Source organism: Miniopterus schreibersii (assembly GCF_964146895.1).
Source record: "Miniopterus schreibersii genome assembly, chromosome: 3".
NCBI lineage: Eukaryota > Metazoa > Chordata > Mammalia > Chiroptera > Miniopteridae > Miniopterus > Miniopterus schreibersii.
In genome coordinates, this window is record NC_138103.1 from 73,486,000 (window position 1) to 73,630,178 (window position 144,179).

The 144,179-nt window shown below is 39.7% G+C and overlaps 1 protein-coding gene across 6 annotated transcripts; it reads right to left on the minus strand.

The window, feature by feature from the left end:
• Positions 1 to 9,585: 9,585 nt before the first annotated feature.
• Positions 9,586 to 78,216, minus strand: RNF180 (ring finger protein 180). Of its 6 annotated transcripts, none has more exons than XM_081132650.1 (8): positions 78,154 to 78,216; positions 61,033 to 61,167; positions 51,520 to 51,615; positions 48,944 to 49,882; positions 46,074 to 46,109; positions 25,259 to 25,484; positions 22,643 to 22,771; positions 9,586 to 11,280 (listed from the first exon to the last, which is right to left on the minus strand). In XM_081132650.1, exons 2-8 carry the CDS (start codon positions 61,165 to 61,167, stop codon positions 11,081 to 11,083), a joined length of 1,761 nt encoding a protein of 586 aa, XP_080988776.1. In that variant the 5' UTR covers positions 78,154 to 78,216; the 3' UTR covers positions 9,586 to 11,080. The 6 variants fall into 6 exon arrangements, with proteins under 6 accessions (XP_080988776.1, XP_080988773.1, XP_080988774.1 ...); XM_081132647.1 differs by lacking the exon at positions 78,154 to 78,216 and adding an exon at positions 77,318 to 77,460; XM_081132648.1 differs by lacking the exon at positions 78,154 to 78,216 and adding an exon at positions 77,105 to 77,271.
• Positions 78,217 to 144,179: the final 65,963 nt, after the last annotated feature.

A 144,179-nucleotide genomic window follows, 5' to 3' on the forward strand; every position in this document is an offset into this window, starting at 1 on the left:
CCTCACCAGTCATGTCTTATATTGATTTCATGTTGAAACTATTTTGTTAAATATATTAAAATTTATCTGTTTCTTTTAAAAATGTGGCTACTAGAAAAATTAGAATTATATTTTTATTAGACAATACTAGTATGGTATATAGTATAAAGAGGTATCTCTAAGCCTGAAAGGGGAAGGGAGGAGTCCATGGAAAGATTAGCTGATAGAAATCATGACCTTCATTAGAGGGTTGCACTTACTCTACATTGATCCAAAAAGGAGCCTAGGGAACAGACTGTGTGTGTGTGTGTGTGTGTGTGTGTGTGTGTGTGTGTGTGTGTGTGTGTATGGATGGATGTGTATATACTACATTTTATTTATCCACCAGTTGATGGGTATTTTATTATTTCTACTTTTTGTCTATTTTAAATAACATATAAATATCTATGTACAAGTTTTTGTGTGGACCTACGTTTTAATTTCTCTTGGATGTGTATCTCTTGGTAGTAGATTCCCCGCCCCCCCGCCCCCCACTTTCAGGAATTACTTTATATTGTTATTTTAAATGCTTTTTTCTGGACTCAGGCGAGGTAGCTATCTAAAATGGTATGAAAGAGGTTGCCTAAAAAATTCAGAAGAAAAAAGAAAAGTGGCTGGAAACTTTATGGAGAAAACCAAAAGAAAATCATGTGCTTTTATCCTTCAGAATAGTAAGCAGTGCCTTGTCAATGGGGAACAGTTTCCTCCTCCCAAAGTCTTACCATTTGTGACAGCATGCATAGACCTAGATGGTATTGTGCTAAATGAATAGGACAGGCAGAGAAAGACAAGCACCACACGACCTCATGCATATGTGGACTCCAAAGAACAAAGCAAACAAACAAAATTGAAACAGACTCATAGTTACAGAGAACAGACTGATGGTTGCCCAGTTTGGGGGTTTTTGGTGTTTTTTTTTGGTAATTTGCTCTTTTTCTTACTATATTATTATTAACACATGTTAGATAAGAGTATAAGACAGGGAAGGAAAGCAAACTATTTGGTTAATATTTATACACACACAGTCATATCACAGTCCATTAGTTAGCATAGACTTTTACCTCCTTATAGGAAAATTAACAACTTAGTGCACTGCTTGAAGTTCTGCAGGGTTTCTCTTTACAATTGTCCTTCAGGGATGTGCAGACATAAGGCTGTAGTTTCATCTGCACACTTTTTGGTGGTGCTTGCAAATCATGCAGAATCCTTTGTAAACCAGGCTGAGTTTTTTCTTCCTCAGTCAACTGGTCTTAGGCATGAAGATACAGGTATGGGCTGAGAGTGAGTAATGTAGCAGGAGTAGGGCCCATGGACATTTGGGCTACTTCTTCATGCAACTTGTGCCTTCAGGGCCTCCTCAAGCCTGATCTCATATATATCACTTCCACCTGATAATGGAGCACTGCTGTGCACACCCAACATTATGGGTTGGTGGGTCAGACAGCACCCAGTTCATGATGGGTAGCTCAGGGATCATGGTAACTTAGTGGCACATGGTCAAATATTCAGTTTCTACTAAGGCTCAGGGCAGGTCACAAGCTATTTCTCACAAGGAGAATATCCACAGAGGATGGCGTGGCTTTGTTCCCAAGTCCTAAGGCTCTGTGCTAAGATTTACCTATTGAAGCTTGCCAAAGGCTTCCCACAGCAACCCCACCTACCACTGACCGTTCAAGCCCCATTGGATGTGCTGGCTCATGTGGCCCAAATGACAGAGAAGTCTGCATGGTAGTGTGGGCCTGTTGAAGAACCTTCTTTTGTTCTGGAACCACTTGATACTGGCAGCTTCTTGGGTCATTTTGTGAATGGGTCAGCATAGCATATCGAAATATGGTATATGTTACCTCCCAAATTTGAAGAGGACCCACGAGTATGTGCCTCTTTTTTAGTGGTAGGAGGGTCAGATGCAACACCTCAGCCTTCCCTGTGGAAGAGGTACCTACATCGTGACATGCTGCAGATCACTGGGACCTCAAATATCACTGTGGAGAAATGCCTCTGAATTTTTGTTTAACTCTGCTAGTGTTAGAGAAGTCGAAATTGGACTTCTCGGAAGGTTTAGTGGAAAAAATACAGCCTCTAGAACTAGGCATATCTGGATTAGACTCCTGGCTGTAACACTTGGTTTAGAAAAGTTACTCGGCCTCTATTAGCTCAAATTTTCTTGTCTGTAAAATGGACATAGTAATAGAAGTCTTTTGGGGTTGTTGTGAAAAACAAAAAACTATATGCAGAGCACCTTGATAGTATCTGGCAATATACAGGGTGGGCCAAAAGTAGGTTCACAGATGTCCATTTGGAAAATAATACAATAATTAATGACAAGAATAAACTGTATAATAAATAAAATGTTTCACATACAACTGTAAACCTACTTTTTAAAAAATGTATCTTTATTGTTGGAAGTATTATAGATGTTCCCCTTTGCCAGCATCCCCACCACCCCTTCTCCACAATATTGTCTGTGCCCATAGGTCATAAACCTGCTTTTGCCCCACCCTGTATTTAGCATCGAATAGAAGTTAAGTTCCTCCTTCAATTATGTAGAATCACCCACACAAATATGGGTCATGGGTGATTTTCAGCCTGCAGCTGCCTGTTACTGCTCAGACCTGGCTGAGTGTGTTGCTTTTATACTGTGTCAGCCTGGCTAAGCGGAAACTGTTCTCAGAATCCTTTTCTTATATGGCTCCAGGGTAGTGGTTTTGTACCCTGACTATTTAGCTAGGTTGGAAATACTTTTCCCAGAATTTCATTTCCTGTACGGTGTCATGTAGAGTTGGCCGGAAGAGAAATCTGCATAAGATTTGAAAGGCTGAGGGAAACAGCCGCTATTACACTCTGAAGGTCTTTGTGATTAGAGCCAAGAGGATGCTGTGGAGAGGCCAGCAGGTGCCACTGTGGGCTTGGTCTCCCCTGATCTGCATTCAGCTCTTCTCCCTGACTGCTGGTCCTCGGACCAAGAACATCTGCCGGCCCACCACCCATCCTCGGGCTATGGGTTAACAGAAATAGCTGCATGAAGACAGTAGCCTTAGCAAGCCAACAGCTTTACAGAGCCCAGCTCCTCTTTGTGGTCCCACTTTAACAGCTGGTTGAGCTTAGCTCCCACACTTCCCTGAAACCTCCCTGTTCTAATGTTTTAGGACTTTTCTCTAGGACCTTTAATTCCTTAGCTCTTCCCACAATTGTGTAATGTCTAATTCCTACAGTAAATTCCTTATTCCATAGCATAATACACATTGTGGTTTTCCTTCCCTGATTGAACTGATTGATACATTGATAAAAGGCTGTGCTGACCAATACAATGGCCAGCAGTTAGCCACATGTGCCTAGTGAGCGCTAAAAATGTGGCTAATCTAAATTGCAATATGCTGTGTGGAATAAATGCAAGATTTTGAAGACTTAATACAAAGAGACAATAAATATCTTACTAATTCTAAAATAATTTCATATTGATTATGTTAAAATGATAACACTTAAAATATATTGGGTTAAATTTATTAAAATTAATTTAATACTTATTTTTACTTTTAGATGTCCATTAGAATATTTAAAATTACGTATGTGGCCCACATGACACATATCTTTGACAGTGCTAACCTAACCCTCTTTCTATTATTTAGATATGCTTTTTACACTCTGGGGGCTCCTCTCTTTATCTGTCACCTTATTATATCTGAGGTAGGTGTTGCTGCTGAACATATTCCAGCTGTCTAGAGCTTTTAGAAAAACTCATGTTCTAGGTGGTGGTTAGGTGTAGTTGAAAAGTTGTATTAGTGCTATGCTTATACATTATATAAGTTTGTATGGAGTTTTATGGACTAATCTGAGAATCCAAATAACTCTTTTTTTTTTTTTTTCTATGAGAAACCATATTCAAATGTAGAAGAAAAATAAACTTGGAAGATTTTGTGAAAACAACTTGTACTTTGTTGGAGATGGTTTTATGTTAGGAAAGAAAAACACTATAGAATTTGCTGTGAAATACCTGAGTGTGGTAAAATATAAGCATTGACAATGACTTCAGAATAGTAAAAAACAGCTCTTCTTATCACATCAAGAATAGCCTTATATGAAAGAAATGATTATTTTATTCAATTACAGTTGACAGCTTTATAATTAATCTGCAAGACCTTTACTGTCTTATGTATAAGTTAAAAACTTTTGGAAATAAATCTAGTAACAGTTGTTTGATGAGCTTCAAGATAATTTGGTATGATAATCTGAGGGTTATGACCACAGACAAAGCTCGGTGATGTACTGTGACTAGATACTGTGGTTTACTGGCTAGATTACTATGTTTGTAGTACTGTTATATGAAGTCATAGCTGTAAGTAAATGAGGCTCCTTTAGCCCTGAATTGACATGGGATGGCACGCTGCACCTACAAAGTACAAGTGCAAAAAATTACTATGAGTACTCTTTTATGATTGAATTTATGGTAATAAAACAATGTACTTTTGCATGTTAAACATTAAAGAAAATTCTGTGACCCAAATTTTGCAAGTAGGTATCATCAGAATCATTTTAAATGTTAAGAAAATTAGTAAGTACCAAAATTGATAACAAATATTTAATTGAACAAAAACTTCTGAATAACATCAAAATTAGGAAATCATACTCTTCCCTGTTCAGAGTAAATTTAGTAAATTTAGCATAAGACCAATGCATTTGCTTTAATTTCTCAGTAAGATGTTTTTCTTGGTGTGGCCATGTGCCAGTAGCCATGAGCCACGATGCTACTAAATCTGTGTGAAATAAAGTGAGAGCACATCAGCAGCCCTTCATTCTGTTGGCGAGACAACTTGACTTATAATCCAATTCTGCCTAATGGCCCAGGTAATGACTCAGTCCTTTGCTGTACTATGGCTGCCAGCTTAAGGGAATATAAGATTGAGTTGGTGGTTAATTGATTCTAGTTGTACATGAACAATAGGGTATTTGTACTTATTAATATCTTTTTAAATAAGACCTTTTCTGTGGCTCCTTCAAAATAAGTTTTTAAATAAAGAGAAGGGAAAGAATAACACAATTATTGTTTGCTTTCACTAGCATTATTTCCTTTAATCCATAACACTATTGTTTTCCTTTTCCTTTTAATAAATGAAGAAACTGAAAATGAGAGAGGTTAAATAACTTGCACACATCAAATAATGTAATTTGTAAATATTGCGTTATCTTTGCACAAACTGTTTCTTAACTTCTAGATGTTCCCTAATTTTCTTGTGAACTGAATTTTATCCCAGCAGAATCCTCGGAAGTTCTGTTTCATAATGCATAATTTTACAGGTGAGGGAAATGCAGAAAGAAAGGTTAAGTAAATTTTAGTCATATAGCCAGGACTATAAGGAGGTCTCTTGATTTTTGCAGATACACTGTAGAATAAGAATTAGAGGTGAGCAGAAATGCCATACTGTATTTTATTTTATAGCTCCAGATGTGACATGATGAGTGGAAAATAGAATCTCATTTTTTCTACTTAAATATATTGGAGAGCCATGAAGGCCAAAGGGTGGATAATGGGAGAAAATAGGGAAAAGCGGGGAAATATTTTTTTTCCCTTAAAAATAAAGGGAAAAAATTTTGATTTGTGGATTTTAAATAAACTACTTATGTATTGCAACCTAGCCTTAAAACTCCACCAAATAATTTCAGAAGCATACTCTATAGATTTATCTGAAATTATTTATAGCATCATTCATTATAATTCCTGTATGATGGATGACCAGTCTAGTACAACTCTCAAACGCCAAAATAATGAGAAATTTGTCCTCTTGGGACACTGCTATTTTAATGACAAGAAAGCAAGATTCATTGCCTTCTTTTTATTTGAGCTTCTTTCAATTCCTTGTTATCCTAAGAGCGGTAGCTTATTACCCATGTAGAATCTTAGGCCTGCCCTACACATTCTGAAAAATATACATTTTAACGGGATTTGATGGAGGCATATGAAGGTTTAAGAAGCCTTGTTGTGGTTGACTTTTGATCTAGACTGATTGCTATACTGTCTTCCTGCTTTACCTTCAAATATTGGGACCCGAATAAATATTACCAGCAGCATCCATTTAGTCCTACAGAATTTGCAAACCAGAACTGAGCTTTTTTTTTTTTAATGACATGGGTTTAAATTTTTCTGAAATGAAAAATTAAATTACATTCTAGCTACATCATTATGTTTTAAAAATCTGATATGTAATTCACAACTAAGTTCCTATTAATCTTCTGTTTTAAGGCAAAATGAGAAGTCAGGCTGGAAAGCAGTGTGCTCTTAATTACAGCTCAGAATGAAATTAGTATATGTCATAGTGCTATTAAGTATAGTCAGTAAACTACATTTTTCCCCCTTCAAAAAATGGCAAGGCTTGCTTCTGAAACGAGTGCCTTCCTGCGCCCTTACCCAAGGATGGCAAGTAGCTGGCACGAATTGCTTTTCCTCACCCCTCTCCTTTGCCCATACTCCAGGAACACTGTCAGGGGAGCCAAGCTGTCACCTCAGAATCCCGCTCAAGAAAGCACTCTAGGCAGCCACCTCACATCAGTCACAGCTGGCCCACAGAGTGAAAACTATTACCAAATGTGGTCTGGCGTACCAAACAGTGTCCTGAAGATATTAAGGAGTTTTTCATTGGTATAAGCAATGACAATTATTATAAACACAGTGCAAGTAGTTCCTGCCTGCATCCCTGATTCAGACCTTCTCTCACCCCCGGCGCTGCTTTAGCAGGATTGTCACCAAGGTTGCTTCGGTGAATATTCAACGTGATACTGACAGTTATCGGCTCTCACTCACAGTGTAGATAGTACAGGTCTTGCAATCGGTCAGAAATGAAGACAAATCCATCACTTTCTGTTTGACTTTGTTCACATTACTTTTCTTCCTCATCTGTAAACATCAAATTATTCAAAGTGTACTGAGATTAAATATTAATGTGACCAGCAAAGTATCTGAGATACAGAGCCGTTTCCTTAATGCCAGCTGCTGCCCCTCTCACTTCCCTCTGGCTCTTAATGGCTTCTTGGTGGACAAGGTGGCACCTGTAAAGCAACTGAAACACTCGCTAGGTTCTTGCATGAGCAGTATCGTCTCTTGCAATGCTGTCAATAAAAGTGCATTTTAGCGGGCAGTCTGTTTACTTATTAGATATTCTTTGGGGGAGGCTCTTACACTTATGAAAATGTGAAAGAGTAACAAAAACTTAGGAGGACTGTGTCTTAACAGTTCTTAATACATTGATGCTATGTGTGTGGGAAGGACGCTAAGCTTTGTGACCACAGTCCAATAACTATTTTTAGAAGCGTTGAAATAAGAAAGATGGTTCTCAAGGTATATTTACTGCACCCTGTGAGAGGTACTAACCAAGAGTGGGAACGCTAAAGTATTTGTTCTCCTGACTATAAGTGGAAGCGTGACAGAAATGAACACTGCGGTAGATACATATTATTGTAATAGTAGTTAATGCCCTGCTCTAACGATACTTCCTATGGAGAATTCTCACAGGATCTATTTTTAAAAAGTAAAAACTGACATGTGGACAAGGAATTCTTATTATAGGTGTTATCTTCATAAAATAGAAAAAGGAAATAAATGCACTCTGGAGAAAAGCATACATCGACAGAACTTACTGAACGCATACATTGTAAATTACTGAAAATCAGGAATTTTTCAAGGAAGAGTTGAGCATGTTAAAGTATTCAGGACCTTAGAACACTGTGCTGTATGACAGTGTCCTGTCCTCTGGCTTCAATTGCAGAATTCTATGAACAACGCTTTAACTGTCATTGCATTTAATTGGAGAATGCTCCTCTGTAAGTCATTCATTAACAAATGATCGAGATAAAAATTAAGCTTTTAAGAATCTGGGTCTTGCCCTGGCCAGGTGGCTCAGTTGGTTGGAGCGTGGTCCCATACACCAAAAGGTTGTGGTTCGATTTCTGGTCAGGGCACATACCTGGGTTTCGGGTTCGATCCCCAGTCCAGGCATGTGGGGGAGGCAGGCAATCTCTCTCTCTCTCCCCCTCACCACCTTCCTCTCTCTAAAATCAATTAAAAAAATATATCCTCAGGTGAGGATTAAAAATAAATCTGTGTCTTCACTTAGCTTTATGGAAGACATTTAAGTGAAGATTTTAACTGGCTTTTTTTTTGTCATGCCCTTACAACTATCTTAGGAGCCACATTCCAAGGTAGAAGCAAAATTGATGGTGCTTCTGTTGTTATATTTAGTATTTAATGCTAGAGTGACATTAGTAACCAGCAGACACAGAAATAGTGTGGGGTTTTCACTGTTGAATTTGGTGATTCACTGTGGCAGGGTGACTGCATAACACAAATTCTGATTCCTTTTATAGTTTATTTAATTTAAATTTACCTAGGTTCTGCTGAATATAAAATGAATTGGTGTTAGTTTGTGAATTTGCTTTTTTAAAGTGAAAAAAAAAATCACCTGCTGAAAGTATTCAGAAATGTACTTCTATTGGAGCATTTTTTAAAAATGTGCAAAAATGTTTAAAATTAACCTTCACCATAATTCAGTTTAGTAGAAGTAGAAATTGTTAATAGTGATAGCTCAGAAAGTGAAAACTATTAAATAGTATTAATTAGGGCAAATGTAGTACACGATTAGTTTTAGGATTTTCCTTACCTTTGTTCTTTATTGGAAAATGAGTTTTATGTAATTCATGTGGTGAAAGATACAGTAAGAACCTTAACTTTTCTGTTTAACTCTAAAGCTCATTCATGTATTTTATTGATACATTTAACAATCACCTATTTAATGGCTGCTGTGTGATACATACCAGGAGAAGGGTTTCTTTTCAACTCCAGTTTCATCTGGCTTCTCATAAACTGGTAGCTCTAGAAAATGCTGAGTTAATAGTTCGCGACTGTTAACTCCGTCTGTATAAAATTTTAAATATTTTAAAGTAAAATTAAAAGTTTATATTTTCTAAATTTACTTTTAATTTCAACATGCCAAATGATGTAATTCTCAGATCAAGCTATCAATCAATATACATATAGTCAATCCAGTTAAAATGTTCCTTCAGGCTATGCTTTATTTTTAAGAGTATTATAGTTATTTAATATAATGTATATTTATATTTATTACACATTTGCATTTAGTTTATAGATACATCTCTCTAAAATGATATGTATCACTGACCTAACAAATATATACTGAGAATCAACATTATTTCTCTGAGAAATATGTATCTATACTACTACTTACTTTATTTTACTTCAAGAATAATTAAAATTAACTTTCTAAGTAATTTAGGAATGAATGAAGGCACATTTCCTAGAGTTTATGAGACAGGAATTGCCTGGGAAAAGGCTGGAGCAAACTCCACTTAAAAATTCCTAAAATATTGCTCCCCGTATGTGTTTTTAAAATTTTTTCAGCCCTGACATATACTTCAGGTGGGCAGTATTTCCCCTTATATTATCTTTACTTTGAACAATAAATTAGAGATTATATATGGCAATTTTTATTCTTGTAAGGTAATACTGAGCTTTGTCTACAACAGTTTTCATATTAGTAACATATCACAAGACGCAAGCATAATTTATATATTTTATTATGATCTCTGAGCAAAAGTTGATCTGTTTCTAAATTATATTTAGTTTTCTGCTTTGTGAACTTCATGTCTAATGCATACTACTGTTTTCTTTCACAAATATGATTTAAAACACAATAACAGTTATAGAATAAAAACTGTACCATGCTTCCATATTTCTTAGAACATCACATACCATCCGTTAAGTGCTTTTATTCAAATAATTATTTTATTCAAATAATTATAACAGTCAGTTATAATTAGGCCAAATTTGTGCTTTTTATAGGCTGAACTATTGAAGCCTGATCCATCCCAATTTGTTTGGATGATGGTAATATTTTTAGTGGCCTGAGAGATTCACCTACCTTATGTAAAAATCTGTATATTGCATTATAGTGTAGGAATTATGGATTAGTAGTTCCTAATAAAAACTTTTGTCCGAGGTTTACACAAAGACCACCTGAGTGACTGAGACAAATAAGCTTACTTCTCTGTGTGTCCATTTTCACACTCTTAAAACTGGGATACTGGCCCCAATTCTTTCCCACACTGGGATAAGTCAGAGCTTTTTTTTTTTTTTTTTTTAAATAAGGAAAAATCTAATTCCAAGGGTTACTGTAATAATAATAAATGCCATGTTTTCGTTCTATAAATCTAATAGAAGCCTATTTCCAACAATTCTTTATTCCAGACATTAAATCACGTAACAATAAAAATGTAAAAGTCACTCTTTATTGCACATTTACTATGTATTTGACAACCTTATAGTTAAATGAATCATTAGATTACAGTTTGGACATGCACTGCTATTTTAGACTACTGAAAATCAGTCAATAATTTTTTTTATTTCTTTGGGTGCGTAATCTTGTAATTCAAAAAGTATTAATATATTTCTCTAAGTTTCTATTGGTGGGGGTTAGTCTCTTTTTTAATACTTACTATTTTGTTCTTGTAATAATTAAAAATGTTGCACTAAAGCTCTCTTAGGACAGCCAGCTTTCTTGGTAATAGAAAGGGGCATAATTAGGGATGACTGGAAACCAAAACAGAATATACCCTGTTGGACCAGTGCCCGAGAATGTGGCTTATCTCGAATGCATATATTTGCCTGAGAATAAGTGGTGACTGACTAAATATTTTTTCTGATACATATCCATATTATCATTTTATTTTGTATTTTTACTATTTTTAAGTGGAGGAAAACAGTTTTTACAATGAAGGTAAGTATGAAAGACTGTAAAATTAGAGCCCACAAATCCTAAACAAAGAACAACTATAAATTCATAGTGCATTGGTGCTAAGAGCTAGATAGATCAAGTCTAGTTTGTTACATGAAAAACATTAATAAATTACTAATAAGTTACTTATTCTCAGACTTCCTATAAACACCCACATTTTATATAATACAACATTATAAAAAGTTCAAAGCACAGTTACAAAATGTTTAAGCAATTGTTATCTGTATCACCCGTGATTGTTCAACTGTGGTAAGGTGTGAAAATTCCTAAAATGGAAAGAAAAAATAGCAAAGAAAGCAGAAAACAATGAATCCAATGATCCAGTTCACTGAGTAAATGTAGATGATCACCATATCCATGTCAAACCACCACCCACGGCTGTCATCCTCGAAGTGCAGGTAGTCCATCCGGTGCGCACCATGCGGGAACTGCCTCCTGGTAACTGGGGCCGCGCGTCTGTGGAAGCCTAGAACAGGTATGAACACGCTATTTTAAAGTCCCTTCAACTCCAGACATGTGATCAGACAGGACGCTGCACTATGAACTGAGCATATCAAATTCCACTCGGTGGTCTGTTGTATTCCTGACAGGTTTTTTCCCAATGATAAGCAACTATCAGCAGTCTCTTTTAGTTAAGGGTTCTTAGGGTAGGGGCAGTAAAATCAGCAGAGTTCAATGAACTAATTAATGAAATAAAATTAGCTTTAATTTTTATAAATTTCTAATTATATGTCTATTTAAATGGCTGGTTGGTACATAGAGAGCAACTCTCAAAAGTAAACAGTAGTCCAAGTGATATGACTAAATGAATGTAACATTTCTGAGAAATACCACCTCTCACTGTGAAATGCTGTCTTTTTTCTTTGTGACATTTACATGCCAATTATTCAGAGCTTGAGTATACACTTGCCAGTGGCAACCTGGTTTTGTTGGCTGATTAATATGTAAATTCAAAAGTTTCTAAAACTAAAATTCATTTTCTAAAGACTGATAACCTGGTTATTAATCGTTGCTTTTTACTTATCTACTGCCTCCTCTATTTCTGTACTTATTAGTGTTAGTGCGTGAAGAAAACACAATAAACTGAACAGAAAAGATTAATTCTAGTACTTGCTAGTAACTCAATGATAAAAGGTTCTGCAATGCTCAAGATGAAAGCAGGTTCTAGTTCACCCACTGTAACAACTGAGTAAGATTAACTATTAGCTCTAGATTACGCTGCTTATTCTGGTCACTAGGTCACATTCACCTGGGGATTAGTGCAGTTATTTAAAGTCAAACTTCTTTGATCAACAGGCCTAAATTATTGTTTATTTTTTAAAATAAAAATTGTATGCATTTAAGGTACAAAACATGACTTGATATAATTATATGGTGAAATGACGATTATGACTTTTTTGTTGTGAGATCACCTGAAGTCTTAGCCAATTTCCAGTATCTCTTATCACAAATGGTTTGCAAATATTTTCTCCCAGTCCATAGGTGATCTTTTCATTTGGATTGTTTCCTTTGCCATATGGAAGCGTTTTAGTTTGACATAGCCCCACTTGTTTATTCTTGCTTTTGTTGACTGAGCCTTTGTGGTAATACGCAAAAAGTCATTGTCAAGGTTGATGCTACGAAGCTTGCCCTCTGTCTTCTTGCAGAGTTCTACAGTTTCAGGTCTTTAATCTATTTTGAGTTAATTTTTGTGTTTGGTGTAGGTTCAGGTTCCAGTTTCCCCAGCACTCCCTATTATCCTCTCCTCACTGTATTCTTGGCACCCTAATTAAAAGTTAGTGAACGTACCTGAGTGGGCTATTTCTGGGCTGCCTGCCGTTTCCATCGGTCTGTGTGTCTGCTTTTATGCCAGTACTACACTGTTTTGATGAGAGCTTTGCAATATAATTTGAAATCAGGAACTATGATACCTTGCACTTCGTTGTTCTTGAGACCGCTCTGGCTGTTTGGGGTCTTTGCGGTTCCCCAAATTTTATGATTGCGGTTCATACAAATTTTATGATTTTTTTTCTATTTCTGTGAAAATTGTCATTGGTATTTTGATAGGGATTGCACTGAATCTTTATATTGCTGTGAGTAGTATGGACATTTTGACAATATTAATTCTTCCAGTGAATGAACATGGAACAGTTTCCATTTATTTCTTCAATTTCCTCCACCAGTGACTGAATTAACAATAGGATGAGGTGTCAGCTCCTCTATTTTTTGTTTGCTTTCTCAGTATTATCGTCAATCTGATTTCTTTATAGGGTTCTGTTTAATTAAGTCTCCTGTCCACTCTGTACTGGTAGTTCAGCTAAAAGTAGATAATATAACCTAAAATCAATTTAACTGGGCATATGTAAACTTCAGTATATTGCAACACAGAGAAAAAGTGAATGAAGTCAGCCCTTCTGTGTTGTCATACCTGCAGTTTTCCTCAGCTAACATTACATACCGTAACATGTAAGAATGCCAGTGTAAGGCCTCACTAAATACTAATAAAGCTTACTTGTTCTTCTGTGTAAGCAAATATAGTATAAATTTTAATGTTATCTTCCCACACACCAATGGATTGCCTTGCATGCAACCTGTGGGCATTGTTTTGGAGAGCATAATTAGGGGATTTCAATCCCAACAGCTTTTGAAAGCTATCTAACCACTATTCTCTAAACTATAGTCACTATTTTAAGAGGAAAGGGGCCCCCTGTTTGAATAAGAGATGAGAGGGATCGAGAAGAGTTTTTCTCACATTCAAAAATTATCCTAACGCATAAACACAAATATTCCCAAAGTAGTTTATATACCTAAAAACTTGACAAATTTAGGCTGGAGAACTGGTAACAGTGCTATTGGAAATGATTACTGTTACTTTTACATTGGAAAGTATGTGATTTAGCTATCCCCAAAGATTTTTTATAACCCTTAGATTCTTCCTGTTCTAAAGTTCCAGTTTTTTGTGTCACAGGGTAACGGTGTTGATGCACAGCTGTAGGAAACAGTAGCGCCGAGAGCAGACGTGGCACAGCAGCAGCAGCAGTGTCAGGAGGGGGATCGTTCATGCTGGTTTCCTGGGAGTCTGCTGGTCGTGCTGTCCTGGTGTCATTACCTGTAGTGCCCCTTTTACTCTAAAGCTTTCCTCATGAGTGCTAATTTCCTTTTTAGGTGGAGGGCAGGAGAGACAATGCAGTGGGGGAAGACAGTGCACTGTAGAATTTCCTGCTCTGGACACCAGAAGGCGATGGTGACTTAGGACGACCTAGGCAATAAGCTTTCAGAGGTAAGCTGGATGATCATCATTTTTGCAATTATAGCAACTTGCACAGTATTTATAGTGGGCATTCAATACTCGTTTGTTGAATGGGTGAATGAGAGCCTATATATTAAAGGATGTACTTAAGAGAATACACTAAATAATTAGCATATTATGTAAGACTTCCCAAATCAAGCCTCTTGAATGCATTTGCAGTAAGAACAGAGTATTATTATGAATATATTTGAGATACATTTTATAGTTCTTATGGAAAAAAGATTCTTTAGAGCTTAATTCAGAGCCCTGAAATCAGTACTGAAAAGGACGTATGTCCTGTCCTTCAGGTGACGGGGCAAAGGTTGAAATGCGGTGCTTCACTACTCTGTATTCTTCATATTACATAAGACTTTTATTGTGTCAAAAGTTGATTGATATAAGTAGGTCTTAGCAGAGGTGGAGGAATATTTTTACAGTCACAAGTAAGTACAGAGTTACTCTGTTAATATACTCGAAAACAATGCAAAATGGATTTTAAATTTCATCTTTATCTCCTATAGCTTCATGATTGCAGTCAAGTGTATTAAGTCTGCAAAATTAAATTTTTATATTGAATAAATTAAAATATGTTGCAGATTATTTATAATTCTGTAGCACTTGCTTAATTTTCAATATAGCTTATAAAGTTATCAGGCCAAATTATAAAATTTTTAAATGTTTTGTTTCTGTAACCAGATAGAAAAGTAACAAGTCATTTAAAAAATATATTTTTATTGTAGTAAAATGTTATATAACAAAATTTGCCATTTTAACCATTTTTTTGGTATACAGTTCAAGTAGCATTAATTACATTCACAAAGTTGAGCCACCATCACCACTATCTATTTTTAAAAAATGTTTCCATTACCACAAAGAGAAACTGCAGCCATTAAGGAATAATGGCCCCGTTCCCTAATCTCTCTCGCTCCCTACTCTCTCCAGTCTCCGGTAACCTCTGATCTCCCGTCTCTCTGAATTTGCCTCTTAGATATCTCATGTAAGTGGGATCATACAATATCCATCCTTCTGTGTCTGGCTTATTTCACTTAATGTTTTCAAGGTTCAGAGATTTTGCTGCATGCATTAGAACTTCACTCCTTTTTATGGCTGAATGTCCCCACTGATGTGTGCACCACATTTTGTTTACCCATTAATTTGCTTACAGATCCTTGGGCTTCCCACCTTTTGGCTACAAGAATAGTTCAGCAAAAAGCATCAGCACGCGAGTGCCTGCTTCAGTCCCAGTTTTTAATTATTTTGGGTATATACCCAGGAGCACACCTGTTGAATCGTACGATGATTGTCTGTTTAGCTTTTTGAGGAAACTATAAACTGTTTTCACAGTGGGATGCATCATTTTACATTCCAACCAACCATGTACGAGGGTTCTGTTTATCCATCAATGGACACTTAGGTTGCTTCCGTACCTTGGCTATTGTAAATAATGCTGCAGCCAACATGGAAACACAGGTATCTCTTCAAGATAATGATTTTTGTTTCCTTTGGATATGTATACCCAGGAGTAGGGTTGCTGGGTCATATGGTAGCTCTGTTAATTTCTTGAGGGAGCTCCTTCCTGTTTTCCATAGTGGCCACCAGTGTACATTCCCACCAAAAGTACACATAGGTTTTCTTGTATCCACAGCCTCACCAGCATCTGTTATCTCTGTGTTTTCAGAAAACTTGTTATAGAAACACTACTGATTTTTGCATGGTTTGTGCCTCCCAACTTCACTGTATTGATCAGTTCAAACAAATGGAGGCAATTTTGAGTCTTCCCTTCCCATTTGGATGCCTCCCATTTCTCTCTCACACCTAACTGCTCTGGTTATGGCTTCCAATACATGCTGAGTGGAAGTGGCAAGTGGCCACCCTCATCTCGTTCCTGATCTTAGAGGAAAGGCTTTCACCATTGAGGGCACAGAGTGGGGCAAAAGTCGGTTTACACTTGCTTGTAGGGAAAATAATACAATCATTAATAAATAATAATACAATAAAATCTGTGTTTTGCGTACTCATAACTGTAAACCGACTTTTGCCCCACCTTGTATTATCAACTGTTGACTTGTCATATAAGGCTTTCGTTAGGTTGGCATGTTTCTTTAAGATCTGCATTGTTGACAGTTTTTATCATGAACAAATACTGAATATTGACAAGTGCTTTTCCTGAGTCACTGAGATATCATTCTCAGTCCACTATTGACTATTGTGATTTATCACACTGAATGATTTGCATATGTTGAACCATCCATGTATCCCAGAGTTAAATAATAAATAAATGTACTTCATGTATACTGTAAAAATAAAGGATGGGGGTACAGCTGTGGGATGGTAAATCATGGCAGTGGCTCCTGCTGGTGGCAAAAAGGGCCTGGAACTGTCAAGCCTACCTTCAGATCATGAGCATACTGCTCATGTCCCCCCAAAAAAGGCAGCGGAATTTCTTTTAGTCTCGAGACAACCTTGATAACCACCTTTAACGTGCTTTCAAGGTACCTTACATTCAGAGTCCACAATTCTATTCTGTTATGTAGTCATAACAGTTTTGCTTCATAAAGCTAAACAAAACCTTAGCTCTTCTCTTCCATCATGAAAAAAACTTTTTTTGGTCCAAGTTAGTTGAGGACCATGAAACTTTCCAAGGTGGTATGTGAAGTTCTGTTTCATAACCATCGTCTTATTTGGTAGCTCAACTAACTCCTGAAATTCTGGATTAAGATTATGAATGCTGATGGTCTTTTATTTCTTTTACAAATGTTTTACTTCTTTATAATATCATTGAACTAAATGCTCACTTGATTGAAATGAATTTGAGTTTATGCTTTACTTTCCCTAAGTACTAAATGATGCAAACTGTAATTTCCCTAGAGGCCGCTTATTTTGTTATTTTGAAAAATATTTTAAATGTGAAATTACATATAATTATGCTCTGTAAACAAAATTTCCTTCCATAACTTTGGGATTTTTTTTGAGTAAAATAAATTTATATGATTTCTGCACATTTACTATAATGGCTTATGAACAGGATGGCTTTTGGCCAATAATATGAGTAATGGTGGATAATTATCCAGTCTTTAACTAATATGAGGGAAAGCAAATTGTTTATAATTTGTTCCTTTTTGCATCTGTCATGACGGTGTTATAAGTGTTTTTAGTTGGAAATGACACAGACTTTAAAGAGAAATTCTAGTTTTCAATCATTTGTATCTGAACGTATATCTGAACGTTTAGGAAAATTTCATTAAGAAACTGCTGAGCCCTGGCCGGTGTGGCTCCGTTAGTTGGAGCATAGTACCATACACCGAAAAGTCTCCGGTTTGATTCCTGATCAGGGCACATACCCAGGTTTGGGTTCAATTCCCGGTCAGGGTGTGCATGGGAGGCAACCTATCAATGTTTCTCTCTCTCCCTCCCTCTAAAATCAATAAGAAAACCCACAACAACCCTAATTAAAATGAGCGTAGGACCTGAATAGGCATTTCTTGAAAGGGGACATCTTGAAAGATGGACAAGAGACACATGAAAAGATGCTCAATGTCACTATCATTGGAAAAATGCAAATCAAAACCACAATGAGACATCACCTCACGCCTGTCAGAAAAGCTATTATCAGAACTTCAACCATTAAGTGCTGGCGAGGATGTGGAGAAATGGAAACGCTGGTGGTGGGATTGTAAGTTGGTGCGGCCACTGTGGAAAACAGTATGGAGGTTCCTCCAAAAATTAAAAATACAATTACCAGAAAGCTAGCAATTCTGGGTATTTATCTGAAGAAAATGAAAACACTAATTGGAAAAGATATGTTCCCCTACATTCTTTGCAGCATTGTTTACAATAGCCAATTTTGGAAATAACCTAGGTGTCCATCAACAGATGAACAGATAAGGAAGATGTGGTATAAGTATACAGTGGAATATTATTCAGCTTTAAAAAAGAATGAAATCTTGCTATTTGCAGCAACACAAGTGGACCCAGATGGCCTTATGCTAAGTGAAATAAGTCAAACAGAGAAAGACAAATGCCATATGATTTCATTTGTATGTGGAACCTAACAAAACAAATGAGGACTAAAACAGATTCATAGACACAGAAAACAAACTGACGGCTGCCACAGAAGAGGAAGGTGAGGGGATGGGTGAAAAGGGTCAAGGGGAATAAGAGGTACAGACTTCCAATTATAAAATGAGTACGTCATGGGGATATAATGTACAATATAGTCAATAATAACTTTGTACAGTGACTGGACTTACTGTGATCACATTTTAAAGTATATAAATGTAGAATCGTTATGTTGTACAAATGAAACCAATATTGTATGTCAGCTATACATTAATAAAAATATTTTTATTAGCATTTCTTACCAACATCCAATTTCATATGGAATTAAAAAGCAACTTCTACACATAAGAAACAATGAAAGGGATGAAAATGGTTTCTGTGTGTGTGAGAGAAACGGGGGAGGGGAAGGAAAGAGGGAAAGAGAGAGAGAGAATGAAACTGATGGTAATTTAAAAAATAAGTTATGAAATGGTGATATTTGAACAAAATACACAATTTGTATAATAATTCATTTGGATCATGAACTTAATATAAAAGCAAAAGTGTTTTGATTGAGTCCATTGCTCGATTGAACTATGTAGCCTTAGAGACCATGGATTCAGTGACCCAACACCAGACTAACATGGGTGAAAAGAAATGGAACTATTCCAGTCCTGTCAGGCTCTCTGACACAGAGAGCCAGGGCCCAGATAGAAACCAGGCTCTATGAGGAACAGCTGAAGGAATGTGGGCTATTCAGAGTGTGGAATAAAGATTTGTAGAGAACATCAAATGTGTCTTCATGTATTTAAAGAACAGTCAGTCAATGTGTAGGAAGATTAAAACAGACGTGAATCAAGAAAAGGAAACAGAAGATAGAGCTCACTCAACATAAAAATTTGTCTGATAAGAGTTGTTGAAATGGACACGCTGACTTTGTCAGGTGGTGAGCTCCCTGTCATTTGCATGTATATAAGCAGAGTCCAGAAATCTATCTCTGAATATGATTGTTCAGGCTGTTCTTGTATTGGTTGGAAACGTGACATTATATATTCTTTCTAACTCTTTAGAATCTATGATTTTACATTTTGGTGGACTTGCATGTGTCTCTTGTTTTTAACGTAGTTTATGATAACACAGGGCTTATTACTGGGTTGGTTTCTGAAATAAATGTAAAACTCATAAGTAAACCCTATAGCAAAAACAGGGCCTGATTCTGCTACTGGAAAACAAATAGAAAGGAAAAGACCCTTTTAAAAAATTATCTGTGAACACAACTGCTCGTTTCAAAAGAAGTGTAAAGGTTAGTGCACTTCCTGCTAACGTGCAGCACACCAAGTCTAGGGCACATTTGAAAATCTGACTTACCTCGAACTTTCTGGGAAGGCAGATTTCCGGGTTATACTCAAACTCCTGCTGTTTGAGCATATGCTGTTTTGTTTTCTATTCTTTTCCATGAGGACATTCCTTCATTTATACTGAGCACGTTTAAACTTGCAGAATCAATCTAACACCTTCAGGCAAATTAATGATCAAATAGAACAATTCCCCAGGCTTTTACAAGAAATGGATGGATTTGTCGTAAATATATCTCAGATGTCGGCATTTTAGCTGAATGTTTTAGTGCATGGAATATTAAATCATGACTTTTTTCCTCCCATTTCTTTGACTTGAGTATATTTAGAAAAGAATTCAACAGCGTGGAACTATTTTTTTGGCAAAAAGATCTTAGTAAAATCTGCTAGCTTGAATGCTATATATATATATATGAACATGTTAATATTATATTCTTATATTTATATACTTATGTAAGATTTTTAGGGAACCAGCTAACATGGCTGGAAATACATCAATGATACCGATAACTGAGATGCAATGCCTGGAAACGTTAAATATTTCAGAGGAAAGAGCTGAGACCAACAGAGCTGTCAGTGCACTAGCACCTGAGAAGAGATGTAAAGTGCCAGCTCACATTTACCTAGAACATTCCTATTCCTTTTCATACTACCCATTGTATGTATAAGTACATACATATGTATTTTTAAGAAGAAAAAAATTAAAACATGTCTGCTTAGTCTATTTTCAAGAGACTACTTGGTAGGGGAGAAGAAATGGGTCTATTTGACATAAGTGTGAGCTAGTTCAATGGCTGGATGGATTCGAGAAGAGTTTACATGAGCTTCCTTGGCTAGAAAATCTAAAACCATGTCAGAATGTTCTGGTTTTATGGAAAGAATGCTAATTGTGTGGAGCCAAAGGCATATATGGGGATGTCTATTCTTTCCTATAAGATCCCCCTGCCCACCTACTTCCCTCCACCAACCTTAGAAACCTCAGCTGAAAAGAAGCTCGCTTAGGGAAACAATTACCATGGCGTGGATGGCGTGGTATCTGGAGTCATGCTTTATAACTACGGAGTACAATCCCGATTTTGTACCTTTTTATTTTTAATGAGGATGATTCAATCAATATCTAATTAAATGTAGCTAATTTCTTATGCAAAATAATTAGAAATGAAGAATAACAAAAATACTGCATGTAATATATCAGATTACTGAGAGGAAAATATATGGCTTTAAATAATAGTCTTTTAAAAAGTTAAAAAGATGAAAATTAATGTTCTAGAAAGCCACCTTAATATTGTATAAAAGGGACAGAATAAATCCAACAAGAATAGTAATAAGGATTTAATGAAGAGCAGGAATTATGAAACAGAGAAAAAGATACAATAGAGTTATTTCAAAAACTGGTTATTTAAAAAGAATAATAAAACTGACAAATGTCTAGCAAGATCAGGGAAAAAACAGGGCATGAATGAATAATATTCAGAATACAAAGAGACTATAACTATAAATACAGGAGAGGTTAAAAGATATAAAAAACTTTTTATCAACAAATTTTAAAACAGAAAAAATGAACAAATTCCTAGCAAAAAGATAAGTTATAAAAACTGACTCAAGAAGATGTTGAGAAAGCAGAATGTGAAAAAAACATGGAATAAATACAGTACTAACACGGAATAAATCTGTACTAATAAATACAGATGTAAAAATCTCCAAACAAAATACTGGCAAACCAAATCCAGCAGTCACAGAAATGATCAAGTTGAGCTTATCCCAGAAATACAGCAGCGCTCTAATATTAGAAAACAGATCACAATCATGAAGGGAAACCACTACGATCATTTCAAGAAATGCTGGAAAATTTTCACAAAATTAAAAATTCACTCAAGAAAAAACTATTAGCAAACTGGGAACAAATAGAGCTTTCTTAAAACCTGATTAAGGGTATCTACAAAAACACAGCAACAGTTCTAGAAAATGATAAATATTAAAAGTATTCCTTTTCAAATCAGGGATGCTGCTATCACTGTTTCTATTAAAAATCAAACAGAAATCCTAGCTTAGAAAGTATACCAAGAAAAAAGGGGAAAAGAATACATATTAGACTGAAAGACATAAAACTGTCTCTTTTAAAAAATATGTGCTTATATAATGTCCTTAAACTACTTCTTCATTCAAACTACTGTATAAAGTTTTATTTGTCCTTAAACTACTGCCTTTAAACCTCAGGGATCTTGTAAATCAGTTTATTTCTTTACCTCAAGCATGTGGCTGTTTCTTTCTCCTTTTGGTCTGTGTCCTTGCTGCGCTGATACTATCCATCTTCTTTATAGAAGTCCCCAATTCCCTGAAGATCACAGTTCCCTGTATCTCAGATCTAAACCTTTCCAACCAGACCCCGCGGTATCTCAAGGGGCAAATACTAGAACTGCACAGTAGTTCATGCTCTGACATACCAAGGCTTTCTCTAAGGTGAAATTACATTCTATGTCCAAATGGTATGAGCATCATTATACAGTAGCAAAGTCCAAAGGTGCAAAAGGTATTAGAGGTTGCCTTGCCCTGATTTTGATAATTCCTTACATCTGTCTATATAGTATATTTAGTTATACTTTACAATACTTTCCCATTAGTTTATTTGATCCTTACAACAACTCTATTAATTAGGCAAGGCAGATATAATTATTCCCATTTTACAGATCAGAAGACAGAAACGAAAGAAGGGGTTTTGATGACATCCCTGAGGTCACGCAGCTAGTGAGACCTGAACACAGAAGTTGGCATTCCCAGTCCTCTGTATGCCTCTGTGACTCTCTACACCACGGCTCTGCCACTCACTTCCTACTTGTTCTCATCTTGTGGGACAACTGTAAAAATACTAAAACTAAATAGACAAACCTGTTACTTTGGAGATGCATTTCATTATCTACACGTTAAACATTACTGACAGCAAGGCAAAGCAAACTTAATCCCGAGTTTCTCCCAAATATTGCTCTTGTTGCACAGTCTCCATTTTCTTCATTGTACGCCTGTAGCTTTCAGCAAAATCCTTCCTTAAAACAGATCAATTCAGAAATATATTTCTGCTAACATTTCTAAGGCAGGAAGGAAATAGCTTTAAAAAGAGAGCTTGGAGAAAGTCAGCAGACTTTTTTTCCTTTTTGAATAAATTACCTTACCTCCAAACAGATGGAAAGCTTTCTTTTTGCAGCTCGGTAGGGGCCACTTTGCAGAGCTGGACTTCTGAAAGCTCTGCTTTATTTTCAAATATTCTTTAGTGAAGAATGTTTTTGTGGCATTGTTCAGCTCTAGGACAAAGCAAACGAAAATAGTATTTTTAAACATTAATGTGAGTAAAATGGCAAGAACATAAAAACAATTGTAGTATTTTGGCAATATATTCAGGTCTCTTTAAGACAGTGAAAACAAAAGTAGAGTTGATTTTCCTTTAAATTGAACCAAATGTAATTCTCCCAAATTCACATTTGAGGCAACTATGATTTACCTACACACAGGACACGTGAGCTGTGCCAGACGCGACAGTGAGTGAGACATACAGTTCCTGCTCTCAAGGCTGCAGACTAAAGGGTGGGAATATACAGCACACAGAATAGGGGGAATGATGTGTTCGGGGCAGCGACAGAACAGCTAGAGTACAACCACGTGAGGCCCAGGAGTGATCAGGGCTGGCTGAATCTGCAGATGCAAAGCCTGAGGATACTGAGCAGGCAATGTCCTTAGAAATCCTCAGAGCAAGTGCAGTAATGGGCTTTCTAATACACCTTAGAGGAGAAATCATGTGAAAACTTTTAAAGCGCCAGAAAAACTTTTGCTTACCTTTAGGAAGTGCTATGTTTCTTTCCATGAATCATGAAAACCATTTAACTGTGTACTTACTTTTATTTTTCCTTAGGCAGCCAGAATATTTAAAACCAAATAGTTTATTTGATTATAGTTACAATGTAGGCTATAAGGCTTATTTATCAGCCCATCCACCCTCACCTGGTCTTTATATTCCATTTCAATTAATAAATTCCCTTGTCCTGCTATTCTGTTGACTATATCTTTAAAAACATCTCAAATCATTTTGAGGTAGGGTATAAATATTTAAGAAGTACAGTCTCATTATTATTGTCAGCTTCTAAATTAAATTACAGTACATACTTTAAATTACCGTACACAAGTTTATTCCAGCAGAATATGTATTCCCAATATGATTTATTTTAGAAGAACCGATTTTGAAAATTAAGGAAAATATCGCATTGTTGTTTTGATAAATGAATCAAGAGAGGCTTGAGTCATTACTGCTTCACGATGTTAAGGAAAACAATTTTAAAATATCTATCAGTGTTAAATTAGATCATGGGAGGCAGGGACAACATCTGTCTAAATCACTGTGTACATAGTCTAGATGCCTCCTATTAAGACAGGCTTCTAGTAAATGCTTCCTTGCATAGATAGCCAGAGATAATGTTGAGAAAGAGGTGCCACAGGGCCTCTACTTTTTTCACGCCAAAGAACCCAGCAAGGGACCCATTATTAGGAAAGAATCCCTTTCTCCCACTTCAACATAAACCAGAAATGAGGAACCCCCGTCAGCTCCTGCCCTCTCGTGGAGCTACTTCCTTCGCTCTCTCCATCCCTTCCTTGTCCTTCCCAACGAAACGGAGAGCAGCCTGCCTGGAGAGACTGATGAGCGGGGTGTTCCTAACCATACTTCTCTACTGGGTACAGTCACTATGCTTCACACGTCCTTTTGTCTCTGTCTCCAGGTCTGTCTAAGCTCTGTTCAGCAATTCTGTGCTCCAGTCTGCATGCACTGGGCAGATCCAAGAGGCGTCTCTTTCCTTTCTCATTATTTGATCACTGGGCCTTACACGGGGCTTGCGAGTCTCCATGCGGGGGGTTGTTAGGGTACTCAGAGCTTAGCTTCATAATCTGACTCTCCCTCGCGGGTGGGTCCTTGGATTTTCTTTTAGGGGAGGAAAATGTGCCATGTGTTTTCTTCAGTTTACTATTAATAAAGCATGTACTTGGATCCCCATTAAATCCTCTGTGGTTGAGGCGAGAGTGTGGAGGTGGAAATTTTTCCCTTTAACACTGAGCACATGGCCGTGCACTCAGTACATATTAGCTCTGCTCACCTCCACCATTCTTCCCCTTTTTTCCAGCAGTTCTCTATGTCCCACATTCATGAGCTTTTTCTCTCTCCATTAATATGTTTTAAATACCGTGTTATACTCCATCTTTGCATGATAATCAGATAAACAAAGCCTGGCTCCAATTTTACCTTCTTCTCATTCAAGAAGAAAAACCTAAAGAGCAATAAGAAGGTTGAGGAGATCTGGGGTGTGGGGGGAGATATTTCTCTGAGATGTACTGTCTGAGACTCTGGACAAAATAACAAGAGCCAAAGAACGAGCAGCAGCAGAAGGCAGACAGGAGGGAGAGACAACGAACAGGCTGCTTCAGATTTCAGTGGAATGTCCTTGACACTGCAGGAGTCCAAGTAAAGACTGAAGAGCAACTACTTACAGTGTTTTAGAAAAGACCTGAGCATAGAGTAAGGGGTCAGAGATAGGATCCTCTTCTTGCCTATGACTCCACGATTTTAACACAGCTCTACGAGTTTATAAAACAGTGCTTGTTTTATAAACTGGAGAGTAACAAATTATGTTACAGTATATATGGTTTTAAATATCTTTCCCATAATAATTTATAAAATACCTTTAGACCTGGAACAAAAAGGTAGTCAGAATAATCAGGCAATCATGTTAATGAAGGGGGAAAGTTACCTGTCTGGAAGAAGACTCTGGAAATAATTGTCCGACACAGTGGGCAGGGAGTGCTCGCAGGATTGTCTTTGGCAAGGGTCCGTAAGCAGGGCTCACAGAAGATGTGGTGGCAGGGGTAACACATGTAGGGGTTGAAATAAACATCCAGACACACTGCACAGATGTAGCTTTCCTTTTCTTCTACATATTCATTCTCATCATCTGTACTCATGTCATTAGTCAAAGTCTGCAAAACATAAGCAAAACCAATTTTTCTTAGTTCAGTATGAGATTAGTTTCCTTGATAAAGAGAGACTACTTTATATTTTGTTAAAATGAATGAAAATGTTTATGAAAAGCACGTATTATCTATTTCTGTGACATACTCCAACTGACAGAAATACTACCTGGCAAAGTGAGAAGAAACTGAAAGCATACATGAAAAAACTCAGAAGTCTGAATTATTCTTTTTATATAATGCTAAATGCTAAAATATACCTAAGCACATTAAGTATACCTGTATCTCCATTTAACCAGCACTAGTCAGTAAGTGTGAGGTGTACCAGTCCCAGGATGACAGATTCCCCATCCATCCCACTCCCACCACAGCAAGAGACTGTCACAAGGTCACGGAGTCTTATATGGGCATCCACACACGAGGAGAAGTGAGGACAAGGGGATATCATTCCCCATCTTTCTATTGTGCAGGCAGTGTTCTCTATTCTGTGCTTTGCACCCTCCTGGACCTTAGAGCCAAGAAAAAGCCAAAGCGTCAGGTGGGTCAGGAAGCAGACAACGCAAAGAAACTTGTGGTGATTCTGGGATCAGCCGCGAGGCTGGGAAATGTGGCTGTGTCTCCCCCCTCCGGCCATATGGGATAGTGAGAAAGCCGCTGTTAAGAGGCAGCTATGACAGAGGCAGCTCCGAGGTTAACAGCCCAAGGCCTGGTAGCAGAATTCCTGTTACTTAATTAATCTCACAATTTCCTCATCTGTGAGGATGTTGCAAGAATTAAATGAGGTAAACCACTTAAAATGTTTAGCACTGTACTGGCATGTAGTGAATGTTCCATAAATGGTAGCCCCGGCCACCGCCTCCCTTCACCCCAGCCCCTCCTCCCTATTCATCTCTGCAGGCCCTGGAGCTTTCCCTGGAACCCTGAGAAACAGTTCCTCAGGCCAGGCCTGGACTCAGTCCACTGGGGCACAATGGGAACCTACACTTGGGTGATCGTGAAAAATGGAGATTAATGATTAACACGTGAGTGGGCCTTGGGTTTAATAAATACTAGTAAGTTACATGAAATGTGTAAGTTATGTAAATGAGGCCAACAGCCTTGAAAAGACAGAAAAACCTTTCTCCTGGCTACACTATTATTGGATTTATCCAGATGACTGGGCTTCCCCTCGGCCAGTGTCTTTCTGCCACTTGTTGGTAATTTCTCTTTTATGAAGGATGTATTTAAATCTTTATCCACCTATTTTTAATTGGGTTGTCTGAGTTTTCTTATAGACTTGTAGGTACTTTTACTTTCGTTATGTTTTATGGGTTAGATGTGTTGCACGTGTGGGTGTGAGGTCTGAATTAGCACTTCCCAAGAAGCTCGGAAACCCTGCATAGAAAAAAATGACATTAAGATAAGTCCCAAACTAGTGAAATCTATAAGACCACAGCAAATCAAACACAAAACTGGCCCCAATTCCCCCAAATTCAGGGCCTTTGAGATTCACACAGATACAACTTCTACTGAAGATAAACTCACAGTCAAAAATTATTAAGTATGCCAGAAAACAAGCTGCCAATGAAAATTGGAAGTAGATATATGAAAGGAAGAATTCATGAACTTTGAAGAACTACATATAACTGAAAAATATATAAAACATCTTAAAATAAGTGTGTTAAAAGAGAATTTAAAAGAAGAATACAGTCCATATGGCAAGAACAGGAGATAATAAAAATACAATAAAAACAAAAAGTGAATCTGAAGAAGAACCCACAGAGAGATAGTAAATATAGAAAAGCCAGGTTAAAGAAGACAGATTTAGTGAACTGGAAAACACTGTTAACAGAAACAATCTTTGATTCTTAGCTTATCTTAGAGAGACAAGGCAGGGGCTTCCATGAATCCTCCTAAGCACAGGATAGGAATAAAGGGAATTTCAGAAAATCATCTAACTCAGAGATAAAACCAAGGCTTCCCTAAAAATATCTTTTAAATAATACTCTATCTGCTTCTCTAATAATTAAATTGCATTGTGCTCTTCTAGGTAGGCAGTTCCCAACTCCAACATCAAATCTGTGGGAACAAGTGTTTTTTTTCTGACCATGTCACTGGCTGCTCTCTGATACGACTCTACTAAAACCTTCACCAGTCGCGATTTCTTTCAAATTCTTCCTTGGATCCACACTTTTAATTTCTCCAATGGCTTCTCACATTAAAAAAAAAAAAAGACACAAAAACACAGAATTCCCTTAGTCTTGCATTTTGTTTTAGCTGCCATCCCCCCTTTCTCTCCTCTGCCACAGCCAAACTTCTCAAATAAACTGGCTCCACTTGTTTTCCAAATGTTATCACTTCTGCAAATATTCTTCAGCTTGTTTTTAGCTGTTACTAGATCCAATAGATATGTTTAGGTTTTTATCTTTCTTGATCTCTTGGTTGCATCTGACACTGCTGATCATTCTCTTCTAAAACATTTTTAAATGTCTTTAAATATTTGTCACATCTCTTGATTTTTATGGCACAATATTTTCTTTTCTTGTCCTGCTTGTTGCTCCAGCGCATCTTTCTTTTGTCTCCTGAGAAGCTGGCACCCCTCAAGGCTTCCTTCTAAACGGCCTTCTTACTTTTCTTCCCAGTCTGTATGATTTCCCTAGGTGATGGGCCCACAGCTTCGGCTGACACCTGTACACAAATGACTTTCAGATTTAAAACTCCAGCCCTGGACTCTCTTTTGAGCTCCAAAATGACAAAGACACTACTTCAGGAAAGCCTTCTCTGACTCCCTAACCTAAACTAGGTACCCCAGTTATATGCTCTCACAGCAACATGTACCTCTCTGTTACCGCATTTATCATAGTTTGAATGTTACATATTTGTGTATGAGAACTTGATTAATGTGTGCCACTGCCACGAGACTGTAAGCTCTGTGCTGAATACGTTGCCTGCTATGTAGAACGCACTCAATATCAGCTGAATAAATGATCTATAGAATATGTTTAATAAGTTAACTATGTTTGCAAATAATTTAGTTTCTATATTCCTTATTTCTAATCCATTCTATTATCCCTATACTCTAAATCTATCTGCATTCTGATTTTTTCTTGATTGGGGGGAACAAGGCAGGGTCGTAGACGGGGAGCTGGGAAGTATGTGTAAGTCTGGAGATGTTCCTGAGATGTGTATGAAGCTCCCTTTCATTTGTGTCATTGTGAGAAGAAAAAAGGCAGCTGAGATTGCCAGCTAATAGCTTATTATTTTAAAATAAAACAAAGTTCTAAGAAGATAGAAATAACTGAGACACATTATGCCTCTTTAGGCCAGTCAGCAACATGTGACTAAAGGAACTCAAGTCCTCTTCACTCTATTGTATCCACTGTGTGGTGTCCTAGTTATAACCTCCCCTCTGGGAATAAGCTAGCTTTTTTGATAAGTAACGTAACAAGCAGAAAGTAGAACAATCTAGTTCTCCAAAACAGTACTTCATGTTTATAACCATCCTTATACTGATGGTTACGCAATATCTGTATTATATTAGGCACATGCTTTATTCCAGTTCCATGGACAGCAATAAAAATTCAGTTCACATATATCATATTTTACTTAAGCCTTTCAGGAATAATGCTGTGAATAATATTTTAAATTAAAATTTTAAGTGTTTTCCTATGAGTAGAAATTATTATATGTTATGAACTGAATGTTAGTGTCCTCCCCAAATTCATATGTTGGAATCCTTACCCCAATGTGATGGTATTTGGAGGTGGGCCTCTGGGAGGTTCGTAAGCCATGCAGGTTAACTCATGACTGGGATTAGTGGCCCTGTCCCTGTACCACATGGCCCAGAGAGCTCCCTTGCCCCTTCCAACACGTGAGGATGCAGTGAGGAGATGGCCATCTGTGAACCAGGAAGCAGCTCTCACCAGACAGTGAATCTGCAGGCCCCTTGATCCTGGCCTCCCCGGCCTCCAGGACTGTGAGAAATAGATGTCGTTTAATGCGCCTATGCTATTTTTGTTATAGCAGCCAGAGATGACTAGGCCAGTAGTGCATCTTCCACGTAAGTGACTGAATATGACATAGAGTACGTTATCGTTCTGATTAAAAAAGTAATACATGCAAGAAAAACACAAAGGAAATAAAACCCCAAATCACACTTTATCTCAGATAAGATACTCACTGTATTTTATGTTATTAAAATTTTTTTTCACCCAGCCGGGTGTGGCTCAGCGGTTGAGCATCGACCTAGGATCCAGGCGATCAGGGTTCGATTCCCGGTCAGGGCACATGCCCGGGTTGCGGGCTAGGCAGCCGATCAATGACTCTCTCATCATTGATGTCTCTATCTCTCTCTCTCCTTCCCCTTTCCTCTCTCTAAAATCAATAAAGATATATTAAAAAAAAAAGTGCTTTAAAAAAAAAATTTTTTTTTGATGTGTGTGCATTTGTTTTTTTTTACAAAAATAAGATTATAGTATGCATATTTTCCCACTGCGAACATTTTGCAAACCTGTATTCTTTTCTGTCCTTAATAACGGATGCAAAATATTCTAGGGCAGTGGCTCTTAACGGGCGATTTTGCCCAATGGGGACACTGGGCAGTGCCTGAAACATTCTTACTGCCATGACTAGATGGGAACGTGTGAATGGCTACTAGTGCCTGTGCAACTAGTGTGTGGAGGCCACAAATGCTGCTAAACATCTACAATGCACAGGAAGCACCCCACCCCAATAAAACTGTCCAGTCCAAAATCTCAGAAGTGACAAGGTTAAGAAAATACCGCCATCTGGGATGATATGGATGGATCTTGAGAATATCATGCTAAGTGAAATAAATCAGAAAAAGTCAAGAACCATATGATTTCCTCATATGTGGGGTAAAAAACTGAAAGCAACAGTCCTGGCCAGGTGGCTCAGTTGACTGGAGCATTGCCCCATATACTGGGTTCAATTCCCAGTTGGGGCACATACCTAAGTTGAGGGTTCATTCCTGGTGGGGCCGTAGGGGAGGCAGCCAGTAGATGTTTCTCTCTCTCTCTTTCTCCCATCTTTTCTAAAATAAATGGACATGTCCTCAGCTTGTTTGTTAAACAAACAAATAAAAACTAAAATACAAAATAAATTAATTTTTTTAAAAAGAATGGATAATCTTAACGAGACTATCCGGTACTCTTATTATGGCTTGCTTTATGACTGTATAGTTACAAAACCAGTTTTATTTAATAAGTCCATTTATAAATTCATTTTCCTCCAGCTCAAACTCTCTGAAATGCTTTTGGTAACATAACATATTACAAAAAGCATGCTATAAAATGCAAGAGGTTTTCTGATGTCCCAAGGTATAAAATATTTTATTGCTATTTAAACAAAAGAAATAAAGTAAACAATTTCTGTTTGAACAGCCATACAATACCAGAAACAAGGCACCAATGTGGTTCTGCCAGTCTCTGAGATGGGAGGAAAGAGAGTGAGTTGCCCGTGGATGTCCTTGGTCAATGTTAGCTCTGGGTCGGGGAGGGCATTTACTATAATGATTGTCATCCATTCATTTCATTCTTATTGAATTCCTATGTGCATATCAGTAAACAAAACCCAAACAGACCTTTTTTTGTGTGGAGCTTACAGTATAGTGGGAATAGAAAAACAACAAAATAAATATATATTTGGTGGTAATAAGTACCATAAAGAAAAATAAAGTGTAAGGAAATAGAGAATGTATGTGTGGGAGAGGCAGGCCACCAAGACAGGGTAGTCAAATAAGGTCTCTCTAAAAGAATGCTATTTGATTTAGAGATGTGCATGAAATGAGAAGCTCACATGGGTATTTGCGGGTAGATCCTTTTAGGCAGAAGAACTGAGAAGTGCTTGGTGTGCTCAAGAGGCAGTGAGGAGACGGCTGTGGCTGTAGCAGACTGAGTGAGGTGATCAGTGACACCATCAAAAAGAGGGCAGAGTGTCAGGGCAGAATGTTATAGTAAATCACTGAATAACCACTGGCTAAGTTCTGACGTAGCCCCGTCATCAAGTTTCCATTGGGAAGGTAAAAACTGGTGACTATGTATCAGGTACTCTGGCTCGTTAGCATATTTAATCCTAAAATCCAGTTTACAAACGAGGGATCCGAGATTCATACAGGTTAAGGCTCTCACAGTCTCTATGATAAACACAACATGCTTCATCATTAGGGCACATGACCTGCTGGTCCTTGCCATATAGTTGTGCTAGAACTGCTGGATTAAGCAAGATTTAACAGATTTCTTTCAGAAAGAATTCATCCAGGGCCTTTATTATACTGATATGTACTTTGAATGTCCAAAAAAAGACACTCATCCTTAACCAGTTTACAGTGTGTTTCCGTATTTAAGACACTATGGAAACACAGGCCAACATTCTGCGGAACGCTAACTGTGACATGCTGCTGTATATCACAGTCCTGGGTGGACTTAAGGTGCTGCTGGTTAATGTGGAAGGAAGGCGAACACAAGCGTCACTTGCTATTCCAGCCTGTTTGAGTTCAGAGAGTGGGGAGCAAGAAAACACGGAGAAAATGTGCATCTCCAAAACTGTTCAAATCCATTTGGTCCCTGAGTTCAAAGAGAGAGGGGTGCCTGTACGTTTTGATGGATGAGCTGCGCTTTAGCAGTTTTGTCTGACATTTGAAAAGGTAACATCTAAAGATATATTTTGTTATATCCAGCAAATAACTGTAATTTCAAGTAAAACCTTTATTTTAAATGCACATTTGCTCTCTTTGAAACAAAGCATTTACAAAATAAGCATATTCCAGTAAACATAATGCTTGTTTTTAGGATGATAGTTACTTATTTATACCTATTATAAAAAATTCATTAGTACCAGCATAGCTTTAAGAGAAAGACAACCGCTTCAAGACAAAGGGCACTGGGTTTCACAAGATCTCTGATTTAAAAATGTTTCTATCTGCAAAAACGAAGCCAAATTAATAATTCAGCTTGCTCTAAAATGCCAAAATCAATACAACAGCTTCTAACTCAACTATGGAACGATACTTTAAAGGACAACCACCTTGTTTTGAGCTAGACACACAAAAAGTAGCAAGCTTTTTCAAAGATAGGGCAGTGTTTACTAGCACACAGGAAAGTGCAACATACAGCAAAAGCAATTACCACCAGGAGCAGCGAGCTGTCCATATATAACGACTAAGAGCTGGGAAGAAAACAGCCTGAGGCAATGACTCTCAGGCAGTAACCAGCACCTGAATCCCCTGGGAACTTACTAAAATCCAGGTTCTGATTTGTTTGGTGGAATGGGACCTAGGATAGCGTATTACACAAGTTCTCTTGTGATGCTGATGGTACTTGTCAATGAACCTAACTTTCAGTAGCAAGACTAAAAGTATACTGTTTACAAAGTTCCTGCACCTGGGATGCTGTTGGTAGATAAGTACATAAGTAAAAATAATACTCAAATCCTTTCTTTCAAAACCAAAATCAAAAAATACAAAACACCCAGAAAACACCAATCACTACTATAATCCTTCAACTCATAAAAATTTCAACTGATATTTGAGTTTGGGGGAAAAAGAAACTAATTTGAATATTAAGAACTTAGAGGTCTCTTACTGAGGAGATGTTAATCTTCCTGGCTAAAAACTGGGATGTCCACCTAGAAGACTTGTCAGTCTTTGAGGGGATAATGACAGGGTAACAACTAGACAGAATCGAGGATGTAAAGATAAGCAACACATACCTAACAGTTGTCGCTTCTAGGAATTTGTCCTGAGGAAATGACAAGACTGAAGGTGTATGTATAGAATAAGTTATATCAGCCAATGACTGTGTGTTTGTTATCAAAGTGACCAAAGAAGGGGACTAGTTAAGAAAATTATGGTATGTCTACAAACTATACTAATCCATTTTATTTCAGGCCTAAAATGAAATACTAGGTGGCCAATAAAATGTTGATATAGATCTGTAGTTAATGACATGGGAAATTATTTACAGAACACTGTTAAGAAAAAAAGGCTAGAGCATAGTATGTGCAAAATTATTATTCTACTTAAATATATGCAAACATAGAAGGAGAGGTTATGAGGACTTTGGAAGGCTGTTTTTAACTAAAATAAATATCATTTAGTTTAATAAAAGCCAATGAATGAATTACTACATCTTTCCTGAGCACAAATGCATTGGTTTTAGAGTTATATGCCTCAAATTCTGAACTTGAATAAGCAACTTAATCTCTTTGTGAATCAGTTTCCTCACCTATAAAGGGGCATAGTAACAGTAAAACCTTTCCAAGGGCTGTGGCAAGGATTAATATGTGCTAATTGATGTAAAGTGCTTAAAACAGAACCTGGCATATAGTAAGCATGATATAAGAGTTGGCTATTTCTGTTTTTTAATTTTATTTTAATGATTAAACTGGTCTCTCGCTGACGCCTGAGATGATATCATTATAATTCTGCTTTGGCACCTGAGCCTACATATTAGCTCTAGGAACTCTGGAGATAAGTAGCAGACCTAAAGGTCTAAACTGGAGCAACAATACCCTGGAGTGGTCTTTTGGCAAGCAAGGCAGAACTCTGTACATGGCTATTCAGGAGTTTGAAACATGCAGTAGAATGACTGTTCATAAATTGCTGGTAAGAAGATAAACCGGTTCAATCTTTTTAGGATACAGTTTGGTATTATGTATTTAACCAACATCTGAACAATTCCATTCCTAGAATTTAGATTAAGAAAAGTAGCTGTGATATTCAGAACACAAAGACTTAGATTTAAGGATGCCAGTATATAATAACCAAAATTTGGAAACAATCTAAGTTTTCAACAATAGGATATGGCTGAAAAATATTTAATATAGTCATATATTATAATTTTTAAAAAACTATTTAATGTTCTAGAGTGTTAAATTTTGAAAAGCTGAATACAGACCTGGAGATAAAATAAGAACTTGTTGTTGTAAAGATTTTGAACATAAGATGCATAGAAGCATTTACAGACAGTCAATATTTCAAATGATCAAAATGTTAATATTTAAGAGAAAATTCACGCATAGATACAGACAAGAACATGGTGACAGACAGAGGAAAAGTAGGGTGGGGGAAGGTGGAGGTGGGCAAAGGGGGAATGAGTGGGCATGGAAAGAGACTTTGCTTTGGGCAATGGGCGCACGAGGCAATCGACAGATTCAATGTAACCCCTATCAAAATATCAATGACATTTTTCACAGATCTAGAACAAATATTCCTGAAACTTATATGGAAGCACAAAAGACCCCAAATTGCCAAAGCAACCTTGAGAGAGGAGAACAAAGTTGGAGGAACCACGCCACCTGGTATCAAACTACCACAAGGCCACAGTAACCGAAACAGCACGGTGGTGGCATAAAAACAGACACATAGATGAAAGGAACAGAATAGAGAGCCTAGAAATAATTCCATGCCTTCGGGTCTAGTGTATCAGTGTGTTTCCAAAATCTTCAAAGTCACTGGAGGTGATAAAATTCAGAACCAATGTGTGGAAAGCAGAGTTTGGAACAGCAATTTACGCTGTTGGGTGTTAGCTGGGCGACAGGAAGGGTAAGAAGTGACATGAAAGCAAGCGGGTCTCATCCTGTCTTTCACCCTCACTTTCCGGTACTCTACACCCCTCTCAACTCCCAAGGGCTTGCTCAGTTTCCTATTTGACTTTCCTTTCCACAGTAGCTGTAACTATTGAAAGCCTCTAATGCATGAGGCATGTGTCATTTAATCACCTAAGCGGCACTGTGAGGAAGTCGCCCTGCATCTTTCTCTGGAAGAGACACAGACCTTGAAACTGGACAGATTTGGTCTGGAATCACAGCTTGCCGTATAGCAATAGTACGACACTGGGCAAGTTTTTAATCTCTTTATATCCCATTTGTTTCATATCCTAATGGGGGTAAATGGAAAATAGTATAAAATTAGAAATATCACCTATAGAATAGGCACTAAATAAGCCTATGCCACTACATACTTTTTTTTTTTTTTTAAAATATATCTTTATTGATTTCAGACAGAGGAAAGGAGAGGGAGAGAGAGAGGGACAGAAACATCAATGATGAGAGAGTCACTGATCGAGCCCACAACCCGGGCATGTGCCCTGGCCAGGAATCGAACCGTGATCTCCTGGATCCTAGGTCGATGCTCAACCGCTGAGCCACGGCTGGCCGGGCCCTATAACATTCTTTACGCTGCATAGTATTTACCTGTTTAACGTCTCAATGTCTTTAGACTGAGCTCCGTCCAGGGCAGCGGCCTTGCCTTTGGGCTCTTGGTTGTATCCCAGTGTTCAGCATACAACACGACGTAAGATAGGTACTCAAAGGCTCCCTGGATGAATGGATGGAGCTCTACACCTTGATGATGCTTTGGTTCCTTGCAGATCGGGCATGTGACTATGGGCTTACATTAAGGCTCATTATAAATACAGCTTTCCAAAATTTATTTTTCTACTTACTACACAAAAAGCCACTGAGAATATGGTTCTCTACTTCAAAAGTCCTTTTTATGAGAGGCTTAAGGGAGAGGACTTCCCAACAGTACTAAAAATACTGGTTTCCAAAGCCACTAGTTTTTACTTCATGAACTGTGTAAGTCATTTCCCTTACTGTACTGGCTGTGTAAGTTTTGTGTATTAATTTCACCCTTAGCTTCATCTTATCTTAGCTATTCTTGCTATCCTCCAGATTTCTTTACTTAAAAATATAATCATATATGTATTTTTATATTCCTCAAATCTTTCTAGAAACAAATCGGAAGATATAAACATATTATTAACTAATAATATCAAACTCAGCCAAAATTATAATAATCTGTGGCTGAGACAATTCTCCTAGTGTTATGGTGCTTGAATGGGTAACTAAGGATGGTCAAGTTTCAGTTCCTACTATAACCAATCAGTATATCTCTGGATGATTCAGGTTTGAAGTAAGCATTTCAACACTGAAGGATATTTCCTAAATTGCATATTGGTTTAGTTCCCTCTGCCATTTCTCTTATGTTTCTCTCCATTCCTACATATACTGTCTTATTTAAAGTCCTCACCAGATTGGTTGATATTCTACTTTCTGATCTCCTAGTTTCCAGACAACTATCTCAGTCTCCACAATATGCTAAGAAGAGTAATCGTTCTAAAATGTAAACCTGCCATCAGGGCCTCTTTGTTGCCAAAAAGTCTCCTGAGCACGGACTACAAGCCTGTCACTGAGTTCTCCCGACAAGGTTACCAGTCTTTTGTCTATACTGAATTATGTGAGGTTCAGAGAAAGAGCGAGGCTCACTGGTGCTTCTGTACTATTCTCTGCATTGCTCTCAGTGTCTGGACTGCTCTTGTCACCTTGTCTAATGAACAAAAACCTTTCATCTTCCAAGATCACATCTCATTTACCAGACTCTGCTCAAGCATCACGTGTCCTGTGAAACATTTTCTTTTGTTTACCATTTTTTATTATCTTGCAATGTACCTCAAATACTTATGATTACGGTCATTATATTCTTTGGGCTCATGACCTAAAATCATCTTTTTTTTTTTTCCAATTACAGTTTACACTCAATATTATTCTGTTTTCGTTTCAGATGTACAGCACAGTGGCCAGACAATCCTCAACCCCTGACATTTCCAGTAGGCACCTAGCCCCACACATAGCATTAGGATATCACTGACTACATCCCTCGGCTATAACGTACACCTCTGCGGCTGTTCTGTAACCACCCACCTGCACTTGTCAATTCCTGTGAAACATTTTCAGTCTTCTCAGGTAGAGCTAACTGATCCCTTCCTCTTCTGTACCCCACGGCACCCTCTAAGATGCCCAGTATTATACTTTATTTCCATTCTTCTCTCTTCGATGCCCTAGGTTTGTATTCCAGTGCCTAGCAGAGGGCCTGACACATGGCAGGGGCTTGCACCTGGATTGAAAGGATTCTTCGCTTGGGCCCCTTGTTTATTTTTTCTGCCAAGTGCTATGATTATTCTCCTGAAAGGACTGTTGTGCAGCGTGGAGAAGGGAGCAAATGAAATGGCTGTTAACACTTGCAAACCGACTGTTCCGAGCAGCGGCACGTGGTGCGTGCTCCAAGACAAAGAGGCACAGTCTCCATCTACCCGCAACCTTCAAAGCAGCGTTTCTCAGGAGGCAACTTTTAACCCGTTACTGAGTCAGGAAACAAAGTTAGGTCAATTTAGTCAAGAAATCAATCTTTCAAGTCAAAAGAGTTTGGAGAACTCTGCAAAAAGAAATTCTGACAACCATGTAGCGTCAAGACATTAAAAACACACCACACGATTCCTTTTGTTTTAGCCGTTCCTATACATGCAGAATGTACGACTACCTTCCAGCTCTAGGGTCAGAGCAATTCTGATTCATGGCTACGGTAAAAATCAATGATTTCAATAGGCTCAATTAAATTAATCTGCCTTCACATGTAGTCCAACTGGAACTGGGGCCATGTTCTGTTCCCCTCCCACTGCCACCTGACAAGGTTCCCTACTGTGCTCCTTGGGCAAAGCAGATGCTGCCTTGTTCACCCCAATCTTCTCGGGAAAGGGAGTCCGAGGGCAGAAACTGAGTCCCTCTGTGGGTCTCTGATTCCTTCCCAGGCCCTAACCTGACTGACCTCTGTGTCACCAGGTTTTCCCCTGAAGCTCTACCGCTATGCCTAGTAACTATTTTCTCTTCTTTCTGGACATTTTTCATCCTCACCACATGCCAGCCTGGCCTACTCCTGGCCTTCCACCCAGTCTCGCCTGTTGAGAGCCTGGCACTCATGTGGACACTGCCACGCCCTCATTACAGTGCTGTTATCCCCGGCTCTGCCAGTCTACTCACTGGGTGACTTCTGCAGCCACGCTCTAACCCTACTAAGTTCTACAATGCAAAGCTGTGTATTAATTTTGGTCCTCTAGGGACTATCAAAAGATCTGCAACTGTTTCAAAGATTATGATTAATTCAGCTGCAATACAGAATAAAGCTTGACTTTACAACCTGTCATCTTGACTTTCTTTATAAAACTGAGCAGTTGATAAGTTTCAATTTTCTGCTGAAGTCATAGTACTTGGGAAACAACTCATGGAAAATGTTCCTATTTGTTATTTGCATAAAAAGTGTGTTTACATAGACATGCATACATACACATATATAGATACCTTAAATTTCACAAACATTAACTGCCCTTAATAGTACTTCAAAGCTTTTATTTCTGAACAGTTTTTATGCAAAATATCATCTTCCTCAGATTCTTAATTTTAGATTGCTGAATATTTTTTTAACCTCACCTAAGTATATGTTTTATTGATTTTTAGAGAGAGAGAAAGGGAGAGAGAAAGAAGCATTGATGTGAGAGAGAAACACTGACTGGTTGCCTCCTGTACTCACCTCAACCCACAACTTAGGTATGTGGCCTACTGGGAACTGAACCCACAACCTTTCTGATATACAGGACGATGCTCCAACCAACTGAGCCACCCAGCTGGGGTTACAATGCTGAATATTTTTATTTTAATGAATAGAAGGACTCACTGATTGTCAATTAATCAACAACAAATTTACATTATTCAGCTATCCAAATCAAAAATGACCTTAGTTTTACAACTTCTTAGCTACTTTTCAGAAAGAACAAACTCATTTTTGAGAAAAGTATAAAATATGAAACAAGCCTAATATAGGCACATATTCTAATAAATGCTAAAAAATATAAGACAAGTTTTATTTGAAAGTAAAACTTTAAGGGGTCCTTGTTCTTAACAGGCTTTGCTTCTTTAGCAGCAAGAATAAACATGCTTGGTAAGAAATGAACAAAGTAAATCATCATTTACACAATATATTGAAAACCTAAAAAGTAAATATTTTATAAAATTAGAATATCAGAAACATGTGGGCACACAGGAACTCTTACACAGACATGCTGATCTATAAAGAAAGAAAGGCAAAAGCAGGAAAGTACCCTTAAAATGAAAAACTTATATCAACAACCCTAAGTATGAGAAACTCAAAGGTAGACACTAGCAGTCAGTAGATGAAAGACGACCCCTGTTAAGTGAGGCTGACTGGCACTGACCCCAGCGAAGCTACACTGCTAAATGCCAATCTGTGTGCGTGTTGGGGGTGGGGGAGTGGTGGCTGGATTAGAAAATAAATGGATAATTAATCTATAGGCAAAAATAATCTTTTACGGCTATTTAGAAACTATTTTGATGTCAATAACAATAACAATCCTTTTAATATGTCATAGTTGAAATATTATTCAATTACAACATATTGTTAAATTATACATTTCGTTTTTGTGATTATTTAAAAATATTAACAAAAGTTTTCTTGCCAACGCTACCACTTACTTGCTAAATGACTTGGATTAAAATAATTTACCTCTCTAAGCCTCAGTTTCCTTGTCTATAAAATAAGCATACTTATGTGAAAGGGTTATTGTGCAAATCAGAAATAATATAAGTAAAGATCCTAGCACTCTGCTCTTTTTAATCACACAGCTAACAAACAGCAGTTTCAGAATTCAGGGTTTTCAAAATAGAAAAAAACAAAGTTATTATCATTATTGCAAGTACCACTCTGTCTTAGTACTGGCTTTGAAAGAAACAACTCTACTTTTGGATTTCTTATCTAATAAAACTAAGAGAAACTATTCCATTTGAGAAGGCTCCCCCTCCCACTTTGACACGCATACACTCAACTGCACTTGTTCTCAGCTGGCATTTTATTTTTCATGATTTGACCACTTAAGATTCCTGAGTGACCTTTAGCAAACTATTCCAATTCAGTCATGAAAGAAAAGAAGGAGGAAATTAGAAATCACTTTATATCACATTCAACAAACAGCTATTAACTGCCTATGTGATAGCTGGGCCTGTGAAGTATTAAGTTGAAAAACTCACAGGCCCTGCCCTGTAGAGGCCCACAGTCTAGTCGGGGACATGTACAAATCCCACAGTGCGTTACCTGCTGTGATCAGGGCACTTCTACAGAGCCTAGGGGCTGGGGAAGCAGCTAAACTTGCCTGCGTAAGTTGATCAGAGACTAATATTTTAATTGAGTCTTGAAAGATGAGTACCTTCTTAAATGGAGAATGCAGAGTAGAGAAATCAAAATAGAGGGACTGGTTATAGATGTATGAAAGCCCATATCATTTTCTAGGAAGTGGGAAGAACCTGGACCAAAAGGGGCGAGGGAGGCTCGAGGGAAATGATATACTGGCTTAAGTCATTTCACTCCCCTCTGCCAGCACCCACTCCACTCTGTAGCACAAGTTTTGCTGTTGATTTTATCCCGAATTTAGGGGATATGCCTATTTCCAGAAAACTGCACATGTCACCTGAAAGTGAAAACCAGAACAGATGGAGGATCTACAGCTCCTTCAGAGTAATTACCCCAAGCATTATCACAGGTAGCTGTTTCATTCCCTCTAACAAACATAATAAATACCCTGAAAGGCAGCTTAGTGAAAGCACCAGCAGCCTTTGCTGACCACAGCAAGAGGAAGCCTTACTATGATTTGTAAACTCTTTTTCACAAAGCGCAACTCACTTTTCTTAATCTCTCAAAATCTAAAAATATGCCATTCCATAGTCTACCCCAATATATGAAATTCTTTGATGGAAAGAAATGATTTTTACTATTTTGCTACAAGAGAAAATTTGGTGCCCTCTGGTGTTGGAAAACGAGATGATCCATGCCACTTTCACAAACTAGCACTCCATAGTTTCTTAAAAAATGCCTAACCTATGGACACGGACAATAGTTTGGTCAAGGCCTTGGGGGGGGGGGGGGGCAATGGGGGAAAAAGGGAAACATCTGTAATACCTTTAACAATAAAGATAAACTTTTTAAAAAAGCATATAATGTTGCCCTGGCTGGTGTGGCTCAGTTGGTTGGAGTGTCATCCCAGACACAGAAAGGTCATGGGTTTGATTCCCAGTCAGGGCATATACCTAGGCTGTGGGTTCTATCCCCTGCCCCAACTGATCAATGTTTCTTTCTCCCTCTCTCTTCCTTCCCCTCTCTCTAAAAAAATCAATGAACATGTCCTTGGCTGAGGATTTTAAAAAGCACAGAATTTTAAAGCTGAGTAGCACATTCCAGTGCAGCACAGATACGTACTTTTTTTTACTAGAAATTTTTGCTCATGGATTATTAAATATTCAATTTTATTTTGATGAAGTATTAAATGGAGCTCCTTAGGAAAAAGAATACCTGCCTATATTATCTGTTGAAGCCTGCAGCTTCACAGCCAGGAGAACAAAGGTGAGTGATCTAAGATTCTGTAGCAAAAACAATGAATAAAAAGGGAATTACATTATTAGGGTAGTACGATTTATAACTGATTCTTCAATGTATTACAAAATATTGGAGTCATAGAAAATGAAAGAAAACAGAAAATAACAGCTGTGGTAACACTGTCACCTTAAGAACTAACACAAACAACAGAGTTGGAGCCGCAGGTGTGAGGAGAGGGGGCAAGAACAGCTCAGCCTCAGACAAGTTTTAAGGAGGTTTGAACAGGACCCGGAGGCACTGCCAGCAAGTGACTATGATTTTTAATGGGGCAATGAGGGAGACAGCAGGTGGGCAGTGACTACCTTGGGTAACATGGTAAATGAAGCCAAAAGTAGAGGTTTAGGATGTAAATCAGGCACAGTCTTCCCAGTGCACCCGAGGCCAAAAGAGCTGGAGGCATAGCCTGCTTCTAGCTGTCAAACCCAGCGAGCACCAGGTCCAGCCCTATGTGATAAGCTCAACTGTCACTCTGGGACTAGCCTGCTGAAGACTGTTTTACCCTTCCCCAAACAAGTTGACCTTACACAAAATTTGGGAAAGGATAGCACGTATCTTGGCTATTCTCCTACTTCCCAATTTCCTTTTCCCCCGGTGCCTTCAGGTTCCTCTCTAGCTGCCAAACTTTGTCATCATCAGAGCTTCCCCATGCTCCAGCAGCCTAACAGCTCATGAAAATCAGGTAATACAAGTAAAACACCCCGTACTGTGCCCAGCATACACTAAAGCTCAGTGAACGTGAACAGCTGCTATCATCACTCTCACCACCACAACTCTCCATTCCATTCCCGCCCTCCCCCTTGCTCCTAGTCGGACTTTCATTTTCTTCATACCAGACTAAGAAAAGCTATCTGAATATACTTGGACATGGATATTTATACTGTCTTTTCCTACAAGCAAGGAGCTACATTAGGTTGGAAAATACAAGATGAAAATATTCTGTCTTCTCCAATGTGGTTCTTCTCCCAATTCCTCTTCTGCCTGCTTCCTGGTGACAACTGCCATTCCTCTGTTACGGCCACCAGAATCTGTTCTCTTTGTTCATTAATACATCATTTGCCAAGGACCCTATCGACTCAGTTCTAAATCACTAATTCCTTTGTGTTGACCTCTCTTCTTTCCAATAATTCTAAACCCTGACTACACATAGGAATCACTTGTAATATATATGTAATATACAAAAATGCACATAGCGATGCCCAGTCTAGACCAACCAAAGCATCACTGATGGGATTCAAGCGTGGCGTTTTTAAGAGCTCCTAATGGGATTTCAAGGTACAGCCAGGCAGGGTTAAGAATGACTCTTAGCCTCTTCCCTTAAATCATTTACCATGCTTGAAGCATTGAATACACCATTTGTTTGTTCAGTTCATTCACTGAGCAGCCACTGACTGAGCTCCTAGTGTGGGCCCAGCCTGGAGCTACTCAGAACTCTCCAGCAGCTGTGTAGCATCCTCACGATCCAACGTAGGTTTCTGACCACTACATCATAATTCTCCTCTCTTCTCTGTCATCAACCTTTCAACTTCTGCCCAATCTTCCTGCCCTCCCTCCCCCAAGCAAGCTTGCTTTTTTTGTGACTGCTCTGGGACTTCCAATGGCATCTCAAGTTTTTGGTCAAACCAATCCTATGGCATTTCTGCAAATGTATGAGAGAGGAGACCGCTGAGGTTCACATGTGTCTTCCCCACTCACTCAAAAGTCCCCAAGGGGAAGGACTGTATTCTATTCATTTCTGCATCCTCAATACTTAGTGTACCGTTTCCAGCACATGGTGAACTACCCAGCGGGCATCACTTAAATGCAGAGGAGGATGAGTGAATAATTAAGGTATATGATACTACAGTGTTTTCTGAATCACCAAACAGCAAAATATGTGAGGGGGAAATAAAAAAAAAATCCTCTGTGGTATGATGATGATGAAAGCATGCACTTTGGGATCTAGACCTGCCACATGCTAGGTCTGTGAGCCTAAGGAAGTTATTGAACCTCTCTGATCCTCAGTTTCCCCATCTGTAAAATGGTGATAATAATAGAAATCACCTCATAAAATGATGTAGAATTAAATGAAGTAAAGAAGTCAGAGAAGTACCCAGTGTATATACAGTAAGATGTGATAGGCAGAAAAATGGTTCCCCAAAGATGTCCATTTCCTCATCCCCAGAACTTATGAATATGTTACCTTACGTGGCAAAGGGGACTTTGCAGCTGTGATTAAATTAAGAACCTTAAAATGGAGAGATGAATTTGGATTATCTAGGTAGGCCTAACATAATCACAAGGGACCTTAGATAGGTCAAAGAGAAGATGTAACAAAGGAATCAGAGGTGGAATGATTTCATTGCTAAAAGGAGGCCACAAGCTAAAGAAAGAGATCAGACACTAGAAGCGGGAGAGATCAAGAAGTCAAAGGATGTAGCAAATGCAGTCATATTAAATGCTTAGATGACAAAAAAGAGATTCCAATTAATAATGCAAGTTTCTACCATAAAAAATTTTATAAGGAAAAGGAAAATAAAGTTAAAACAAGCAGAAGAAAGTAAGTAATAAAGGTAAGGGCAGAAACCAATGACTTTGAAAATAGAAAAAATAGGAAAAATAACTGAAACTCTAAGTTGGTTCTATGGAAATGTCAGTAAAATTGATAAACCTCTAGCAAAATTACACACACACAAAAAAGAGAGAGCGGCGGTGTGGGAGAGAGAGAAAAGATACTAAAGGTTATTATCATGATTGGAAAGAGAGATATCATTACAGACCCAACAGACAATAACAGTATAATAAAGAAATATAAACAACACTACACATAAAATTTCAAAAACTCAGATAATTCACTGAAAACAACAAACCACCAAAACTTACCCAATATGAAATATATCACCTGAATTGTCCTATAACTATTAAATGAATTAAATCCACAGTTAAAAATCTTCTAAAAAAATTCTTCAAGCCCTGATAGTTTCATTACCAAATTCTTTTAAAAAGTAATATCAATTCTCCAAATATTTTCCAGAAAATAGAAGAGGAAAGAACACTTCCTAACTCATTTCATAAGGCAAGTACTACCCTGATATCAAAACCAAAGAGTATAAAAATACGGAAAATTTCAGGCCAATATCCTTCACTTACAGACAGGGGTGGGGTTAGGGAAGAAATCCTCTAAAAATATTGGCAGACAGTATCCAGCAATATATAGAAAGAAAAATACAACATAATAAAGTGGTATTTACTGTGGGAATGAAAGACTGGCTCAATATTTGATAAACAATATTAACACTGAAAACACATGATCATATCACAACTGATGCAGAAAAAGCATTTGAGAAGATCAACATCCATTTGTGATAAAACTTTCAGCAAACTAGGACTAGAAGGAAACTTCCTTGACCTGATAAAAAGCACCTACAAAAAACTTGCAACTAACATACTTAATGGTGAAAGGCTGATGCTTTCCTCCTAACATCAGGAAAAAGACAAAGTTGTCTGCTCTCACCACTTTTACTCAACATTGTACTGGACATTCTAGCTAACTCAATAGCACAAAAGAGGTAAGATCCATGCTAGATAGCAAGAAGTCAGGCTGTATTTATTTGCAGACAACATGATCATCTAAGTAGAAAATCCAATAGAATCTACCAAAAAGCTACTATTCCTAATAGGTGAGATTAGAAAGTTTGTAGGATATAGGATCAACATAAACAATTTATTTCCATTTATTTCTATATATTGTCAATGAACAATTAGAAATTAAAATGTGATAAAACAATACCACTAACCAACATTATAAAAATATGAGCACTTAGGGATAAATTTGATAAAGGACGTCAAAGGTCTGTGCTACTAATATTACAAGATACAAAGTTAAAATACAAGTCAACTGTGTTTCTACACACTAGGAATATACAACAGTAAACCAAATTTTTTAAAAAAATTAACAATAATACCAAAAGGTAAATACTTAGTTATAAATCTAACAAAACATGCACAGGTTCCCAATGCTGAAAACTGCAAAATATTGATTAAAAAAAAAAATGAAGAGCTAAATAGAAAGTGAGAAGTAACTTGTTTATGGACTAGAAAAATCAACATAGTAAAGCTCTCAGTTCTCCTCAAGTTGATTATATAGATTTTAACAGGGTTATTTTTTGTAAAGAGAAACAGGGCCTGTTCTAAACTTTGTGTGGAAATGCAGAGGAACTAGAATACTCAAATAATTCAGAAAAAGAGCAGTAAGGTCAGAGGAATCACAGTGCCCGGCAACATGACTTACTACAAAGCTACAGGCAAGAAAACAATTTGACAGTTTCTTATAAAGTTAAACATACACTTACCATATGATTCAGCAATCCCACTCCTGGGTATTTACCCTAGAGAAATGAAAACAGGTTTACACAAAAACCTATATATGAATGTTTATAGCAGCTCTTTTCATAATTGCCAAAACCTGAAACAACCCACTTATCCTTCAACAGCTGAATGGATAACCTGTGGTAATACATACAATGGAATACTACTGAGCAATAAAAAAGAACTACAGGTATATGTAACAACTTGGGTGAATCTCACAGGCAACTGTGCTGAGTAAAAGAAGCCAGTCTCAAGACATTATATACTACATGATTCTAATTTTAAAACATTATGTTATTATTTTATAACATTATCAAAAAGGCAAAACTAAAGTAATGGAGAATAGAACAGTGGTTTTCTGGGATTAAGGATGGGACAAGGGTGTGATTATAAAGATATAATCAAGGCATAATTATAAAGGCACAAGGGAGATTGGGGGTTGATGGAACTGTCTGTATCCCCATGTGGTGGCTGTTATATGAATCTAGACATGTGTTTAAACCATAGAGCTGAATTCCAAGCATCAATCAATTTTACTGCATGATAATTAAAAAACACACACAACCCAAAAGACTATGCTGAATTTAAAAAGGCTTGCTGGCTGAATGTAGCTCAGCACTGTCTTTCCCCAAAGGAGATGCTCAATTAACATTTGCCAAACAAAACCACTGAAAACTGGCTGTATTTTCTGCTTCAATATCAGTCTCATTTATATTCCTAAGCTTCAAAAATTTCAATAAATTTTTGTAACGTCATGAACATTTTCTACAATGGTATCTGCCACAGACGTATATATAGTTTGCACAAAAACAAATCATTAAAAATGCCAAATGAAAGTCAGAAATCTATATTTCCCAACCAATTATTTTAAACTTTAAAAAAGTTATCATTAATAACAAAAACTTTTTCTTTATGCTGTGTATGCTTATTTTCCACATTAAAAAAAAGGGGGGGATCTGTACTGAAATTACACAAAGGCATGGTATACTAAATATTTAATAAATGCTTACAGATTTAACTAATCTTTATTAAACATGGGATGAACCAAACTGCTAAGCCATTAACTTATCTCAAACATTAACTCTTTTCAGAATTTATCTTTTTGTTTGAGTTAGCAAAGCCGACTGTTAAAATTTATTTTTGTTCTTTCTGGCTCAAACCAAGATGTACACTCAGATCCCTAACTCATGTCATTTCTATGTTAAATTTTCTTTGCTAGGAGACATTGGGCATGGGCCTGTAGCTCTTGTGCAACCAACGAAACCTATTAGGATCCCACCATGTCACTCCCTATATTGACCTGTCACAGGTCTAAGGCTCACTCACTGTGATCAATTTAACAAAGCAGATGGGTTAAATCACATGTGTGTGAATGAATGAAAGTAACCATTAAGGGGAAAAAAAGTCCATTAACTTTGGTCTTGCTTTGCTCTAAACTGTAAAAGTGTTCCCTGCTGGAAAATGATCAATAAGATAGGTGAGGTTTCAGAAGTACCCAACCTAAGAATTAAATACATTTTTAAAAATTGCAAGTATGTAATTTGTGTATACTTACAGTAGGGAGCAAGTACAGTTTTAATACTTCTTTTAAATTCCTGTTTGTTAGAGAATTACTTTAGAGCCTTCCACACTGCTTTTAAGGTATTCTTTCTGAATATTCACTTAACATATAATCATCTCCAATTTATCTAGGTTTAGGTCAACTTTTCAATAATATTTTTGAATTTTATAGCTTTAACAAATTAAACTATAAAGTATTTTATAATGGTGCTAAATTTACTCATTTATCCATTCTACAATACATGCTTTGATGCCACATTACACTATCATGTGCAAATAAAGCAACCTGGAATGCTCTTGTCAGTTAATCAGTCAAAAATAAATAAAGTTACCTATTACTATAATTGTACTACCTCACTGACAGATGACAAGGACCTAACCTTATCGAAGCACTCAATGCAGTAACTTTATTTTGTTCAGTCTGTGACTGGGATCATAAGCAACAATGAGTTCATTTAACTGTTTTTGAAAGAATGAACTGCTATGTAAAGTTGCCGCTTTCTACATTTTAGCTCTGAGGACGTTAATATTCAACATACTGATGAATTAGGACTACTATCTATTGTGAGCAAGAAAATAATAAAGGCCATTTGCAAAAATAAAGTTTATATAGAAATATACTAGTCCTCAAACTTCCAAATTTCCATGAGCATCTCACCCATTGGCTTTAATTGCTGTCCTCAGCACCCAACATTCACTGCTCAGTCCCTTCACACACCCCACCCTTGAACATATCATTATGGGTATAGAAGTTTAAACCAAAGACAGGCATACTCTCTTATAAAACCACAGGAAGGGTCGATTATCCTTCGGATTATGTTCACAAGGTCACACAGTTAACCACATCTGGACCATGCGGGCACATAATCAAATAAGGCTCCTGGAAAATATCCATTTAAGCTAAATGTGATGAAAGGGAATGAATGTCATTAGATTAGATTTACTTAGAGAAACTTTTTTGCCCCAACTTAACCCAAAATAAAATCCTAACTCGAATAAATTTAAAAACGTGTATGACAATCTAGTCTCAATATCATGGAGGTTACTGTTCCTTTAAAATATTAACAGTACTGGGAAAAACTTCACAAAAGAAGATTTTCTAAACGTGCAACCACAGAGGCAGAGGTAAGCATGTCAATTACGACAGAGCTGCATCAAGTTCACCTAGACAGAATGCTTCAAAAATGATCAAAACCAAGGTTTTAGATAACACAGGTGTTCAAAGTTAGCTCCTCTCCCCAAGCCTCAACATTCCTAATATAGAATTTTCAGTAAAACTCTTTAAAAAACGTACCTGCTTCTGCAACCACCTTTCATGCCTTCGCTGTTTCCTTCGCAGGTTCTTCAACTTGCTCCTCTCCCTCTTACTGAGCCTCTGATTAATGGCCCCCAACGAAAAGCTGCCCGAGCGCAAGAAGTGCAGCGGGGACAGGCGCTCCTCCTGGTCCGAGGCCTCCAGCGCGCTCCTGCCGCCCGAGGGTAGGTCCACCAGGAAAGCCAGGCTGTCAGAGCCAGCGCACTCCGCGTACGCTGCAGAAGCTTCCAGAGCAAGCTGCAATTCTCCTCTTTGTCTCTGTGCCTGGGTCTCACGCGGAGCTGCTGAAAACCTCTGCAGCGGCGTGTCAGGATCCAGGCCTGATGCCACGGGAAAGGGGCGGCCGAGCTTGCCAGGCTCCGACGGCACCTCCCTCAGCCTGGGGTGGGCCGCAGTCTTGCTCCGGATTTCACAGAACGTGGGCAAGAAAGTCAGCTTCTCGCTGATGCTCAGATCCAAGCTGTGCGATTTTCTATGGAGAGCTCTCCGGGGGCAGGTGCCAGCCCCAAGCTGGGGAACAAAAAGCTGGCATTTGGAGTCGGACGCTTTGAAGAGCAGCTTTTCCTTCTTGACCTGCAAAGGCGCCCACCCGACCTCCAGGCAGAGGGCCTCTGTTAGTCGCCCGGGCCCGTGACTCTTTTGTGCCATGGCCGAAGGCCTGCGGTTTCTGTTTCTGAAGGCGCCACCTGTGAGCAGTGTCTCCGAGCCGCCACCTGACTGAACTCTAGGATGTGGCGAGTGTCTGAGCGGCGGTGTCGTTAGGCGGCCCGCCCGCGCGGGCTGGCAGTCGGTCCGGCTCCGGGAGAGATGCACAGCTGCGCGCTGGCCGCAGGCGCATTTTGGAGAGCTGACAAAATTAAAGCCCCCGAGGCGGGCCCCGCAGAAAGGGCAATTCAGTTTTCCCACCGTCCACTGGGCCTACAGGTAATAAAGGAAGGTAAAGACAATGAGCTCACTGTAAATTCATCAAAAAGAATGGGAGTTGTGTTGTTTTTTTTAAGCAAACCACATGAAAGTTTCTATGCCACAGAAACGGCTGGCTTTCTGTTTTCTGATTAGTAGACAGAACAGTAAATGGAAACAAGCTTTCTAATAAAACAGAGATAAGCCGCTCCAAAGTTCTAGAACGATGCACACTGCACTTCATGCCCACTGAAACAATACTCCTAAGAATTCTAAATGAATCTCTTTAAACAAGAGGTTGAACATGGATACAGTGTGAACTCATGAAAAGAAAAATCCACTATGGAACCAGGAAGCACATCAGTCTACAGAGCTTAATTTGCAAGTAAAATCTCCCAGAAAAGTGTCTGTTTTGATACACTTCTTGCATACCAAGCACTGTGGGAGGGAACTTTCCCAACCGCCAGAATCAAGCTTTCCCTGCCTTTCTACATACAACCCAAACCTACTGGCTGCACACATCAGGTAGAGTATTTTCCATACTCAGATTCAAAACTGATGTGCTGGCTTAAAATGATCTTTTCAACAGCGAGAGTGGAACATCTGCAGTGTTCTGATACAGTTTGCCAAGTTCAGGACACTTACAAGCACCACAGTGGTGTTTCCGCAGGAAATCATTACAATGTCAGCATGGATGCAGGAACAGCTATCAAATGTTATTGTTTAATAACAGCAACAAAAAAATATTGGCTAGTAGGCAGAGAAAGACAACTATAGTTTTCTAAAAATCACATTACTTAGAGTTTTCTAAGAATTAAGTGTCTTGAATTGTGAGAAAGAATGACAGCATACTGTTAACAAGGTGAGTGCTTGCTCTTAAAATATTTCATTAGAGAACCTTAAAATGTGGTATTTTGATTTTTACTGTGCCAATATTTGATCCAGTTTATTTTGTGTGTGCATTCATGAGTAATATATATATAGGATATCTCATTTACTCAACAGATACTGTTGTAGGTGCTGGGGATACAGTAATAAACATAATATAAAAAGCCTTGACTTCATGGAGTTTATATTCTAGAAGGGGAGCGGGAAATTGACAAGAGTGCATATATGTATGTGTATAATGATTCATATATTTATATCTGTAAGATGAAGTTATGCACAGTTATAAGTCCTACGTATTACTTATAGTTTGTGTCTGTGTAAATTATAGATAGGTAAATACAGCAGAGAAGGAAGAAAGGAGGTGTGAAGAGTGGTAACAGTGAGGGCCAATGACACGTAAGGCCAGGCAATGCCTCACTGAATCAAGGCCTTTATCTGAGGGAACAGGTGAGTATCTGTGGGAAGAGCTCTGAAGCAAAGGGAAGTACCAAGTGTGCACACAGTTCAAGGGCAGAAAAGTACCGAAGCACCAGGAATAGTGAAGAAGCCAGTGGGTGTCATCAGGAACTACACAGCTTCTGTGTGTTGCATGTGTTCACCACCCCAAGTCAAGTCTCCTTAGAAAAATACAATTTAAAAAAATAGTTACATAGCCTTTCATGTCTGTTAAAACAATGCATCCAAGAAAAAATAGCTCTCAAATAAGGAACAAAACATTCTGGAGGAAACATATTCCTAATCTCACTCCGACTCTAAGAACTTACCTTTTGTATTAGGCAGTTTATCCACTCTGGAAGGGCTTCTATGTTCATGTGCCACACACGACAAGCATCGTGATCATCAGCTGAGTCATAGCTATCCTGTTATATCAAAATGCATGATATTAGTTTTTACTAGTTTGGAATTTATTTCACAGATTTCATATTTAAATAAAACACAAAAATATAAATTCAACTTTAGCTAGGAAGGAAATAGACACTACCAGCCTCTTCACCTCACTCCCATCTCCAAAAACAAGCCCACAAAGACAAAAAATATATATATTCAGGGAATAACTACCTGTGAATTTAAAACAAAAAAAGCCCTCCATTTTATTGAGTTCATCAATTAAATTTAATATTTATTGGTACGTTACTCAGTGGACAAACCAGTGCTCTATTCTTTTTCCTGTGTGTTTGTGAGAAAAACAGTGCCATTCATGACAACTTTCCCCTGCCTTCAGTCTCTAATTTTATCTGGATCCTACTAATGACAGAATAAAGGAGTTGCCATACTCTCTATCAAGATGACCAAGAAAAGTGCAAAGGGGTGCGGGTGAGGGGCAATCAAGTAGGCAGTGAAAAGCCCCAAATAAACAACAAAAAGCTACTAATGCATGCTAGATCACATTTCATTATCTTATACACTGTGCACAATGGCATTTTATACACCATAAACAATAATCAGTGCTAAACCACACTCAGGATTATAATGTTAAAAGAAAACTTTTGCTAAAAGGTTTGAAATTCTTCCAATTCTAATGCTTTAAAATCCACAGCACACTTTGAAAATATTTCACTGGCAAATAGGAAGTCTGTGGGAAGAGTTTATAGTTGGCCAAAGAAAAATGTTATAGACTTATTTGTGATGCCTGAACTCCAATTCTGGTCAACACAATGCAACTTTCCACGTCAATAGTGAGGCTGAGGAGAGAGGCCAGGCGATATGAAGAGGGTATCACTGAATGGAAGCAAGGTTAGGGAGAGAAGAGGAAACGCTAGGAATAACTTCCAGCTCAATCACCGCACTGCTCCCTAACACACGTCTCCTCACCAGAGTGTCAGGCAAACATTCCGAAGTTTATTTGATTATAGATTCTCACAAAATGGTAATAGGGAAAATTCACTCAGGCAGAGAGGGATTTAATTCTTGGTTTCAAAATGGCAAGGTGAGTACATATACCAGTGTATTCTCCCTTTTAAACCACAAACCTATAAAATATATTTAAAAATAAAAGAATCAATAGCTAAACTAGAAAATACAGATGGGGAGATTTCAATGAACCAGAAATTGAGTGGAATCTCTGAAAGATTCATGAGGGAAACAACAGCATGCTGTATCTAGGTACATAATAGATAAGACCACACAGAGAGTGGTCCATGCCAAAGTGGTGGAGACGCGAAGCAAGAAGGGCTCTGGGAAACCATTAGAAGTGGAGTTGAAGACTGTGTGTCTCCAGCCAAGAGCAGTATTTGGGGCAGAGGGAAACAGGGCGACACAGCAGGATGGCTGGAAAGGCCAGGCAAAAATGAAAAGCATTTGCAGCTTTTCAGAGGATGAGCTATGAGGCCAACTTCTGTTCTCACTGAAAAAGCACCATGACAAATAAGGAGTGTGATGTAGATTTGTTTGTGCTAATAAGACATATCGCTAATACATATTGTTTGGTGTGTAGAGTTTTTTTGTTTTTTTTTTTTGAAAAAGCAAGTGAGAGATAACACATTCTGTATTATGATATTAAAAGCATATACAGCCTAAAAGACAGTATTATACTTTTCTATGGAAACATATATATGTGCAAATATTAAAAAGCATCTAAAAGGAAACTTTAACTTTTCCATGGTTGTTTTAATGGGAGAATATATTATACTTGTAAAATTAAAATTTTACTTAAAAATTGATTCAAATAAAAATAAAATATTGAATCTGGCAATGCTAGAGTACTCAGTATTAGGCATGCTCTCACCATTACAAAACTAAAACTAGGCAAGATAAAAAAGGTAACAAGAGACAAAGATGGCCATTTTATAATGATAAAGGGGACAATTCATCAAGAAGATATAACATTTATCAATATATATGCACACAACCTAGGAGTATACCAAATATATAAAGCAATTACTAACACACCTAAAGGGAAAAACTGACAAAAACGCAATTTAGTAGGGGGCCTGAATACCCTGTTGGCAGCAACGGATAGATCATCCAAACAGAAAGTCAATAAGGAAATATCAGCCTTAAATGATATATCGGAACAAATGAACTTAATATTTTTAGAATTTTGCATCCCAAAACCACAGAATACACATTCTTCTCAAATATACATGGAACATTCTCAAGGAGAGATCAAATCTGGGAGCACAAAACTAGTCTCAATAAATTTGAGAAGACTGAAATGATACCAAGCATTTTTTCCAACCACAGAGGTATGGAACTGGAAATAAACTACAAAAGCTGGAAAACAACCGATGTGTGGAGATTAAACAACATGCTATTGAACAACTATTGGGTCAAAGAAGAAATAAAAGATAAAAAAGTACATAGAGACAAATGAAAATGAAAATACAACATACCAAAATTTGGGGGATGCAGCAAAAGTGGTACTAAGAGGAAAGCTTGTAGCAGAACAGGCCTACCTCAAGAAACATGAAAAATTTCAAATAATCTAACATCACATCTTAGGGACTAGAGAAAGAAGAACAAATAAAGCCCAAAGTCAACAAAAGGAAGGAAATGATTAAAAATTAGGGTGGGAATAAATGAAACAGGGAACAAAAAGACAACAGAAAAATTAATAGTTGGTTCTCTGAAAAGATAAATAAGACTGACAAAAGTCACTCAATATGATTCAACATACGAAGAGAATATGGAAGAAAAACATGAAGAACATTTCAACACACGTAGGAAAACCATCTGATAAAATTTAGCACCCATTCATGACAAAAACTCTCAGGAGACTAAGAACAGAAAGGAACTTTCTCAGCCTGATAAAGGACATCTTTGAAAAACCCACAGCTAAACTTGTAATGGTGAAAGGCAATTCTTTTACTCTAAGATTAGATATACAATGTCTTCACTCGCCATTTCTATTCTGCACTGTGAGGGTCCACATGAGAACATATGGCAAGACAAAGAAATAAAGAACATGCCGGTTGAACAACTTCATACCCGCCAGGATGGCTACAATAAAAAATAAAAAAAATAATGAAGAAAACAGAAAGTCGGTGTTGTGAGGATGCAGGGAAGCTGGAACCCGCACGCTTGTGGTGGGAATGGAAAACAATGCAGTCGCCGTGGAGAATCGTTCCGTGGTTCCTCAGTAAGTTAAACACAGAATTACTAACTGGCCTTACAAATCTACTCCTGGGTGTGTGCCCAAAATAACCGAAAACACATGTCCAAAGAAAAATTTGTGCACAAATATTCACAGCAGCACTATTGACAACAGCCAAAAGGTGGCATATCCATATGATGAAATATCATTCAGCTGTAAAAAGAGATGAAATACTGACGCCTGCTATAGCATGGATAAACCTGGAAAATACGCTAGATGAAAGAAGCCAGACGCAGAAGGTTCCATACTGCATGATTCCATTTGTATGAAATATCCGGTCAGCAAATCCGTAAAGACAGAACGACTGGCAGTCGCCAGGGTGTGGGGGCGGGGAGGGGCAGAGCGGCTGCGGAATGAGCAAGGGCTTCCCCGGGGCGATGAAGCCAGGTTCTGAAACTAGACAGCGGTGACCGCTGCACAACATTGTAAGTTTCCTAAATATCACTAGTGGTAAATGTTACGTTTTGCACAATTTTTAAAAAGAACAAAATAACTTTTTTATTCAGACAATGTAATATGAAAAAATACTAAGGAATTCACCAAAGAAAACTGTTAAATTAAAAAGTTAGCGTAATTTCAGTGTACACTGTCATTATACAATTTCTTGTATGCCGTCTCTCTGTATGATGGGAGAATGAAAAATTTCACAATAGTGTAAAATGCACAAACTACTTAGGTGTAAATTTGACACAATATATACAGGACCTATCCACTGAAAACTAGAAAACACTGCATAGAAATGAAAATAATCTCAGGACCCAAAAACAATAACTATAAAGAAAAAAATGATCAACTGGATTTCATCAAAATTAAAACCATCTATTCTTTAAAAGGCACCACAAAGCCTTAGGAAAAAAATTGTATATGACATTCATGTTATTTACTTCCAATATAATTTTACAAGTAAAATGGGATGTATCAACTATTAAGTTTATAAGTCTATGGTCACATAATTTTAAAAAACACACAAATATGTGATAAAACAAGTTCCAATGGGTGTATTTTAAGACGAATGATGAAACTGGAAGCAGCCCGATTTGAAGAACTTAAAGCTTTTGTAGTAGGGACACGACAGGTTATCTCCTTGGGAAAAAAATTAAATTGAAAATCAGAAAAACTGTATTATTAGGATTTAAAAAATCCTACTACACAGGTTTTCATGTCTCAAATTTATCACATTGGGTGAGGAGGAAGGAAAGAGAAAGTAACTAACAATTTAACATAATGCTGCCAGAAAAATGTTGATAGAACATTTTCTACCCTGGCCCGCATGGCTCAGCAGTTGAGCATTGACCTATGATCCAGGGGATCGGGGTTTGATTCCCGGTGTGCAGGAGGCAGCCGATCAATGACTCTCTCTCATCATTGATGTTTCAATCTCTCTTTCCCTCTCCTTTCCTTTCTCTGAAATCAATAAAAAAAATATATAAAAATATACATACACGTGTTTTTTTTGTAGACGAAATAATCTGTTCAAACAGCAGGGGGAGCTAATGCACTATTATTTTATTTTTGTGTTGAAGGGTAGAGAGTGTGTTCAGTTGCTGTGTAGGAGAACTTCATTTAATTTTAAAATTATAAATGTTATACATTATCTTTTATCATTTAATGATAAGATTTTTAATTATGCAGAACACATTAAATGTAAAATGTTGACATAAACAATTTAATGTTATTACCCAACGTTTTGAAAGATGTTCAACACAATATTTCCAATGTTAGCACTAACATTCCCTTAGCTAATTCATTAAAAGTAAGCCAAATATATTATTTAGCTACTCCAGTTATAAACACTACAGGAAAAGAGCAGATAACAAAAAGGTCATTTAGATTAACATTACTAATTAAAAGTATTACAAATATACAGCAATCAAATTCTGTTAAACTGCTTGGTTTTTCTATTTGTATTTTGAGAAGGTACTTCGAAGGTGAAAACTTTTTATTCAAAAGGGAATGAATAAAAAAAAGAAAAAGAAAGAAAGAAAGAAAAAGAAAGAAAGAAAGAAAGAAAGAGAAAGAAAGAAAGAAAGAAAGAAAGAAAGAAAGAAAGGAAGAAAGAAAGAAAGAAAGAAAGAAAGCAAGCCTCTCTTAATGGCAGTCTCCCTGCATCCATTCTTGCTACCTTTCTAAATTCAATCTTCACACAATAGCCAAATGATCTTTTAAAAATTCAATGGTTATGTCATTCCTTTTCAGTGACTTCAGCTTTACCCAGCTCTTAGGGTAAAGATCAAAGTCCTTAATGTGATGTACAAGACCACAAATGACCTAACCAATATTCATCTTTCTAGCCTCAAATCTTGCCACACTCCCTCTGCATCTCTCAACTCCAATCATGCAAATCTTATAGCTCCATGGATATACCGCATTCTCTCCAACACAGGGCCTTTGAACATGCTGATCCCAAAGCTTGGAATGTTTTCCATCCTGTACCACCCTTGATACTCACCCACCTCATCACACAAGCCACTTCCTCAGAAAAGCCTCCCCCACACAACTAGGTCCAACCTTCCGTCTATATCCTATTCTTATGGCTCCCTATAGTTTTCATTTTTGCCACCTAAACAGCTAAAATTTAATATTGATGATTGCCCACTATCCTGAAAGCTTCACAAGAACAGAGTACCTCCCTTCTGCTACTTGAATTCCCAGTGCCTATGACAGGACCTGCCATGTCTTAGTCTGCTTGGTCTGCTCTAACAAAATGCCACAGACTGGGACTTAAACAACAGACATACACTCCTCACAACTCTGGAGGCTGGAAGTCTGAGGCCAGAGTGCCAGCATGCTCAGGCTCTGCTGAGAGCCCTCTTCACGCACTGCGGGCCGCTGTGTCCTCACTTGCAAGGGAGGGAGGAAGTCTATAGCCACAGCCTCTTATCAAATTGGGATCCCATTCTTATGCCCTAATTGGCCTTAATTACCTTCGAAAGACCTATCTCCAGATACAGTCATGTTGGGGTTCAGACTTCAACATATGAATTTGGGGGAGGGGACACAACTTAGTCCCCTCTAGCAGGGGTAAGACTAAGTATGGACTAATATATGCTGACGCTAAGAAAAGGGCTCATAAAATATCTGAAATGTAACAAGCAAAAAATATACAATTTATTTCAATATTACAGCCATTGAAAGAAAGATTTTAGCAGGATAATAAAGCCGGAAAGAAAATGAGCAAAATACCCAGCTAAAAGATTAAGCAGGAAGTATATAATCCATAATCAATGCAACATCCATCGACCATAGCAATGGCCATCACTGTCCTGGTGATATTATAAGAATGAAACACTTCATAGCCCGGTCATGGAAAGGGTCATAACCCAAATAATTACAATGCTTTAGAGTAAGTGTTGGACCATTCCCCAATTTCCACTTTCCTCAACTTAGTGGAATCTGATATCTGCCCCTACAACTCACACTACAGTGAACGCTGATCAGTGATTTCCTCTTTGCTAAATTATTGCACACCCTTAGCTGTCACTCAGGTGTATGGCCATACAGCTTGTACGCCCACTCTGTACAAATCTCGGGCACCTTTCACAGACAAGCACCCTCCAGAATTCTGTAGGGTACAACATGCACACTGAAGGCACCGTCTGGTCTCCTACGTCTCCCAACAACATTCACTACTACTAACCAACAACTCCTTCGGGAAGACATCTGCCCCTTGATTTTCATAGCATCGTATCCTACTTCCTGGTCTTATCTTTGTCCCTACTCCCCCCCCCCCCCCCCCCATTTTATAAGCTTCTTCTTCTGTCCATCCTGTAAATGTTCCTAAGCCCTCTCCTTTCTCACTTCATTCACACTGTAGTGATCTCATCTACTCTCACAGCCTCACTCACCACTTACATGTGACAACTCCCAGGTAGTTCAGATGTGTTTTTAATTCCATACACTCAGAACCAGCAGCCTCCCAAAAATCTCTATATGAATCTCATACACTTCACCTGTTCTCAAGTGTATCGAAGCTGACTAAGAAACTAAAATCGAGGACACCCTTCTCCTCATGGCCCTAGACATCACAAATGGAGATCATTTCTGCTATTTTATGTTTTTGTTTTTAGGGCTTTTTTGTTGTTGTTGTTTTGCTTTTGGTTTTGGTTTTGACCTACAGTTCATGTATCTCAGACTTGGTGTGGTAGGAGTTCCCTTTCCTCCCTGTAGACATAGATTCTTTCAAAATTCCATTCTAAGTTCCCTGTCACGTGCCTTACTACATGCCAGTGGCTGGAAAACTAAAGCTCAGATGTCCCAGGTTTCCTTACAGCTCAAGTTCCCCACATGACCCAGCTTCCCCCAACCTGACACACCTGCTCAGTATTATAAAAGCAGAGTGTTGACTGTACTTGCGCTGTTTCTTTTGGCAAACTTGGTTTTGGAGGCCCTTGGTTATTCTGCAGCAAACGTTACAGTAACTCCAGGTTCCCGTTCCCGGTTTTGTGGGCGATGTGAGGCTGAGTGTGAGACTCCCATTTCCTGGCATTGGACTGGGACAGAGAAGTGTGGTCCTGGAGCCAAAGGCTATGAGTGCTGTTTCCCAGCTTCCTAATCTTTAATGTTGTTCTGAGAGCCATTTCACATGTGCATGGCGTGTGGAACATGGGAGGAAGGTCCAGGGTTTGCTCAGGGTAGGGAGATGCAGGGGGGAACCCTACATACAGCTGGGCTGTAATCTCAGTATCAGGGTGACTGAGAAATACACATGCTGCTCAGGAGGACACGGCAGGAAGCCTGCCTATCTAAACTTTGGTATTCAGTGGAAGGAAAAGAAAAAAAATCTTCCCCTCAGGTACAGAAGAATTTCTTAAACAAAAAGTACAAAACATAAAGGACATGATTAATAAATTCACCTATATTATATAATAAACTTCTGTTCATCAAAAAAGACCATAAAGAGAGCAATACAAGTTATATAAACAAGCAAAAGCTGTTTGCAATACAATAGCTGTGGGATTAGTATTTAGAATACAGAAAGAACTTCCAAAAATAAAAACAAAACTGCCTGGCTGGGCATGGCTCAGTGGTAGCGCATCGACCTAGGATACAGATCTCAGTTCGATTCCCGGTCGGGGCACATGCCCGGGCTGCGGGCTCAGTCCCCAGTTGGGAGCGTGCAGGAGGCAGCCGATCAATGACTCTCATCATTAATGTTTCTCTCTCTCTCCTTCTCTCCTTCTCCCTTCCTCTCTCTGAAATCAATAAAGTTATATTTTAAAGAACTAAAATAAAACAAAAACAAAACTACCTAACAGAAAGAACAGGCAAGAAAAAAAGATATTTTACAGAAAACACAAATGGCCTCAGAAAATGAGAAGACGAAAGGGTGGGGATGAAATAATCACGATCACATGTGAATGAGGCAAAGCAACAAACCCAGCAACAGTGTCTCTCAAAGAAGGGGGAGGAAACAGCAACAGGGGAGTACAGCCCCTCTCTCTGCTGAGCTGAGAACTCCGGGTAAAATCCACGGCCTGCTGTCTAGTCTGCACCTCTCTGATACTGCCTTCATATTGCTTAGGGGAGTTTAGGGATTTGACTTTTGTTGTTTTAAAAACACTTATTTTTAGCCCTGGACAGTGTGGCTCAGTTGGCTAGAGCGTCCTCCCATACACCAAAAGGTCAAGGGTTCGATCCCATGGGGGAGCTATCAAAGTTTCTCTCTCACATCGATGTTTCTCTTTCTCTCTCCCTTCCTCTCTCTCTAAAATAAATTTTTATAAAAACAAAACATTTGTTTTTATCAGGACAACCAGTTAAAAGTTTTTGAGTATTATTCAGGTGTTCTTATTGACTTTTCAATTATACGTGAACTTTCTCTTCTAGGCCCATACTGAATACTAAAAAAATACAATATAATAGGTTTTCCATTTCTTAATAGAATCTTGAATTTAATTGTTTGGTGATGACTAAGGTTCACTCACAGTAGGATTAAAAAAATGGACTACTATTACCTTTAACTTATTTCTATGATATTATACTTCAAACTTTAAGGTCATGTTAATGTGAGCAGCTAAAGATAAAATGAATCATCTCTGAGGAAGGTGGGATGCCTTCTGAGTAGCACTTTGAAATGTTTTCAGTGGGTCAAATAAAATTAGGTAAAGCTAAGTCAGGTGCATGTGTGAGGGCCCACAGCATCCCTGCACAGGAAACTAAAGACTAGAGAGGTAGCAGGACTGACCTTAATCACTTGATTCTCAAGATATTTCATCAAACAACCAGAACTTGCTATGCATTTTCTACATTTCCAACAACGAAGAACATTTATTTCTTCTTGATTATGATTTTTAGTTATCACTTCTTTACTTCTTTTCATCTGTGGGAAAACAAATTTAGTGTTAGATGTTAAACTGTGTCACATTAAACTTGATTCTCTAAATCCTTTGTACAGCATTAGCTACATGTGGAGCAGAGGAAGAGAATTATTATTTACTGAGGCATCTATCAGGGCTTAGGTGAGGAGCACTCGATAAACAATGTCTGGGATTGAAAATTCCATTTAATTATTACGATGATGCACTACGTTAGTAACTACCAGCTTATTTTATTTTTGCAGAACAGACTATTTCTTTCCATCTGTTACTAAAAATGGTAAAAGGCAACAACTCCTGAAGATTCAAATAAGTTATTGCAGTGGCTTTAAAAGAGTCATAATAAAGAAGTATAAATATCCCTGTAAACAAGACATTTTGAATAGCCACCGCATTAAATTTTAAGTATAATAGAATTTATTGAGTTGTGGTTAATTCTGTGAAAATTGAAACTTACTTACTTTAAATTGATGGCAAAAATCCCTTATACAGAATGCAGTAATTTCTCTTGTGTATTGTACTCGGTAGAATAATCAACTATACTCCGTCTTGTGGTATGTGTAGTCAAACAAATAAACTTAGAGAACAGACCTACCAATTTTATAGTCTATCTTGTGCAGGATACTTTATATCAATGATGTGACTTAGAGCAATTTATGAAACCAGTTTCACAGTAATAAGAATTCCAAAATAGATGCAGCGCATTTAATAACCGGCCTGGTGACTATTCATTAAAAAGAAAGGAGATGTCCATTTATCACGTTACCCACAGGCGTCTGCTCCTGCTCCCTGGCCACATTTCCTCATTTGTCGGCTCTTCCATTTTTCATGCATTCCACGAACACTTACCGAGAGCTAACCATACGCCACACAGTGCGTCAAACTCAGGGGGCACAAAGGTGGATCAATCTTATTTTCTCCGGCAGAAGTGCTCACTATGCTATAGGATCAACTATCCTACTCCATTCGAAGCACTTTAGGAAGCTTTGAAAAACAGTGATGGCGAGGCCCCTCTCCTAGAAATTCTGGCTTATTCTGAGATGAGGAAGGCGTTAGGAGTGGGTACTTTAGAAAAGTTCCCCATGTGAGTCCAGAGTGGGTTCAGGGTGAGGGCAGAGATGCACCACACACACAATGCAATAAAATGCAACAGCTAGAAGGACTGTATGACAGGAACATAGGTGGACCTTAACCACATTTAAAGGAAGGACCTAAGGAGCTGCCTGAGAGCACAGCAAGCCCCCTGCAGCCAGTCGGGCTCTGACCTCCAGGTTGCTGAGCGGCAGTTCTGTCTCCACTAACATCTTCGGAACCCACCTTAGCCCAGCTACCACTCTACTGGAACTTTGTCCTCGAGGATTATCAATAATATCTTTAACATTTAACATGTTTTTCTTTTTATTGAATTTCCTGGGGTGACACTGGTTAATAAAATTATACACGGTTCAGGTGCACAATTCTACACCACATCATCTGTACAGTGTTGAGTGTTCAGCATTATCAGTAATATCTCAATCTGCGTATGTCCTGACCTCCTCTGGCTTCATTATTGAACCCCTCCCTTCACTGGACTTCTTTAGCACTGCTTTCATCTCCCTGTTTCCCTAGCAGCTTCATTCTCATCTCCCTTTTAACCACCAGTGGTTCTCCGCCAGGAGTGGGGGCTGCAGGGAGGGGTCATACCAGAGTCAATGACGGAGAAACTCCATGTCTGCCTATGTTCTCCCCCTCCCTGAGCTCCACGCATACCTCCAAATTTCCACACCCACCTCCCAGATTTTTCTGTGCCCCCTTGGGTGCAAGCATGTCATTAGGAAGAGCCCTGTAGGTAAGATTCTAACAGGTCTTCTCTGCAAAGCACTGGAAAGTATACTTGGTGTGACAACTATTTTATATAAAAGGATTTTTAATCTACACATCTAGCTTTGATCTTACTCCAAAGCTCTAGACCAGTATTTCAATCTCCAGATGTTAAATACACATCTCCACAGAACCTCTCCTCCAGGCAGCCGCTCATCAGATGTGCTGCTGAACACCTGAAATGTAGCTAATCCAAACGGGGATGTGCAGACTATAAAATACACACTGGAGTTTGAATGCTTAGTAGAAAAAAAAGAATGCCAAATGTTTCAATAGTTTTTATACTAATTTCATACTGAAATAATGGTTTTAATGTACAAAGTAAAATATAGTGTAAAAATTAATTTCATTTTTTTATTACTTTTTTAATGTGGCTACCAGAAATTTCTAAAATTACATATATGACTTGTATTATACTCCTCCTGGACAGCACTTGTCTAGACTTCCTGGCTCCAGGTCTTTCCATGGTTGGCTTCCTTCCCATCATCTCCTCAGAGGTGGGGCACAAGCAGCACCTGAGGAGTTTACTTAAATGAAGGTCACAGGGCTACAAGCACAGAGATTCTGATTCAATGTTTCTAGGGCAGGAATCTGCATATTTACAGGTGACCTGAAGACTACACTTTGAGACACCAACCTACAGAAGCTAGCCTAAGCTCCCTACTGTGTCAAAAAGGTCCTTTAGGTGGGACGGGTGTTCCTGTGATGGAATTGTTCTGCCTCCGAGTGTGGGGATGCTCACATGCATCTACACATGTGATAAAATTACATGGAACTAAATACACACACAAATCACATGTAACTGGTGAAATATGAATCAAGTCGGTGGAATGAAGGGTATACAGGGTCTTTCTGGGAATTCACAATTCACAATTGCATTTACAACTATCTCACAGTAAAAGTTAAAGAAAAACTTTACCACATACATTAAAAACTCAAAATCTTAGAGTCATACTATTTTTACCAATTAACTGTCCTGACTACTTGCATAATCCTCTATACCTATTTTTGGCTGCATATTTTTGTTTGCCTGTTACTATGACAATTTTGCAATATTTTTTACAGAGAGATTAAAAAGATCAGTCTTCTTTTTTTATTATTATTAAATGGCCCTCTACACCCTTTAAGACCTGACTCCAAACTGGTTCTCAAGTCTTAGCGTCCCCTCCAAGAACACACACACCAGCTCTATGCAGATCTCTGTGCAGTTCCCTAAAAATACCTTTTTCTGCTTTTTCTCTTTCAAATTGCTTCTCTCTCTTCCTGTAATATCATTTTCCTTTCTCCTGGTTTTATGTTAAGAAATATTTTCCATCCTTGAAGGCTGAGCTCAAATTTTTCTTTTACAGATGCTCCCCAGAGAAAAACACTCCCCATTCTGTGTTCCCGCAGTACTTTGAACACACCTGGACAGCATCACTGGTAATGCTGTACTGCACGTATCTGTGTGTATTTGTGTCTTAGTGATTTAACTGTGAGCTCCTAAAAAGCACCGTATTCCATTCAACTCTGTATTGTTACAATTAAACATGGTATCTGGTACCAAAAGAGACACTCAACAAATGTTTGTTGTAGTCAAATTAACATCTGGCAGAGAGCTCAGCTTACAAAAAGTCTTTTTCCAATACCAAGTGTTAAGTATGCTGGCCAACTACTGGGACCAAACAAGCAGAAGTCGTTTTGCAAGGGACGTGAGAAGTTCAAGGGAAGAAATGAAGCCATGCCTATACATAACTGAGCTTGAAAGCAGAACTATAAGTTACCCAATAGTGATATATTTATAGGGGAGCTGAAGTGGCTTCTGCCAGAGAACTTATATTAAAAAAGGTTAAATATGGTAAAGAAACCTACTAACGAAATGGTAGCCCTTGAATGGAATACAGCCTGGCTGTTGGCTGCTAACTCAAATCATCCCCAACTCAGCACCCAACACGCTAGTACGGGTTTTAGGAAGAGAGGGAACGGTATAAGTAAACAACAGAAAAGTCAGATTTCTGATGGGATCTAAGCAATTTGGGGCAGCATACACCACATGGCTTTAACACCCTGAGGAGCTGGGGCAGCAACTAGAGAACTACTGAAGCAAAAACGTGATCTTGGGAAACAATACAACATAACAGGAAAGTGAACTTATTGCTTAATGTATATGGATGCCTTGCATTGCTCAGAAATACTTGGAGGGACTCTGCAGGGGGCTGGGTTCTGCGTCAACAGAGGTGTTTAACAAGCTGTAAAATTCTGGTATTATGATTCCTATGACTGCTGTGGAACTTATGGGCTTATAAGGCCTAAGAAATTCAGGTACAGTCATCTTTTGCTTTTCTCTCAAATTCAGTTCCTCATCTCTTAGTCCAGTTCTGATCAGATCAGATACATACATGCATTTTTCAAAGATGGAGGGCTTCCCTTGGACCCTAGCTCTTCCCACCTCAGTCACAGTCTTTGTTATGGTGACCTTATCTCCTGCCCCACGGCTGGTCTCCAGGACCACACCAGCTGCTAATATCTACTTGATATGCTCCATAGTGCCTGTTCATAGAGTGCCCCTTGCAGCACCTCACTACCTGTTCTAATGTCCTTGCCACTTTCTGGTATTTCCTCAATGCACTGGGCTTTTAGAAAATAATGTTTTGCTGACTTACGGGTAATCTCCCAAATTGATACATTTCACATTTCATTACAGAATATCAAAAAAGCCACATTTCTTACTATCATCTCCAATCCCAGCAAAAAATGTCTTTAATTACTGGGCAGTAATCAAGTTTATAGTGGTAGATGCAAGTTTTCTAAAGTGCTAACTTTTGTTTAAAGCTCAGATTTTATCACCTGCAACAAATAATGCCAAATATCCACGACTGAATATCTGAATAACCATAGTTTGTCAATAATTCAAGTAAAAACGGTGTGCCACAGACGGCGGATGGTTCAGCTTTCAACTCAAACAACTGCACAAGGGCTTTGCCTCAAGACTACCATCAGCCTCAGTGCACTGCAGAAGGGCTTCGCGCTCCCTCTTCAATCTTGGAATGGGCCAAGATAGAAAAATCTAACATAAAGTAAACCTCGACATAGGGACTGTGAACAAAGATCTGGAGATACCTTTTTAAAGAATTTTAAAGAGAGTTTATTCAGGTAAGGATCTGCAAACCTGGAAATGAAGTCTTTGATATTCTCGGTATGAACTGAGAATATGTTCCAAAATGGAAACACCTTAGGGTTTATAAGGCACAAGTTGCAAAGAGCTATTGATCAAAGAGATTGGTTGCTAGGGGCAACAAGATTATAAACTCACATCACTCGTTTTCTGATTGGTGGGAGCAATTCAACTTTCAATAGTTGACTGACTCAGTGAACAAGGAAGTGGGGCTGGGAGGTGAGAAAAATGAGTTACCAGGAGAGAACGATACATATATAATGAATGAATGAAGCCTCATGCTTATCTCGGCAAGACCCAGTTTCAGCCCAGGCCTGCAGAACAAAAAGGCTGTCTTTGATCACACAATCATAGCACAGGGAGTATTATTTAACAGTGATGCAAGGAGTACAGTTTATCAGGCAGTACAATCAGCACAGGGGAGGCTGCTGGCCGTTCCGGAGCCCAACAGGGCAAAGTTATTCTGTGCAGGCAGCTTCAGAGCTCAAGCTGCAAAAATTCAAATTTGGGGTCACGAGTTATGATATTAAAGTTCTCATAAGTCCTCAGGACAACAGATCTGTATTTCATGCACAGAACTTTGAATGTGAAATATTCTAACTTTTCTATCAGAATAGTAAAGAAAAACAATTTTAAATTAGCATTTTCCAGCAATTTCAACATCTTTACATATGAACATCTAATTATTTGGGTAGAGAGAGTTGGGGATGAATGGATTGAACACAGGAGAAATTTAGTTTTTGTTACTATAATGGAGAATTAATGACATCATACATTTGTTAAAACTTCTAGAAATATACAACACAAAGAGTGAACCCTAATGTAAACCAAGGACTTTAGTTTAAAATAATGCATCAATACAGGGTGGGACAAAAGTAGGCTTACAGTTGTGAGTATTCGAAACAGAGTCTATTCTTGTATTATTACTTATTAATTATTGTATTATTTTCCATAGAAATGACTATAAACCTACTTTTGCCCCACCCTGTACTAATTCACCAATTGTGAAAAGTGTATCAATAACACAAGATGTTAATAATATCTATGTTAAGAGAAGAGGGAGTATATGGGAGACTTCTATACTTTCTGATCATTTCTTTAAAAGCTAAAACTGCTCTAAAAATAAATTCTGTTGATTATAAATATTATTCTGATGTCTAATACTAACATTATGTGCTCAAATTTATTAATATTAACCAAAAAGAAGTTTGTTTTTGTCTTGGCTATTCAGATAATTAAAAATAGCTTTTCCTTTGAAATCTGACATTGGTTTCCTAAATGTAAGAAAAATTTCTGTCTTGTCAGTATGCTACCTGTATTAGTTTACTTGGGCTGCAGTAATAGAATACCACAGGATGAGTGGCTTAAACAGCAGAAATTTGTTTTCTCATAGCTCTGGAGGCTAGAAATCTGAGATGAGGGTGCCAAAAATTTGGGGTTCTTGTGAGGGCTCTCTCCCTAGTTTGTAGACAGCTGCCTTCTCTGTGTGTTCACGTGGCCTCTCTGTGCATGTGCACTTCTGGTCTCTTCCTCTTCTTATGACAGTGGTCCTACTGGACTGGCATCCCACCCTTATGACCTCACTGTAACTTACTTACCTACCTTAAGATCTATCTCCAAATACCATCATATTGGGGTTAGGGCTTCAACATATAGATTTGGTGTGTGGGGGGGGGCGGGCAGGTATGACACAATTCACTCCATAACAGTACCCAAAGAACCAAAGCTTCTCAATTTTGACATTATTAGAATACTGTTTTATCGTGTCTTTTCTGTTAAAGAAAGTACAGAATAAAAGCTCTATCATAAAAGAGAAAAATAATGAGTTGATAATTTCTCAAAAAGTAAGTCATTTGCAAGTGAGCAAGAAAGAAAGATCAGAAAGTGGCCAAAAAATGTGAAGTTCCCTTATCAATTATCTGTACATTTCTGAAAAACTGGAATAAGGTAAATCCAAGATGAAAAGCCAAGGGAGGTAAAATTGGTAAAACTGTGAAAGGAGCAATATGAATTAATTAGATTGTAAAACACTAAACTGATTTAGCCAGTTCAGACCATCTCGGAGCAAATAATATTCCTAAATTTTGCTCTTACTTAAAAAACAAAAACAAAACTACTAATGAAACTGCACTACAGATAAGGGGTAACATCAACCCTGCCTCTCAATATCATGTTACTACACCTAAATGATGCAGCATCTATAGTGCTTAAGTCTGCTAAAGATTAGTGTAAAAGCAGGAGGTCTACGGATAAATATGTCGATGGGAGCACATTTAATGCTGATGAGATGAGATTCCTCTTTAATGTACAACCAAATCAGTCATCGACTCTTATAAAGGAAACATGCTGTGGAGGAAAATACAGACTGTCAGTCTTACTCTGCTGCAATGATGACAATAGAAAAAAAAATAGTAGAACTACCGAAGGAAATTTGAATACATACTTTTAATATATACACCTTTCCTGTATTTGTAAGGTTAAAAAAATCTACTGATCTGGCAGAATTTGGGGGACAGGGGAGATTACTAAAATCGGAGAGAAAATGACCTGCAGAATAGGGTGTTGTACTACTGACTGAGAAATGCCGCCCAGCCTGGCGGGTGTGGCTCAGCGGTTGAGCGTCGACCTAGGATCCAGGAGATCACGGTTCATGCCCGGTCAGGGCACAGGCCCGGGTTGCGGGCTCCATCCAGAGTGAGGGACGTGTGGGAGGCAGCTGATCAATGATGACTCTCATCACTGATGTTTCTCTCTCTCCATTCCTCTTTGAAATCAATAAAAAAAATGCTGCCCATATGCTCTGGGGACTTAAATTTCAAATGTGTATATACCTTCATTTTTGCTGTGTGTGTGTGTGGTGTAAAGGCACCATTCTGTACTTGTGGCCATTAGACTGAGTCACAATCAATCACCTAATGGTTGATGCTAGAAGTGCCTGGTTCATTTTGTGTCCATGAAATGAGAAGGAGCACTCCTTCTGTAGTGTAAAGAAATAGCATATTGTTCATGTGAGAGAAATCTCATTGATACACAGCAACCTCAGAAGTAATCCACACTGTTTCGTAGAAGTGGGCTTTGGAACTGTTTGCATGAACAGAGCGCATCATATTAATAATCTCTGTTGGGAATAAGCTGCCCAAATATTGATTATTTTGTAAAATTGATACCATGTCAGCTCCCTCTGCTGATGCTGAATATTTTTAATTTAAATGTGTTATAAACACAGGAGAACTGGAGTAAAACATGCCCAAATCCAAGCAGACCACAGGAAAGAGGTACTAATAACACTGTAATCAATAGTCTGTGGAAAACTGTAAAAATAAAATGACTGAGCTTTCAGAGCAAGAGAAAGTCACCTCATTTGTTTGTGAACTACCTAAGAACACATCAGGACCAGAAAAGTAATCTTATATTAAGCAGAAATTAAAACAGGGTCTTGGAGATCTGACTAGATTCCTGTGGAATCTATATGCCTTATGTAGTTCAATAGGTATTTCTAGGACATGTATTATTTAGTAAAAGGTGGCTGGTAATTCAGGATCCCTCTCACATTAGCTTTCAGTCTTTGTAAAGGGTATCAAATACTTTATATGTACAGCTAGGAGACTGGATCAGGTGATTTTTAACTGATCAGTTTCATAATTCTAGACTTGGTAGCTGCAGTAACTAAAATGGCAACTGAAGCCTCCAATTTATTAACTCTAGAACTGTCTAAATCATGAGTTACAGAGAGGGGCCTCAGTCTTCTTTAGTAATTGTTGATGCTACACACTTTGGGGTTTGAACATGCTGAAGTCAGCTTCAACAGCCTTTTAACTGTTGAAATGATTCTGCATAATATGCTTTGGTATTCATATCTAGACACATTTTTCTTGGAAAGCACCCAACCTTTGTTGATAAAAAAGTATTCAATAGTTTAAACTACCTCATCACCAACTAATCAGCTCTCACCTACCTTCCCTCTACTTCTCTTCTACCTCCCCTGGGCTTGCTGACCGCTTAGACATGACACAATGCATATTTAACTTTAAGAGAAATGGTAATATGAATTTGACGCTATTGCAGCTACCAGGTACTTGAATGCTCACTGTAGTCTTTCAATCCAAGTGACACCTTTAAGAATTGTAAAAAAAAAATCACTGAAGAAATGCAGACATTTTGTAATGTCTATATTTCGATTAATTTTGCCCATTTTAAGTGTTACCGTTCTTTGGTAAAAGAAGGAATAAGTTCTAAAGATAAATAAAATAGTGTGAGAACCCATTCATCTCACACACTACCTGTCACAAATTACTTTCTTAGGGAGGAAATATAAGAAAATACATTACACACAGAATTAATGAGTTGTGAGCAAAGCTGAAATATACTTTTGACAATGGTGTGTGTATACTTGTACTTACATGTAAATCTTAGAAATCACCATATAAATGAATCTACACATTTTTGTTCCAAGGGATACATTTAGCCATTTTTGAGCAATTTAGGATATAAACATATGCCAATAAATTTTTATTAGACCAAATAGAGACAATAGCAAGAGGAAACTGAATCAGGTGATTTTTCAAAATTAATTTTAAGTTGTATTTTGAGGTCATAGATATTCTTTCATTCAATAAGTATTTGCTGAGCACCTACTATTTTGTCAGAAAACACAAAGAACATCAGATACCTGTATTATGAAAGTATATGAGAGAGGTTCTAAGCCAGGTGGGTAGGAGAGAGCAGGCAAAATTATCAGGGTCCTCAGAGGGAAACATCTAAGAACAGACCCTGAGGTCAAATAGAACCTTCTTTCCCCAAATGCCCGTCAGGCTGATTTCTTAGGAGGGTATGTAAGGGCTAAAATATGTAACTTTATGTGAAATACGTTAATATGATATAAAGCTTGGTCTTAACTGAAAGTTAATAATAAGTTAGCTGTCTAACTTGCCAGAACTTTATTGGATAGTTATATTCCTTTTGATAGGTCAATATTGATAACCAAGGAAAGATTCAATGAGAAAGTGGCAGCAAAGATAAACACACTAGCCTCCCTTCAAACTCCTTTTATCTTCTGGGCAAAAAAGTAGCTACACAGAGAGGCTTTTTGCTGGCTACAGAGGCAGCTCTACCAAGTTACTGCAAAAGATTGCTAGATAACAGAGACACAAAGGAGGAGGTATCTCCTGGTAGAAAAAGCACTAACCTGGAAGCTGAGAGACTCGGGCTATTTATTTTACTTATCACATCATCTTCCCCCCAAAAGCGTGTAAAGCTCCTAGGACGCTTATTGTTTTCTTTCCCTGAACAAACCTTCCTTTGAATAGTTCATGTTACCTAAGCCTCTGTTTAGTCCTCATGTCCCTGTGCCACCAGGTACTACACTAATGTGTCTTAGTCTACATATGTTTCTATACATGTTTCTTCCTTTAAATTGTAAGCTCCAGAGGATGGGCATAAGCAGTGTCTCAGGGCTATAGACTCCGTCACAATACCACCAAATATCTTGCATATGACTATATATGTTGCTGAATTGAATTAGAGGCAACTAGAGCTACTGTTCTCTCAGTTTTGGCAATGACAGGAAATTCTAACCCGTCACACATAAACCCCATTCTTTATTAAACTCACTTATGAGCCAAATCTCTAAGTACATGCTACTGCATTAAATGGGGGGAAAGCCCAATTCAGAGACTAAATTATGATTTAAATTCTCACATGACTCTGGCTGAATCAAAACGCTTGTCCTAGGACACCATGTGCTGCCACAGAATTCTGCCCCCTCCCTAGTAAACTCTAATAAAGTTAAACGGACAGAGTGCGGAAATTGCCCACGGTCCCTCTCCTGCCCTCCTGCTCAGATGTACGGTGGCAGAGCTTTGACACACAAAGCACCCAGTCCGCTTCCCCTGTCCCTCAGGCCTTCAGGGCCCGGCTCCCCATTCTCTACCCTGCTCTTCAGAGGGGGCACCGTGACTACCCTTTACTGCCCGTTTCCCTGGGTGACCTGCCACAACCCATGAGAAGGACTGTAACCACGAAGCTATTTATCATCACCAGGCTTCCCAGGCCTCTGGCCTCCTATGTTCTGTGGCACCCGCCACAACCCCCTGCATTCTGCCTGCGGCCTCCTGGAATTTGCTGGGAACACAGAAAGTGAAACGGAAATCCAGCGGTTGCTGCCTCGCAGGGCAGTCAGGAGAGGCAGAGAGGGGTCTTCCCAGCTTGGGAGCTGGCAGCGGACCTAGGTCACTGAGGGAGTTGGCAGTAAGGGGCAGAGAAGGAAGCCTCTTGGCCTGTATCGGACAGTCTGTACCGAGAGGCAGGGGTCGGGCAGGGCAGGGATCCCAGGGGCTGCCGTAGAGAAATTCCTCTGGATAGACGACAATCTGCTTCTATTAAGGTCACTTCCTCCTGGTTTTTAGATTTTTGCTTTTGATTTTGTAATGAGTTTCCATTTTATTCTACATCTTCATAGGGAACTAATGAAAAATTAGAAAAAGCTACTATTTAGATGCCATTCTGAATACAGAACTTTTACGTAAATTGTTAAAGATGAATAATTTTACGTATATTCCAGGGATGAACTGTGTGGCATTTTCATTAATTTACTTATATTCTACTTTATCTGGAAAGAATTTATGAAAGGTAGAAAGCCACAAGCCTTAGGAAGACTAAGGTTGTAACTACATGTTGAGTCATAAAACTGTTCCAAAAAAAACAATTATATTGATATGTTTAAAATATTGATATATTTTTGATCTTCAGTATAAGAAAATACAAACAAAATTAAGAGACAACTCAGAGACAGGAAGAAGAGATCTGTGAAAACTATAAGCAGATAGTTAATATCAAAATTAATTCTACAACACAAAATTTTAAAAAGACAAATATCTAACAGAAGACTGAACAAAGACTTTGAAAGCACAATTCCCAAAAGAAGAAGCCAAAATAGCCAACAATCAAGAGTGTTCAACTTCACCAGCAATCAGGAAAATTAAAATTAAAACAAGGTACTATCTCACACCGATCACACTGGGAAAAACGTAAAAGTCTAACAAAACCGAGTGGGAAAATGATACGGAGCAACAACAAGAACCTCATAAAGCACTAAGGGGAGGTATAACTAGGTACAATCATTCTGGAAAGCTATTTGGCAAGATTTGGTAAAAATGAAATGTGTATCTATGGGTTTCCAGTAAGACTTTTAGGTTTGTATGTGCCTAGGATAATATTATATCATATAGGAATGTTCATTTTAGCAACATTTTATGGTGGTAGCAAAAAATTGGAAACAACCCAAGTGTTCATCAATAGATTTGACAAACACTTTTCCATTCATTGATACACTATAATGCTATGCAGCAATAAAACTAAAGCTATATTTACATATATATTGTGTGTATATATACATATAATTCCAAAGTATGTTAAATATGGAAAAGACTGCAAAAATATACAGCAGTAGAGAATGATACACACAGCATAGTTAAGGTACAAAAAATTTTAAAGCACGTGCAATAATGTTATGTTTTGTTTACTATATATACATGTATATGCAGCAAAGATGTAAAAACATGAATGGGAATGAGAGATACCAAGTTTAGGACAATGGTAACCTCCATTCCATCTGGGTCTTAAAGGACAGAGGATTTAGACAGCAAGTAAAGTGGAGGAATGGGCATCCTGAACAAGGAAAACACCAGAAACCAAACAGCAAGTTGGGGCAGGGTATGGTGTTTGGTGAGCGAAATGCATAACGTCTGACTAAAGCGGAGAAAGCTTTATTTAGGAGTCTACAGCCTTAGCTGGTTCTAAGTCAAACAGGTACAGCTATATAAATATTTATTATACAATTTTTATATCCTCCAGAAGATAAATGGTCTGGGAAATAGTCTACCTTAAAACCAAAAATTTGAGAATATGTGTCCCCCACCCCCCCCACCCCCCCGCAATACCTGTTTTAATTTCTTTCTCTACGGACTAAACTTTAAGTAGACAGTCCCCAATTTACTTATCATTGGCCCACAGGTTTCTACTACTTTTGCATGCTGACTAAATTGGTGTCCAAAATTCAATTCTGGCCTCCTGGATAAATTATTTCAACAAGTTTTCAAATAGGCCAGGCAATTCTCATTCAGAATTAGTCTCATGCTTATCTGAGCAGTTTTAAAAGAATTTCTGAAGCTGCTTTAAAAACCTATGCTAATAATCCATTGGTTGTTTCTAAGGTGTTCCAGCTACTAAACCATCAGTGAACTAATAAGGTGCAGAGATTACAGAACTTGAAGACACTTCTATTATTATTAGAATAATCTCCTATATTTCTCCTTGCTACAGAGAAAATTAACAAGATAAAAAAATGTAACCACTCCAATTTTCTCAGCTAGCTTTGTAAGAGACTGACCACTCAAGACATTTCCCAAATATTTTCTAAAATCTAAGAAAGCAACAAAACACCTTAACAAGTGGTTGATGTTCTCAGTTTTCATCAGTATGACTTTATTTTTGTACACTTTATTGTATACTAGGGCCAAACAAAGGTATTTTAATGTGGGCATTATTGGGGTGTTGATGAAGGGACATTTTGACTAGACCTTAAATATGAACTATCAAATTTCCAAATTGAGGGAAAAAGTTTATGTTATATATGTAACATATCCTTATAGCTTCCCTGAGACTCCTTCCTTCCTGAGCCAACATTCCTCTGCCCGGTGACGGCAAAGATGCTGTAAGGTCATAGATTAGGTGACAGTCAAAGAGGCAAGATACAATTCATGGGTAGGATGAGATGGGCGTGGACCACTATCTGGAGACAAAGTATGTGCATAATTAGGAGAAAAAAATCTATACTTTCTCATCTTAGAAAGGGCTATTCCAGGGGAAACTTCTACTTGTCTGCTGATAATTTACTTCACTTAGAAATCTGTGATTCTTCTCAAAGTTACCATTCACGCTCAGTTTAAAAAGAGAGATTTGGCTGCTAAACAGTGGACTTCTTTTCTACTTAAATATCAAAAGGAGAGCACCCATTCTTTTTATATGCTCCTGATTACGCATTTATTAATCAGTGGAATGCAGTGCATTTGTAGTCCCAGTATTATCCCTGTCCTCAGGCTACAGACTGCACAGAAAATCACCTCCTCCTAACTTCCCTCGGAAAATTTCATGTGTTTATCATAAAACTCCTTATTGATCTTAGGGGACCAGGCCAATATCTCTTTAACTGCTAGTTACAACAGACTTCTGGCACTTACAAAATATGGCATACAATACCTATAATACAGTTATAAAACGTTCAATCAACCCGGACATGAAGACATGAACCCATCTGGTAATCGGCGTCATGAGGAGATCTGCGTCACACACAACTTGCTAACATCTTTTTTGAAAACAGCAATTCTGCATTTTGATGAGGCCATTCTGACCCAGTTGTATTACATTCAAAACATATACTGTGGAGGCAAATTTCATGGTTCTAAATTATTATAAAGATGCACAATCGCATTTCCGTGAAGTTCAAACTTGTATATTAAATGTACTCTCAACTTAATACTGTCTCAGTGTTACCTGTGCTTTACTTACTGCGTCCTACTCAAAACCTGCCCATGATTACAAGGTAATTTCATTAAGCATATTAAAATGACTATGCTCCTAAACCTGTAATTCTTTCGTATGAGAAAACTTCCTGCTCAATAGTTAGGGGTACCTAGGAACTCGCCCCCTCCATTCTACTTACTCCTTAATTAAACATTTAGCGTCCCTGCCAGGATGCCACCGTGGGTGCCAGTGGGAAACATATTTATATAGGAGACTAAAGATTTGACAGATGAAAGACAAAAGAAGTTCAGTCCTTCCTATGTGCGACCCTAGGGATCCTTTTCAACAACTGAAATGATTCAGGCCTTTTAAGTATCAGGTGGGGTGCTGCCCGGGAATGACTCAACTTCATTTTTTAAGAAAGGTTTTAGTAATAAACGAGTAAATAAAAACGTGAGTCTCGGACAGGCAGGCACCCGAGCGGCTGGCCTGGGGACAGCGGCGTCGGACAAGCCCCGTCCCGCCGCGCGGTGCTGAGCGCCGGGTCTGTTAGTCACGCTTCCTCGCCGAGCCTCAGCCGTCTGGTCTATAAAATGGGGCGATTTAATAGCAACCTGCCCGCGCAGCGCGCCTTTGAACTTCACTAATGAAGGCTCTCCCCGGCGCACTTAGGACTATCCGACGCCAGGACGGCAGGGAGTGCGATCTCTGAAAGACGAGGGTCCCCGCGGGGCTGCCCCAGGGCCCCGCCGCCCCGCCCGCTCCGCACCTGCGCCCGCCGCATCCCCGCCGCCGCGCCGCACGGGCCGCGCGCCCGACCCCGCACCGGGCAGACAAAGACCGTGGGGCCGCGCAGAGGGGCCGCCGCGGAGCGGGGCCGACCCCGCCTCCGGCTCCCACGCGACGCAGCTCCCCTCCGACCGCAGGGCGCCCCGCACCGACCCCGCGGCCGCAGCCTCGCGCCGGCTCAGGTTCCCGGCCGCGAGTCATTCGACCCCCTCCCGGGTCACGCGGCGCCGCAGGTGCGAAAGTTAAACCGTCGCCGCGCCCCCTGGGGCCGGGCGGGAGGCGGCGGCGGCCGCGCAGCGCAGCCCCGCCCTCGGCGCGTCCTCCCCGGGCGGCCGCGGCCCGCAGCCGCCGCCGGGCGGGGCCGGCCCAGGCCCGAGCCCCCGGAGGCCGCCCCGCGCCCCGCGCCGCCGGCCTCACCTGCGTCCAGACCTCGCGCCCGCCCCGCGCCGGGCCTCCCTCCCGCAGCCCGCTCCGAGCGCGGACCCGGCGGCTCCCGCGGCGGCGATGCGGGTTCTGCGGGACGGGAAGCGACAGGAGCCAAACCCCGCGGAAAGCGCTCGAGCCGCGCCGGCCGGGGGCCCGCGGCCTGGTTCCCGGCGCCCCGCGCCCGCCCCGCTCACCCGCGTCTGCGATCCGGCCGTGCGCGCGTGGGCGGCGCCGCGCCCTGCCCCGACCCCGCGCAGACCCGCGAGCAGCGCGGCCGCGCCCGCAGGCGGCCGTGGGAAAGTTCCTCTCGCGGGCCCCCGGGTCCGCAGGCGGCAGGAGTCGCCCCGCCCCAGCAGGGGCCTCCCCCTCGGCCGCCCAGCCCCCCGCGTCCCGAGCGCGGGGCCCACCTGCTGCGTCTGTTCCCGGGCGCCCCGCCGTCCACCGCAGCCTCGGACTCTTCCCGGGCAGCACCCCGCCTGGCGGCTCCCCTGCGGCCTCACCCCCGAGGTGCTCACCTGGTGCCCGGCTCCACCTGCGGGCAGCCCCACTGACCACTGAGGCTCCGGCTCCAGGCGGGGCGGGGCGCCCGAGGCCGCAGGGGGAGCCGCAGCCTGCAGGGGCCGGGCGGCAGCTGGAAGGAGCGTGGGCTCCTAGCCGTCCGCACCTGGATCCTGAGCAATGAAAATAGGCGATCAAAAGGCTATAAATAAGGTTGGGAATATAAAAAGCAAGTTTTATTAGTTGGCTTGAGGAAGCGGAAGGAAGCTAGGGGTGAACCTCCAAAAAGTGTGTAGCTGTGTGCCACCCGGGATGCCCATTTGCCTGAAGGGGGTTCCTGGGGAGCTTTGTCCCAGGACTTGGGCTGTATGAAATCATTTTCCACCTGAAAATCCGATGAATCAGTAACAAGACCAAACAAAGACATGGCAAGAAAACATCAGGCTAATAAACCTTAAGAACAGTAGTGCAAAAATCCACAACAAAGAACTAGAAAACCAAACCCCGAGACGTAGAAAAAGCATTTAAAACACGACCAAGAGGACTTATCTAAGTAATGCAAGTTGGTTTGGCAAACACTGTCTATCAGTAGGAGAAAGGATACGAACCACAGGATCATCTCAATATGTGAAGAAAATACTTTTCACAGAATTTAATGGTAAAAACACTCTACAAACCAGGAATGGAAGGGAACTTCCCCAACCTGACAGCCGATCCCTGTGAAAACACCCCATGAACATCATACCTAACAGTGGAGGAGTGAATCCTTGGCCCTCAGATCAGGAGTAAGGCAAGGTGTCTCCTCTCGCTGCTTCTGTTCAGCACTGTCCTGCAGGTTCTAGCCAGGGCGATGACGCAAGGAAAGGTCAACTTTTTAATAGTGAACAGAGCAAACGGAAGGAGGAGAGGTGTTGAGGGAACCCAGGCAACAATTCTCAGAACCGAAGGGCAGTAGGACACAAGCTCTCAGCTCAGTGGGTAAACGTGAGCAATACCAAAGTGTATTATTGGATTTTTCAAAGCACGTGTGTTAGAAGAACTTGATAGCTTCCAGGGAGAAAAAATAGATCATTTATGAAGATTCAGAAATCAAAATGGCATTGGACTTTTTGGCAGAAACATAAAATAAATTCCGGGGGAAAAGAGTTTCCAACCTAGAAATTAATAAAGCTATGAGGTTACAAAAAGATATTTTTAGATATGCAAAGTTTTAAATATTCTTTTCATGCACCCTTTCCCAGAAGAGCAATTGGAGAGGGTGCTCCACTGCAACACAGGGGTGATGAAGGGGGTCTGAGAGGCAACTGTGGGAGGTAGAGAGGGCCCCTAAAGATGTCCACACCCCAATCCCTGCAACCTCCAAATGTGTTACAGCACATAGCAAGAGGGACTTTCCAGATATAATTATAAACCCAAATAGCCTGGATTGTCCAGGTGAAACCAATCTAGTCACATGATCCTTTAGAAGCAGAACTTTTTCTCCAGCTGGAGTCAGAAAGATGAAATGGAAGATGACAGAGTGATTTAAAGCCTGAGACCTGCCCTTCCATTGCTGGAGGGAACCACATGGAAAACACGAGAAAAAAGGTTGGCAGATTGTGGCAGCAAAGACCCTGGCTGAATTTACAGTACCTCTAATTTTTAAGAAATGAAATTTTAGAGGTTTAAGATTTATTACAATCAGGGCTGAAAGAAGACATAAGTCTCAATGCTTTCTAATTAAGGAATGCAAATTAGCCTCTTGTTTCCTATGAAATCACAGAATAAAGTCACAGAAATTGATAGGGTTGACAAATTTGGCAAATAAGAACACAGGAGACTCAGTTCAAACAAAATTTTGAGTAAAATTTTAGTATAGAAATACACTAAAAAATGTTTTGTTGTTAGAAATTAAAATTTAACTGGTATTTGAAAGATTAACGTTTGGTGATGCGCAGGCAGGCTAAATAGCCATCTCAGATGGTGAATAAAGAAAAATTAAATTTATTAAAAGGGGGTGGGGGTATCCAAAGGGAAAGGCTACACAGCACTGAGTCAAAGGGTATGGGGTCCATGATGGCAGCAAATATACTTAGGACGGTGAAACAAGGAAGGGCGTAGAGGAGGCAACAGGAGAGCCTCGGCTGGGCTGCCTTGGCTCAGAGAAGTCAGAGAGAAAAGGGGCCTTGGAGACAGGTTCAGGGGGTTAGCCCAGGACAAGCTGCAGCTGCCCATCGCTCCCCTGGTTACAAGTCTCGTGGGGTCCCCTCGGAGGGGAGGAAGAAGAAGGGTATGGTGCTGGCGTGCTCCCCTGGTGGGGCATGTGCTGGGTCCTTTGTTCTGTGCATATTTATTTTTTTCTTGCAGGCAGGAATCTTAGGGGAGGTCCCAAGGGAGGGTCTCAACAGAATATGCATCAGCTTTCCAGGTGTGCTCTTTCAGAGTCATGGCCTCCACTGATTGGTCAGTGCCAGGACAGGGGGTCATTAGTCAAAGTAGCTGGTCCTGAGGCAGCCACGGTGCCACTTGTCTGGTTTTGCTGCTTTTCTGGGCCTGGAGCTGAAATACAACTGAGGCCTAGATGTTATCTGTAGGGAGGAATGGTCGGGGTCTAAACCATATGACCAGCGATATGCTAGAGGAGAAAAGGTTACCCTGGAGACAAGGTTCTTGTTTTCCCAGTTTCACCCCTTGCTAGGCATCTGGGCTTCCTGCCCTGGTGAGTTTCCATACACAAGTTTCTGTACCTGGGCTTCTGTACCTGGCCCACCTAACGGCATCCCTCATTTATGTACCAACCTAAAGCGAGCCCTCAGAACAGTGGCTCTCTACCTTGGCAGCACATAGAAATCTCCTGAAGAGCTTGTGAAAATACCCAGGCCCCATTGTCTGCCTGGAATAACTGCATCAGAATTTCTTGAGGTGGGGCCTCAGGTAACTCCAGTTGAGAAAGAGCCCAAGGGGGAGATGAGAACAAGGAAATGGCATTAAAAGATAAAAGATGAAAGATAAGATAACACAGACAGAGTGTATTTACTCAGTGTCACCGTGTGATAGGCCCTTTCAACAGACAGTGCCTCATTTCTAACTCTCCACTGTTAGCTCATTCCCAAGGAGTGTGGCTGGTTATTGTGCACGCAGGGTCATCGGAATGGGACAGTAGTGTGGGTGGGGACAACCCAATATGGGCACACGTAGAGGGCACATGTTCTTAAGTAGGAAAGGACACAAAAAAATAAGAAACAACACAGCCTCCTTCCAGGTGGAGCGACAGCTTCCCACAGTACCGGAGCGTCCCGTGGAGAGTTTAGCTGTGGATGGTGTCACTGGTGCCAAGTGAAGATTCCTCCAGCGTGGAAACGTGGCTCTACCTCTCAGTATACTGTGCCTGTCTGCCCACCAGGTAGAAGTAATTGGTGGAAACAACCCAAACACATCCCCAAGTACTTGTTGCAAAACAAGGAAACATGAAGGTCTGTCTCCCAAGAACATCCATCAGCAGGACACACTTGTGTTTGAGGTAATTTCTATAATGCAGTAGAAAAAAATAAAGCCCCTACCATATTACACACTTGGGCATCTTCAATGACTGACTAGCCTGAAAGTACAGAAAGGACCACCCTTGCTTTGAGGTGGGGACAACACTTTAGTGCAATTTGGGCTCCAGACCATCCCTGTAGGATCAAGTAAAGCTGGTCTTCAGCAGAGACGATAACCCTGCTTAGTGTTTTCCCCCTGCTCTATTCTGCTTCCTTCCCCATCTTTTTCTGAGATTAATTCCTGAATAAACCTCTTGAATACAAATTCCTGTCTCAGACTCTGTTCCAAGGGCATGAACCAATGGTATCCATTGTCTAATTCGAGCATCCTATGCGTGTATGACTTGACAATACGTGGAGTGACAGTAGAGTTAGGGTAACATATGGGTAGCTGAAGGGCAGAATAGGCCAAAGGAAACCAGGCAGGAACTTCTTTAGACCAGTGCTGTTGGGCGGCTAGCTTGGCCAGGATCTAGTACGCCCAGCCACCTGAGGGGAATGGCAAGTGTGTAATGAGAAGCTACAGAGTTGTTTTACAATTATACAATGTTGATGGAGCAGCTTCTGTATGACAGAGATCTGGAGGAAGAGTGGGTGGGAGATGATTAGTGGTTGCCGTCCAGATCATTGCCTCTCAAGCTTTAATGGGTAAACAAATTACTCGGGGATTTTTTTTTTTTTTTTTAAATGCAAGTTCTGATTCTACATTTCTAAGATGTTCCTAGGTGAGACCTTTCTTGCTGATGCACACACCACAGTTTGAGTAATAAGGCTCTAGACCAAAATGTGCAATAGAAATATGAAGATAGGCATATGTGTGATTAAAATTTTACCTAGCAGCTACATTAAAAAAGTAAGAACGAAATAGGTGAAGTTAATTTTATATTTCAATTGACCCAACATATCCAAAATACCATCATTTCAACATACAATCAATATAAAATGATTGACATATTTTATATTTTCTTTGTCTAAGTCTTCAAAATCCAGTGTGTACTTTTTACTTGTGAAACATCTCAATTTGGGTGCTAAATTTTTATTGGAAATTTGTAGTTCTGTAACATTTACAATGGAAAGTGGACTCATGTACTCAATAATGGAATCAAGTCTGAGCTTTTAAGTGTAAATTAATTAAAATTGAATGAAATTTTAAGTTCCGTTCCTTAGTTGCACTAGTAACATTTCAAGTGCTTAGGGGCCACACACATGTGGCCAGTGGCTACTGAGTTACAACACTAGCTTAAGTCATGTAAGAAAGACAAGAAGAATGTTGAGTGAAACACAGGGAAAAAGGAACTTGGGAATAAGCTTGAGGAGACTGAAAACAGAATGATGAAAGGACTATGCTATATATATTTCTTAAATCTAAGGAATGATGATTTCTTAGTGAGCGTGAGCGATAATGGAAAAAGCCTGTCTTTTCCCAACCCTTGGTGACTAGAATCATTTTAACTTGTCTTGAAAATTTAAAGGCCCCAATATCTGGTTTTCTTCTGTAATAACCTGGACCTAAGTACATGTCATCGTTGTTTACACTTAGCAAAGTATTAGATGTCAGAGAAGGTGTGCCATACTTGTGGGGACCTGCACAAGTCCCCACCTGTCCTCTTACAGGTAGGTAAATTTTACTCCAGACTCTGGCTACAAAGATAAATAGGCTTGTGCTTGAGATGGGTACCTCACTGCGGCCACTACCAACAAGTTTGCTGGGATAATCTGCCTAATTCTATACCATCTAATTAGGTTCCCTAATAACTGATCTATTCATTTCATGGACCCCTCAGTGAGGATCTCATTCTGCTGGACAAACCTTGTTTTGCTCTCTTCCTGCCTCTCTCCCAGCTTCTTGGCGGGGACAAGGCCCTAACCCTTAATCAGGCCTCGCCCTCCTCAGCTCGGACCCTGGGGCATGTCTGCCCGGCCTACTCTTTCATTACTTCTTCCCTTCGGGTTGCTGCCCTGGAGCTGGTGGCTGGTTGCTGAACTGGTGAAGCTTTGCTGCCCCCATCTGGTTTGAATGCTGAACAAATATTTGTTTAATGAATCCTGGAAATGCATTATAATTGCATGTCTTTCCAAATGATAATGTGTAATGAAAAGCTACATAATTTTAAAAAAATTAAATACTATGTACTGAGCAGCTCTTGTGTGCCAGAGATATCAGGCACTGGAGACACAGCAGTGAGTAAAGCAGACAAAACTCCGAGCCCCCCCCCGTCCCACCGCGAAGGGAAGACAGACAAGTCTACAAACAAGTAAAATATGCAGCAAGTGGGGCTTCTGTAAAAAGAAATAAAGCTGTGAAAGGACATAGAAAGGGGCATTTACATTTTAGAGAGGGCCAGGGAAGGTCTCTCTGAGACCTAAAGGACACTCTGGCAAAGAGAACAAGACACGCTAAAGGATGAGGCTGGTTGGGATGTTGGAAGAACCTCAAGGAGGCCAGTGTGGCCGGAGTGCTGGAGCTGAGGGAGGGAGGGGGAGTCGTGGGACAAAGCTGAGTGCGGCGGGGCGGGTGGCAACTGGTTCCACCAGGCCTGGTGGGCAATTTTATATGTATACATATACATACATGTCTATGCGTGTGTGTGTGTATGACTCAGAATATTGGATAGAGGGGGGACATAACATGGCATCATGACACAGCATATTTAGATAGTTCACTGAGAATCACACAATAAATAAACTGCAAGGGTGGGAAAGGACAGGCAGGGAGACTAGTTGGGAGGCCAGGAGTGACAACGACTTGGAGCAGCATGATAGAACGGGTGTAGTGAGACGTGGGCAAGACCTGAGTATATTCTGAAGGTAGGGAATTGCTGAGGGGTTGAGGGAGGGTCGAAGGACGATGACCGGATGACTGAGCAAACAGAGGACAGGCGTTGCCACTTACTGAGATGGAGAGGTCTGGGGCAAGAGCGGATTGGAGGGAGAAAGGCAGAGATGAGAACAAGGGTTGTTATTTGGAGAAGCTTAGTTTGAGATGCCTACTAGACATAAAACAAATTGGAGATCAGAGGACAAATCTAGGGAAGTGATAAATTGTTTTGGAGATACAGCATACAAATGGTATTTAGAGCCATCAGACTAGATGAGATCGAATTAAGGACATTAATTTAATGTGGCAGAAGCTGTTGCTAAAAGTGAATTATCACTTGCAATATGAACATGGTGCAGACCCCAGTGGTGCAGCTTCATTTGAGATGTAAATGCCCATTTGACTTGTGATAGATGATGCCTGTTTCTTTCCTTACTTTTCTCTGTTTAACTATTGTGAAATCTTAGTTCATTTATCTCACTCTGTAGTCATCTGGTCTTCATGTGGCATGACTGTATCCTGGATGAGTTAATTTTGCCTCTGACTTTTTCTCCTTAGTTCATTGCAATTAAAATACCTGCTGTCAGCCCTGGATGGTGTGGCTGAGTTGGTTGGGACGTTGTCCCATACACCAAAAGGTTGAGGGTTCGATTCCTGGCCAGGGAACATGCCTAGGTTGCTGCTTCAATACCCAGTCAGCGTATGTGCGAGTGGCAACCAGTTGATATTTCTGTCTCTCTCTCCCTTCTCTAAAAATCATTAAAAAAATATCTGCTAGCAGTAACAGGATTGTGAATGCAAGTGAAAATACTGGCAGTGTTGTGGAGCGTCTGCCATGCCTTCCCCCTTCCCACATTCTCTTGTGCAACTGCAAAATGTCTACATAATTTTTAAGACTCAGTTTATATGTCATCCCCTCTGGGAAGCCCTTCTTGATGCCTCTGGGCAGTGCCTAGTGCTACCTTTTCTGTGATTTCATCGCGCCTCCTTTTACTTCTCGATAGCCCTTGCCACGTAATAGTCATTAGCTTCCAGATCCTTTCTGCTGTGTGATCGTAATTTCCTGGAGGGCACAAACTGTGCTGTCTCCTTTTCATATTTTTGATGACAGTTACTGTTATATAGTAAGTGCTCAATAAATATTAAATGAGTAAGTAGATACTATTTATGCTAAACGAAATGGTGGCTTTTCATTTTGGCCAATTTTATACTGAAAAAATGAAAATCATATCATTGCAAAAGCTATCTCAGTCTCTTCAAATAAAACAGAAAAAGAGCTCTTTAGTCTCTCCAGGCTATTTAAATAGCTGCCTCAGTTTTTTGTTGTTGTTGGACATTAATTCCATTGGCCAGAGCAGATTCTGTCTGAGGAGCTGTAGGGCTTCATTCCTCACTGGTGCGCTTTTGCGAGTCTCACATCAAAGGGCTGTATGGGAATTTATTCATGTCCAGGCCTTCTGGCTCCTGTACTAGTTGGGAAAGAGGATCCATTTGGAAAATTAACTGTGTGGTTCCTAGTATTGGCTGAATGTTTTCATCGAGAATTATTGCAGTGGTTTTCTTTGGTTTGCCCCACACTTGTTTCTAGGCAAACACTGGCCCAGGTGTTTGGGTCCTCTACGTGTTTTGTTCTAATCCAGTTAAAGTCTTATTCCCATTATCTAGTTATTTTGCAAGTCTTTATTTATGAAAAAAAATCTATGCAAACTCTTCAAAAACACTGAAGAGAAAGCAACATCCTCAGTCATTCTATGAGGACAGCATTTCTTGACACCAGTATCAGACAAGAAAATAAATCCACAGACCAATATCTCTCATAACAAAGGTGAAAAATTCTAAATGAAATTTCAGCAATTTAAGTTCAACAACATATAAAGCCCAAGTGGGGTTTATTCCAGGACTGCAAGTTTGGTTTAATATTCTAAAGTCAATGTAATTCACCATATTAACAAACTGAAAGAAAAAAAAAAAGATCATCTCAACAAACAAAGAAAAGACATTTGAGAAAATCCCAGGGCTATGACAAAGTTAATATCATTTGTTTAGAATCTAGCTGAAAATTCAATGTGAATAACACAGGTGATTATGTAGAGGCATTAACTGGACAGAAAATCAACACCTACAATGAAAATACTGAGTACTATTTAATTCCTAATACGAAATCAATAAGGAATAAAAATGTAACAAAGAAACAATCCAGTGGTCTTAAAGAACCAATTTTAAAAAGTGAAACAAACAAAGTTGGAATTATGTAAAATCTTATTAAAACATTTTTTGATGCTGCTTTTGGAACAGAAATGACCCACTCATGAATATTGCATAGACCCTAGACATTGCTTACTGTTTGTGTGGGGCTTTAACATTCGTCTCACCATGGGGATCTTAGCTAATTAGATCACATTTCTGGTAAAGAAAGATAGTGTGAGATGCCTGGTCAAGGGAAAAGTCATTTAGATTTCATTTCAGATAACACAGTCACTTAGGAGGAGGCCTTAAAAAATTGAGTTTTTATATGTTTCTAAATTCAGGAATTTGAGCAAGTTACATACTTTAGTCTTTATGATATTTTATTCATGACCATCCTTCATAGGTCTGTGTATTGAACAGGATGGTCAGGCTCTTTGTGAGTCATGGTAGGATTCCTGTCTTCACTCCTACCCACTTCCCAGGAATCTCTTAGACTGTTCTCCTCTCCTTACTTGTACCCAAATGTATATTTATAGGGTAAAAAGTAATTTAATAAAAACCTTAGCAAAATATAATTAAGAAGCTAAGTTGTAGAATTGTAGAAGTTTAGAACTGGCGTTTGATGATCTTATTTCACAGGTAAGGATTTAAAGCAACTTATAATGAACATGCCTCTCTTTTATTCTGGGTAAGTGTAGGTTTTAAGTCAGTATCCAGTAACTCCGTGTGAGGATATTGGCTATATCATTTACTCCTGACATGTTTACACTACCAAACAAGGGAACACTCCACTTACATACTCTGAGCAATTGTATCTCAGGCCCTATGTATTCTCAAAGCATGGCCAGTTGATTATGGGCCGTGACTGTCCTAGTACTTCTTCAAGACTACTTTTTAGAAGCTGGAAGTAAAACCAAATTTACTGTTAACCTCCTTCACCTTCCACTATCCATTCACTGAGAGCAGTGGGGGGCCATCACTCATTAATCCTCCTGGATCATTCTGTAACATTCTTTTCAGATATCACTCCTCGTGGTCTTCTGTTCCCATCAGTCAATGCTTCTTGTTGTGCTTATGAATATTTCATACGTCATATCTTTTGCTTCATGTCAAGATTTAATGACCCTCTTTCTTCTTTACTGTCCTTTGGACATATTCTCATTAGGTTCAGGGGTAAGGGTTGAATAGATTTTCTTGAGCAAGTCTAAGATTTGTAAAACTTTAAAATTGTCTGCATTATCAGAACTTGATATTTGAAAAAACCTGTCTAGGAGTCTTGAGAGAGATGTATTTACAAAAACAGATATTTATTTGAGTGAATAACATTTTTATTTGGGTAGTATATAAAAATAAAACACCTTTAAACTTGAAAAATTCTTGGATTCTGCATGAAATAATTACTTCGTTAACTAAAATGGGTTTTACAACTTCAACAAATTTAGAAGACTGACAAGAAAACAAAACAAGCAGTTTCTTACGAAACCAAGTCACTCTTTGAAACCTGAGGGAGCTTATAATATTCTCTTTTTCTGATAAGCGTAAGAAACAGTTATCCTCAGCAGTTTCTGGATAAATGCTTGATGGCCTCCGAACACACTAAGGAGATGGTATAGTTGAAGCTTGTGAAGAAGGGAGTCCTCTGAACACTGTGAGGTAGTGTCTGGCCATCTGGTAAAAACCATTTTTTCTTTTCAAAGAACTTGGCAGCTCTTCCTCGTAGTGATTCTGTTTGCATCAGCAGGATGTTTTCAGGTAAAGAACACTGTGGCATCATTCTTACCATGAGACTACTTTATAGATAAGAACCTCTTTTAAAGTGATCCTTCTGACTTGTCATTAATCAGACACTCTTCGGAGGGGGTACAAGACAGTCTGGCTTCTTTATGAAAATGACACGATAGTGAATGATTTTGGAAAGAAACTTAACTCAGTTTGCATTTGACAGATGCACAAATTAGTTCCCATAATTAGTTGACGAAATGAAAGCAAACTGTTAGCAGAATATAATCAAAGTCTGGGATCTGGTGTAGGTGTCTCCTCTGGTCGTTAGTGTAGGATGAAACCATCCACAGTTAACAAGACTTGCCTCCGTTTCCACAGGCCTTCAGGTAGGGCGTTCAGACACGGAACAATATGTGCTCTGAATCTATTCCACGGTGCTCTAAAGCCTTCTGAATTCTGTCCTTTAGAAAAGGACCAGCTGGTCATCATTTTCTTATCTATGTTAAAAATAGTTATTGCCATATCTTTTCTCAATTGAACAAGCCAAATTTATGTAACTTTCTCACACAGATTTGATTTTCTCATCCCTAGACTCACCCCGATGATCTCCCCGAAACCCTCTCCAGGTTCTCCCTGCCCTTGGATGTAATCACTTAATGAGGTGGCCTGGTACCACAGGAGCCCTGGCTCTTTAGTCCCCTAACTCTGAGTGTATTACTTCTTGGCCTATCTTCAAGCTTATTGATTCTTTCCTTGGCCATGATCAGTCTACTAATGACCCCACCAAAGGCATTCTTTTCTGCTCTTCATTCTTTGTGTTTTTAATTTCTGGCACTTCCTTTGGATTTTTCAGTAGAGTTTCTACCTCTCTGCTTACATCATCCATCTGTTCTTGCATTTTATCTACTTTTTCCATTACAGTCTTTAACATAGTTGTAGTTATTTTAAACTACATTTCTGTTAGTGACAACATCTGTGTCATATCTGAGTCTGGTTTTTACGATTGTTTTGCCCCTTCCAATTGTGCTTTTTCTTTGCCTTTTGGCATGCCATGTAACTTTTTTGTTAAAGTCAGACATGTTTATGTGAGGCAATAGGAACTTATAGTAGGCCTTTAACATGAAAATTTGTGATAATCTGGGAAGTTTAATGTTTTCTGTAGTTGTAGTTTCTGGTGTCTTGAAATTCCTCTAAAGTCCTTGTTTTCTCTCCCCTCGTAACTTGGGGCTTCCCTAACGACCCCTCCTCGGGGAGAGCCTGTGCATTGCTGCTCTTTGGGCTATAAGCCCCTGGTCATGCTGGAGCCCTGTTGCTGTCGTGGTAAACTGTAGTTGAGGTGACATTCTGTAATAGGATTAGCGGTTCTCTGTTTCAGGTTCAAGACCTTCACAATTATTTTTTTCATAGTATAGCTTTTATTTTCCCCCTTAGGTAAGACAGGAAGGCTGGAGTGGGCAGGAGGGGAAGAAATATCCTTCTCTCAGCTAGAATAAGGCTCTGGTCCAGTTTTTTTTTCTTTACTGAGTAGGCCTTTGTTATTAGGAACACTATGGGCTTAATTTTACATTGATTTCTCTTCCTCAGATCTTTACTGTGATAACATGGGGGTTGCTGGGGGTAAACTCATGAAAGCGTAGGTTGCTCTAAAACTGTGACCTCCAAGAGTTTATCATTCTCATGCTGGTCCACAGTCAGCCTCCAGCAAGTCATCAAAATTGCCATTTAAATGTTCCTACCAGTTTATGAATCTAATGGCTTCTGCTCCAGGTAAGCACATCCTGGTTGTGAGCATACAATGCAACATAGAGCTGGTGTAGCATAGAACTGTACACTGATATAATTTTATCAACCAATGTCACCCCAATAAATTTAATTTAAAAATTCTATGGCAATCCAGTGGGAGGGAATACATTCACCTGCAGAATCAAGGTCTTGAAGAAAAGATAGAATTTTTCATGGTAACTGAATGCTACATTAGACTTTTCCCGTTATCTTTGAATTTTAGCTAAAACCTCATCCCCAGTAGAAAATAGACACAAAATACTAAAAAGAGTCCCAAGGAGTTAGTAGGCTCCATGCATGGATTTCTAAGAGTTAGCCAAGCTAGAGCTAACTCTACCCCATCAAGTGATGAGGGATGCTAGGAAATCTCCCCCTTCCTCACTATAAGGGAAGACAGGGTATTAGGGACTAAACTGCATTCTTCCAAAATTCATATGTTGAAGCTCTAACCCCCAATGTGACTGTATTTGGGGACAGGACCTTTAAGGAGCTAATTAAGGTTAAATGAGGTTATAAGGGTGAGGTCCTAACCTAGTAGGACTGGTGATTTTATAAGAAGAAAAATAGGCACCAGGAATGTGCATGCACAGAGAAAATGCCATATGAGGACACAGTGAGAAAGCAGTGGTCTACAAGCCAAGGAGACAGGGCTTAGGAGAAACCAACCTGGCCAGCACCTTGATTTTGGACTTCCAGCCTATGGAATTATGAGAAAATACATTTCTGTTATTTAAGGCTCTCATTTTGTGACATTTTGTTATGGCAGTCCTGGGAAACTAATAGAGAGGGTTTTCTAAAGCAGAGGAAAACCCTACACTTCTTGTAGAGATTAGAAATGACTACAAAAAGGTGAGGCTGACATCTCATCCCCCAGTATTTGTTGGTGTACATACAATTAGATGCAGAGTGTGAAGTTGGTGAAAAATAAAACTGTTTCTTGTCAAGATTGTTCAGCAGACTGGTTATAATGCAAAACTGGGACCCTCTGCATTAAAAATATCTACAAGTGTTGCTAATCTCATTGAATGTGCTCTAAGACAGTGATGGTTTTATTTTATGGCATTAGTATTTTTAAAACACTGCATAGCTTTTGACTCAGAAAATAATCCCCAGTAATCAGATTTATGGAGTAGGAAAGGAACATAGTATAACAAATATTGTCTATATTTCCATTTGGCTTTTCTTCTTTAAGACTAGAGAAGGGCAGGGTTTTTTATATTCTGACATTTTCTTACTTTCCATCTTGATTTTTTTTTTTTTGGCAGATCAAATCATAGCTATTGTCTGTCTCTGTCCCTCTCTCTGTATATGCATTTGTCTGTGTGTGTGTGAGAGAGAGCAAATGTTTAAATATTAGAATTCTATGTATGTGAGAGAGAAGGAGAGAGAGAGAGGGAGAAAGATAAGTCTCTGTATTTCAAAATCAGCTTTTTTTTGACCAATGTAAGTATTTAATGGATTATATGTATGGCTCATACGAGAAAGTTAATTATCTAAACAGATCTTGGCTCAGATATTGCACAATTTCAATCAGTGGTGACTGAATTTACAAGTCATAAACATCTAATAACACAACTGCCAACATTAACTGACTTGGGTATTACAATGCCTTTGCCAGCAGATATCATACCACCTGCCAATACTATTGGCATATTTAGCTGGCATCTCACTTAACTAGTTATTTTGATTCTATGTGAGAATATGAGCTATGAGTTTTTCTTACAAGTTCTTCTCTTTTGGAAACTGTAGGGTGAGTAAGAAGCTTAGAGTGTTTGAAGTACCAGGATAGTGCTGAAATACTGCAGGAAAAAGATCTGAATTCAAGTAAAAGTAATAAGAAATACATTTTAGATAATTATATAAGGGGAATGAACAAAAGTCAGAGATTGGCTACATAACAACTAATATGTGGCCAATGTAGGCAGTTCACCATCGGAATCCCAAAGTGTGGAACAAAAAGTCATTCTTTCTGTTTGACAACGTTAACCACGTCAGTGTCCATATAATCCTAACTGAGCTTGATTTCAACACATTTACAAATACTCATTTAGTCTACATTTATCTCACACTAATATATGTAGTCAGCGATCATAACGACCGAACAGAATGCAAATGCAGATAGAACCCCACACTTGGTCATCAAGCCTACGGGAAGAACTCACACTGCAGCACAAACTACCATCTGTGTTTGAAGCTCTGTGCAATGAACGATTCACTTGCTTGATAATTATAAACATTATTTACTACCCTCTAATCTTAGGGTGATAGGGACTTCCTTCTACAGCTTCCCTTCCATACCAATTGCGGTAGGTCAGAAAAGACTCCCCCAAAGATATCTATGTCAAATCCCTAGAACCTGAGAAAGGGGTCTTTGCAGATATATCTAATTTAAGAATCTTGAGCTGAGAAGGTAATCTTGAATATTCTGGGTAGAAAGAAACAGACAGGCATACAGTGAAGACACACACAGAGGAGAAGGTAAATATGACAGAGACAGAGACAAGGAAGCCAAGGAATGTGAAGAGCCACCTGCAGCTGGAAGAGGCATGGAAGGATCCTCCTGGTCAACCACGGTCCAAAAATATTAAATGGAAAATTCCAGAAATAAACAACTCATAAGTTTTATATTGCCAAAAAAGAGAAAAAAAAAAGACCCCCTTTAAACAGGGGTGGGGAACGTCTGGCGCGAGGGCCATATGGTCTGGCCCTGCCAAGGCAACTGCAGGTGGGACTCGAAATTCAATAAATCGAGAGGCTTTTTTCATAGCTAACTTTTAAGTTGATAATTTTGTATGGCCCTCGAATGATGTTATAAATATCCAAATGGCCCTTGGCAGAAAAAAGGCTCCCCACCCCTGCTTTAGTGGGATCGTATGCCTATTGACAGACACCTTGATCTCAGATTTCTGCCTCCAGAACTGTGAGAGAATAAATTTCTGTTGTTTTAAGCCACCAGGTTTGTGGTGATTTGTTATGGCAGCCCTAGGGAACTAATATTCCAACACACGCACACACACACACTTACTTTACACACTATTTAGACCAATACTATTATTAGTTCATCTTACTCTTAATCTGAAAGATATTTTGACTCACTGTATGTTTCCCAAAAAGTTACCTTTGAAAAGCCCACGATCAGCTTGAGGATGTACCTGAGCTGGGTCCATTTAGCATCGCATTCTGGTTCCCTCTTACTGCTTAACAAACCACCCCAAATTTTAGCAGCTTAAAACAAAAGTATTGTTTCCTCTCCTGGTTCTGTGGGTAGCTGAGCTCACCTGGGTGGTTCTCTGGGGCTCTCAAATTAATTGAAATCATATGACTCCTGGGGCATGGGTGACATGAAAGTTGTATTTGGCTAATATTTCAGGTGACTTCACTAACTTGGTGACAGTTGATTCTAGCTGTCCCCTGAGAGCTTAGCTCGGGTTGTTGCCCTGGGGGCACCTACACATAGCCTCTCTTTGTAGCTTGGACTTCTCATAGGATGGCAGCTGGGTTCCCAGAGTGAGCACCCGAAGAGAAAATGTTCTAAGAAACGAAAGCAGAAGTGCCACGTTAAGACCATGCCTTAACAATGTCACTCGGCTACATTTTATTGGTTAAGAAGTATTAAGTCTTACTCAGGTTCAAGGGGGTAGAGAAATCAACTCTGCTTCCTGATGAGGGAATGTCAAGGACACAATGCAGAAGAGCATGTGAGATATTTTGGTGGCTATTTTTGGAGAATACAATCTGCTATGCATAGTAATCAGGGTCATGAATAATTCCAAGTTCAGAAAAATGATTCGTGCTTGAGTTAAAAGGATTAAAATTCAAAGGCTCTTTGAGAGATAAGCTCCTACAGGAATGACTCCTCACTCAATACAGTATTTGTCTGGAAGTCTCAACTGTAGCATTTCTCCTTCTTTTTCAACTTTCCACTAAAAGAAGACTCACATCCCCTCCAAAACCTCAGACCAGGGAGCAATATGATACTAAGAGTCCTATTCCTTTGAGTGGCACATCTGGGCTCGGATTCATGACACACAGTACACCTTGAGGGGAACCCTTGCTCCCATTGCTATTATCTATTCCAAGCCCCAGGGCCCCAGGATCTAGATCCCTCAGAAAATTAGGCCAGTGTCTCTACCTGCCTCCTTGCCTTACCCTCAACCTTCAAATATTATTTCTCCCTATCAAGTGACTACTCCCATCAAAGATATTCCCATCAGAAAATACCTGGGCGAGAACTGGGGAGGGGAAGTATGTCGTTCAGCACTGGCGGTGGGGCAAGTCCTTAAAAAGTAAAGGACTTTGGCAGACAGTTAGGACAGGAGGGGCCCATTCTGGAATTGAGGTTCAGGGTAACACATCCAGGCAGTGAGGGCGGCCAGTGGCACTGCTCCAGGAGAGCAGAGGGGGAGCTCTGCGCATCGGTGCCCATTTTCTGCCCTCCAGCTGTAAATCTGAGGAGAGAAATGAAACATCCCAAACAGTCAGAGAGCGAGTCACGTCAAAGGTCTACAAACAAGCATCGCTTCCAAACAGAGCTTGTGCTGTTCAAACAGAGCAACAGGGTCCTAAGCATCACCACTAAAATGACCTGCGATGAAGTACAGAAAGACATTTCAAGAGGTGGTACTGTACTTTCATCAGAGTGCAAAAATACACAACTCCCATAACCTGGGAACAGGGAGAGCAAGGAGAGAGAGATGCAGGGAGAAGTGGGTAAGCTAAAAATCTGGCAAGAAACCTTTTCTTGTAGCCCCCCGAAAGTTTCTAGGCTGCATGAAAAAAGTATACATTTCTCGGGGACAAAGCAATGTTTTATATTAAAAAAAAGACAAAAACAAACAGAATACTAAGCTACAAGATGAAAATAATTGCTGGTGCTAACAATGACACAAAAGGATAAATGGCCTGGGAAAATTTTATGTAGTTTAGTGTTTTATTACCAAATCAATTTATGTCGGCAATGGTATAGACTTAAGGACATGAAAACACATCCTGTCATATGTTTTTATTGATTGGGCCAAGATAATTTAATGTTTAACATTTTAGGATGGACATTTTGGTAAAAGTAGAAAGAAGAATAAAAGATGAAACTAGTTGGAAATAGTCCAGAGAATGCAATGGAATATTACTTAGGCATAAAGAGAACAGAATCTCACCATTTGTGACAACACGAATGGACCTAGAAGGTATTATATTAAGTAAGAAAGAGAAAGAAAAATACCATATGATTTTACTTATATGTGGAATCTAAAAAACAAAATAAACAAAACAGAAAAAAACTCATAGATACAGCGAACAACGTGGTGGTGGCCAGATGGGAGGGAGTTTGGGGGACTGGGTGAAAAAGTTGAAAGGGATTAAGAAGCAAAAAATGATAGTTATAAAAATAGTCACAGGGACATAAAGTACAGCATAGGGAATATACCCACCAGATTTTTCAAAGGAACTATGACCCACCAAGAGCACTTAGTGATCCCTATGACAGGACTAGCTTCAGAAATGTATATCCCAAATCCTATGCTAGGTCCACTATTCCTCTAAAACATGTGAGAAAAGGAAAAATATAATTGAAGCTAATTGCTACAATGACGTCGAGGAGAAATGCGGAGATTATCACAGGGAGTTTTCACACACTTCCAGCTGGCACACATTAGGGCGGCCTCCCCTCTTAGACTCAGGGGCAGTAGGAGCTGCCTCAGTATTTAAAAGTTTGAAAGAACATTTCTGAACTAAGTCAAAAAAGCATAAGAGGAAAGTAAATATATTTTTATTACATGGATTAATAAAAATAATGTAGGATATATCTCCCCGATTTAGCATTTTTTTCTACAGGTTTATTCAGCCCAGAGACTTCAGAAGAGCAAGTAGATGCACTGTAATTAAAAGCAGGATTGTCTACAATACCAGAAATCAGAAACCACAAAAAAACTTACAGATCCTGAAAAATCTTAGACTCCTGCACCAGTACCTATTCACAGTTGTTTAATCTTCCTTCCTCTTGTTTAGGTGAGCATTTGTATTTGAAATTCTGTCATGCTTTGTGCTTGCATAGCCCATCCTGATTTTTTTTCTCCAAATGATTGGTCAACCAGACTGCTCTGCTGGCATTGTTTATCACATACTATCAAATCCTCATTTACAGCAACTGCTATTTAAGAACTCTCTGATCACTAGCCAATCTTTTTGGCAATGTCCCTCTCTCCAGTTACCATAACAACAGAGGAGCTGGTCAAGAATTCATCATCCAGTCTTCTTATAAGCCAACGACAGAGGCCTTCAGAAATACCAGTAGAGCTTGAATGAGTTTTTAAAGGAACAACAGATGATTTTCAACTAGAATGTTTATAGAATATATCACAGACTTAGAGTCGGAAAGGGCTTAGATTTTTATTTACTCCCCCTTCCTACCTGATTCAGGAAATACCCTGGATGACACCGGTTGCAGGTGCCACATAAACTAAACCTAGAGACTTCCCGTGATAGGACACCTTCCCTTTTCAGTGCAGCATTTTCATTGTTGACATCTTTAATGATTATAAAGTTCTGACTTGTGTTGATTATAAATATGCTTCCCTGTAACTTCTATCTTCTATACATTAGATTTTATGTCAAGTGAGACTTCACGAAATAAGCTGGATTTATTTTTAATTTGTCAGACATTTAACTATTTAAAGACAAGTATTCTTGAAGTGGTCATCTATTTTTGCCTGCCCAGGATCCACTTCTATTTTTTTCTCATAATAATCAATTTTCCAATGGGATATTATCTTCATCCTGTTCTCCACTGACGTGGTTTACCATGGAGTGAGATCTTTCTTTCCCCCACCCCCTAGGATGTGCACATAATAGAGACCCTCTCATTCAGCATATTCCATTCACCTGGCCACAGTAAATATGTCAGCCCTAAGCTAATGATCCAAACTAATTCAATGCATTCTATACCAGGAACACTAGAGAAGAGAAGTGCTCCATATTTTGGAGTTGCTAAGATATTAGAGTATGACGTTGGAGCATGAGGGGAGATCCTGCCTGAAAATGAGATTAACCCAAAGAAAAGCTGAGCCTCGAGATAGAAGGAAACAGAGCACTGACCACACTGTTAAATCACCTGGAGCCAGCCCTTAGCTATAGTACTTCTTTTAGATACTTTTAGACACACGAACCAAAAAACTATGCTTAAGCCTGTTTGAGTTGAGTCTGTTAATTGCCCCTAAAGAGTCTTGAGTAATACAAACATATTTTGGGGAGCCTTTTCTTTTCTTAGCTATAGAATTCTGTGGCTTGATTCTCAGACCTTTTCATCTCTGAGTCGCACTATGCTACATGTGCTCTCAATTGTCAATGTCTCCATGAAACCTGGGGTACACAGATTTGAACACAGCACTCTAGATGAGAACAGAATGCACCAGTGTGGAGTACAGCCAAACATTTTCCTTCCTGGTTTTTGCCCCCTTGTCTTAAGCTTTCACTGGCAGAGACCTAGATTGCCTTAAGCCTCTCTCCTCCTTTTTTTCCATAGCTTGCCATACCGTTTACTTGTACAACAGCTGAATTTCTTAGGCCTTCCCCCCAAATTTAGGCAATGCCTCACCTCTTCATTGCTTCACTTTTACTTCTAGCTCTTTCCTAAGCTACAAAGACATATATCTGCACGTCTGGTCTGAAAAATAGTTTTGAATTTTGAGTTTGAGAAAGTAACCCAGTCTCTCAGAGCTTCAGTTTGCTTTGCTATAAAATCGTGCATATAGTTTAGGATGTTTTTGATTGAAGATATGAGAAAGTCCACATTAAAAAGGCTAATCAATAAAAATATATTATCTATCACAAGAACTCTAAGGCTAAGACAATTTTAGTTTGGTAAATCTGGTGGCTAAATGATGCCATTGAGTCTCTTTCCACCTTCCCATTTTGCTGCATTCAGTGTTTTCTCCTCAGGCTCATTCCCTTCATAGTTTCAAAGTGGCTGCCACAGCTCCATGCATCACAGGTAGACATGAAAACTCCCACCAGCAAAAGAAGAACTCCTCTTCCCAAAAGGTTCTTTTTAAGAAAGAAGAAAAAGTTTCCTCAAAGCCCCTCAGATGTCCCCGCACATCTCACTGACCAAGGTTCTATCATAAGACCATGTTTAAATCTGTCCCTGGCAAGGGGTATGAGATGATCAGATTGGTCTCACTAGCTATGTGTCAGAATTACCTGGAAGAATTCTTAAAATGCAGATTTCTTGGTTCCACCCCTAGAATTTCTGATCCAATATGTCTGATATGGGCCCCAGCAATTTCCTTTCCTAACAGATTCCCAGATGATAATGATGTTGGTAGAGCTCACATTCAGATAGCCGCTAGCTTAGACAAACGTGTACCCCTGGGACAGGAGTGGAGGTTGGGGCCTACATGGAGCAGGTAGACTTCCTCAGGGCTTTGTTATTGAGAAAGGAAAGGTAGGTAATCACCAGTGTCCTGCTATGGGAGCAGATAACAACCTCAAGGTATCACCCTGAGAGTTACAGATAATGCATATAAATTGCTCACCACAATACATTCAATAGATGTCGCTCTTAATATTTTGTTGTTAGTATTATTGATTCTATTATACACAGACATTGTATTTATGGATTCTTTCCATTTTACTTGAAAATTTGATAAGTATGTATGCTTTTCCATCTTTATTCATGTCATTGATAATATATTAAACAAACTAGGGACAGAGAATTCTAAAAAATTGCAGTAGAGATTGGCATGATCATGGACATTAACCCATTAATCAGAATGTTATGACTTGGTTCTTTAGTGATTTCACTTCACTGGACTGTCATTTAGCTTTATTTTTCTACCTTATCCAAAGGATATCTAGAGAGACTATGAAATCATTGGTTTCAAATTTGCCTATACATTTCTCTAGGAAAAATACAGAATAAATGATATGTATTGACATTTAATTAATAACATTACATAACATTTTTATATCGTGCTTACCCTGTGTCAGATACTGTTCAAGCTGTCTTACATGGATGGGCACTGTTATTATCCCTATTTCACAGAAGACTAAACTGAGGCACAAAGTAATTAAATGGCTTGCTCAGGACCTTGCAACTGGTAAATGGAGGTAATGAGATTTTTATTTTCTCTAATGTAATCTCTGCTAATAGGTATCATTTCATATGAACCGTACAATACAGGAAATGGTCATGATGATAATCCAGCAATACAGCCAGCACCTAAAATGCTCTTTCACACACATATACACATACACATCTGTCTTCTTCATTACATTTTAGTATTTTTAGTTCTTTTAAAGTTGTTCAACAAGCAAAGGTGCATAGCCAAGGTTTATGATGGTTTAGTTAACCACTGAACTGAATAGAATCACCATGATTAACAACAGACCTATTATATATAGAAAAGCATATTTTAATATTGTACTGTCTGTTTATTATTTTACTAAACATTTAGAATAGAAGTATCTGCAAATCTTTGTAACAACTTTTTCATAGTTTCAAAATGGGTCAGAATTAGAGAAAAATAGCAACGATAGGAACTGTGAGAATAGGAATTGGCATTGAACTAATTAAATTCAATACCTAAACACTGCCATGATTTTGTCTTATTTGTTATAAACAAGTAAGTTCTGATGATTAATATTTAAGGGACTAAAAATACCAAATACATAAAAAGCTCATTATTTGATGTTAAGGAGACTCTTCGATGTATTTTGGGTTCCTTAGCTCTTCTTGATAACTTTTCTGTGTTTGGCCGTTAATTGAATTTATTTTATATCCTGATCACTAGTTTGTTCTTTGAAACTTGGCTGAGAGCCTCGCATCCTTAGGGAAGAAACTAATCAGCACTTTGTGAACTCCCCAGATCTACCTGGCTGTGAGTCTTAGCAAATCTAGGGCAGGATGGCAGAGGGGATAGGCATGGCTGCCGTTTCTGTTTCTCATCACAGTGTGTTAGGTCTGTTGCACCAGCAGGTGTCATACTGGGCTGCACTTTCCCACAGAGATACATCAGGTAAAAATTCAGAATCATTTTCTGTCCTATTAACTCTGAAAATAGAACACTAGCCTCAAGCATTCTACTGTATAGAAGCAGTAAGTTGTGCTGTCCTGATTATGAACACATCAAGTATGAAGGCCTTTGGCCCCTCGCAGGTCTCTCATGGAGAGTGCACATAGCATCAGGGTTGTTCATCTAGATAGCTAGTCTGATTTTTTTAAAGGGGTTAAAGGACATAGATATTTAAAGTCTTCCTTTGCTGTGCAAAGCAGAGGTGGCATTCTCAAAGGCAGTATCCATTTAACTCAGTGGTTGTCAGTCTTGAGAATACATCAGAATCACTGGGAGGGCTGGTTATGCCAAGGATTGCTGGCTCCCATCTCCAGAGTTCCTGAATTTGCATTCCTGACAAGTTCTCAGCTAATGCTGGGAGCAGGTTTTATGAGCCACTGCTTTAACTTAAGATTTATTTATTTTTTACTTGGCAGACTTACCCAGTTGGGTGTATTAGATGTGCCTTGTTTCCTCTGTCTACATTTGCAACTGCCCAGCACTTGCAGCTTTGGGGAGCAGCTCACATTAGGAAGCCTTCTTAAAAATAAGTACATAGGGTGGTCACTGACTGACATGGAGGTACCAAAGTCCTTGACTCAAGGTGGGATAGCTCTGTGATGTTGTTTTCAGCCTAAAGCTGCACTGTCCAACACAGTTCTAGCCACATGTGGTTACCAAGCCCGTGACACATGGCTTATTGGAATTGAGATGTGGTGTCCTAACCCAGTAGGACTGGTGATCTTACATGAAGAAAAATAGACACTAAGGATGTGCATGCACAGAGGAAATGCCATATGAGGACACAGTGAGAAAACACAGTAGTCTGCAAGCCAAGGAGAGAGGCCTTAGAAGAAACCGACCTGGCCAGCATCTTGATTTTGGACTTCCAGCCTATAGAACTATGAGAAAATAAATTTCTGTTATTTAAGGCACTCAGTCTGTGGCATTTTGTTACGGCAGTCCCAGAAAACTCATATAGAGGGTTTTCCAATGCAGAGGAATCCTAAGAACACTTCTTGTAGTGATTAGAAATGACTGAAAGAAGGTGAGACTGACATCTCATTTGTTGGTATACATACAGTTAGAGAAAGAGTGTGAAGTTGGTTTTGATGTTTTTAACACCTAAAGTTGAACTATTCTCACTAAAATGAGAATATACTTGAGATGTTGTTAGGGAACATGGAAGGTAGAGCTCATAGGTCATTTATGAAACAAGGAGTTGGTGAAAAATAAAGCTGTTTCTACATCTGATGAGCAAGAAGTTCAGAGTGCTTTGGTAAAACACATGTACACAGAGATTGAGAGATAAGTCCCACAAAAACTCAGGGGTCTGCTACCTTAGTGAAGATGTTATGGGTCCATTGAAGAAAGAAACTGAGGAAGATACAAATAAGTGAAAGCATAGACCATGTTCATGGATTGGAAGAATTAACATCATTAAAATCTTCATAGTACCCAAAACAATCTATAGATTCAACTCAATTCTTATTAAAATATCAATGGCATATATCACAGGTCTAGAACAAATATTCCAAAACTGTATCTGAAACCAAAAAAAAGACCCTGAATAGCCCCAGCAGTCTTGAGAAAGAAGAACAAAGTTGGAGGTATCACAATACTGGATATCAAACTATACTACAAGGCCATTGTAATTAAAACAGCCTGGTACTGGCATAAGAACAGACATATAGATCAGTGGAACAGAACAGAGAGCTCAGAAATCAACCCATGTCTCTATGTTCAACTAATATTTGACAAAGGAGGCAAGAACATACACTGGACTTCCTTGGACTTTATCTTCTCATCTGCAAAGTAGAGATAATACCACATTCCTATCCTACCAAGAACAAAATGAGATGTTACATGGGAGAGAGCTTGGGAAGCTTTAAAATGCTTGCAAATAATAGATACTATTAGATTTAAACGAGATGATGTGGTAATCTCAGGGGAGGTCTTGTTGCAAATATCCAATTACACTGATTGTTTTTAACTTTAATGCTTGCAAATGCATTGAGGTAAAGGGAATAAATTATTTCAAATTCTGTTCTGGTACATTAACATTTGATGACATGTAAGCCTAATGAGGTCACAGAGTCAACACAGAAAGCCCTGTTAGTGAAGATTATATACATGTCAGGACAAGAACAGGAGACAGAAGAACAGAACCATTGCTATTTTAATATAATTCTTGTTCTGACAGAATGAAAAGTTAATTAACATGTGCTACCTGAAAACCGAACAGCAGATTTCATCTCCATTTTAGTTTATTGAGTTTGATTTGATTATGCTGATTCTCAAGCTTTAATAGCTTCTTGGTATTATCAGTCTCTTGGTCCTGATTTCTTAGTCAGCTAAGTAATGAAACATAGCTGCTCATCTCTTGCACATGGTTAATTATTTTGGCTCATTTATTTTGGAAGGGACCACAGAACTTACCTAGGTAGGTGGATGGGCTGCCTCTTTCCTTTTTGGGATAATCACTTCCAGAGGAACTTTTAAAATTTAGGCCACTTTGTTCTAATTTTTTTTTTTTTTTTTTTTAAGGACAATCAGACCTAGTTGGTTGAGTAGCTTAATCAGGGAATATTTATTGCAAGGAAGCTATTCAAGCTAGTTCTAGTAAAGTGAGATCAATTCTAAAGATTCCACAGGCAGCCTCAAGGGTATAAAAACTGAAACACAGATAGGCTTGTGAAAGCAGGAATCAGGAAACCAGAAACGATGTCTTCTTCAACCACCTTTTAGGGAGCTTTTGGTCTTTTGCTTCTGCTTGTGCTTAAATCTTGCTCCACTTTCCTGCAGGTATCTTTTCTCTGCTTAGTTATCAGTATGCATATAGCTAAAAATAACTATCTCAAAAGGGAAGCCTTGTGCACTGTTGGCGGGAATGCAGATTGATGCAGCCACTATGGAAAACAGTATGCAGGGTTCTCAAAAAATTAGATTCCACTTCTGGGTATATACCTGGAGAAATACACTAATTTGAAAGGCTATATGCACCCCTATGTTCATTGCAGTGTTATTTACAATAGCCAAGGTATGGAAGCAATCCAAATGCCCATCCATAGACAAGTGGATGAAAAAGCTGTGGTGCATATGTACAATGAAATATTACTTGGCTATAAAAACTGAAATTTTAGCATTTGCGACAGACCTAGATGAATAGACCTAGAGGGTATTGTGCTAAGTGAAATAAGTCAGTCAGAGAAAGACAAATACCATATTTGTCTCTAAAGAACAAAATAAATGAAGAAACAAAATTAAACAGACTTATAGATACAGAGAACAGACTGATGGTTGCCGGAGGAGAGGGAGGTTGAGGTACTGGGTGAAAAAGATGAAGGGATTAAGAAGTACAAATTGGTAGTTACAAAATCATCAGAGGAAGTACAGTGTGGCATAGGGAATACAGTCGATAATATTGTAGTAACTCTGTATGATGCCAGGTGAGTACAGAAAATATCGGGGGGAACAGCTTGTAAAGCATAGGATGACCAAGGTTTTCCAACAACTCTGCTGTACACTGGAAACTAATTCAAAATAATGTTAAATGCAAACTGTAATTTTAAAAACTTGGTTTTGAGTGAAAAAAAAAAAATGACCATCTGAGGCCAGCCTCTATGTATATGGAATTCAATTGCACATATCCCTTTCCCCCACATAGCACCTTAGTTTAAATTAAATTAGTATAGAGAATAAGATTGATCACTGGCCGGTTAGGGGATCGGATACTTTAAGTGTTCTACACACTCCTAGTGCAGTGAACTCTCATGTTGAAGTCACAAGGCACAAATTTGGCTACAATGGTCTACAGCCTCTAAAAGGCAGCTGCCAGAGAAGAGGGCTATGGGGAGCCACACCTCTCAACACATGCCTTTTACACTTAGTCACACTTAGAGCTTCAGCGCTTTGTGCTTGAAGAACAAATTAATTTCCCACCAGGTTTATGCCCTTGACCAAGGTTTTCCACTACAGACATACCTCTTTTTATTGCCCTTTGCTTTATTGCACTTCACATTTTTTACATATTGGAGGCAAGACCCTCCATCAGCAAAAAGATGACAACTCCCTTGATGGAGGTGATCTGGAAATGAACTCACAATATCTTCAAGGTGTGCCCATATTTAATTTCAGTATTAGACATTGCCTCCTTCCATTTAGAGCTAATGAATAAAGTGAGCCCAATATCATATCTCCAACAGACATGTCAGAAATACTGTTGCAAGTAACAACATTTTTATCCTTTGAGAGTTTATAATCACAGTCTTTCTACTTATTTCCACTAAGACAAGGAACATGTGTTCATAGTTGGAATTATACTAAAGTTGTTTATAATGTAGAAGTGTTTTTCTGCTTTCTGAGGGAAGCTTCTGCAACACAAAACATCTCCTTCCAATACATATTGACTTATAACTAGTAAGTCAAGGAAAGGACTTGTGACTCAGCAATAAAATCTGAGTTCACAGAGCCTAAAGACATAATGCCAAAGCAAAAATCTAAATTCCCCACTGTAGGGGGTACTTTGTTCTCTTTTATCTTCATTAAAAGGAACATAAATGTGATTGTGAGCAGTTCAACGAGAAATTTTTGTTGAGCCTGATGATAGTGTGGGAAGTATCTCTAAAGCCATTTAAGTTCCAGAATTCTAATTAATTTGTGGTTTGTGGAAAAATTGATTACAAAAGGACTTCGTGAAATAATTTTGAGCTTAGATGTATTAGACAAGACCATCAAGGACTGGTTCAGGATAAAAGACTTACAAAAATGTCAACGTCAGCTTGCCAGAAGTTGCTTTCACTGTGGTTTATTTCTGGATCACTGGTCTCTATTTGAGTCTCACAAGTACCATAGTTTGGAAAGTGTCCCCAAACAGAGCTGGGGTGAAATACCTCATGTGTTTTCCTTCACTCAAGGACCACAGCATTCACAGTATTACAGTAGTTTATTGTGAAAGGATCTGTCTAATACCCTTTATTAGGTCATATTTGGAATCAGAAGTCCTTCTTTTCAATTGTAAAGTTGAATGAACTGAGAGAGCTTAAGTAACTTGCCAAGGCCCCTACAGCTTGGCCCAGCCAGAGTCTGAATTCATTCTATCTGGCTCCAGCTTGTGTGGTCTAATGGAGGGCTTGGCAATGGTGTTTAGGGATTGTTGAGGTGTTTTTTTCTTTTTTTTTCTTTCTTTTTATGACCTCAATTTACTGGAATTAAAATGAAGAAAAAAAATCAGTGTAATGGAATAGGCATGGGTAGGTGTACTCTATGCCTAGTGGCAAAGAAACAGAACATGATGTTAGATAACCATGGTGACAGCAAGCCATAACTTATATTCCCTTCCCCAGCCAAGAAAAAAAAAAAAAAAAGCAACAATACATCGTTTCTTTGCTTTTCTGACCTGTGCATTGCTCAGTCCATGGAACCTCCTATGAGAACCAGACATCAGAGTCACCTCTATGAAAACTGAAGATGCTGTGAGGAGCTGAATCAACTCAATCATTTGTACCCTTGATATGGCATAATGTAGACAGGGAATCTCATCAGAGAAATTGAAACTATAAATAAGCTAACTGGACATCTCTGAAAGAAAAATGCAATGATCTGAAATGAAAAGTTACCTGAATGTACTTTCAATGGTGTATTAGATACTGCAGCAGAAAGGACCAGGAAACATGCAGATGGGGTAACAGAACCTATTCAAACCAAAGCACAGTACAAAACAAAACAAAAAGTCCAAAAAAATGAAGACTCAGTGGCCTGTGAGCAATATCGGGTGGTATCACACACGTGAAATCCGAGTCCCACAAAGAGAGAAGAAAGGCACTGGGGCTGAAGGAAATATTTGGGGGGGAAAATGACAAAACTTCTACAAATTTGATGAAAATGGTCAATCCACAGATCCAAGACACTTAACAAATGCCAAGCAGGTTAAAATATAAGTAAAACCACACCTAGGCACATCATAGTCAAATTGCTAAAAATCAGATAGAGGGGGAAGTCTTTAAAGAAGCTAGAAAAAAAGACGATTTACATATAGGAGGCCAACGATAAAAATGATCCCTACTTCTCATCAGAAATAATACAAGCCAGAAAACAACGGAACTGCACTGTTCAAGTTCTGAAAGAAAAATAAGGGTTAATGTAGAATAAAGATAGAAATAAAAATCAATGGGACAAACAGCATAGAAAATTTTGAAATGACCCATATTATAGTTAAATTATCAGTTAGTTTTTGACCAAGGCATGAAAGCAATTTAATGGAGGAAGGAAAAGTCTTTTTTTCCGGCTGCTAAATGATGCTAGAACAACGGAATCATTATTGGGAATCTTTATATTTTCCTGGTGAATTGTGGTATGAGCATACTTTCATTTGTTTACTGACCACTTGTGTTCTTCCTCTGTGAAACGTTTGTTGCTAAAAGCCCTTTGCCTATGTTTACTTGGGGCTCTTTGTATTATTATTACTGTATTGTAATACCTGACACGGTACTTGAAAAAGAAAAAAAATAAGCTGAGATGAAGCATAAACCAAAATGTACAAGTTAAAACTATAAAGCTTCTAGAATAAAACATAAGATGATATTTTCATTTCCTTGGTGTAATGAAACATCTTCTCATAAAGAAAACCACAAACATTCACCCTAAAAACAAAAACAAAAAGACAAAAAAAGAGAGAGAAATTGGGCCTCATCAAAATTTAAAACAGATACTCATTAAAATACCCCATTAAGATAATGAATAGCTAATACACACAGGGGAAGAAAATATTCACATTACATATTCTGACAAAGGACTTGTATCCACAATATACAAATAACTCTTACCATTCAATTACAATAATATAATATAATAATATATCAAGTAAACATAGGCAAAGAACTTGAACAACTGATGCTTCACGATGGAAGAATACAAATGGTCACTAAGCAAATAAAAGGATGCTCATAGGAAAATAAAAATTAAAAACAAAATGAGGTACCATTTCACCCCCCTACGCATGAATACATTTTAAAAGGGTGACGACACCAAATGTTGGTGAGGATGTGGAATGACCGAATTCTTACACGTTGGTGGGAATGTTAAATGATACAACACACCCTTAACTTATAGTCCAACAATTCTAATTCTAGTCTGAGAAAATCGAAGTCAAAGGTTCACAAAAAATTTGTTTAAGAGTATTGATAGCAGCCCTGTGCATAACAGCTCAAAACTGAAGCTAACACACATGTTGGTCAACAGGAAAATGGCTTACTATTGACATATGTAACCAAACAGATGCATCTAGAAACATTAAGCTGGGCAAGGGAGCCAGACAAAAGAACACATATGTAAGATTCCGTTTATATGTAGCTCTAGAGACAGTAGCTCAGAATAAGATCACAAGAGACTAAAATACCAAATTAAGTTATTAAATTAGCAAAAATAGAGCCACATTTTAGCTCTAACTTGCTTTAGTATAATAATTCTAATTTCTTGAGAAATTGGAAGTCAAAAATGCCCACCAGTTGGCTGGCAGTGGCCTCATTACCCCAATTCCACATAATTACTGTTTGATCAAGCGAAGCAGAACAACAGCCGGCCCAGATATTAGCCCGTGTTCCCATTCTAGATAAGGAAGTTTGCAGGATGCAGAAACAGTTTTTCCCCTCCACTGCCAGGAACATGGGCACCCTGTACTTTATTTATGGCCAGAAAACTTTTGAAGTTAGACACCAATCAGATAATCCATCCTGCTATGAAAGACTTTATTAAGAGACAAGGTTAGCGAGGGTGTCCACAGTTGAACCTTTTAGCACTTAGAAATGCTCTTCTTAAACAAGAGATTTAATTAAAAAAAACACAAACAACACTTTTTTTTTTTTTTTTACATTAGATTCCAATGATTACACGAAATCTTCTGTCTCTTACCTTTCCCTGGAACTATACTTTTCATCATAAAACTCCTAACAAGAAGGCCTGAGGTCTATGAGATTATAAAGATCCAATTTTCAAGAAGACCAGGCTTCAAAATATAAAACAGACATTTATTGCATATCCCCAAATGAAAGGGAATACTGGAAAATTAATCCATAAAAGTAATTTTATCTTAAAAACATTGCACTTGTTTCTATGCACTAAAAAAGTCTTGTTATTTTTTTGTTTGTTTTGGAGTGCTCTGGCAGATAAATGGCTTTTTCACACATCACATCATTTCAGGCAATAATCCACCAGACCCTTTTTATCATTCAGAGGATCTCTAGAAATTCTTCCTTCAAAATGTTACCAAAAATTGGCTCATTTAAAGTATCCTTGTAAACTCAGAGGCATAAACCTACCAGCCCCCAAACACCCACGCATCCACCCAACCAGCCTACCCACCGACCCACCAGCCCCACTATATTCATAATCAGCAGCCTTTCGGGCTTTCACAAGGCCAGTCGCGGCGATGCCTAATGCTAGATTGCCTAGGAATGATTTAGGCACAGCAACAAACAAATAACAAAACTAAACTAAACAGACAATAAACTCCCTCTTAAACAAATACCCTACAGCATTAAATGCCTGACATTTAAACTTTTAATTGCCAGGCCATCCATTCCAAAGTCATCCATCTCAAATAAACATTGCCGGCTGTAAGACACAGTTCCTAGGAAAACAACCAGACACGAAACCAGGCCACTCTCACCCCTGAGTTCCCATTTTAGAAAGCTCTGGGAAAGCCAGACAACTGACCTCTCGAGTGACCTCCCGTTCCATGCCCGAGTTCCCACTCTAATGTTGCAAATTCACCAAAAAAAGAGTGAACCCACCAAACCCTAGGCACCCCAACCTTGTGCCCCAATAAAAGCAGAGCCCCAGGTGCCCGCACTCCCTCCCCCTCTCTAACCTGGAGCTCACCGGGAGACCCTGGGGCATGCCGTGCATCCTGCGGTAGCTGTGAGTACCCGGTCCTCTCAGAGTTCCTGGTGGCTGGTGCCGAGGCGTGGGCCGCAATCCTGAGAACCGCGGGGCTGTGGCAGCCCGGCCTCGGCTCGTGCTGGGTGGGGGAGGAGTCTGGGGGCGGCCTCAAGCCTGGGGCAGGTGAGGCCTCAGGCCTTCCTCACTGATAGCATCACTGTGGGTCAGCTGAGACGAGAGGAAGCACACCCCCAGAGAAATGTGTCTCTATTGTTTTTGTAAGTTTTTATTTTTTCAAAAATCAAATGAAAAAATGACGTTTTTTAAAAAGTGCAACTATCTTTTTCTTTTGCAAAAATCCAACACAAAACAAAACTGTGTTGAGCATGGAAATGTGCCTTCAGGGTTCCAGCAATTGTCGTAGAGAAACGTTCTCGTTGTTTGCTAAATATGAGTTCAGTATCTAACAAAGTTATAAATGCCGGTCATCTATAAACATATCTTACCGCCTCGGATTAGAAACACTGACATGACCAGAATTCACTTTAAAGTGTGTTCATTTTCAGTATATCCTTAGAAATATACTGTGTGGGGGGAGGAGGTGCCTCATTGCATTTCCACCTTTTAAAAAGTTATGCATTTATTATTAAATATAAAAACAGTATAACCACATTTTAAACATTTGGGATGAAGAGGAAAAAACCAAAACACATTCATAATTATTTAGTTCAACACAATCACTGCATAGCACATTTCTAAAAACAAAAAAAAAACACAAAAAAACAAACCAGAAAAAAGGAAAGCTTTGTTCAGCTGGGGAAGGGAGGAGGGTTGGCCTTTCTGGGAGTACACTTGCTGGTACACTCGCAGGGCGCCACAGGGCTCATCTGTCATTGTGTCACTCCAGTGTCAGTGATAATGACAAGCCACTGTTCTGGACACTTCTTTTGTTAGTATTATCCCCACCTGCTGGCACTTCGGGAAATTTCCCCACAAAGCTGAGGGCGGGAAGCAGGGCGTTCTGTTTCGCAGCTGTGTCTGGATCCTCAGAGGCGGCTCCTGCTTGATTCCGGGGAACACTCGCACCAGACGGTGCTGCACCGGAGAGTCTCACTCTTCATTGTCTCCACTATTTTGTATCTTACCAGCTTCCCTGCGTGGAGTCTGTGGACCTGCTTCTGTCACTGTGAATGTTCAACATGCTGCTTTGTCTCTTTTCTTGGAATGGAAACTCCTTGAAGGAAAAGTATGATAGTTTGTACTTAATAAACAACCTTGACTAACTCTCTTTTCCAAATATTTTAAACAACATAAAGGGAACAAATCGCTAATATGCTTCTGAATCTTCACTCTCACCGCTCTGTGACCTGGTTTCCTCATATAGAAAGAGGGAGCCATCAGCTGGATCTACCGGGAAAGCCATCAGCTCACGCGATTGTCACAGGCCGCGCCGGCCGCCTTCCTGCCCCTCGGTTTCCACTCTCGCTCCGCATCCCGCAGCAACCTGATCGCCAGCCCCACGGTTCCTCGGGGCCGGCTCTTGCTAAGGTGACTTGCCAACGCCTTCTTGCTGAACCTAACAGGCACCGTTCAATCCTAATTTAATGTGACCTCTTGGAAACGTTCTGTACTTCCTTCCTTCCTGAGACACTTCATCTCTGGGTTCAGGGTGCAGTGCTCCCCTGATTTTTTCGGACCTCCCTCGCACTCCCTGCTTCATGTCTTCTGTCTCCTTCCCTGGCAGACGTTCCTTTGGGTTATTTCCTCTGCTCTCTGACCTTACCCACCAATCCCAGCACTTTATACATTTTTCCTGGGAAATATCATTCACTCCCAGGCCTTTGTATTATGATGATTTCCAAATCTGAAACTTTAGCCCAGTTTTCCTTTGCAGTTATAGGCATTTTCACTTATATGTCTCATAGACAAATCAAATTCACCACGGCCAGGTGGGATATATTATCTGCTCTCCAAACCTCTCTGCACTGTCTGCTCACTGAGCGGTTTCACTCTCCGTGCTCAAGCCTACAGCCTGACCTTTACGTGTCCCTTTGCCATAGTCTCCCATTCAATCCATTAGCAAATCAATTCTCTTTTCCAAACTTATTTCTGGTTCACCCAGTATTTTCTGTCCTTACAAGTTCTTTCTAGTTCCAGCAGCGTCCTCTTTTGCCTGGGTTACCGCTCAGTCTTGTTCTCTCGAATCCATCCCGACATTGTTGACAGGTTCATTTTCCCAAGAAAAATATGACTATGTCACTGCTATGTTTGAGACCCTTTGAAGTTTTATGCTGCCCTCAGGATCAAGTCTACAATCTTTAATAACACAGCCTACAAAGCCCTGCTGACTCTCTCGCCTTAACTCGCCTTTTCTTCCACACACTCTGTGCTCACGCCACACTGAGCTGCTGTTCCTGTCAATGGCTGTGCTTCTAACCTCTAGCAGTTGCATCTGCTGATTCCTGTCCCCCAGAATACACTTGCTCTCCATGTGTCCCCATCTACTTGCTTATCCACTATTTAATTTTGAGTTTTAGGCTAGATGTTACTTTCTTCAGGGGAGACCTTCCCTAAAACCCCAGGACCTTCATATTATACAATACCATGCAACAGCTAAAAAGAGTATTAGATTGGAAAAGAATGTTGGGTTTCAGAGTAAGATATGTAGACTATCCTCATTGTATTTTAAAAAAAGGAAGAAAAATCCCCCGGTAGGTTGTATATGTATTTGGAACACAAATCATGCTGTTTGCAGCAAAGACTTCAAAGAAGTATAGCTAGAGATGGGCTACAGGCATAAAAGTTGCCTTTTTATTTAAATATCTTTAAATTGTTTTTACTCCCCTCAATGAACATAAGTTACTTTTAAGATTAAAAAATTAATTCTGATATGACTATGCCACTGCCATTTTTAAGATTCTTATTTAAAATGAAAGCTCTCATATGTCTTTTCTCTCAATTTTCCTTCCTTGGGATTCACCTCTTCCAGATGTTTAGCTTAGACTGTTTGGGCTTCTATAACAAAATACCACAGACTAGGTAGCTTATAGACAACAGGAATTGATTTCACAGTTCTGACGGCTGGAAGTTGGAGATCAAGGCACCACATGGCTGCTTTCTGGTGAGGACCCTCTCCCTGGTTCAAGCTCAGCGCCTTCTCACTGGGTCCTTACCTGGCGGAAGGGGTGAGGTCTCTTTTATGAGAACACCGGCCTCATTCATGAGGGATCCACCTTCATGACCTAAGCACCTCCCAAAGCCGCCCTTCCTAATACCATCACTTTTGGGGGTGAGTATTTAACATATGAATTTGGAAGGGGGGACATAAGCATTCAAACCATAGCAGTTTTCTTCCCACAGATTCTGTTTCCTTCAGTGAGTTTTAATTTTCATTGCCTGTCCATGGTTTTCTGAAAGTAGCTTAGGCCCGTAGGGTCTCTAGGGCCAGGAAAATGACATCCAAGAGAGGAGCTCTCTTCACAAACTTGAGTCTGAGAACATTTCGGCCCACTTTGCAGGGATCCTTCGTGTCCACTGGACTTAGCTCCCTAGAAAAATACACAAGCAGCCACAGGCAGACATGCAGTTTCTTTTTTCTTTTTCTTTTTTTTTAATGTATCTTTATTGATTTCAGAGAGAGGAGAGGAGAGGGAGAGGGAGAGATAGAAACATCAATGATGAGAGAGTCATTGATCGGCTGCAGCCCGCAACCCGGGCATGTGCCCTGACCGGCAATCGAACCCTGATCGCCTGGATCCTAGGTCGACGCATAACCACTGAGCAACGCCCGGCCGGGCAAGACATGCAGTTTCTGTCTGTGGGGACTCAGGCTTCTACCACCTGAGGGTCCAAAGAAGGCACAAAATCCTTTTGTACTTCCTCACCTGCTCTCCTCTCCCACCAGTTCCCATACCTGGTCTCCCCTAGAAATTATGGCTGGCTACCTTTGGCCCCAGGCGACCTCTTTAGGCCCCACCAGCTTTACTATTCTGGCTTTTGTGTTATGCCCTAGGGGGGGTTGAGGGGAAGAGAGTCAGGGGTGTGCACCAAAGACTCCATCTTCTCTGAATGCCCCATAGCTGCATTCTCATTTCTTAACCCCCAACTGAAAACCATTAAATATCCTGTGACTTTTATTGGCACTGATTTAAAGTTAGCAACCTTGGTTTATTTAATTTTCCAAGAATTATCTTGTTCCAGTTACTTTCATGCTTTGTGTCAGTGTCCTATTAAAAAAATAATAAAGTGTTGCTCCTTAAAAGGTTACATTCCAATTCTCTGAATAGGTCATCTAAAACATTAGTAGGGACAGGCTCATTTTTATTTTCACATGTTCGAATTTCTTCTATTGTTTGCTTCCTGTAGTGCCTTAGGACAATTTAAAATGAGTCAAGTTTCTGAAAAATGGTTTCCTAAAATCCCAGGCCCATTCTTATAAATCTGACAATTTCCCATTCAAAATAAGAGCTACTATAGGACAACTGGTAATTTTTTTCTCTGATGGGTGCTAGGGAGCAAAATTTTTACTTTATGGAAGAGATACTGCGGCCAGGGAAGGACAAACAACTGGTTTGGTTGTCCCATTACACAGTGGTAAGGCTGGGACCCAGACTCTACATCACCACACTGGAGCAGTGACATGATTTAGGGACAGACACAGTGGGTGGTCTCAGATGATAGAGGAAGGGACAGAAAGAAAGGCGAGAGAATATGTGAGCCACCTCCCATTTTAGTGAGTATGTTCGATGACTCAGTCCTTCACTCGGCTGATGGGTGTTTTGAAGAACATGGTTCATGTGTGTGGCCATCTTCTCAGGAAACGGAACCCTGGGAGCATCAAGTGCACATAACCGAAAGTACGTCTGAAAAGGCCAATTTATCACGTGAGATACAGTCTACTCACCGCACATGAATTAAAGAGTTTTAATGCACTTAGACAAAAGAAACAATCTTATACATGAAGAATAAGTGAAATTAATAAAGTTCATCTTTAGCCTCCCAGGTCTCCTCTTTAGTGTTTAAAATAACATTTCCTTAAATTGGCAGTTCTGCTTTATAAAGTGCTCTTACATGCATGTGCTATCTTGTTTGATTTTCCTCCTGTCACTTGTCATTTTATGGATTCACTTCCACGAGTAGCCAGTATCATGCATCTGGAATGTTCACAGTGGGCGATTTTATTCTTCAGCTTCTTTTAGCAACAGAACAACCTGTATTCTTATTTTTCTAACAACAGCATTAACAACAACAATAGGACATTAAAAGAGAGTGAAAGTAAGAAGACTGAACAACTCTTTATAATCTCTTTACTGCCAAAACGTGTTCTAAAGAAAGGATTTGATACCAGACATTACTTTTGTAAATTCAGGTTAAAGTGTTACCCTTCTCAGGATACTTGCTGAGAAACTTTATGCTTAATTATGGAAGAAAGAATTGGCCTCTATTATTGGAATTTATGCTCAATAAGCGTCTTTAGAAGCCAATACGTGGAGCAGTTATTTTGGGAAACACCTACTAGCCTGATTATATTCTGCCCTACTTATACTAACACAGAGGTAATATTGGAAATATTGCATTAGCACTTTCTTAAGTGTAGGATCCTGGTAACCTCATGGTGTGACCCTTAAACCAGCTATGGGGGAAGCCACAGGCCCTCAGTGGACACTGAATATGGAATGACATCGCCTTTTTATTAGATGGAGGAGTCAATTCTAAAATCATATACATTTATGTTTCCAGCGATGTTTGTTCTTAACAGTGTAAATCCAATGTGCCTGAGAAGGCTGTGGTTCTCGAGGAAGGGCTGTGCTCCTGGAACCCGCGGCTCTTGTTTCCCCGAGAGGCGCCGTATCTGCTGTGCGGGAGGCTGTGCGTCGCAGCCGCTTAACGCTGCATCCTTACAGGCTTCTTTCCCCCGAAGCTGCTCGTGAGGTTCGCTGGCCCTGGTGCCTGGAGCTCACTGGGGCCTTATGAGAGTTGAACCGGCTGGGTGGTTTGTATTTCATGCGCCATAATTCAAGGGCTCTGTGGGAGAGTCTTATTTTGAGCGGTCTGGACACATCTTTCTGCTCTCATACAGGGATTCTTCCTAATCATGGCACTGTTGGTGCAAACTGGACGTAATAAACCTATCGACATCCCAGGTTAGTTTTAAAAAAAATACCTCCTGGTATGTTTGAAGAAGGGTGAGGAAGCCAGGGGTCCTTTTTCAAAGAGGTGCTCACAGTTCTTCAAGCCGTTATTTCCAGATGGTTCCACACGAAGCTGGAAGGGCTTCCACTGTGGCCTCTCCGGCTGTAGCTGGCTGGGGTGTTTCAGTCAACAAATATTTACCGAGCCTGCGCTATGTGCCAAAGTCTGGCTCCTGAGGAGGCAGCAGGAAACAAAAACAGCCCAAATCCTGCCCTTTTGGAGCTTATTTTTAGCAGGGAGTTAGGTTAAAAAAAAGATAAACGGCATGTTAGTTGCTGACCAAGTGCTAAGGAGAGAAATTAGGCCGGGAGATGCTGGAAAAGGGGCTGCAGTGCATGACGGGGCCGGGAAGGCCTCGCCGAGGGGGGCCTTTGCACAAGGACCTGCTGCAAGTGAGAAGCGAGCCACGTGGATGCTTAGGGGACGATTACTCCTGGCGGAGGGACCATTCCGTGGAAAAGGCCCCAGGCAGAGGCGGGCAGTGGGGAAGAGCGAGGATGAGGCCAGGGGCGCCGAAACTGAGTGAACAAGGGCAACGACAGGAGGGGGGGTAATGATGGGGCCCAGGGGACACACCGGGCAGGGACACAGCGCTGCCCCTGTTTCAGTTCAAGAGCAGCACTACCTAAGGCAAACACGGAATTCGCTTTCCACTCTTGGAAGGTACTCTTTTCTTCTTTTTTTTAAATATATCTTTATTGATTTCAGAGAGAGGAAGGGAAAGGGAGAGAGATAGAAACATCAATGATGAGAGAGGGTCATTGATCGGCTGCCTCCTGCACGCCCCCGACTGGGGATCGAGCCCACAACCAGGGCATGTGCCCTGATTGGGAATCGACCCCCAATCTCCTGGATCCTAGATCGATGCCCAACTGCTGAGCCACACCAGCCGGGCTCGGCAAGTACTTTTGACACCCAGAGAGCTTCCTGGGTGCCAGGAGCCACGGCGCGCTTCTTGCATTAGCACCGTAGGATGCCTTGCTTTGCTTTTCTTAATGGAAACAAAGACTAATGTGTGCTTGATGTCATGTCTGAATTTCCAAATAGAGGTTGGTTCTTGAGTGGTTGTGATTTCCTTGCTTTTCTACTGCTTCTTTCAGGTCCACAAAGCAGAAAGCCTTTCCCTCTGACTCCTTGGAATTACTACACAAGAAGTCATTACTGCTATTCCTATATGATGTTATCTCTTTTGACATGGCATTGAAATGTCAAATAACTGCCTGAGATTCAAGAAGCATGGCTCCGACTAGCTTCACCGCAGATCCATACTTGAGATTACTCGCATAGTGGGAGCTCAGTAAATTATGTGACATTGAAGGGAATTCATTCAATTCTGAGAATAGATGACCCGATTCTCCTCAGCCTGATCCTTCACTTAACTGGAAGAACGAATAGATGGTGGCTTTTCAAGCAGTTCTTACAATGTATGGACGCGTGAGGAGGGTGTTTCTGAAATGAAAAGCTGGAGGCAGGGGAGTGGGTCCTACCTGCTAAAGCTCTTCCTCCCGAGATGACCGCTGCTTCTGCTCCTGCCCGCTATAATTCAATCTTGGCACCTCCTAGGCATGTGGCTTTTCTACCAGAACCTAAGTGCCACAAGTAAAAGAATCATGACTATTTCATAACCGTTCTATCCCTAATGCCTGGTGTTGTACCAGGCCCATTTTAGGCACTCAAAATATTTATTGAATGAACGAACTCCTGAATTTCAATATGATGGACTCCCTTTGTATTTGTCTAACTCCTTCCAAAATTTTCACCCCGGGAATCCAATTCAGGATGCTCCGCTCTTGAGGAAATTAGGTAACTATTTAAACACTATAAGGCTGGAATAAGCATGAAATTAACAAGCAGAAATGCCTTCAACATACAAACTTTAGGTGCCGTTTCCTGAGAAATCCCATGGAGGGAGTTGATTCAGACACCTGACCCTCAGGCTAAAGACTAACCTCCTGCCATGTGGCTTGGGAAAGAAACAAAAACCAGAGGTTAGCAACATTAAAAAAGAAACACAAAAACTAGTAAGGACCTAGAGACTTAGAATATTAATGTATTTTTAATTCCTCAACCTCTCTTTCCAACTATTATTCTCACATCGGAGGTCCCACTTGCCCGTCCATTCCTTCTTCACTGCTTAGTGTAGACAGATGTGATAGAAACAGCATGAACTGGTGTCTGGTGGGCCTGGGTATGAATTCCTGATTCACCAACTCGGTGGCAGTTTATTCCCCTATGGAAGTGAGATTAAGAGTCCCTAAGTCATGGGCTTGTTAAGAGGAAGTTAAATAAAACATGTCGAATGCCAGCTTAGAGCTGATAGGTGGAAACCCCTTGAAAATGCTGCTTCCCTGTCCCTTCAGATGGTGGCCCAGAGGTTATTAGGGGTCTTTGTTTCTTTTTTCCCACCCTGTGTACCTATTGGGTGTTTAGGGTTCCAAGGCTCAGAGTTATATGCAGAAGTAAGGTGGGTCATGGGGTGGGGAGGAAATAAAGGAAAAGAGGTTGAAGGAGAGAGAGTCCACAAGAAAGAAAGAAATGACAGAATTCTTAGGTGAGCTATGGTTCTGGTAAGATAGGGTGATTTAATAACTTCCTAATAGGAATTCTTGCCTCTAATATTTTAGCTTTCTAGTTTAATCTTTACACTGCAACCAGAATTATTTTCTTCTATGACTCATCCCATTTCCCAAGCCCTCGCCACTATCCTAAATCACATTTACATCCCTCTCACAAGCCCCATGCTCTTCATAGCTTACTATTCCCTAAAAATACCATGCATTTTTCTGCCTTTATTAATCTGAGAATGTCCTGGCCTTGTTCAAATCCTACTCAAGCTTTCAGCGTTAGCTCAAGATCCAGGCTTCTTCAGGAAGCAGGCTCGATTCTCCCAGGCAGACTGAACTATTCTTTCTTGCTTCCTCCTATAGTACCGGGTGTAGACTGTGGCTGTTATATTTATTTTTCCTGCCTTATATTTATATAGAAAGCACAATTATTAACCATCTTAATCACTGAAGTTATGAGTCTGTATGAGGAAACAAGAATATTAAAACATGAAAATAGTCACTGATTAGCTGTGTAGTATTAACCCCAGGTTTTCTACCCCTTCTCCCCACTTCTAGTACCAATTATGGGTAATAACTATCCATCACCTGAGCATCTTTCCTTCTTTTCTGGTTGAACAATGCTGGAAAGATCCCATACACAATACAGATACAACGTAAATAGGTTGCTGTTAAGATTTCAAGAACCACAAAAAATAGTGGAAATCATGAAGTCCAGGTATACGCTAAAAACCACTCACAGAATGACTGAAAATATTTTAAAAAAAAGAAAAGTGGTAAGAATGATGACAAGAGCATCCAAGGGGAGGAATTTGTATACCCAAGCACTGGGAAAACTCATGAAGCTGGCTAACATTTTTCAAAAGTCCTCTTGATGATCATGTTATGAAAATTCAAACAGAAAGTGAAGGCTTTCACAATGTACATTTTCACAGGAAAAAACTACATGCAAAGACCCACACAGGATTTATTCTTTGTTGCAATTATAACCTATATTTTGTTAAGTATAAGATAAAATAAACATTTTTTCATGATTTTGAGTTCCATTTTTTAAACGATTACATCCAGGCCAAACCTTTTTATTTTTATTTTTTACTGTACTTATTTACTATGAACTCTTGTTACCTGCACTGAGGCCTTTTTCTAGTAGCAATTATCCTGGGAAAATGACCTCTTATTGTAGTTATTTGTGACCTTTGGAAGCCACTAGAATGTCAAATCCATGAAAACAAGTACCGTATTTTCACCAGCCAAAAGAATGCCTGGCACATAAGCACTGAAGGACCATTTACTGTGAACCAAACACTGATCTCAGCACTTCACAAATATAATCCTCCAAGGTAGGCATTATATTCATTTTACAGATGAGGAAACTAAGGTCACACAGCTTGTAAGTGGTAGAGCTGCAGATCAATCCCAGGCTGTCTAGTTCCAGAATCCATGCTTCTAGCAAATACACTGTGTTGTCTGTGCTATTTCAGTGTGCCTCCAGATGTTTGTGGAATAAGTTGATTTTAATAGCCTGTGTGAGTATGCAAATACAGTATATAGATCAGATTCAAATGAGATCCTGAGGAAGCGGGAGACAATTAAGGAGGTTTATCGTATTTCTGGTTTCCATAAAGACTAGAAGAAAAATGTAAACACAAAACACAAACAAGACTCCCCAAATTCTTCAATAAAATTAAGATCATCTGGCCTCTTTCAATATGTTTTTTATTCCATTTATATTCTCTTTATTTTTTATCATAAAGTAGAATGCACAAAATGTGAATTACACAAATATCTTGTGTGTCCTTCACCAACTGTTTTTTCTACCGCATACGGATACGTTTTGCCTTATTGTCTGAGTTGCTCTGCTGTGCACGTCCACTATTGACAGGGCTGTTGGCGGCACAGTGGGAATGCCTGCAGGCAAGGATCAAGACTTTATTTCACTTTTTTTGTATAGCACTTGGCATGGGGACCGGCCCCAGGCGCATGCTGGAGTCACTTCCATTCTCATACCCCACCTAGGGTCCACTTGAGGTTCTCTGCTTCCTCGGTTTCCCCAAGCAGCCCCACCCTTGTCTTACTTTATAAAACCCTGTTCTCTCTTAGGCTTTTGTCCAGTCTTTATTTCTGTGACTCAGTCCCTTAGGATCCTGCTCTCTGCTGGGAGACAAAGGCCTAGTTTGGTGACCTGGCCAGGACCCCTAGGTTTGCTGAGTTGGCCTGGCTGGAGGGGGCACGGTTTAGGGGTAGGACTGGGGCTGGAGGTAGCAGGCAGGCTCTGGGCCCTCCGTATCTGCCTCAAGGACTGCGTCCTAGTTTACCCTTCTATGTGTACTGCGAGGAAAATTATGTTCTCAGTGGGTGACACCAGAGTTCCGCTTAGGAAGGGAAGCATAAAGGAGCTGCCGGTGTTGGGAAGGCACTTGGACATAGCCCACGGAGATAGAAAGTTAGAAAGGGCAGGAGCCCAAAAAGCAAAAATCGGACAGTTAAACTGCTGTGCATAAGATATGAACAATTTTCACTTGTTTATGATTCTGTTTTTTGTAAGAAGGGGAGGGGCGATATGGGAAAGAGAAATGAAAAGGGGGGTAAAGAAAGAAGACAGTGAGATGGTCTGATAGAAACTCTTGGGGTGAAGGGCCAGTGGGACATTCCCCTGTGGAAGGACAGCAGAAAGAACTTTCTAGAGGGGAGAATTTTAAAAGATGTGCCTTTATGTTTCCCCAGTGATTAGGAAATCTTTTAACCCCAAGTGATTTGTGTGAGTGTGGTGAGGGTTGGAAATCTTCACGAGGATGTTTTCACACAGCTCAGCACAGAAGAGGAGCGGCGCGTACGGGAGACGGGTCCCCAGGGAGTCAGACCGCGCTTGGCCTAGTCCCCAGGGAGTCAGACCTCTGCACCGGGCTTCGCACCACCACAGCGTCGGGGCTTGGGGTTCAGACCAAACTTAGGTCTCCTGCAGGGACTGAAGGGGCTTGTTGTTTCTGAGTTATATTTATAGTTTGTTTGAAAGAAGAATGCCTCAGATGAAAAAAGTGTGTGCACGGGTGTGAGAAAACCACACAGTATGGCAAAGAGACCTTGTGATGAGCCCACTAGTGTGAGCTTCTAGCGGCCAGAGGCGGTGTCCCAGCCCCGAGCACATGCTTGGCAGTGAGTAGAGGCGAGTAGTCATTGCGTAGAATCCAGCGCTTAAGACAGCAGCTGATGATGCCGCGGAGGCCTCTGGGGCCGTCGCTCGCTGATGAGGTCTTAGCCTCCCTTGCATGTGCCGCACATGTTGTTTTTCTACTCTCGGTAGCAATCTCCTGGCATAGACCAAGCCTGCCGGTGACACCAGTGTCAGTGGGAAGGGGGACATTTGCTGCTGCTCTGCCCGCCGGTCCTGAGGAAGCCTCCCTCCTGCCGACTTGAATGGTGTTAATGTGCAGCTTTCACACCGTGGAAATCAGTGCTATCCACAGAACTCTTTAGCAAATAGTTTTGCTTTTTCAGTTCCCAGGTGACAGGACCTACCTCAGTGAGCTTTGCTGCAGAGTTTTTTATCTATTTATGTTCGGTGTTTTGATTCCTGGGGGACTCGACCTCATGCATGCTGTGGGCACATACTTGGGAATGAAAAGAAGGCAAAGACCCCTTCTCCCTCCCCCAACTGCCACCACGGCCCACGAGTCATTCAAAACATTTCCTAACTGTTGGAATAAAAGAGTAAAGGGATGAGGGACAGAGGACGAAGATGATGCTTCTCCAAGTTTCAGGTCTTGCCGGGCTCCCTGCCCTCACTTTCCTCCTCTCCCTACAAATTTCCCCCAGTTTCCTTCTCACCTGCAGACTCAGGTTGTTAAAACTCCACCAGAGTCCAGAAACACAACTCTGGAAATACAGCTCTGGGAGTCAGCTTAGCAGGTTCCCCGAGAGCCCAGGCTTTTTACTATATTTATATATTTATTATGTAAATATACATAAATATATAGAACCCCTCTTTATCAATCCAATGAGAATTATAATAGTAGTTGTTTCATGAGAACTTTAGAGAGTTTATCACCATGCATGTGCTTAACATGTAGCCTGTCACCTAGAAAGAGCTCAGAAACAACAGCAATAATTATGGTGGTGGATTTCAGCATATCATTATATGTATGACCATACATATAATCAAGGTCATACATATAATAAAATTAAAGCTTTGGCATCTCTTAATTATTCTTTCGCTTAGTATCTGCAACAGTTATTTTTATAAGGCTTTCACAAATTATTAAAGTTCTTCCTTAATTTATTTGTTTTTCCAAATGATTGAATGACCAAGATCTCCAACATCTTATACTAAAGGTGCAGTTGAGTAATATTACACCTCATTACTTGATGCTGAGGACTTAAGACATCTGGTGGAAATGGTTAAAATCCTTTTATAGCATGTTAAGAAAAATTAATGAAACACAAGAAAAAATTAAAACCCCCTCCCTATCTCTTAGGAAATGTCCTTCAAAGGTACTTACAAGATCGTGAATGAAATTTATTTGATTTGAATCTGTAGCTAATTTGCAATATTTTACTTAAAAAGAATGAAATAAAAAGCTATATTCCCCAATGCTGTCCTAAGAAGAGAGCTATGAATATTGAAAAGCCATGTCAGCTAGAGGTAGAAATCCCAGCAGCTTCCATTTTTGGCTTCTGTGCAGTGGATATGCTATTTGGTCTCCTTCATGAGTCCTTATTTAAACAGAATGCCTTTGCATCTGCCTCTAGAGTTAATTATAAAGCTAACAGAAGTCAAGCCCGACATTAGTTTTTCTGTGAGAATACCTACTAAAGTTAAAAATAAGGTTTCCAAGCTCCTCATGGAGTCTCTTTCCCCTGATGTCCACACAGCTCGATCCCTCATTGTGTTCAGGTCTCTGCTAAAAAGCTAACCTCGCCCGAGAGAACGCATCGAGGACATAATCTTAAAGAGCATCTCTCTTCATCCTCTCTCCTCTGACCATGATTTATCTTTCACACCACTTGTCTTTCCCTGAGATGTTATGAATTAATTTTTAATTATTGCCTTCCTGCCACCCCCTACCATCCCAGTGGTCACAAGACATGAGCGGACAGGGATTTTGCCCATCTCTACCGGCCCTAGACCAGGATTTAGAATAGTCTCTGGCATGAACTGATTGATGTTCAGTAAGTATTGAATAAATAAATCAGCGAACAAACAAAGCAAGAGGCAGAGCAGCATGATAGAAGAATTCTAGACTTGAAATTAAGGTACAGTTTTGACTCCTGGCTATGTTTGTACCAGAGCTGTATGTCGACGGGTGAGCAAACTAAAGAGTTTGAACTTTTGTTTCCTCATGTATAAAAAGGAAAATAACAAAATCTATCTTGCAGTGGAGTTACACATTCAATTGAGATGATGTTTGTGCAAATGCTTTATACACTCCTTATAAGCAGTGTTAATTTAAAGGGATTTGTTATTCTTACAGACTAATAATTATGATTATTAAATTGTTCTATTCTATGTTTAGAAAACATGACAACACTTTGTAGGTTTGGCAGTTAGCCAGTTTAACCATGTCACGTGTCACCTAAGTTTTGTTTTTCCCTTTCCCCAGAAAACTCAGGAGGACTATGCTGAAATACTATTATTTTGATCATTTGTTTGTTACTCTGATTTTTAGCCCAAGTATTAATGGAGGCCACCTATTACTCCCAAAACTCATGCTCATGGAAGAAAGAACTTTTTCTATAAGTTTCTTGCTGAGGACATTTCAAATAGATACCTAGTGCAGGTATCATTAAGACAACTTTACCTGAAAGTTCAGAAATTAAATAAATATGTGGTAGGTTTTATTTTGAAGGTGATGGTAGACTGTAGTTTGATTTGAAATTTTGTAATCATTTATTACAAGAGCAAGTTCTATTAAGGATTGAGTATCTTCTCTTATCTTAATGCTGGGCAACGTAATTTTTTGATATCTAGAATATTTTATTTTCAACTTTTAATTCTGGCAAATAAAAATGCATATAAACCCTAGGAGGTTTTGAGGAGTTATTGATATATTAATTGAAAATGCATTCATTAATAAATTACTCAATTTAAAATTTGGCACTATACATCCAAAACTTTATATGTATAATCATTGATCTAGTAATTCCACCTCTAGAGATATTTCCTAAAGGACTAATCATGGTTATGAGCAAAGCTTTCTATGTAAAGCTATTTATTACAGCAACAAACTTAGGCAAAATAATCTAAATGTCTAATAATAGGGAATCAGTTACGAATTATTGTATATTCATTAAAAAGGAATATTATAAAGCCAGACAAAAGATGTAGAAGAATATTTAATGTCATGAGAAATATTCATCATGTCTATGTCAAGAGCTTCCTTAGAGTGTGGTGTGTGAGGGAAGCTGTGGGGAAGCTGAGCCAGAAAACTAAAAATCTCTTGTTTGGAAGGCTCAGACCATTCCCAAGTCAATAAATTTTTATTTCCAGCACACAGTCAGACCCTGCAGACCCAGCAGCCATTCTGTCTCAAAAGTAACTTGGCATCTCCTTGCTCACTGCTAGTAGTAGAGCTGAACCCTCAAGAAGGCAATATTACTCTCCTTATTTCCAAGTCTTGGCGGTGGTGATGGGATGAAGGTGAGGTCAGGGGTGAAGTTGGTACAGTCTCACTGTGACCCATAAGTACTACTAAGCTCTAATGAGGCCAAAGGCATAAACACCATTCTGCTTATGTTGATTCTCTTTGCCCTGTTTTTTTGCCAAATTAAAAATATGTGCAATTGGTCACAGCCTGCAAATCCATCACTGCTACAGGGCGATCTAGCCTCAAGTGAGTGTCCTTAATGCTGGGTCAGCAGCAATAAGTTTAGAGGTGAAAGAAAGCATATCCATTACCATAACCATATTTTTCTACACCTATTTTTAGTCTAAAAAGTGCTCAGGGCAATTTGCATTCATTTTAGGATTGAACTATTGCACTTGGTATGCATGTCAGTGAACTGGGCTGTTTATAACCTCGCTCCCCACCTTTGCATGCCACTGCACAGTTGTCTGCAAGGCAGGGAACTCTCATTTCATAAACACTACCTGTCCTGATCAGCATTTTGGCACCCCTTGTCTCTAATTGTGTAGTTGGGGCTGAATCTCAGATACAGAACCAACTGACATTTCCACATTGCACTTAAGACTGATCGTATAACCGAAGCCATGATTTTGAGGGATCTCAAAAACAGAATTTAGAATTCTGTTTTAGGATGTGAACAGGTTGACTGCATCAGTTTTTCACTTGGAAAGAGAAACCTGGCCATTTCAGTCACTGAGGTCACATTCTGCAGAACAGTTCTGAATACATTTTCAGTATTCGGGCTCACGCATCAATTATTTAATATTGTACATGGATGCCTTCAGCCTGAGATTTCCTTTAGCTCTTTGTGAAGACCACACATTGCTGGATGCAGCTCTTCCATATGTTCTACTGCTCAGATCTATTCATATGTCTGATTCCTATTGATGTGGCACTTTTTCTCTTATAGATTTTGTCTCTTATTGATCTCTTTAGTATTAATTTATTCCCAATGTTCTCAAATAGGGTGCAGGGTATGAGAATCATCAATATCCGATCCTCTCTATGTGCTCTCCTGTCCCCCGAGGATTCTGATACCTCTCAACCTCTTGATTCACAGCAATTGATTTTGATGTTTCTGTTCTTACACTTCATCAGGGCGGGAAGCGGTTTTGGAGAATGGGAGGACCCCTGCGGTCAAGTGTGTTGGGAAAAGTGATTGGGTAGCTGCCTGAGCTGAAGTGAAAGCCCTCTGAAGAAAAGTGACTGCCAAGGACATGGTATGTGGTCTCCCTCAGGCTAAGCTTTGGGTTGGCTGGACTGGTCATCTCCTTGTCCGAGGAAGATGTAGGGCCAGCTCCCAGATCCCGCTGCTCCATCCACTTGGCTTGGAAAAGGCTCCCCCTGCCCACCTCACCTAACCTAATCCTACCTGTGCATCGGGATCCCCCAGGCCCCGTCTCCCCCTGAAGCCTCACAGAAAACCAAACTTACGCCTTCCTGATTTCTGTCTTTTATAAACACCTAGGGTTCTTATTTCTTACTTTTGCGCATATGTTGCTTATAGTCTTTCACTGTTTCCTGGGTGTAAAGCTCATCATTCTAACATGATTACAGGTTCCTCGAAGGCTATACCTTTTATTACTTTTTAAATTTTCCAGAAGAGAGAACTTTGAACAGAATGGGAGAAAGGAAACTAATGCTTATTTAGCACTACCATGTGCCAAGTACCTAGGGCAGCTCTTGATAGCTCACTTCAATTTATTTCTGCATGATATTACCTCCTTTGGCACAGAACTAAAATGAGATTTGGAGTTTTAAGTAACTAGCTGAAAAGCCAATGAATTGTGACTAAAAATGTAGAGATTTGCTTTAGGCTTACAGAATTCCAATCTCATCTGTCACATGGTATTTAAACATAGGCCTCCTTATACTTAAAAGTGTGCCCAATGTCCACTTTAGGGATCTTACTATTTTCTCTTTTTAGTATGTAACATTGGACATATTTTTTCTATCTTAATATATTTTTTCAATGCTAGCGCTCAGTGCTAATGTAGTTTACCTTAGAATTTCAGATTAAGTAATAATTGTGTAATGATATTATAACCAGTCATTTTCCCAAAAGCCTTGATACAAGTTCTTTTGGGACAATTATGCTTATAATCACATTTATAATATTACTTTCAAAATCATCTTTTCTCATCTATTATAAGGATGCATCTAGTAGTGGAAATAGAAATAATTTACCTTGAAAATGCTGTTTGCATTAACATTGATTTTTATTTATCACAGGAAATAATTTTCACATAGATAGAATCAAAAGTCAAAGAACTGCAATTATATTTTTATTATCTAATATTTCACGAAATTTCAATCTTTTTCTTTAAGTATTTGAGTACTTTTATGGATGCTTTGAAAGAATCAGTAAACATCCTCACCAACTCTTCTGATTCTATGATGCTAGTCAGAAAATTGTATTAATTCTGACAGTTTCCAATATGCCAGCTTTTCTTTATCAATTTCACTTCCAGTATTGAATTCTTGTAAGATTTCACAACCAGTACCACTTTTGGGGCACTTTTGTTATTTTTATTACTTTCTGGCAGCAAAAATCTAGTGATTTCATTTTTTCAGTAAAGATTTAATTTTTGAAAACAGTGTTTAATACTTTAAGATTTTAAAAAATTATCACTGTATATATATTTTTATAGATGCCAGGTTTTCTTTTTCTTAATTTAATCTCCCTGGAGTATGTTTAAAATTTCCACTTTATTTGTCTAGCATTGACTTCTTCAGGTTTAGAAAGACTTAAATGGCTCCTATAAACGTTAGGTTTTACCTGATTGACATGTGCAGCTTGCCACCCAGGTTTTTCTTGAAGTTTCATGGCATGTCAAATATTTTATTATCATTATTTATTATTATTATTTGCACCAGGGCTACTGGACCTCAGGAGAAGAAACCATTATGAGACCATCTCATCATTTGGTTTGCTTGACATCTATTATACACGTGGCGGAACAGGTGTAAAACTCTGCATCCGTCTCTGTATTTAGGGAAACAGATAGAGGCAGTCAGGTGTAGAGGGATTGATAACATATTCTAGAATCAGACAGCCCTGGATTTGAAACCGGGACCTGCCATGTACTAGTAGTTATTTTGGGTAAATAACTTAACCTTACCGTGTTTTAATTTCCTCATCAGTAAAATGGGGGTAATAATAAACACTACTTCATGTAGCTGTAAGGAGAATTAAATGTACTAATACATTTACAATGCATGAAATAGTGCACATACATATACCTGTGTGTGAGTGTGTGTGTACAGGGAACACTCTAACAAGGCTTTATTTCAAATGAACCTCTTTTGGTTCCACTGCCACATATGTAGAGATAGCCCATGGCACTATCTTTCTCACTCAAAGCACATGTAGTAAATTTTGATATTCTACAGGGGCGTTCTTGTGAACCAGAAAAAGACAAGATGTTTTTTGTTGTTGTTGTTTGTTTTTTTTAGTTTTTCCTTTTAAGTAGCATATGTTGATCTTTATATAAAACGCTAACAACTCCTTTTCTCCCTCCTTCCCCTTTCTCAAGTCTTTGTCTGCCAAGAGATATTGGCAGCTCTAGGTCTCACCCGTGACTGTCTCAAGAGAGAAAATCAATACAATAACTAACTGATATAAAGATGTCTAAGGCCATGCTTATTTCTTCTCTTTCTTTTTTAAATATTAAGACTTTCACAAATGGCCTTGGTAAATTTCCACAAATAAATCTATAACCATATCCACCTATAAAAATAGTTACATGAATTCAAATTTCCAAGAAAAGGCCAGGAACTGAATAGGAAGGAAATATATTACTTTGTTATATGCACTCACCTATGGACTGCATGTGACAAATAAATATTTTTTCCTGATCCCATTCAGTCTGTCAAAATCCCAGCTTTTCTAGAAGATTCAACTCAACTGCCCTTGCCTTCATGAAATCTTTGAAAGCCTCCATTAGAATGAAATGATCTACCCTCTTTATTTTCCCAGTGTTGGTTACATCTCTTTTATGACACTTTGAATACTATATCCTAGACTTCTTGAGGTCAGAAACTGTCATTTTATGTCTTATCTTTAGTCTTATATCCCACCCACCCTGCCTCAGCTCCTGCCTAGCAGCTCAGGTGGGTGTGTCCTCAACAAATGGCTCCTGAATGAACAGATTTACAAATGGCTAGAACTAGTATGGAACTTAGAAACCACTTAATTCCTCACTTCGGCCATGAGAAAACTGAGGCTTAGAGGGGTATGTAATTTTTCCTGGATCACATAGCAAGCACATACAGAAAGGGGCAAAAAAGGTGACCTTTCTTGTGTTGGTGTATATTTTTAGTTATAATAATTAAATCTTAGAAGTACTGGTCCTTGAGAATTACAAATCTCTAGACTATCTGAGACACTGCTTTGGATGTAATTTTAGCAAATCAGGTATTTATTTCTACATATTGTAAATGGGGTTCCCATTCAGCCAAAGGTCTCAACTGATAACAGCTTTATATTCATCTGTAATTTTGTACTATTTTTGACTTATAAATGGATTTGGCTAATCAACTACTCACAACCATCAGGTTCCTTGAGTAAAATGGGAGCCTCTGACAATGAGACAGAGCTGAGAACTACAATGCTGCTACCACAGGAACTGTTGAGATGAAAATTAGTTTGTCTAACCAAATACTTTTGTTTGTTTTTTAGCCAGCAGGCACAAAATATTGAAACACCTTTTTCTGATAAATCCAGCAAATCCTTCTAGTCCTTTTAGGAACTCAGACAAGAACCTCACATGAATCATTCATTTTGTGGAAAATACCATATTCTGTCAGCAGCATCAGATAACCTAGTTGGATCAGGAAACAAATCCTGCATTAAATGGATGGACACAGGATGAAACAGAATTTAAGACCATCGGCGTGGCTTTGAAGGTGGTAGCCTGCTGTGCTCACCAGTCTTACACTTCATTTACACAAGGGCAGAGGTTTCTGTGTAATTTTCCAAGCCAACATATATCTTGAACAGCACTAATTTCAGCAGTAAAATTTACTTCCAAGGTTCCTTGTGATAATATACAAACCTTTCAGTGAAGATTCAGATATTGGTACTTGAAGGCCTTGTCTCAGCCCCCATCCAAGACAGTAGACTCCTAATGACTTCAGATGTTAACAGTGCCTTAGGATGTGCCTTAAGTTTAACTCACTCACTTTAGGTAACACTGTTTGCATTGTATTATTTTAAAGTAAATTACAGATAATGCTATAGCACTGATGCTCATCTTAAAATATGGAGCTCTCAGGCTTTCATTCGTGTGGTCCTGGGAGTTATCTTTTGTCTTTTTAAAAGCCTGATGGAAACAGTACCTGTGGTCAGGTACTTTTTTTTGCTTTCATATTATTCCAGTATGGTAACACTAATTGTCTCATATATATTAAAATTGTTATTGGCAATTATATATGTTTTGAAATCTTTAAATGGAAACATATTTTTAAATAGTTGTTTGATGTACAAGATCATCATATATAGGGCACCTATAAGATAAAAATATACAAAAAGACTTGGATGGTGATGAGAATGATGTAGTGGGAATCAGAAATAATATTATCAGTGAGTTTCTGAACAGTAGTTGCCTTTGCGAATGGAATTTTAGCTAGTCTGTATTAGCACTTTAGAAGACCAATCTGTTTAAGGTCATTATTATAGCAACAGAAAACTGTATTGCAATAAACATACTTTGGAATACTAAAATGGACTCTGTTAAGAACTCATATTTTATTTTAATTTCTTTAGAAAAAAATAATAAAATTAGTTTGTTCAAAAAGGTATAAACTGATGATATTAAGGTAACTTTGGGCACTTGAATTTCTAGATAACATATTTTCATAAGCTGTAGGTCACTTCATGTTTGTCCGCATCCGGGAGAGCGTATTAATAGAAAGGGGCTCATCTACGGCAACGTTCCGCCTGCGGCCTTCCCAGGTCCCCGCTCTCCTGCTGTTACATTATAGATGGCTCTGCCACAAAGCCCTGTGAGATTTGTTCAGATGACAGCCACTTATGCCTGGGCTTGGAGCACCCACAACTGTTTTTTTCTTCACCACAATTATGTCCTTCAGCTTAAAGTAAACCTAGTACATACCTTCGATGACAATAGCATTCTGCTGCCTTGAGATATACTAGTTTTACCCTTTTATTTTATCACAGAGATGCCTTTTGTTTGTTCGCCTGCCAGTACTCCCTGATTTAAACATTATGGTGTTATTTGAGAATCTACTGTACTGATCACTTTGTAAAGTATCATGTCAAATATTCAGAGGAGGTAAGAGTGAAATAAAATAGAAACTCATATGTAGTTAGTAAGAGTGTGAATTGTCACAACCTTTATGGAAGAACATTTGGTAATGCATAGAATCTTTAAAAATTGAATTTTTTGTCTTCTTAACTCTACTAGTAGAAATAAATCTTATAGAAATAATCGTAGGTGTGAATAAGTATCTGTGCATAAGGGTGTTGAATTAGTCTTCTAGCACAAACTTAACAGCTAAAAACACCTGGTAATTAGCTCATGATTCTGTAGGTCAGAAATCTGGTGCAAGGTGGATGGATGGATTCTCTGCTCAGAGTATCACATGGCTGAAATCAAAGGGTCAGCCACACCGAGTCTTGGTCTGGAGGCATTGGGAGAGAATCCACTTCCTATCTCATTCAGCTTGTTGGCAAAACTGAGCTCCTTGTAGCTGTAGGTCTGAGGTCCTGGTTTCCTGGATGGCTGTCTCAGCTGCCAGAGGCCACTCACACTCCTTCGCATGTGAACCTCTCCAACAGGACACTTCTTAGGTATCAATCCCTTGTGCACTGGATCTCTGATTTCCTCTATCTCCAACCTTTAGCCCCAGATTTAAAGTGCTCATGTAATCAGGTCAGGTCCTAGGATAATATCCCCATTCTAAGGTGAACTGACTTGGCCCTCTGTGACATCTGAAAAATTCCTGCACAGCAGTATCTAGATTAGTGCTTGATTTTGAATAACTGGGACAAAGTGTGTGTACACCAGGATCTAGGACTTATGAAAGGCTACCTTAAAATTTCCCCTCCCATGGTTTATATACTGTCATAGTATAATACTGATTAAAACTAAAAATGAAAACATTAAAATAAACATATGTATAGAAAAAGACTGAAAAGGAGTTCATGTAAATATTGACAATGGATGATGGCATAGTAGGTAATTATAATTTTCTTTATACTTTTCCATTCTTCTAGCTTTTTAATAATAAGCACGTACTAATTTTATAATTAGAAAAAAATTATTTGTAAAGCATTTTATTTTATTTATTATTATTTTTAAAATATATTTTTATTGATTTCAGAGAGAGGAAAGGAGGGAGAGAGAGAGATAGAAACATCAATGATGAGAGTCATTGATTGGCTGCCCCCTGCACGCCCCCTACTAGGGATCAAGCCCATAACCCAGGCATGTGCCCTGACTGGGAATTGAACCTCGATCTCCTGGATCCTAGGTCGATGCTCAACCTCTGAGCCACGTCCGGCAGGGCTTGTAAAGCATTTTAGCATTTTCATGGGTCACTAAATGTTTTCTATTTGGTCTTCTCATCCCCAAGTTGTGACCTTAGCTGCCATACAAACTGTCCTGGCAATTTTTTCACCTTGTCATCTTCCATCTCCTTAACTTGCTGTCTGGGCATCTGACTGCATCTTGTATAGCTCCTGCACAGCTTTAATAACACTGGAAATCCTTGTTACCATTCCCTTCTTCCTGTGCCTTCTGCAGATGCTATTAACTGATCACAAGGCACTCTTTTCCTCTGACCCTAGGTGATTCCACTCAGCTATGCCTGTTCAGTTGGAATTGGCGTGGATGATGAAATCAGCAAAGCCTGAACTAATCTGGAGATTAAGAGAGTCTGGTCCTGTTCAGAGAGCTCCTAATGTACAAGAACTTCATTGCAGGACAAGGGGTTGGGCTGTTGTTAAAGGAGAAAAGTGATTTTGAAAGCAGGATGGCATTTGCCAGTCAGACTTCCCTTTGCCACAGCCCGTGGCTGAGTCCTAGCGAGCAGGGGAAAACATTCCATTAGGACTAGGTTGCAGTAATGGAGGTGGCTACTGGCCTTCCCACTTAAGTATAATTATTATATTATCCTAATACATCACATTCAGGAACTGCAGAGAAAGAAATAGCACAGTGCATGCCAATCATTACCCTAGAACTTTCCAGACATATTGAGAGTAATTTAAATAGGGCTGTCGTGCCCAGCCGGCATAGCTCAGCAGTTGAGCATCAACCTAGGATCCAGGGGATACCAGTTCGATTCCCAGTCAGCGCACATGCCCGGGTTGCGGGCTCGATCCCCAGCAGGGGGTGTGCAGGAGGCAGCCGATCAATGACCCTCTCATCATTGATGTTTTTCTCTCTCTCCCTCGCCCTCTCCCTTCCTCTCTCACTGAAATCAATAAAAATTTTTAAAAAAATAAAAATTTTATAAATTTTTTAAAAAATAAAAATTTTTTAAAAAATAAATAAAATAAATAAATAGGGCTGTACTTTCTGAAACTCTATAGCTGGAACCACAGACACAGAGAATAGAGTTCTGCTACCATTTTAGGTGTCTCAGTGTGGCCTCAAATTTGTGTGGTGCATAATACATGGATTATTATCCTAAATTATGTAATACAGGGAGGGAAGCTAGTATAGTCTTCATTTTACAGATAGTAAAAGCATGGTGAGGGGAAACCTGTTCACACAGTGACATATGTTACAGGACCAGAACCCAGCTGTGACTTAGTCCTTTCCTCTAGAACACATCACGACTAATCCACAGACACCAAGCAAACACTCTGAATAGAGCCCTGTATCAGACGCTGGGGACTGCCACAGATACAGTTAGAGGTGCAGATGGAATTTAGCCCACTGACATCTACTTATGTGATTTGATTTGTAAACTTTAGAATTCCAGGAATCATTATGTGCTGGGTTGTATTTTTCAAAGATGAAAAGAATCTGACAGGTTCTTTGCAAGGTGATGTTGACATTCTTCTGTTGAGGGGTTGGGCAGTTCCTTTCTCTGCCTTGATAAAGTTGAAAAAGGCAGACCCCTTCAACTTGGGCAGTTCCCTTTCTCGACGGACCAACAGAATGTGGCGGAAGGTGGGCTGTGTGACTTCTGAGGTTTGCTTATAGAACATGATACGCTCAGGACACACACCTTTGGGATCCTGGACCTGCTGTGTAAGAATCCTGGCTACACTGAAGCCACCATCCTGAAGAGACCATGAGAAGGGTCCACAAAGCTACACAGAGGGATGCCAAAGAAGCCTTATTTTTTTTTTTTCCAGACCCTGCTCAATTCTTCTTAGCCCAGACCCCAGACATGAGAGTGAAGAATCTTCAAGGACTCCAGCATCGGGAAGCAACCTCATGAGAATCCCCAAGCCAGAACCACTCAGTCAAGCTGCTCTCAAGTTCCTGACTCACAGACACTATGAAATAAATTAATATTATTGTTTGCACCTAAGTTTTGGGGTGATTTGTTAGGCAGGAATAATTAACCAATGCACACAGGGAAAAGATGTGTCCAAAAATCTTCTCAGTTGCTGTCCTTGCTTTATAGAGCTGAGAAACCAAAAGTGCTTAAGATAATGCTTTAAAAAACATAAAACTGATGAATCCAGCCATTCCTACCTTATTGCACACACATTTACCTCTGGTTTGAGTGCTGTTTTCATTTCTGATATGCGTTCACATATTCTTTTAACGAGAAACCACCTTTTACAGTTCTGTTAAAGACCGCTGGAAAGCTCTGTTTATTGAATGATGACATTGCCAGATTCCTTCCTCAAGATGACATGAAAAAGACAAGGTGGCTGAAGCTCCTTGGCATTTGCTCTTTACTCGCCCAGGGCAAGCCTTTTCCGACTCCCTAGAGCCTGCATCTTCCAAGCAGCTCCAGGTCCCATCCTGGGGCCAGCTTGCTGAGGGTCTGAGGGACACAGTGAAAGTCTCAAGGAGGTCGATTCAAATGAATTTACTAGGGGTGCTCAGAAAAAAAAAAAAAAAATCAATTTTCGGTCTTTCAAACTGTTTCTCACACTTGGCAGGGTCCTGTGTTGAGAGAGTTTGAAAAACAGTACCTGACGTCAGAGAGTTTGCCAAAAGAGCCCTTGCCCCTCCCGCTCCTCTTCTTCCCCCTCTCCCTCCTTAATCAAAGCCTTTCTAGTCTGTATTTAACAACTTAATCACTTGGACAGGTTTTGAAATCCTTTTACTTGGCTATAAAATGGAGATAGAGGAGTAGCCAGTTTTACCTGTTTAACTAGTTTGTTATTGGGTCAGTGCATACTTGTCTGTCCCTGTGTCATGAACTCTCTGATAATGCAACATCCTATTGTGTTATAACTTCTGGATTTAAACAGGGGTCTGTGAGTTGGTGGGGGGGATGGCTATTCTACTAGACAGGTTTGAACACGCCTGGGCTCCAAAACTGTAATCCTTCCAGGAGAACACCTAGCCCCTGAGTGATGGCTGCAGAAAGTCGCTCGGGCAGCAGGAGGGCCGGCTGAGTGGCCTCTGTCGTCGGGTTTCTTCCTGACCTTAGAGGTTCCCTGGCATTCGGAAGAACACTTGCTTTTGTTCTGCTTAGTGCAAAGGAGAGAGAATCAGGCTCATTATTTTCAGAAAGTCCAGGGAGACCTTGCCTTCCAATGAAAGGCAGAGTGGTGTGGGGTCACATAAAGCCAGCATTTGTTTTCTGTTTTGTGGGAATTAGATAATGTAATCCTAGGGGAAAATTAGGGGGAATAAATAAGTTTTTTCATAGGAAAAGAACTTGAAGGCTAGAGAAGGAGGGGACGTGCACGATGAAATGCACTCTGTCCTGTTCAGGAAAGTACAGCTCCCTTACAGAATCCCCTTTGATGGTGAATTTATATGTTGTTGGGGTTTTTAATATTCACCCGAGGATGTTTATTGATTTCAGAGAGAAGAAGGGAGAGAGAGAGAGAGAGAGAGAGAGAGAGGGAGAGAGAGAGAGAGAGAGAGAGAGAGATCGATGTGAGAGAGAAACATCAATTGGTTGCCTCTTGCACTCGCCCCAACCCGGACAGAACCTGCCAGCTGGGTGTATGCCCTGACCAGGAATCAAACTCGTGACCTTTTGGTGTACAGGAAGACCCTCCAACCAGCTGAACCACACTGGCCAGTGCTGACAGTGAATTTAAACTGTGTTTCTCTCTGCCTATTAAGCATAAAATAATACAATTGGCAAAACTGTTGGTAGTTTGTCACCTCTCAGGTAGTATGCTGGAGGGGTAGAGTAACTAACAGAAATGGGTCGCTTGAATGGTGGGAATTTGAGGCACTGCAGAGGGCCAGAGGGGGAGGCAGATTTGGCTTGTTAGGGTTCTTTAGTCACACCATAGTCATTCATCAACTTCTTCTATCCACAAAGGGCAATGTGACCCAGTCCTCAGTGAGGTCAGCACATTTTGGGCCAGTTATCAAATCGATCAGACCTGAGCTGTGAGAATTGAGCTGGTCCCAGGATTGTGAGATTTAGCAAAACTCCATCAATATCTGAGACAGTACTATCAACTCCATTGTACGCTAAGCAAAAGCTGTGGTGAGCACACACTTCACTCATGGCAAGCCACAAAGGAGATAAAAGGCAGAAATAACAGAAAAGAAGGACTTCCTGGCCATTTCTGCTACAAATATTTCAAATAGGACTGTTACTTGATGAGAAATTGTGTCACCAGTGCCAAAAAGTGTCATGCTATCATTAAAAAAATGCCCCAATCAATAATAAGCTTCACAATGCTGTTTGCCTACTTTAAACAATAATTGCTCTTGTCTGTTTTCCCTGTAATTGCCCTATTGTCTGCCTTTTCTCTCACGTATTAGTAATAAGTCATTGTTTGTGTTTCAAACAATGGCATATTACTAAAACCCTAACGTAATACATTTGGTTTTTCTGTGGAAACTGACAGTACTAATGAAGCCTGGGAGCCTGGTCCTACCTGTATTCTAATTGTGTTATTTATTATACTTTGAGGCAACAATTTCTGCCCTCCTGCCTCTTGTTGACCTTCCTCCAATGGCCAGCAAGGGACCAATCTTGTTACATTGATTCTTACACCTCAACCCTCTTTTTGAAATGAGAGCCTGGAATTTGCTGGCCTCAAAGCTTTCTCCAACTGGGGTCACAAACAATCCATAGGGTTGCCTTCATTTTACCTGAATGGTCTTGGCATCACTGCCCACTGATGGGAAGCAGGGGAAGCTTGAAAACGGAATCAGAGGCAATCGAGAAACTATATAGCCCTAGGGAGTGTGTGGACTTCTGAGAAAATTCTCTTAGCAGTGAAACTACACTGTTTGGAGTTCTAGAACAAAGCAGTGATTAATGAGAGCATTTTTCAGCTGAGGTGGTCATGTCAGGGAGGCAGCCTTGGCACAAAGAGCATGACAAGGAATCAACTGTCCTCAACTTTTGAAATGTGTGTCTTCTACGATTGAGAACATCTAGAAGACGAGAAGCTTTGAGGAAGCCAGAGGAACCTGAGTTTTCAAGGGTTGTGGACTCCTCCAAGCACAGAGCTCTAAGGGGAGGCCATGCTTGCCAAGTGTGCAGCTCCTCCATTTCCTGTGGCCCTGTCCCCCCTCCTGGGGCATCCTCAGGAGACCTGGGCCTTCGTGATACCTCCTGAGGGTACAAAACTCCCCAATGGGTTCCCCTGGAGGACAGGGCCGCAGGCTCCCAAATCTTCCATCATATCCTTGTTTCCCCCGTTGTTCCCATTTGCAATATTGTTGAGAGGGAGACAATTTGTAGCAGGTAGGGACAGAGGATTATTTTAGGCACTGACTTTTGCAAAGAAAGTAGATAGTCATGACTAATGACATATAGGTTCTAACGGAGTAGAACAGGCCAACACAGAGACAAACAGCACAGCGCTACCTTTCCACCTGGAAAATTGCCTACCATTCTGCATTAGCATCTAGGCAGCAAGCTTCTGCATGAGCAACGAAGACGGTTATCTCTGCAGACATTTCGAGAAGTGCCACTTAGTCTTCTTTGCCCAAGTGTATCACTCCCATGAATCTGTCGCAGTATCTGAAATTCCGCCCTTGAGACTGCTTTCCTTTGGATTACAGCACTGTACCTCAAGTACTGTCTTCTTTTTTGAAGTGCAGCCCTGATGGAGCAGGGCAAGCCAAGCAGGCCAAGCAGGCCTAATCACTCCATCTTGGCACAGCGCATGCTTGCAGCTCCTGTACACACGTGTTCCTTTGTGTTCATGCCAAGTTTTTGGATCCAAGACTCTGCTTCACTTTGGATTCTTCAATTTAAAACACTTCTTTTCTTACAGTAATTCATTTCCTGGCTGTGACCACATCTAGGTTCTTAAACCACTTTGGTTCTACCCTTGTTGCCCAGGCCTGCTGTACTGTGTGCCTAGTACAGAGGACGGTCATTCTGGTTATCTGTAAATAATGAGGGAGGGCTAAAGAAAGCCCAGAGGAAGCTCACAAATTATCCGCCTGCTAAAAGTAGAGCCAAGCCTCCCGGAACCAGGCACGTGATCAGCCACCACCTTTATCTTATAGTGGCCACATGGTCTGTCATTTCTGCTTCACTCTGTATCTCTGCAACATCCTGTTTTCCCCAGGCTAACTTTCTCTACAGTCTGTTAGTTTTGCCTGTTATAACTTTGGTCTGCGATAGATTGGCCTGTGGATTGGTCCCCGCCAGATGAAGTTTCCACTCCCGATCCGATCAGAGGTGGTCAAGGAGAGGGCTCTTGTGGCAAGGCATAGCCACCCGAGGTCACCACTTTAGCAGAGGTCATGACTAAGGTTAACTTCCAGAGAAAAAAGCAGAGACTGTGCCTATTTCTACAAGCATGTCCAAGACAATTAACCAAGAATTTGACTAAAATTAATTGAGCCAATGGCCATGCATGCATAGGTCCATGGTATTAGAAAAGCAAACTAAGTACTGCAAAGTGACAGAAGTGGTGTTAAATATTCAGAGACAAGCGATTGAGCCTAATTGGGTGTGAGAGGTTGGCAGAGGGATATACGCTTACGGGAGGTTAGAAACTAATGAAATTTAAAGAAAATGGAAAATGTACATAAACTTGATTTGATGACTCAACTGATTCTAAAAATACCCTGCAGGAATATATAAGGGTAAGTAAGGTATTTTGAGTTCATTTGGAAAAATATTCCTAACTACTAAAAAGTGCGCCCAGGGTTTTGCACTTTTCTATTAAAATGTCATTAAGAAACTAATTAGAGAATTATAATTATCATTGATTAACTCTCCCTTATTGAGGGAGCAGAAATGCATATCAAATCTGATTATGTGTAAAAGATTAATAAGGGCAGATATGGGCAAGCAGATCCGGAGAAGGGCGGCCTGTACTAAGACATTGATTGTCCCCAGCCTCCTGTGTCCGCAAAGGACAGGAACTCAACTATACATGGAGGAGTGAGTGCATTGTATTTCCTGAATATTTGTCTCTGAGAAGCTGGGAGCTTCTCTAGGGTTCAGCCACGGCACAGGGCAGGCACAAGATGTCAGGTGGGACTGATGCCTGTTACTTGACAGGCAGGAGCACACGGGAGTGCCAGTATTCACACAGGAAGCAGTGAGTGCAGTGGGTAAGAGCGCAGATGTCAGACTGGGGTTCAAATCCTGGCTCCGGGCCTTACTGAGCTGGACTTAGTCAGGCATGCTGCTTAACCTCTCTCATCTTCTGTTTCCTCAGCTATGAACTGTGGGAGAGCAATTCCTGCTTCGCAGGTAGTGGCTGGGTTGTTGGATGGGTATCTATGAAACAAAACGGATGGGTGGCAGAACATGGCCTATTGCTACGCACAGGAAACCGACTCACTATACTCCTGGTCTATGACGATGAAGCTTGGTGGGCATGCACTCCTTTCTAGAAAATGAGTCAAAGAGCTACGCGTATTTGGAGCTAGTTTACTGTAACAAAGAGAGAGCCAGGTCTTTGGGAAGACATCAACATTTATGCAGTTGGCAAAAGTTGCTGCAATTTTTCTCTGTTAAGTGAACTTGAAGCTCACTTTCTGAGTCATTGTCTTTATAAAGGGCCCCAGAGACCACTTTGAACCTTCTCTTTTCCTTTCAACATGCATTTAAGGATCACCGATTTTGCCTTTTCTTCCCCCATCTTTCTAGGAGTCATTTACATCCTTCAGAATTATCCTTCAGGGCTCAAGGGTAAAATTTAAGCATCTCACAAACAGATTTTCCCTAGACAGGCCTTTCTCTCTCCATTCTTTTCCCTCTCTCATGAATTGAAAATGTTAGTGTAAAGACTTTCTTCTTTAAATTATATTCTAACTACTTCACACAAATTTCTGTACTGATACTATGTTGTTCTTGGAATCAGACTACAGTGTCTTTTAAAGGATCATAAATGCCTGAGCTTTTGGAATTATTTTTATTTCAAGGAAAATAAGAGCAAAATCATTGTAATGTAAATTACAGACACTATGATAGTTTACAAAAAAGCATGTAGCAGCTAAAAATGATATCCTACGTTACTGTAATATCATTATCACCAAGAAGTTAACATTGGTAAATCACAGTTTCTAATATACAGTCCATATTCAAATTTTCTTAACTGTCCCTAAAATATTCTGTATATATTTTTTTTGTTTTATATCCTGATGCAATAAAAGATCACTCATTGCCTTTGGTTGCATGGCATGGATACATTTAAAAACTCACAGAGTGATACCAATAACCCCTCTCTTCCCCTTCCTGTTGTGAGAGCCAGAGAGGTAGAAGCCTACACTTCCTTAAAATTGGGTATCTTCTAGAGGGATTGTTTTATTATGGGAACCTCAAGGCCCCAAATTCCTTTGAGGAGATTTCTGAATCAACGGATGCCTAAGAAGATTCAAACTAGGCTGGGTTGTAAAAGGGTGAGTAGAGTTTTCATCAGAGGGGCTGACCCTCTTTAGAATTATTTTCTTAGGAGCCAGAATTATCTAGACTTTAGTATCTGCCCAAGGCTATGTAAGTGACAAATAGACCTCTGAGATAAACTAATATTTTTAGTCAAAGATGATGGCTTGACCTGTGAAAAGAGCCACAACTCACTAGTACTACTGGCAAAGTTGTAATTATAACTATAAAATGATAAATGCTAATATATAACATAAAATATTTATTATTCATAATTGGTTATAGTATCCATGTATCTGTCTACATTGTAGTATCCTTGTTAGTCTTTCAAAAAATATTATTGTTTCCCTTCTTCTCATCATTATAGGTTGTAGGGGAAATTTTAAGGGCTATGAAAGCCCAACTTTGCTGTAGGGTTTAATAAATATTCAGAATCATTGCAAGTGAGATCAATGCTGGACAGCAGGAAAATAACATGAAGCTCTTATTCCGATATTTCATAAATTAAGACTTAGTCGACTGACAAATTGTTTCTAAAGTGATGCACTTTTAAGAAGAGTTCCAGGAGCTGTCACTTTCTCCACAGCATCCTCTGATGTAAAGCATTAAGGTTATGAATAAGGCAGAAGCATTACTACATTTTGCTTTTTTAAATCTTGACATGACCATCCCTCTGAGATTATTTTCTTTTTGCTTTTATCTCAGTACTTTCACTCCCAGCGTAGCTTTCCTAGAATGAATGGAAGGACGAGGCAATGCTGATAGACTTGGTTTAATACTGACGGGAAGCTTTGAGCTTTTTGATGGCTAGAATGAGTTTCCAGAAATTGGCAGTACTGACCCTGTCCCCTTCCTTCGACCTACGGCATGGAGACCACGGAAGAAAGAAAAGACAAGGGCACGCCGTGACCCTTATGCTTCGTTTCAGCTCGACTCTAGAGCATATCAAAAAATGATGACTCTATGGCTCAGTCCAGCCAGGTGAACATGTGCCGCCTTTGTGCGCTTGCGCTCACTGCCTTCCTGTCATCGCCCACATTCGCCTGCCCCCCCCCCCAGTACTGCCAAGAAATTTTAAATAATTTCTCTGGGCAGCACACAGTGGGCATGGGGATGCTATTTATTGTGCTTGAAGATTTGGGGGGAAAGTTCAGAAATCCAAGTCGTGATATTATTGAAGGTGTTATATCACATTACAACAAATAAATATATGTCCATACAAAGTAAAATTCACATGTTTTTTAAAGATAAGGAAGAGACTTTAGAGACTTTTTGTTTGTTTGTTTTTTGCCTGTGATAGAACTATCCTTTGTCCTTCGGGTTCAGTGGTAGCACAAACTTATAAAACAAAGTCATTTGAGCTCTAGGTCCAAATCTAAATAAAAGCCAACTTTGAAACTGCTGAGGAATTTCTTTTGGTTACATGGCTAAGTTTTAGCCATAACTAATATCTAATAAGGCTTCTTTCAGCTTCCCATGGCACAGCTTGGGTTTCCCAGGGGGCAGATCCTGAGATGGGGTGGCTTTGTCTCACCACACCTCTGCCTCCAGACTTGTGCATTTCAGGTCCTTGAACCCAGGAAGCTGAGTAAGCCACACAGCAAATAAAGCTGCACGTCCCAGGCAGAGGACAGTACCGGTTCCCAGAGAAGCACTGTGAATGCGAGAAGACGACGGACACCTTCCGTCCAGGCAGCTTTCTGAAATTAGCATAGAGCTTCCCAAAGTAACTGCTCTGGACAAGAAAACATTCATTTTGATATAAAAATGCTAAGGTGCTTGTTAAAATTCAGTTTTACAGCTTACGTCTTCTTACAGTTCTCTGGAATGACAGCAGAGGTGGAGTGATACCTTTTTGTGAAAGCAAGCAGGATTTCCTTTCCAGTTTGGCCCTCAAATAAGTTTGCAGCAGCTCGCCCCTGGTAAGGGCAGCCTCAGTTATGCCAGGATGATTTTCCTCTTTAGTGTATTTGGAAGACAGTGAGTGGAGCCTCATTAGGAACTGTAGGCCTGAAATATTCTTTCCCCCCGTGAATAGTCAAATAGCATCCAAGGAGACTCATAAGTCAACATAAACTATTCAGCCTAATGTTCCAGATTCTAGAATAGCATGATGGAGTAGAGTGTCTCCTTCTCCCCCTCATTATAGAACCACCAAAATTAGAAAGTATGATGAAGGGATTAAGCAAAAACAAAACAAAACAAAACAAAAAACTCATAGACAGACAAAGGTATGGTGACTTCCAGAGGGAAAAGGGGGGTGGGGGAGACAGGAGAGGGTAAAGGGGGGATTATTGGTGACGGAAGGAGGCTTGACTTGGACTGTTGAACACACAATACAATGTACAGATGATGTTTTATAAATTGTACATGTGAAACCTATATAATTTTGTTAATCAGCGCCACCCCAATAAATTCGATAAAAAATGAGAAAGTGTAAGATGCACCTGAATGCACAAATGAGTCATGTTGGGTTCAGTGTGAGTCTCTGCCCTGGCCTACGCCCATCTCCGCTATCCAAGCCGAATGTTCAGCTAGCTCTGGGCTATCCCACCCATTTCTTAGGATCAGAGACAGCACATCCTTTTGTATCATGCTGCTTCTGCCCCTGGACCAAGACTGCAGGTTTCTATGCTTTCATATCTCCCTGGGCCCCATTCCCACGTGTCCTGGAATGATGCTGGTACAAAGCAGCATGTCCCATCGCTGGCTCTGATTTTTCAGTTGCTCACTGTATTCTCTGCAGCACAAGGCGCTGGCCAGTTTCGTTACTTTCAGTCTTGTATGCCAAGGATCGGGCTCAGTGTCTGTTTTTCTGTCTTCCTTTCAGTCAAATTCCCTTAGACCGTCTAACCCTCAAATGATGCTCCCATTATTCTCATGGCCAGAGAGGGCTCCATGACTCACTCCTACCACTTCGAGCTGCTTTATTTGATTTTCTACCCTCCCAGGAATGGAACGTGAATTACCGTCATCCGTTGGTGAGTTGTTTCCTATTTGAGAGCCATTATTGAGGTCAGCGTGCTGTCTTTTCCTGCCCCCCACCCACCATGCTCGGGCCTCCCTTTTACTCTTAGGCTGCTATGAGGCACCAGCTCTGACATCATATGCTTACTTTGCAATGGTAGTTGACACTCACCCAGTGAATAGTTAACTTATTCCTTAAGATACTCAACAGTAATTAGAATTTGGAGTGCGATCCCTAGAGCGTGTTCATGATGTAAAACTACATTGTGTTTCTTTGTTTCAGGTCTTGATTTACATTAAGACACTTAGTAAAAAGACAGAAATATCGTGTCAACCAGATCTCATTCTACTGGTATTGAAGACTGAATTTGGCTTGGGAAACTACCAATCTTATGGTTAAGAACCCAGTTCCAAAGTAAGATAACTAAATAACTACCCTCTGAGGATCCTGGAAATGGTGGATTCTCAGTATCTTTCTTCTCTTTCCCTCTGCGTTGAGGTAGAGACAAAAAAATTCAACAATAAAACATTAGAACAGTCTTTAAATCCACAAAAGAGGTAATATGCTCATTGGAAAAAATGTAAAATGACACCCTCATAATAACAGAAATAAAAACAACAATTCCCAACATTAACACATCCATTACTATTATTCCTGCTACCACCACTGGTACCATCTAACGAACCGTTACTCTATACGTGTTTCAAACTCATTCTTTTATCAAGCCCTGCAAGGGAGGGGTGATTATCCTCATTACACATGGGAAGGTAGTTGAGACTCAGAGAGATTAAATAACTTGTGTAAGATCACATAGCTAGTAAGCGACAAAGCCACAAATTGAATCTAGATCTGTTTGATTTTTAAAAATCTATGTTTTAGCCACTACACCAAGATGACTCTCATCAGCTATCAACTTGTCCACAGATTGCATCTGCCAGGCCTTATATACAGAAATAAAATGAAGTGGAACACATTTTCTGGTAAATTGGAAAGCTGATTTCATCCAAAGTCCTGATTTCTGTACTAGTTTTAGTTTTCCTTTCCTGCTTATGCGGATGTTGGCAATGTCTCTGTAGAGAACCAGCCAAATGGGCCAGCGAGTCCCTTCGGTGGGCTGTCCGCATCGCTGAGGCAAGCCGCTACTGCTGGAGTGGTTCTCTGTGGCCAACAAGTAGCCTTGAGAATTAGGAGCTGGCCCAGCAAACTGGGACAGCCACTTCGATCTAAGATCTGTCCACCTTTTGCTTTTAGATGTGTGTCTTGGCCTAGTGTGACATTTAAGTGTCAAATTAAAAAGAGAAAACAATTTTTTACTCAGCATATACTTTTCAGACTGTCATGGCAACTGCCGATTCACTGTTGGCTCACCTGGGCCCCTCTGGGATGACGCCAGGGGTGCAGAAAGCGACCCACTGCCCTGAGCCTTTCCACATGGAGAAGGAGGTGCACCTTTTCTTGTGCAGGCTCCTGATTCCCGAGGCTTCTTTTCAAGGAGGAGTGGATGAGTAGACCAAGTTAGGTGGACAGCAAAGATGAGA

Bases quoted from the DNA above. Each gene is read 5' to 3' on its own strand.
- RNF180 (XM_081132650.1), bottom strand. From the start codon at position 61,167: ATGAAAAGAAGTAAAGAAGTGATAACTAAAAATCATAATCAAGAAGAA. The intron at 51,616-61,032 runs GTCAGTCCTGCT...TTGATATAACAG, and splicing joins TTGAGAATCAAGTGATTAAG to GATAGCTATGACTCAGCTGA. The intron at 25,485-46,073 runs GTAAGTGTATGT...TATGTTTTGCAG, and splicing joins TGGGATTGCTGAATCATATG to ACTTTGACTAATGACATGAG.